The 144,179-nt window shown below is 41.6% G+C and overlaps 3 protein-coding genes and 1 pseudogene across 7 annotated transcripts; 2 read left to right on the top strand and 2 right to left on the bottom strand.

Annotated features, from left to right (window-relative positions):
• Nucleotides 1-15,905: 15,905 nt before the first annotated feature.
• EXOC8 (exocyst complex component 8) lies at nt 15,906-21,161 on the bottom strand. Its single transcript, XM_066383114.1, has one exon. The coding sequence runs from the start codon at nt 21,031-21,033 to the stop codon at nt 18,862-18,864; it is 2,172 nt and encodes a 723-aa protein (XP_066239211.1). The 5' UTR covers nt 21,034-21,161; the 3' UTR covers nt 15,906-18,861.
• Nucleotides 21,162-21,297: 136 nt separating this feature from the next.
• Nucleotides 21,298-46,248, top strand: SPRTN (SprT-like N-terminal domain). 3 transcript variants are annotated; one of them, XM_066383126.1, is made up of 5 exons: nt 21,298-21,925; nt 22,780-22,879; nt 29,236-29,364; nt 32,517-32,769; nt 34,275-46,248. In XM_066383126.1, the coding sequence occupies exons 1-5, from the start codon at nt 21,705-21,707 to the stop codon at nt 35,018-35,020; spliced, it is 1,449 nt and encodes a 482-aa protein (XP_066239223.1). In that variant the 5' UTR covers nt 21,298-21,704; the 3' UTR covers nt 35,021-46,248. The 3 variants fall into 3 exon arrangements, with proteins under 3 accessions (XP_066239223.1, XP_066239234.1, XP_066239245.1); XM_066383137.1 differs by lacking the exon at nt 29,236-29,364; XM_066383148.1 differs by lacking the exons at nt 29,236-29,364; nt 34,275-46,248 and having other exon boundaries at nt 32,517-32,804.
• LOC136390309 (U6 spliceosomal RNA) lies at nt 43,414-43,511 on the top strand (annotated as a pseudogene).
• A 1-nt stretch (nt 46,249) lies between the features above and the next one.
• EGLN1 (egl-9 family hypoxia inducible factor 1) lies at nt 46,250-108,242 on the bottom strand. Of its 3 annotated transcripts, XM_066383162.1 has the most exons (5): nt 107,189-108,242; nt 55,847-55,966; nt 52,160-52,296; nt 48,935-49,002; nt 46,250-47,522 (listed from the first exon to the last, which is right to left on the bottom strand). In XM_066383162.1, exons 1-5 carry the CDS (start codon nt 108,089-108,091, stop codon nt 47,458-47,460), a joined length of 1,293 nt encoding a protein of 430 aa, XP_066239259.1. In that variant the 5' UTR covers nt 108,092-108,242; the 3' UTR covers nt 46,250-47,457. The 3 variants fall into 3 exon arrangements, with proteins under 3 accessions (XP_066239259.1, XP_066239278.1, XP_066239268.1); XM_066383181.1 differs by lacking the exon at nt 52,160-52,296; XM_066383171.1 differs by lacking the exon at nt 48,935-49,002.
• Nucleotides 108,243-144,179: the final 35,937 nt, after the last annotated feature.

The following is a 144,179-nucleotide window of genomic DNA, read 5'->3' on the forward strand; positions in this document are numbered from 1 at the left end:
ATAGACGAGGGAGCTCTTGTATTAGCACATTGGTCCTCAGACAATAGTGAAGCAGGGACCCTTAGAAACCTCTCCTTTATCAACAGGAAGGTGAGCTGCATGGAGTTCAGCAACATGATGAAGCAAATTATTTTCTATTGTTTTGCTTCCATTTCTTAAATGCTTTTTTTTTGTTTGTGAAGGAATCATAGGCTAACAAGACTATAAAGCCTAATTCTTATTATCTCTAAAATAAAAAAATCTAAGGCTAGACGGCTCATGGCTGAAGTTGCAGGTACCCAGGCAAAGGCCCAGAGCTGCACAGGGTGGGACCCAGAGAGGTCACTGAAGCTGCCAGGGATCCTGCTAGAGACAGAATAGGGTCATTGAGGCTCCTATGCTGAGGTTGCCAGGGCTTATTTCCCTATCTCTTTTTATTTAACAACAGCATTCCAGTGAGGTTCAGTGTATAAACCCATTGCCTAGGTGAGTGAATCATATTGATGTTTTGTTATTTTTTTCCTTATGGTTATTATTATTTTTAGATTTTATTTATTGATTTTAGAGAGAGGAGACAGAGAAAAAGAGAGAAACGGGGTGGGGGGAGGAGCAGGAAGTATCAACTCACAGTAGCTGCTTCTCATTTGTACCTTGACCCTTCAAGCCTGGGGCTTTGAACCAGTGACATTCTAGGTCCACGCTCTATTCAGCGCACCACCACAGGCCAGGTCATTTCTCCTTATGTTTTTCTTTACCCTTTTCACAGTTCAAAGAAATAATTAAGCTTCAGTTCCTGTCCCCACCCCCTACCCCCTGCCCACCTTGGGGGAAGTTATCAGCAGAGTAGAAGGCAAATAATTTCCACAAAATGCTTCCTTCTTAGGCTTCTGAGTTCAACGACTAAATCCCAAGGGGAAAGAAGTGGAGAGGTGAGGGAGGAGTCCCTCAGGGCTGGGGAAGGGTTAGAAAGGGTTTTTGTCCTGCAGACTCTCTCCCAGGCCACACTGAGGGGACCACAAGACCTGGAGAGAGGCAATCTCGAAAAAGGGTCTGAGTTGCAAATGTAGCACAGAAGCCACAGGGGTGAAGCTGGACCCATGACTGGTGACAAGCAGCCCCCCACCCGCCTCAATACCACATACAATGCAGTTCTTTAATAAGGCTTCTTGGCCTTTCGATATGCCCAGGAGGTGGCACCCCAACAGCGACAGAAGTTAGGGTTAAAATTTATGATGATCCTCAACCAGCCCTGCTCCTTCCTTAATTTGGAAAAATTGAGAAAGAGACAGGAGAATCGTATAGATAGATAAACTCACGGTTTTATTCCTGATACAGCTGGACTCCAGGTGGTGACCGCCAGGGTCTCTTCTTCTTCCCCGTGACCCCAGGGCAACCCTAGACTACCATCAGGAAAAAGAAAAGCCCACCTGCAGGCAGCCATCAGGGACCATTTTAAAAATCTTTTTAGCATAAGTATTTGAGATGCTTGTATTGGGTTGGGGAATAAGTTCGTAGCGTTTTTATATTTTCTTTTACAATGATTTGTTTGCTGTTTGGCAAAGGGTAAGTATTCATTCGATAAAACTATTTCTGCTCTACAAAACTATGTTAATTGTATTTTTGAGTTATTTAATTTTTTATTAGTTTTGAGGCTTAGAAATGGAATACCCAGGAGGCAAAAATCAACATTTTCGACACCTGCTCTTCTTTGCTTTTCATCGAGGTCAAAAAGCTGCCGAAGCAGCCCGGGACATTTGCGATGCGTATGGAGAAGGTGTCATAGGCGAGTCTACAGCACGGAAATGGTTTGCAAAGTTCAAAAATGGCGACTTTGACGTCGATGACACATGCTGCAGCGGAAGGCCTTCTGAATTTGATGAAGAACTGGGAAATGCTCAAAAAGAATGCCACGGTCAACAAGGAGCTCTACATTGCCCAGCTACACCGCGTGAATGAGGCTATTCCACTGAAAAGACCTGATCGACATGGTCAAACCATACTCCTTCATGACAACACCAGGCCCCATGTTGCACAAGTCGCCAAAGCCGCACTCCAAGAGCTCGAATAGGAGGTCCTTCAGCATCCACCGTATTCTCCGGACCTTGCACCGACCGATTACCATCTTTTCCGCTCCCTGTCAAACCATATGAAGGGCGTTACCTTCGATAACAAAGAGGTCCTTAAAAACTGGCTCAACAACTTCTTTGACACCAGACCAGGCGATTTTTGGCGGAACAGCATCAACAAATTGGTCGAGAGGTGGGAAGAGGTTGTAAACAGCAACGGCGAATATATAATTGATTAACTTATTGATATAATTATTGTTTTTTGTTTAAATAAAAGTCTTTGGTAAAAATGCTACGAACTAATTCCCCAACCCAATATTTGTCCCAAGTATTACAATATTTGGGACATACTTATACTAAAAACTATTCATTGTTTATCTGAAATTCAGATTTAACTGTGCCCTGTGCTTTAACCAGTAAGCCTGTCAGTGACAGCCAGATGCCCACAGTGCTGGGGAAGCGGTGGAAGAGGGACATATCGGACTCAGACACACACAGCTGGGGAGCGGGCAAGGATGAGTGCGGCAGGCAGGGTGGGGTGAGGAGCTGGCATGAACACAGTAACAAGTCAGACTGGACTGGGCAGGCCGGGACGCAGGCCCAGAAGAGTGGTTGACCAGGAGGTGATGAGATGTGAGCAAAGTCAGAAGAAATGATCAGAGGGTGTAGGTTACTGACCAGATGGCTTCTGGGAAGATGCGGCCCCCAGGACACTGCTCCCAGCGTGGTCCTCCCTCTCCAGTTCTAAATGTGCCTGGCACACCCAGGCCTCCATGCTTCCCTGCTCTTTGCCTAAGCAAACTTTCTTTCCCCCCTTCCAAAATCTGGGTTTTATTCCCCTTTGGAAACTTTCTCCTACTCTTCAGTTCTCAATTAACTGCTTCTGAGCTTCTGTGTCATTATTTTATTGTTTTTTGAGAGAGACAGAGAAGAAAGGAGAGAGATGAAAAGCATTAACTAGTAGTTGCTTCACCTTAGTTGTCTATTGATTGCTTCTCATACATGCCTTGACTAGGGGAACTCAAGCCTAGCCAGTGACCCCTTGCTCAAGCCAGTGACCTTGGGCTCAAACCAGCGACCTTGGGCTTCAAGCCAGTGACCTTTGGGCTCAAGCCAGCGACCTTGGGCTTCAAGCCGATGACCTTTGGGCTTAGCTAGTGACCATGGAGTCATGTTGATGATCCCACACTCAAGCTGGTGAACCTGCACTCAAGCTGGTGACCTCAGAGTTTCAAATCTGGGACTTCAGCATCCTAGGTTGACACTCTATCCATTGCACCACCACCGGTCAGGTTTCTGTGTCATTTTAAGTATCTATGGCATGTCCTTACAATCATTTATTTACATTTATGTCTCCTCTCCCCTTTCAACTGTGAGTCCTTTCAAGAGAATTGGAGAAAGGTTGTTTACAAAGCAATTGGACCTCATCTCCTACTCCTCAAAGCCAGGCCTACCTGTGCCCCCTCACTGACAGCTAGAGACTTTTTCTTCTGAAGAGGGTAAAACAGCCCCTGGGGGGGAGAGGGGAAGGGGGAAGTGGGGCACCAGGCACAATTGAGGATGCAGTACTGAGGACAGGGGAGAGGTTTTCATCTCCCTTCTTCCCTCAGCTCCCAGAGCTTTGTCCTCCATGCCTTATCCCTCCAGGCAGCGACTGGAAATGGCTGCGGGCAGCCTGGTCAGCCAGGTGTCAGTAGAAGTGCAGACATTAGGGTTCCTAGATTAGCTCACACTGATGCCCAGTTGGCAAAACTCCACTCATGTGCTCGAAGCTTTACTTAAGTTTTTAATTCCTTAATTTACAAATATAAGCAGGCAACTAAGTCATATTGGATAGAGATTTTTTTTAAAAATGTGGAGGATGTGGAGAAAAGGGAACCCTCCTGCACTGCTGGTGGGAATGCAGACTGGTGCAGCCACTGTGGAAAACAGTATGGAGATTCCTCAAGAAATTAAAAATCGAACTGCCTTTTGACCCAGCTATACCACTGTTAGGAATATACCCCAAGAACACCATAGCACTGTTTGAAAAAAAGAAATGCACCCCCATGTTTATAGCAGCACTGTTCACAATAGTAAAGATCTGGAAACAGCTCAAGTGTCTGTCAGAGGACGAGTGGATTAAAAAGCTTTGGTATATATATACTATGGAATACTACTCAGCCATAAGAAATGATGACATCGGATCTTTTACAATAACATGGATGGACCTTGATAACATTATACTGAGTGAAATAAGTAAATCAGAAAAAACTAAGAACTATATGATTCCATACATAGGTGGGACATAAAAATGAGATTCAGAGACATGGACAACAGTGTTGGGGTTACAGGGTGGGGGGAGGAGAGGGAGGGAGTTGAGGGAGGGGAGGGCCACAAAGAAAACCAGTTAGAAGGTGACGGAAGACAACTTTATCAATGTCACCCCAACAAAATTAATCCAAAAAAAAAAAGAATGTGTCTCACAGCTAATTCAGGCAGTTAGAAGAATAGTTTAAAGATGCTAATTCTGCTTCTCAGGCCACATCCTGCAAAAGGGGCACCAAGCAAATTGGTGATTTGGCTCCTCTGATTTTGCCAATTGGATTAAAAAAAAAATAGGTCAGGAACGCCCTGAAATGGAACTAACAATACATGAGCATAAATTTATTTTTTTTATATTTTATTTATTGATTTTTAGAGAGAGGGGAGAGAGAGAGAGAAGGGGGAGGAGCAGGAAGCATCAACTCCCATATCTGCCTTGACCAGGAAAGCCCAAGGTTTCGAACTGCAACCTCAGTGTTCCAGATCGACGCTTTATCCCACTGCGCCACCACAGGTCAGGCCACATGAGCATAAATTTAAAGGACTTTTAGATACTGGAGCTGATGTATCTGTTATTGCTAAGCTACATTGGCCTCCTTCCTGGCCCACTCATGCAGCAGCCACAGAATTACAAGGTATAGGGCAGAGTAAATCCCCTCAACAAAGTTCTAGTTTTCTACATTGGGAAGATTAAGAAGGTCATTCTGGATTTTTTAAGCCTTATGTGCTCCCTGGATGGCAAGTTAATTTGCGGGGTAGAGATGTTTTGAAAAATATGGAAGGATTACTTGTCAGTCCTAATGGTTTAGTCAGTATTCAGATGCTTGATCGGGGACTTTTGCCCACCAAGGGACTAGGGAAAGAAGAGCAAGGAATTCTCACCCCCATAGAAATGGCACCCAATACCAGAAGGTGTGGATTAGGATATCAAAATTTAGCATAGGGGCCTTGGTAGCTCCTCCTACCTCAATAATGCATTGTGAAGACCTAATTACTTGGAAATCAGATAATCCTGTATGGGTAGACCAATGGCCCCTTTCTCAGGAGAAACTTAGGACAGCTGCTCAATTGGTACAAGAGCAGCTACAGCTTGGGCACATTGAACCATCTAATAGCCCATGGAATACACTTCCATATTTTGATCTTGTTGCCTCCTGGATTATCAAGGGGCATAGGCGACCCTTATAGCTTATAGGTTTTGAGCCTCAAAATTATTGTTGTTCCTTTTTTCAAAGGATCAACAACAATGGCTCTGGGAAACCTCCACTAAATGGCAAATCGCTCTTGCAAATCAATGGACAACTTAATACTAAAACTGCCAACTTAAAATCAGCTCAAAGTCTAGAATTATATGCCATGATCATGGCTTTTCAGCATTTGCCATATTCCCCCTTTAATCTATAGACAGACAGAAAATAGTTACTTATGGTGTTTCCACTATAAAGACTGCTGTCTTAGGGACAAATGCTGATGAACCATTTCAGCAGTTCCTCCTTCTTCAAAGACTTCTATGTCAACAGAGAGCTCCATGTTTTATTGGACATACTCGAGCTCACTCCATGCTCCCTGGAGCTTTAGCACAAGGGAATGCCCTTTTTTTTTGTATTTTTCTGAGGTTGAAAATGGGGAGGAAGCCAGACAGACTCCCCGCATGCGCCCGACCGGGATCCGCCCGGCGCGCCTACCAGGGGGGGATGCTCTGCCCATCTGGGATGTTGCTCTGTTGTAACCAAAGCCATTCTAGCACCTGAGGCAGAGGCCACAGAGCCATCCTCAGCGCCAGGGGCCAACTTTGCTCCAGTGAAGCCTTGGCTGCGGGAGGGGATGAGAGAGATGGAGGGGAAGGAAAGGGGGAGGGGTGGAGAAGCAGATGGGCACTTCTCCTGTGTGCCCTGGCTGGGAAACGAACCCGGGACTCCTGCACACCAGGCCGACGCTCTACCACTGAGCCAACCGGCCAGGGCCTAGGAATTCCCTTGTTGATCAAGCTACCCAAAAGAAAATTATTTGGAGCAACTATGACAGATCGAGCAATTCAGTCTCATACTATTCATCACCAGAACGCTGTAGCCCTGTGTAAACAGTTTCAACTTTCTTGGGAAGCAGCATGGCAGATTGGGAAATCCTGTCCAAGAGGTCCTATACTACAATCTGCCCCTTCATTTGGAGTTAACCCTCAAGGACCCCTACCAGGACAACTTTGGCAAATGGATGTTACTCATATACCTTCATTTGGCAAACGGTCCTATGTCCACATTACAGTGGATACATATTCTGGATTTATAGTAACCTCTGTCAGAACAGGAGAGGCTGCTTAGCATGTTATAGCTCATTGTCTGTATGCATTTTTATATTATTGGATTTCCTAAACTGGTTAAACTGACAATGCTCCTGCATATGGAGCAAAAGCATTTACTGTATTTTGTCATTCTTACAATCTTTAAAGTCAAGGTATTATTAAAGTGTACCCAGCAAATATTTTAAGATCAATTTAAAAAAATTTTAAAAGGGGGGAGTCATATCCTGGAACTCCTACGGGTCTACCATATCATGCTTTTTACTTAAAAAATTTTTTAATTTCTTTTGAATGCTGATGAACAGGAGACACCAAATCTTTTTCTCCTGCAAACTACTACCTTCTTTATTTGATCCAGCTAATAACACTGTTTTGTCTTTTTCCAAATAGCTCCAGATATATGGAAAAGATTTATGTAAGTGGATGGGGATCCTCAAACCCCTCAGCAAGATCTTCTGAGCATGGCCTTTAAGATACCAAGAGGCAGAAAAAGCCCAATAGAAATCAGGGGAACTACCAGCTTTTAGGATACGTCCTTAAAGGCTCCAACACCCCAAAGGGGTCTCATAGGATGCCATCTGGGTCTTGCTTCAATAGTGGAAATGAAGGTCATTGAGCTATAGCCTGCCAGACTTACATGCCTCTGCTGTGAGGAAACAGGGACATTGGAAGGTAGGCTTCTCCCTCACTCCTCTAAGGGAGGGTTCAGTCTCTTCCAGCCCTGCTCCAGCCACCTATGACCTAACCTTGCCCAGAATGCTGGGGTTTGCCACTGAAGGCTGAAGGTGCCCAGGGCTGTCGGCCCCATCTACGACACTGTGGAGGAGCCTAGAGTATTTCTTCCAAGAAGCAGGTAAACTGATCTCATTTGCACAAGGGCCACTTAACTATGTTTTGCCTGAATAGTCAGGTTTTTTATTCTTCCCTCGAAGATCTCTGTTGTGGGTGTTGATAGTCCTATTTTCTGCTGCTTTGTTTAATATATAGTGTTTCCTTTATTCCTCCTACCTCAATACACCACTCATATTTTAGGCTGGGACCTACTCCTAATTTAGAGCTCTCTTCCCCCCTTTTGCCAACTTCTATTATGAATCTACCTTTGCCACCCAGCTTAGTGTATCCCAACGTTTTCTTTACCAAGCCACAGTCACAGAGCTCCAGGGAAAAGCAACCTGGTCTCATCTCTCCAGGCAGAGGAGAACAGAAGCTCCATCTCCACACATGCTGCACATGGTTTTTCCAGTCTACCTGAATCATTACCAGCTAGAAGCAGGGGTTATTGGGACTTGGACGTGAGCTGCAAAGTATAGAATTGTGACAACAATTCCAGTGCCATGCGGACCTTTCCTGGATGTGGACTTTTCCTGGACTCCTGCTCCTTGTGACAGCTCCTAACAGACTGGGGTTGGGCTGCATTTTTCAGGGATTTGGCATGGTGATGGGGCCAACTTGGACTTGGTGAACATGTTAAGGACACTACTCTTTTATGGATTCTTGCTGTATTGGCCAAGAGTTTGCTTAAAGGCTTTAATCACTGTAAAAAAAAAAAAAAAAAAAAAAAGGCCTGACCTGTGGTGGCACAGTGGATAAAACGTCGACCTAGAAATGCTGAGGTCGCCGGTTCGAAACCCTGGGCTTGCCTGTTCAAGGCACATATGGGAGTTGATGCTTCCAGCTCCTCCCCCCTTCTCTCTCTCTCTGTCTCTCTCTCTCCCTCTCTCTGTCCTCTCTCTCTAAAAAAAAAAAAAAAAAGAAGACTGGATAAAGAAGATGTAGCACATATACACCATGGTATACTATTCATCCATAAGAAATGATGACATCGGATCACTTACAACAAAATGGTGGGATCCTGATAACATTATATGGAGTGAAATAAGTAAATCAGAAAAAAACAAGAACTGCAGGAATCCATACATTGGTGGAACATAAAAATGAGACTAAGAGACATGGACAAGAGTGTGGTGGTTATGGGGGGCGGGGGGAGGGAAGGAGAGAGAGGGGAGGGGGTGGGGGAGGGGCACGAATGACAAAATAACCTGGACATGTTTTATTTGAATATATGTACCCTGATTTATTGATGTCACCCCATTAAAATAAAAATTTATTTATTAAAAAAAAAGAATGAAAAAAAAGAAGTTCTGTTATTTGTGACAACATGGATGAACCTGGAGGATATTATGTTAAGTGAAATAAGCCAGCCATAGGACAAATACTATGTGATTTCATTTATATAAGATATATAAAGAGGTCTACTTAAGCAGAGACCAAGGTCTTGGGAGAGGGAAATGGCAAGTTGTTCAACTGGTAGAGTTTCAGTTGTGCATGTTGAGTAAATTCTAGAGATCTGCCATACGACAAAGCACGATGAGTTAACAAGATGTTGTGCACTTAAAACATTTGTTGAGAAAGTAGATGTCATGTTAAGTGTTTTTATCACAAAAAAAGGCAGAATACAACAAAAATTTTGAAGGTGATAGATATGTCCATTACCTTGATTTGTGTGATAACAGGTATGTCTAAATTCATCAAATTATGTATTATATACATTAAATATGTACAGTGTATAGTATGTTAATTATACTTCAGTAAAGCTGTTAACATTTAAAAAAAAAAGTAAAAAAACAACAACAAAAAAACACAACCAGGAAGAATTAAGCTTAGAGAGAAAAAAACTTTAAAATGACAACAACAAAACCAGATAAAGATTGCCACCAACTTACCATGGTTCCACTTATGTTTTTTTTACTATGATATTTTTAGCTATGATGTTTGGAGGGTTAGGTGTCTTAAACACATTTTCGACTTAAAACATTTGCAACTTAGAGTGCTTTTATCTGGACATAACCCCGTTGTAAATCGATGAGCATCTGTATTCTTTTATTTATTTTTTAAATTTCCACTGATTTGAGAGAGGGAAGAACGGGGAGAGAGAGAGAAAGAGAGAGAAACATCAATTTACCATTCCACTAAGTTTTTTAAAACTTTTCCATTGATTTTTCTTTTTTAAAAAAATTTTTTCTTTTTATTTATTCATTTTAGAGGGGGGGGAGAGAGAGAGAGAGAGAGAGGGAGAGAGAGAGAGAGAGAGAGAGAGAGAAGGGGGAGGAGCTGGAAGCATCAACTCCCATATGTGCCTTGACCAGGCAAGTGCAGGGTTTCGAACCGGCGACCTCAGCGTTCCAGGTCGACGCTTTATCCACTGCGCCACCACAGGTCAGGCCCATTGATTTTTATTTTTAGATTTTTCTTAAAGGTTTTTTAAATATTTTATTTATTCATTTTAGAGAGAGGAGAGAGAGAGAGAGAAGGGGGAGGAGCAGGAAGCATCAACTCCCACATGTGCCTTGACCAGGCAAACCCAGGGTTTTGAACCTGCAACCTCAGCATTCCAGGTTGATGCTTTATCCACTGTGCCACCACAGGTCAGGCTCTTTTTAGATTTTATTTATTGATTTTTTAGAGAGAGGAGAGAGAGAGAAGAGGGGGGTGGAGTGGAAAGCATCAACTCATAGTAGTTGCTTCCTGTATGTGCCTTGACAGGAGAAGCCCAGGGTTTTGAACCAGCAACTAGTTGATGCTTCGTCCACTGCGCCACCACAAGTCAGGCAACGTTTCCATTGATTTGATCACTTTTTTCCATTTAATTGTGCACTCACTGATTGCTCCCTATATGTGCCCTGACCAGGGATTGAACCTGAGATCTTGGAATGCCAGTATAACACTTTATCCACTGAGCCACCCAGCCAGAGCACATCTGTATTCTAAATAGCCTCTGTGAGATAAAAGGGAGACAGTCAGACACAAAAAGAGCTCTTGGAAATTAAAAATATAAAAACAGATATGAAATGAAAAACTCAATAGAAGTTTGGAAGATGAAGAAATTTCTCCAAAAATAAGGCAAAAAGAGATGAAAATAGAAAACTATCTTCTTTGCTTTTAAAGTTATATTACATGTATATTTTAGCATTTAAATGTACTGTAGTCCATATGTGCTTGACCAGGCAGTGGCACAGTGGATAGAGTGTTGGACTGGGATGCAGAGGAACCAGGTTCGAAACCCCGAGGTCGCCAGCTTGAGCACGGGCTCACCAGCTTGAGCTCGGGGTCGTTGGCTTGAGTGTGGGATCATAGACATGACCCAATGGTTGTTGGTTTGAGCCCAAAGGTTGCTGGCTTGAGCAAGGGGTCAATTTGCTCTGCTGTAGCCCCCTGGTCAAGGCACATATGAGAAAGAAGTCAATGAACAACTAAAGTGCCACAACTATGAATTAATGTTCTTATGTCTCTCTTGCTGAAATAAAGTTAAATAAATCAATAAATAAAACAAATGAAAGAAGATTTTGTCTTGGCACTCCCCTCTTGAGAGCACACCCACATCTGCCCCTTTCTGCCTTGTTTCCCCAGGCCTGTTACACTGTCTTTCCTTCTCCTGAGCTCCAAGGGCCCTTCTGCCTCTGTAACTTGTTTTCTGAGCCTACACACCCAGCTGGCTCACTTCTACTATCTTTGTAACTTTCTAAATAAACTTTCTTTCATAATTGGAAAAAAAATTGTCTTCAGAAAATTTATTTAGAGACACTGATGTGAAATAATTCTGTAAGTTATGGTGTGGTTAAAAATGGCATTGAAAAGGCCTAGTTTTGAATACTGCTTCTCACACTCAGCAGAAACACAGCTTGGACAAACAGCAACCTCTCAGTCTCTCTCCTTAGCTTTATAATGAATAAAACAATATCTAATTTCCAGGGTTATTGTGAGAATCATATGAGATAATACCTGTGTTACCAGACACCTCATAAATGGGAACTGTCACCAGTTATTAAAGCAATATATTCAATAGTAATCATTTAATAAGCTTTCATCAATTGTCTATGTTATGCTCAGCACTGTCTACGGAAGCTGTTGAGAAAAAAATGTGAAAATGCTGTGTGTGTGTGTGTTAATAAAATATACACTTTTCTCATCACACACAGAATGTATTTAACATACATGGATCTCACGTCTCTCACATGTCTCTGAGTTTGAAATGGGAATAAGATTCAATGGAAGGCCTCCTTTTCTCATCTTGTAAGAGCTATTATCTTAAAGTAGCTATATATGATTTGAAGTCACCTGTGTCACACGTCATACTTAGGATTTTTCACTGTCATTGTTCAGGAATCAAAAGAAACAGGGATGTGTCTTACCATTTCACCATCATTATCCTGCCAAGTGCTCACCTTATAAATGGCATAAGTATGACAACCATAGACCAATATTGTTAATGAGTATCAATGCAAAAATTCTAATAAAATTTTCACTAGAATCAGGCATTATAGTAAAAGAATTATATAGTACAACAAATAGGATTAATTTATAGAGTGTAAGTGTGGTTCAGCATTAGGAATCTTTTTTAAAAACATATCAAATTAATATGAGAAAGGGAGAAAATCATAATTATGTCAATAGATGCAGAGATTCATTTGATAATTCAACATGCATTCCTGACCTAAAAAAATAGAAACCATAACTCTTAGCTGAGATGATCACTTCATTAACATAATGGTCAAAAGCCAACATTAGGCTTTAAGAAGAAAATAGGAAAAACATTCCTACTAGATACACATCTTATTAATTCCTTGATATTAATATGAAGCAAAACAGAAGTGGGTAAAAGTAGGTTTACAGTTGAGTATGTAAAGCAGAGTTTATTCTTATATTATTATTATTATTAACTTACTTTTGCCCATCTCTGTATAATTTACAGTTTTGGAGGTTACAAATATTAAGACTACATAAAATGTAAAAGAACTGAAAAGAGGCAAAATGATTTTATTTGCAGGTGATGTGATTATATACTTGAAAACTCCAAAGAAACAACCAGAAAACTATTAAAATCCATAAGATAATTACATAAGGCACTGGTTACAATATCTGTAACTAAAATCAGTGTGTTTCCTATAAAAAATCAGAAAATATAATGGAAGAAAGAATTTCATCACAACAGCACTGAGAGATGAAATACTTATAAGTAAACTCACCAAGAAATGTCCTAGACCTACCTGAAGAAAATTTGAACATGCTACTGAAATACTAAACAGTTGCATACATGCATAAGAAGATTCAAAACTATAAAGATGTCAATTTTCCCTGACTTAATCTATAGACTAAGATTTCAATCAGAATGACAACTCTTTTTGGGAATGGTAGAGAATGGCATCAAATTACTCAATATGTAAGAATGGTTAGGAAAACCTGAGATGGCATAAGAATGAGACCAATCCTACAAGTCATTAAATATTATTAACCTACAGTTAATTAAAGCAGCTTGATGATGTCACAGAAATAGAAATATCAGTGGACTAGAATACAGAGCTTAAAAATGTACCCAGATACACATCTAGTATAAAGGTATATTATTTAAAAAAGTATATTATTAAAATGGCATTTCAAGTCATTGGGGAAAAGAGATGATTCAAAATTGTTGCAACAATTTTTAATTATTTGTGGGAAAATGGCATTCTTACATCAGATTTTACTCTAAAATGAATTGTAGATGAAACAAAAATTAAAATGTTAAAATAGATTACTAGAAGATAAGTATGAATGTTTTTATTTTTATTTTTTTTAAATATTTTTTAAAATTATTTTTATTTATTTTTTCATTTTAGAGACGAGAGACAGAGAGAGAGAGACAGAGAGAGAGAGACAGAGAGAGAGAGAGAGAGAAGAGGGGAGGAGCAAGAAGCATCAACTCCCATATGTGCCTTGACCAGGCAAGCTCAGGGTTTTGAACCGGCGACCTCAGCATTCCAGGTAGACGCTTGATGCACTGCACAACCACAGGTCAGGCAGTATGAATGTTTTTAGAATCTGAGAGTAGATAAGACCCTTCTAAGCCTGATGAATAACAGGAAGTCTCCAAGAAAAAACCCCCAGAGAAATCTGACTTCGTGACAGACTAAATCTTCCTGTACTACAAAAATAATGAACAAACACAGTGGTAGAGCGCCAGCCTGGCGTGCAGGAGTCCTGGGTTCGATTCCCAGCCAGGGCACACAGGAAAGGCGCCCATTTGCTTCTCCACCCCTCCCCCTCTCCTTCCTCTCTGTCTCTCTCTTCCCCTCCCGCAGCCAAGGCTCCATTGGAGCAAAGTTGGCCCGGGCGCTGAGGATGGCTCCGTGGCCTCTGCCTTAGGCGCTAGAATGGCTCTGGTTGCAATAGAGCGATGCACAGATGGGCAGAGCATCGCCCCCTGGTGGGCGTGCTGGGTGGATCCCGGTTGGGCGCATGCAGGAGTCTGTCTGACTGCCTCCCCGTTTCCAACTTCAGAAAAATACAAAAAAATAAAAAAAAATGAATAAGAAAAATCTGTAACACTTCACATGTATGAAGAATTAATTTCCTAAATATATAATAAACTCCTACAAAAACCATAAATACAATCTAAGAATGGTGAAGAATGTAAATAGGTGATTAAAAAAAGTTACTTAACCTCACTCAATTACAAACAAAATAGATACTATAATATTTTTTCACAGATAAGAGTAATAAAAATAACTAAATCTCTCCCTAGCTGGGTGGCTCAGTGGATCAAGCTTCATTCCCGAGCACTGAGGTCACAGTTTGATCCCCAGCAGGGCATATTCGAGAAGAAATCAATGAGTGCACAACTAGATGGAACAACTAGGTGGAATGAGTTTATGCTTCTCTCTCTTCCTCCCCCACCCTTTTCTTCCTATCTCTCAAATCAATGAAAAAGATTTTTTAGGATTACTAAAAATAAATCTTATTAATAACAAGAATAATCATATTACCTAAAAAAATAAATGAATGAGTGGAAACAGGTGGCCTATACGGTTGGGGAGAAGGTCAAGTGGTTCAACTGACCTGGCCAGCAATTGACTTAAAATGAACAGTTTGCAGAGCAATTTCTAGAAATGTGTCCTATAGACCTATTCATACATGTAATTTCAGATGGATTTTCCACATTCCTCAAAATAACATTGCTCTCTCGCTTTAGGGTTTGGCCCCACAGTACTTCAACTACTATAGTTTTATTGCTTTTTTGCAAGTTTGTATTCAATTATATTATTTCATTAATTGAATTAGCAAGTTTTGCATTTCACTTATTCTCAAATTTATATTTTCTAGTTTTAATCTCCATATTGTTTAATTTTAAAGCATCTTAAGAGAACGCATGTTCAAATTTATTTTGTCCTCCCTACCCTACATTATAGTCAATGTGAGACATAGCATTCAGTAAATATTTTTAAATGTTATATGTGATTGTTCCCTTGGCATTTAAATATTACCTTAAAAAAATATACATCCTTGGCCCTGGCCGGTTGGCTCAGCGGTAGAGCGTCGGCCTAGCATGTGGAGGACCCGGGTTCGATTCCCGGCCAGGGCACACAGGAGAAGCGCCCATTTGCTTCTCCACCCCTCAGCCGCGCTTTCCTCTCTGTCTCTCTCTTCCCCTCCCGCAGCCAAGGCTCCATTGGAGCAAAGATGGCCCGGGCGCTGGGGATGGCTCTGTGGCCTCTGCCTCAGGCGCTAGACTGGCTCTGGTCGCAACATGGCGACGCCCAGGATGGGCAGAGCATCCGCCCCCTGGTGGGCAGAGCGTTGCCCCATGGTGGGCGTGCCGGGTGGATCCCGGTCGGTCGCATGCGGGAGTCTGTCTGACTGTCTCTCCCTGTTTCCAGCTTCAGAAAAATGAAAAAAAATATATATATATACATCCTTGTCATTTATGATCGGACTCCTACATTATATTTTCTCTATTTAGGGATGTGCAGATGGTATAAAATCCACTTTTCGGAATAAATTCACATTTTGCATAGCTGAAATTTCCCATTCAAGGGAATTCTAAAAAATTGAGAATTGATTTATCCAAAATTCTGATAGTAAGCAAGACACATTTAAATTAGCTAACAGCTTCCTCCCTACATCTCCATATAGAAAAACAAAAAGGAAAAAACCTAGGCCCTTTAAAACTGTGTATCTCAGTAACAAGGACATAAGAAAAGTTGATTCTGATTAAAGAAGAGACATAGTAGAACATAGTAATATCAACCAATTTTATCCAGTGTAAGAAAAATTGTAAGCTTTATTTTGATAAACATTTCAGATTCCCTTATATCACAGCATACCAATAGGCAAAATGTATATCAACTGGTTTTATACTACATGTCAAGTCCCCAATTCCCAATCCCAGGTAAGCAAGTTGCAAAATACAAATGCTGATCATTTAACTATAGGTAGTATTTTAAACAAAAATAAGTGAGTTTTCAGCACTTATGTGACATGAGGCTTTAATCAAAAAGACTTAATTCCACAGGTTGTCTTTTTTTCAACAGCCAAGAGTTCAGTCAAGTCTGATTCCAAACTCAAGGATGAGAGTGTTATGTTTGAGGCCAGAAAATATGGCAATAAACCTTTAAGTGGTATATTACAATATGTGCTACATTCTGGACAATCACTAAGTGCATTCAAGTTTTAGCTTGCTTTGGAAGTCTAATGAAACAATTAGAGAAAAGAGCTCTGACCCCACTTTGAGGAATGGCAATGTAATTGCTCTGTCCTGGCACAAAGGTACACTCTTAGCTTTGGTGGTCTTTAACCAACCTCCTACACTAACTAGTTCACCAAAGGCAAACTTCCTTCAGCTAAAGCTTTGATTAAGAAACACACAAATTTTAACAGAAGAAAATTCTGTACTTCCAGTTTTAAAAAGCAGACAGTTCTATGAAGAAACAACCATTTAAATATCTGAGTGTACATATTTAAGTTTTTACAGTTTCATACCTTAAAAGTTGTTTTGATTTCAGAAAGATCATTTCATGAACCTAGCATCAAATATTTACACAATGTGTTTCATACAAAATCATTTTAGAGGCCCTGGCCAGTTGGCTCAGCGGTAGATTGTCGGCCTGGTGTGCGGGGGACCCGGGTTTGATTCCCGGCCAGGGCACATAGGAGAAGCGCCCATTTGCTTCTCTATGCCCCCCCTTCCTCTCTGTCTCTCTCTTCCCCTCCCACAGCCAAGGCTCAATTGGAGCAAAGATGGCCCGGGCGCTGGGGATGGCTCCTTGGCCTCTGCCCCAGGCGCTAGAGTGGCTCTGGTCGCGGCAAAGCGACGACCGGAGGGGCAGAGCATCGCCTCCTGGTGGGCAGAGCGCCCCTGGTGGGCGTGCCGGGTGGATCCTGGTCGGGCGCATGCAGGAGTCTGTCTGACTGTCTCTCCCCGTTTCCAGCTTCAGAAAAATACAAAAAAAAACAAAAATCATTTTAGAAGCTGTAAGTGGCACAAAATAATCCCAAAATTCTTATCAAATTCAAGTTTCCAGTGATAATAAAAAAGACAAATTATCTCTTTGTTCAGTTGAGATATTCAGTATGGTTACTACCTAGAATATCAAGTTATGTAAAAATTAGTCAAAGAAAATCTGTAACATTGATACTTTTCAACCTTTTAAATAGGCATAGCTAAAAATCAAATAAATGGTTCCTCTGGCATGAGTGAAATTGAGGGTCTTTACCACCCTACACCAGTATTTGGAAGCTATCTGAGGTTTTACATAATTTCCACAGTCTTAATACTACTATTTTCATTCAGATAAAAGAAATGACCTTTTGAAGTAATTGGTACCAGAAATGGCACTATCAACAAGAAATACAACTATAAGCTAGGGGGAAAATAGACCTTGGCTGGCACAATTTCTCTCACAGTATGAGGAATGTTATATAATCAATATACAATAGAAGTGATAGATTAGAAACCTTGGGAAAATCAACTTCCTTTAGTTCTTTTTTTGTCTTACTAAACAATCTGAAATAAGCATTATGCTTACTTTAAAAAATGAAGTAAAATAAAAGATAAAACAAGAAAAGTGCAGCCTGGAGTTACCAAAAGTTCTTTTTCTCCCTTTGCTTTGGGTACATTGTCTCATGTTTCTGTTCTCCACTTGGTTACCAAAAAAAGTAAAAACAATTTTCTGCTCAAAGTACTTATACATATAACTTCTTCTAATTTCCCATCCAGCAGACACTGAAATCTAAATAACGATTTCAATGAAAATTTTTCTCTCATTTGCATGAAGTTCGAGCCACTATAGAAGGTGGGAGGAGCAGCTAAAAACCACTGGTGCTAGGCCCTGGCCGGTTGGCTCAGTGGTACAGCGTTGGCCTGGCATACAGGAGTCCAGGGTTCAATTCCTGGCCAGGGCACACAGGAGAAGCGCTCATCTGCTTCTCCACTCTTCCCCCTCTCCTTCCTCTCTGTCTCTCTCTTCCTCTCCCACAGCCAAGGCTCCATTGGAGCAAAGTTGGACCAGGCGCCGAGGATGGCTCTGTGGCCTCTGCCTCAGGTGCTAGAATGGCTCTGGTTGCGACAGAACAACGCCCCAGATGGGCAGAGTATCGCCCCCTGGTGGGCTTGCCAGGTGGATCCCGGTCAGGTGCATGCGGGAGTCTGTCAGACTGCCTCCCCGTTTCCAACTTCAGAAAAATACAAAAAACAAACAAACAAACAAAAACACCCCCAAAAAACCCACTGGTGCTGCCAGACTTCTCAATGTCTTGTTTTTTATTATTTATTTATTTAAATGATAAAAACAAAGGATCTAACTGGAAACTTACACAGTTCAGAACTATGTTGAAAAATATTTATCATAGTCCTTAAGATTTTCAAGTGAATGCTCCCAAGTTAAATACTATAAATCTGCTAAGTACTAGCTGAAAGTAATTAGCTATTCAAATCACATTGGAAATGTCTGCTGAACTATTTTATGAAAGCTTCCTCTTGTATTCTACCAGGATCAGAGTATTTGAGTGCCCAAACGAGCTACTTTCAGGAAGGACTTCTCTTGAATAAAATTGACCCTGAACCCAATTTTCTCAACCTCCTCCTTTCTTTCTCCCTAATTAGACAATCATATTTTAAGATGTGGAAGTACATGATGCAGGGTGTTTTATATGATACAGTGTGACAATATACTCATGAGCTAGTCAGCATAATTTAAAAGGAAAGCACATTATATATTTTATTAATTGCAATGTTTTTGTTATTTGGACTTAATTTAACTTTTTTCTTTCTCCTTTTGGTTTTCTATCTGAGAGGGCATCTTTTATTGTTAAGCTGTTTTTCAGACTACAGAAAAAATACTAATGTAACTTAATATAAATAATATAGAAGCAATATATATGTACACATATAAACAGATCTAAACATCAGACCACTGAAGTTGTACTCTCAGGGTTCACACGAATAAGTCTAGATGCATTCCTCAGGTCTTGGAGTTGCTTGGCAGGTTTCCCTACACCTTCTTCAAATCTTTTCTCCACCACAGGGAGGACTGTTTCATACAGAAAGGAAGCATTCTGTCGGATGAATGCCTTCTTCTCTGGATCCTGCTCACACCGAAGACTATAATCCACATGCTGAACAGCAACCAAAATGATTTCCATCAGACTCTCCAAAAGTACCATGTGCAGTTCTGGGAAATACAGCTTCAGTGCCTCTTCCAAGAAGCCCATGGTCTGTTTGGTAAACGCTACCACTGTATAACTTAGGTTCACCCAGCAGTCATCTCCTGTGTACTGCTCAAAGTTACTCACCCCACAACTCTTCATCTCCTCTTTGAGTTTCCCAAGGGCCTCTGGAGTCATCAAGTTCATCTTTCTCCACATCTCCTCGGAGTTTCGGTGCTTAGTGGCTTCAATTATGATTTCTTTGTAACTGTGCAAGGCGCCCTGGATGTCTTTCACCAGAAGGGCATGGATGATGAAGGTGAGGTCTAGTCCGATGTCACCTAGTTGCTGACAATGCTCCTTCGCCACTTTGACACACTCAGCTGCTGTAGAGAGGCTCTCCTTACTATCAAACACCTGCTTGCTAAATGCATCCACAAACATGCCCATGGCAGATCTTGCCCAGACCACAAAGGCAGAGTAGCAGCCACTGTCAGTGCCTGCAAAATCCGTCTCAAATTCCCTTGCAGTCTCAAGGAGGCTGGTAAAGAAGACATGGCACAACTTATGAATGTAGAGTAGAGTGGCACCTTCAATGCGAAGCTGACGGATGGCAGTATGCACAGCTGCCGCCCTGTTTTTCAGAAACAGCTCACAAGCCTTTGTGCACTGGCCAAGCCGAATTAGCTGAGAAACTGCTCTGCGAGTGGCCTTTGGACCACCTCTCAGGGAACGGTCTGGGGAGAGCTCAAAAACTAGCACCTCAGTAAGTTGTCGGACACGCTCATCCACTTTGGCCCTTAGTTCTTTTACAGGAGGTGGGCTGGACTTATCTTCTAGGTAATGGTTCAACTTATCCAGCAGGTCGACGGCCCCTTCAAAGTCCCTCTGTGCAATGCAGACATCCAGATCTTCAGGCAATTCCTGTATCCACTCCATTGAGAGATCCACTTTCTCTTCTTCTATCTCAGAAACAGCTGGTTCGTCGTCTTCTTCATCCTCAAATGGGTTACTGGTCTTGGCAGTCACTTGGGTTGGTCCTCGAGGAGCTGCTGCCTCCTCCTGTTCCCTTCGCCTTTTTTCACTGAGGGCCCTTTTAGTTTCCTCCAGCACTTCCAGCCACTCTCGTTTGATTTTAGCATTTTCCGCCTGAAAAATTCGGCTCTCGGGAAACATCAGCAGCTTGAACATGTCCTTCATGGGCGGGTTGTCCTTGACATTGACCACGGCCAAACCATCTAGGGGATAGAGGGCGTTGTAGCGATACATGCCCCGCCGCTGTGGCAGCCAGGTGGCCACCAACAAACAGTCGTTCATAAGGAAGCCGTGTACCCGCTGCAGTTGGGCCATGTGGTCCGCCTCATATTCCACCAGGTCCCCATTGTATACCAGGTACTGTCCAGGCGTCTCCAGCAGGTGCCTGCAGCCTTCCACCTTCTCAAGCAGGGTAGTGAGAGTGCGTTGCTTTCCTTCTTCGCCCGGACCAGCACAGTCGCGGGAGGCGCCCCCAGAGTTGGGGAAAAGGCCAGCCTGGCCCCGGAGGTGGTCTCGGCCCCCTACACCACCTCCTCCGTCCTCCCCTCCAGAGGCCGCGGCGGCGGCAGCGGCAGCCGGCAGCAGGGTGAACGGAATGCTTTCCAGGTTGCTCTTCTGCTCAGTCAGCAGATGGCTGAGCTGATACATCTCACTCTCCAGGTAGGAGATCTCACGGGCCGTCTCTATGAACTGCCGATAGTTCTGGTAGACGTTGCGCTTCAGGTTCTGCGCCGTCTCCTCCGCCAGCGCCTGGATGCGCTGCCGGTGTTCCTGCAGGTCCCGGTCCCCGTCCGACTGCTGCGAGAGCTGCTTCACGTACAGACGCGCCTCAAAGCCCACGGATTCCAACTGCCGCCGCAGGCGGTTCGCCCCACTGTCCGACATCACCATCGCCATTTCCGTCCGGGTCTCACACGGTCACTGTCACTCTCGGCACCGCCGGTGCCGCCGCTGTCCGGGCCCACACAAGCCCGGCGGAGCTCCAAGGCTGAGGAAACAGGATGGAAGAGAGACGAGTACGCCTGCGTCCGATTCTGAGTTCCAAATAGTGCGCCTGCGCAAGGAACCAACAGCAGACAGTGCGCCTGCGCAAGAAACCAACAGTAGACAGTGCGCCTGCGCAGGTACGCCAACGGCCTAGAGCGCTTGCGCTGGAGGCGCTATCGCGGAAGTGAGTAGCGGGCGAGGCCGAGGGAGATATAGGTACTGCGTTTGCGCCTAGCGTGACGCTTTTTGAAGTTATGAGTGTATCATGAAAGCAGTAACAGCTTCCTGAAACCTTTCTGGGGCGGTAGTTTTGGGAACCCAAGTTTTGAATCCACAAGGATGTGTTATGCTGAGTTCTTTTTCTTAAGCCTCAGAATCTAGGCCGAATTCGGCAAGCTCAGATCTCGTTCTCGAGGAGCCAGCCTTCCCTGAGTTCTCGCGTTATCGTCGGGGTGAGCCGTGAGCAGTCCAAACAGCCGGTATCTCGTAGAAGTTTTACCCGGCACCTCAGAGTCTGAAGTGGCGGCCGCGGCGAGGACCGAGCCTGACGCCGGCGGGCCCCGCCTGGGACCCTGGCAGCGATGGATGAGGACCTGCTTTTGGCGCTACGGCTTCAGGAGGAGTGGAATTTGCCGGTCTCGGAGCGCCCTCAGGCCCAGGAGCCCCTGTCCCTGGTGGACGAGTCCTGGGAGTTGGTGGATCCCACCCCGGATTTGCAGGCCCTGTTCATGCAGTTTAACGACCGGTTCTTCTGGGGCCAGCTGGAGGCCGTGGAGGTGAAGTGGAGCCGGCGAATGACCTTGTGAGTCCCGAGCTCCGCTGGGGAAGGGAGGCGGGCTGGCGGTTGCCCCGCAGCCGGACCTGGGTACCTCTTCTCCCGCCCGGACAGTCCCGAGGGCCGTTAAACGAGGGTCCGGGCTCGGCCCAGACGGCTCCTCCGGTGTACTCTCCCTTCTCTCAACTTGAAGAGAGCTGGTGGCCCACCCGCTGCGGCTTGACTTTTAACGGACGCTGAGGGAAGAGGGGTTCCTTTGAAATCTCACCTCATTTGAAAATAAGTTAACGCGTTTCTGACTTGTGTTGTGGTGAAGCCTTAGGGCCCAGGACGTGCTCTTCTGGGCCGTAGGGACACGAGCCCTCAGTAGTGAGCTCGGCGTTGGGGTCGGGCAGGGGCGTTCGCTTAGCTTCAGCCTCAGGGGCGCCCCTCCAAGGATCTCTTTTCGGCTGGCTCGCTAATCTGAGAAATCCCGGTATGAAAGAACCTATTCCTGTATGTGAAAAAAGATATTAAATTTAAGATGCGTTGTGTGCAACCTAAAAATAAGACTGTTGTAACTTCGGAGATGTATTCGTGGAGAGCGGACCGTTGTCACCACAAAGTGACGCTGGTTTGTAGGGAGGAGATGGGAGCTACAGGATAGGGTTACCCATGAGCTGTTGCAGCCCGGCTAGGGGAAGGGAAGCCACTGCAGTTCACGTAGCTCCCTAACCGAGGTGAAAAGCAAATCTTGTAACAAAGAGGTATACTTTCAAGAGAGCGGCCTGCCGTAGAGGTCTCTTAGTGAAAACTGCCCAAGAATGTAAAGTGTTCAATTTTTCATGTTTCCATTTTGTGTGTCTTTGGTAGATAACGCTTTTGTGGTGGCTGTCTTTCAGGTGCGCTGGGATATGCACCTACGAAGGGAAGGGTGGAATGTGTTCCATCCGCCTCAGTGAACCCCTTTTAAAGTTGAGACCAAGAAAGGATCTTGTGGAGGTACTTTTTGCATAAACCTGATTCTTAGCTCAATAATCTACAATTTCTTATTGATTTAGACTGCTGTGAATTGTGCTTGAAAAAAAATCAGTTTTCTTTTATTGCACACTTTGTGGGGCAAATAGTGCTTACCTTATATTTTCATAGTGCTTCAAAGTTGAAGGCTTTCAGGTGTAATATTTAATTTGAGACTTAGAACAATAATTTACAAACTTCAATATGTTACCCTCGTTTTCATAAGTGAGGAAATTAAGGTTCAGAGAGGTTAAATTGTTAGGGACCAGCGTGGCTAGTAATTATCCAGGTCCTGAGTGAAGGTGCAGAATGAAAAAACAAACTCAGAAAGATTCAGGAGGTCTCTTTGCAACACCAAGATAGCTTGCAAAAAGCAGAAGCAAAGGTGTCCCCCCCCCCCCTTTATTTTATAGTGCAGAGCCATATGCAAATAAGGAAGTCTCCCATACAAAGTCACACATCTCCAAGGCAACCCAAGAATTCTCCCAAGTGCAGAAAACCCTCCACCCTGCATAACTGAAATCAACCAACATCAGAACAAACAGGGTGAGAGGAAGGGCATGTAAATTGCCTCTAACAACTTAAGCAAGTGAGGTGGGGTGATGAGTACAAAATACTCAGCTTCATAGCCAATGTGGAGATGTGGGGAAAGAACTTAACCTTTGGCTAAGCCAGGGGTCCCCAAACTTTTTACACAGGGGGCCAGTTCACTGTCCCTCAGACCATTGGAGGGCTGGACTATAAAAAAACTATGAGGCCTGACCTGTGGTGGCGCAGTGGATAAAGCGTCGACCTGGAACGCTGAGGTCGCCGGTTCAAAACCCTGGGCTTGCCTGGTCAAGGCACATATGGGAGTTGATGCTTCCTGCTCCTCCCTCCCCCTTCTCTCTCTCTCTTTCTCACTCACTCTCTCTCCTCTCTAAAAATAAATAAAAAGAAAAATTAAAAAAAAAACAAAAAAAAAACTATGAACAAATCCCTATGCACACTGCACATATCGTATTTTAAAGTAAAAAAACAAAACGGGAACAAATACAATATTTAAAATAAAGAACAAGTAAATTTAAATCAACAAACTGACCAGTATTTCAATGGGAACTCTGCTCCTCTCACTGACCTCTTTCATTAGAGGTGCCCCTTCCGGAAGTGTGGGGGCCGGATAAATGGCCTCAGGGGGCCGCATATGGCCCGCAGGCCGTAGTTTGGGGACCCCTGGGCTAAGCCTTAAATTGCAAGGGCTTTGCCATATTGCAGTCCCTTACGTTAAATAAATGGTTTAAGTTGCGTATTTAGAAACCGAGAAAAACTTGCTAATGAGACACAAATTTTGATTCTCTTCTGTTCCCCACATGATGCTGTACTCCCAGAACACTCAGCTGAGCTGGCACAACAAACCAGTGTGAAGGTACCCTTCATATCTGGAGGTAGAAACTCTTAGAAATTGCCTTTAGTTGAGTCTAGTATATGCCCAGAATTCCCCATGATGCACTTAGAGTGACTTTTCTGTCCCCAATTTTATCACTGGAAATGTAAGCACAGAAGAGTATAGGGTGGTGGAGGTTGGATGGAAAATATGTTAAAAAAACATGCTGGGAAATATAAAGGATGCTGTTTTTAAGGATAATAAGAGGTAATGAGTTTCATAACAAAGAATATATTTAACACTACTGAACTGCATGTTTAAAAATGGTTAAGCTGGACAACATGGCGGGAGTGGTGCTGGGGAGGGTGAGGCAGAGGTGGCAAAACTGCAGTGGAGCAGAACTGTAGCTGCTTCCCCTCGAGTTCACTCCACAGAGCGGCTAATGCAAGGAGTTCCCTGGGTCCTGTTCACTTCAGTGCTGACCAGCCCACCCACCTAAGTGGAGCCTTTCTGCAGGCCTCCTCTACCTTTGTGGGAACCTGTGACTTGGGGTCCATCAGGCAGGAGATGAAAACCCTCTCGTGCTGGCGTTGCATATCCCAGAGAAAGAGAAAAAGAGGGACCTCGTTCAGTCTTGAGACCTGTGGGCTCAGCCCCAAGGCACCAAGAATCCCTCTTCTCAGAGAACCAAGGCAGCTCCTGCTTTTTCTCCCCTTGATCAGTGGTTCCAAGCCTTTCTGTTATCATGGCCCCTTTTTGTTGTATATATGTCCTCTTGCTCCTTGCATTTTTATCTGCCAAACGGTACCAATGAAGTAACTATTCACTTTTCCCTTTCCAAGTTAAACAAAGATGTCTACAGCTGAGTATACAATAAAATCAAATGTCTTAGTGATTCCTATGATGTTCTCAACAGCCAGTCAGGGCTTCTGATCAGCCTGAGATTATCAGTATGACCACAATGGTGGATAAACTTTCAGCAAGTAAGCAAAAAAAAAAAAAAAAAAAGTTTAGTTGGTAAATTTTGTTACCTTTTCTTTTTTTTACCACTAGTTTTAAAAAAGGTAAGTAGCTGAGAAATGTAAAATGATACAACAGATATACTTGATTTAAAAAAAGATGAAGTGTAGAAAAGAAAGGCTCTTAACATGAATAATTTTTGGCAAAACTTACTTTCTCTAAAACTAAGAGACTTTTAGCAGAACTTACTTTTTTTCTGAAAAGACTCTTTATTCCTAGCCTTGAGGCTAGTTTCCCAGACTGTGGGCTTGGGCTAGCTTTGCAAAGTTGCAAGTACAAATATTGATCGACTTACGACCATTCGACTTTACGACCACAATTGCTAGCCACGACTGCTTTGTGTCTGGCAGCCCAAGCGTTGCCCAGCTGGGCGTACGACAGTGTGGACCAGCTTCCGGCAGCACTACCATCTTCGTGTGCACTGTTTCAACTGTTATCCCAGACTTGGTGCAGCAATTTGTGTTTTGTGTCTTGAATATTTTTCATCAAACCCCTCCCAAGATGTCTACCAAGAGGAAATTGTCTTTGCAAATATTAAGCCAGTTGTACTGGTAATGCAGTACAACTTAAACCTGACGAATGTAAAAATAAGAAAGAAACAAAATGGTGTAGAGATGATACAAATGGCATAAAATGAAAAAAGAAAATTATGATAAATATGACTTAAATATTTTTATAACATCATTTCATAGTACTGTACATATAGCCTACTCAACTTACGACCAAATCGTGTTACGACCCGTCTGTCGGAACCAATCGTGGTTGTAAGTCGAGCACTAGCTGTATTCTCAGAATGTTTCTTCCTGAATTAACCCTACAAATCAGGAGTAGTCAACCTTTTTATACCTACCGCCCACTTTTGTATCTCTGTTAGTAGTAAAATTTTCTAACCACCCACCGGTTCCACAGTAATGGTGATTTATAAAGTAGGGAAGTAACTTTATAAAATTTATAAAGCAGAGTTACAGCAAGTTAAAGCATATAATAATAATTACTTACCAAGTACTTTATGTCAGATTTTTGCTAAGTTTGGCAGAATAAATCTTTATAAAACAACTTTACTATAGTTAAATCTTTTTTTTTATAGTTTGGTTGCTCCACTAACGCCCACCATGAAAGCTGGAACGCCCACTAGTGGGCAGTAGGGACCAGGTTGACTTCCACTGCTATAGATAAACATTGTAAGAAAGCTTGTTTCACTGCTTTGTTTTACTGCAATGCTTTCTCCCCTCCCTATTCCTCAATCAGTATGTAATTCTACCTATAAAACCTAACTCCAAACTGTGTTCCCTGCCGCATTGATTTGAATGACTTAGGTCTCCATGCGGTCCGTGCAGCTGGTTAAAGACTCCCTAATTTGGTTGATTGTGTGGCAAGACATTTGTTTCTCGCTGTTCCGATACAACAAAGGGAATAAATGAAAAGAGGCCAGTGAAAGAGAAAGGTAGGCATAAACACAATATCAGTAATTATATTAAATATAAATGGACAAAACAGTCTAAAGACATGGAATGACACACTAGATTAAAAGAGACACACTTTTAAAGACTTATTATCTTAAATGTAAAAGGATAAAAAGACATTTTTCAAACTCTTAACAGAAAGTATTAGTGTCAGACTAAAGATTTTAAGGGAAGATGTTTCACTAGGAAAAAGAGACATTTTATAATAATAAAATTATTAAATAAAAATACCCTGAAAACCTTAAGTAATAATGACCCTAAAAATAATAACATAGTTTTAAACTACATGAAGCATAAATTAGAAGAATCAAAAAGAAAAAATCTACAACAGTTGCAGGTAACTCAGTAAGCAGGAAAAAAAATAGTAAACATAAGACAATGTGATTAACCAATTCGACCTTACGAGGAGCCCTAATTGGAAGAGTAATTCTTTGTTAAATATGTTTTATGTTAATTAAATGAACACATGAAAAAAAATTTAAGGTAATAGGTGAGAGGAGAATGGAAAATGTGTAGTAGTGCTGTCAAGTGAGCATTTGCTATTGGAGGAAAGTTACAGCATCCAATCAGGGTAAGAAGGAGAGAGGAGCAGTGGGACTAAACGAAAGTGAGGCCATTACATTTATGCCACATTCAGGACCAGAAGTAATTGATTTGGCCTGAGGTAGCAGTGGTGGGAAATAGAGATGTTTTGGAACCATGTTGTGTAGAGCCTTCAAATTAACATAAATGAGGAAAATGGTAGATATATAAAAACAGAAATGTTCAGTGGTGCCATGTATCATTTTCAAGATGTGTTTAAATTGAACCAAAAAAAAAATCAGGAACCTAAATTTGTTCCTCCTTTGTAAGAAGTTATTTCAGAATGTTGAGAAACATGAAATGTACCTTTGAATTTGAGTCTCAGTAGAGTGGCATTTACTTGAAAAGATAAAATTTATTTAATCAGAGATAGAGTTGATAATTTTATTTTTTTAATTTATAAAAAGGTATACTTTTGAAGACCTTTATGATTTTTACTTTTAAAAAATGTATTTGTAATTTTTAGACCAAATTATGAAACAGCAGCATTAAATGCTTTTGTTAATTTTGCACCTAAATTTCTCCAGTCTTGGTGTGGAATGCAGTAGGCTTATTTGCATGCTTTAACATTTTACATTGAAACAATGTACTCAGTAGGTTTTTCCAAATCATTTCATGGAAATCTTTTTCATTCTTTTTTATGGCTGCATACATTTCCATTATGTGGACATACCATAGTTCATTCACTAAGGCCCCAATTGCTAATTTCCTGTCTTTTGTCTGCCACAGTGAAAATACCATGGACCTTTCATATTAGTCTGGGTTTTGCTGGGTGAAAGGATAAATGTATTTGTAATTTTGTTAGGTATTACCAGATTCTCCGTTGGGGCATGCTCTCCATTGATATGGAGGAATGTTTATTTTACTTAGCTTTACTTCTGGTGTCAAACTTTTTATTGTTTTTATTTTATTTAAGTAACTCTTATCAAGTGTTTTACTGGCCCTGGCCGGTTGGCTCAGCAGTAGAGCGTCGGCCTGGTGTGCGGGGGACCCGGGTTCGAGTCCCGGCCAGGGCACATAGGAGAAGCACCCATTTGCTTCTCCACTCCCACCCCCCTCCTTCCTCTCTGTCTCTCTCTTCCCCTCCGGCAGCCAAGGCTCCATTGGAGCAAAGATGGCCAAGGCGCTGGGGATGGATCCTTGGCCTCTGCCCCAGGCGCTAGAGTGGCTCTGGTCGCGGCAGAGCGACGCCCCGTAGGGGCAGAGCATCGCCCCCTGGTGGGCAGAGCTTCGCCCCTGGTGGGCGCATGCGGGAGTCTGTCTGACTGTCTCTCCCCGTTTCCTGCTTCAGGAAATTTAAAAAAAAAAAAAAAAAAGAGTTTTACTGATCTTGATAAGCAAAAAATGGTATACTAGTGTAGTATAAATTTGCATTTGTTTTTATAAAGAAAGTTGACCATTTTTTCATGTATATATGTTGTATATATATATTTTTTTTGTGAACTGTCTGTGACCTTGGCCCATTTAAAAATTAGATTGTTTGCCATTTTCCAGTTGACTTTAGGAGCTCTTTCTATTTTAGGAATTTATAGCCTGTAAGGTGAGTTGCACATATATATTTTTAAATTTGTTCACTTAAGTCATGGTGTTTTTCCCCCATAAAGAGTTAAACATTTTTATGTAGTGAATTCATTGATCGTTTCTTCTGGATTTTGATTAATAGATAAAAAGGCTTTCCTGGAACAGTTCCTAACCTGGGATCTCTAGAGCTTCAGAATGTCCATGCGAAGTTTGGTGCATGTATATTTGTGCATGTGTGTTTATATTAAGTTTCCTAAAAAGATAGTTCCTGACTTTGATTAGCTTCTAAAAGGGGTCTGTGAGCCAAAGAAGGTTAAGACTCCAGATAGGGTAAGAAAATGCTGTTTTGTTTCAAAAGCACCATAAATTAATTTGATTGTGTTCTGTTTCAGACCCTCTTGCATGAAATGATACATGCCTATTTATTCGTCACAAATAATGATAAAGACCGGGAGGGGCATGGTCCCGAGTTCTGTAAACATATGCATCGCATCAATCACCTAACTGGAGCCCATATAACGGTATATGAAGCCACACACATTTGTGACAGTAGTTAATTCATTCAGTAATTCCTGGGATTTGGATAAAAACAGTACTGGGTAGAAACAAATATGGGGGTCCTCAGGTTACGACACAGTTCAGTTCCTAAGACAGTGACTTGATGTAAGTTGAAACACACCCTAGCCTAACACAAACAGAACACTTGTGCTTTTAACAGTCCATAATGGCATAGGTAAGCATACTGGGGACGCAGCTCCCAAAGTCACACCCCGCGTTACCATGTATTCCGCTGTGTGCAACAAAACTAGTTTGCTCACATAGTCCATAAGTACGACGCTAACGGCATCAGCCGAAACATTCATGCCTCAGTTTTCTTAAGTTTTTATGGGAGTGAGCATTGTGAACTCTAAACATCATATGTCGAGACTGTTGTAACCCAAGAACCCCTTGTACTATCTTGGAGGATTTTGCCCAGCAAGTCAGATGCTGATGGCAGGTCTAGCAGAACCAGAGTAGAGTGTCAGTTGAGCAGCTGTATTCAACGCCTCTGACTACATTTAGGGCAAAAATTTCATGGAAGGTTACCTCAGACCTGCCTTTCCTCTCTTCAAGGCTGTTATATTTGTCTCTGCCTCGTTTCCTTACTGTAGTCTCCCCCTTCAGTCCACCTGAGTTCTGCTACCATTTTGTGTCATTCCCTTCCTCAGAAGTCATCTTTGATTCCTATTCTGGCATAACATTGTAGGAGGCAGAGCCTGGGGTCCAAAAAGCACGAGGGGTCAGACTGCTTGGGTTCAGATGCTGGTTATTACCTGTGGGGCCTGTTCAACTCTTCTCAGTTTACTGATGTGTAAGATGAGGATGATAGCAATACCTGTCTATTGTGAGGATTAAAGGAGAAAATGTATTCAAAACATTTTAGCACAGTTTGAGTCCTAATTAAATATTAGTTGTTTTTAGTGTTACCAGTTCATTTTATCAAATAACCTTTCTGTTCCTTTTTTCTTACCTCCCACAACCGCTCTGCTTAGATCTTTTGTTTCTGACTGAACTTTGCTCCTCCGCACCTTTCCTCAAATCCCTCCCTGAAATATGCCTCTTATGTTTTCTGTCAGCATACTCCTCATCTTTCCAGTGGTTGTCACTGCTCTGGTCTCGAAATCTCAGCAGATACCGAACCTCCATGGATTTTATTCCACTGACACACCTCTAACACAGGGTGGTTCTTACTCCTCTTTTCAGACCTCTTTTATGATGTTTAATGTAGCTAGTGCCCCTACAGGGGCTTAACAGACTTTGAACTAAAGTGAACAGAACATTCATTCCTCCATAGATGAAATTCTTTGATATTTTGGGTAGTTCTTTCCTTTAAAAGGCAATGGAGCCTGACGAAGCGGTGGCACAGTGGATAGAGCATTGGACTGGGACACAGAGGACCCAGATTCGAAACTCCAAGGTCACCAACTTGAGCACGGGCTCGTCGGGCTTGAGCACAGGATCACTGGCTGGAGCCCAAAGATTGCTGGCTTGAAGCCCAAGGTCGCTGGCTTAAGCAAGGGGTCACTCGGTCTACTGCAGCCCCCTGGTCAAGGCACATATGAGAAAGCAATCAATAAACAATTAAGGAGACTAAGGAGCCGTAACAAAGAATTGATGTGTCTTATCTCTCTCCCTTCATATCTGTCTGTCCCTTTCTCTGTCTGTCTCTGTCACACACACACACACACAAAGGAGGCCAGTATGAGGGAAAATGATAAGTGCTTACCCTCAATACATTTTTGTCTAGCTGTCGGTGGCTGCTTACATCAACATCAAGAAAGTGGCTTGAGTTAAAAAACAATTATGTAAAATCCAGGTTAGCAAAAGAATTATGGAGCTACCAGTATAAAAGACTTCTAGTTACTTCATTTGAATTTGCACTTTAAGCAGAGACCCAGTATACTTCCTGTTGTTTAGCAAGATAGGATATATTCTTTTATCTTGGATACCTGTGTGTTTTATGTAGGAGAGGTTTGATCAAGTGGACAACTTTGCTTTTTCAGGTTACTTCCTGTTATAACAAACTCCACAGGGCACCCAGTTGCACTTTGTGGAACAATTTTGTTTTGGTGACTACATTGTTAAAAAGTCACATCCCCAGACTGTAGGAGTTAGAGAAGTTGGAAGCAAAACAGATCCAATTCCCGGACTTTTGGGTCATGGAACTAGTAAGCAGAGTCCTCAACATGAGAGAAGGACAGGTCTTACGTACCTCTGTCCACAAGCCCTTGTCCGCCAGTTTCTTCTGTACCTAATAGAATGCACATTGTTTGTATGCTTGCTTGCCAAGCTATAGAATTTGCTTATGATGGAGAGAGGGTATAAAATTACTTAACTGGCCTGACCAGGTGGTGGCGCAGTGGATAGAGCATTGGACTGGGATGCAGAGGACCCAGGTTCGAGACCCCGAGGTTGCCAGCTTGAGTACGGGCTCATCTGGTTTGAGCAAAAGCTCACCAGCTTGGACCCAAGGTCGCTGGCTCAAGCAAGGGGATACTTGGTCTGCTGAAGGCCCGCGGTCAAGGCACAAAGCAATCAATGAACAAGTAAGGTCTCGCAACAAAAAACTGATGATTGATGCTTCTCATCTCTCTCCGTTCCTGTCTGTCCCTGTCTGTCTCTCTCTCTGACTCTCTGTCCCTGTAAAAAAAAAAAAAAATTAACTGTAGAGTTATACAGAAAGCTTAGCATTCTATCCCACAAAGGGAATTTAGTAAAAAGTTAAATGTCTTTGGTTAAAAAAAAAAAGATTTCATATACAGATACGTTTTATCTTCCACAAATACATAGTAATTTCCACTGAGAAGACAGGAGAAATGGTACTCATAGTCATGAGGAGAGTCAGTTTTTAAAAGATTTTTATTTATTGATTTTTAGAGAGAGATTAAGAGAGAGACATCAACTTCTAGTTGCTTCACTTTAATTGTTCATTGGTTGCTTCTTGTGTATGCCATGACCAGGCAAGCCCAGGTTTCAAACCTGCAACCTCAGCGTTCCATGTCAACACTTGATCCACTGTGCCGCCACAGGTCAGGCTGGAAAGTTTTGTTGTTTTTTTCTTTTAAAGATGCTTCTATATGTTTTTTAAATTGTTAACATGCCTACTCAGTGCTAAAATCTTTCTGTCAACCAGATATACCACACTTTCCATGATGAAGTGGATGAGTACCGCCAGCACTGGTGGCGTTGTGACGGGTCCTGTCAGTTCAGAAAGCCCTATTATGGCTACGTCAAGCGTGCTACCAACAGGGCCCCCTCTGCTCATGACCACTGGTGGGCCGAGCACCAGAACACCTGTGGAGGCACGTACATAAAAATCAAGGAACCAGAGAACTACTCAAAAAAGGGCAAAGGAAAGACAAAACTAATAGCAACAGAGAATAAAGGTAACTTTGTGTATATTCTTCCAGCTACAGTGTAAGACAGTACTGTCATTTAGAGAACTGGTATTAAGCAAAGCCTAAGGAGCCTGACCAGGCAGTGGCACAGTTAATAAGAGCGTCGGACGGGGACATGGAGGACCCGGGTTCGAAACCCCAAGGTCGCCAGTTTTGAGTGTGGGCTCACCCAGCTTGAGCATGGGGTTGCTGGCTTGAGCAAGGGGTCACTTGCTCTGTTGTGCCCCGCTCCCCTATCAAGGCACATATGAGAAAGCAAGCAATGAACAATTAAGATGCTGCAACAAAGAATTGATGCTTTTCGTCTCTCTCCCTTCCTGTCTGTCCTTATCTGTCCCTCTCTCTGACTCTGTCTCTGTCCAAAAAAAAAAAAAAAAAGTGGTAGAAGTCTAAGGATTGTTTCTAGATGTTTTTAAGTGTGGGCGTAAAAAGAAAAATCCTATACGTGAAATGATGGTAGAAAAATATACTTTGCTCTGTGTAGATGGAAGTAAAAGTAGAAGTCAGTTTCCACTAAGAATATTTGAGGATAAAGTCTTTTTCCCTGTCTTGACTCAGTGAGTCATTAGGAAACAGAAGCCAAAAAGATTGTCAAAATAAAAACAATAATTCAAGTAACAATGCCCGGAATGTAAATCATTACTACACCCATTCCTATCAGTTGGATTCTATCCAGGTGACTTCTGTTGATGTATGTATTATACTTCCATTGGGAGAAGAATGGGGAAAGGATATGACATGCGTATGCTAGTGTTTTATCCTCAGGATTTATCCCTTTCCTATGAAGTTCAGAGTCGCTCCCTCTTGAAGAGGTAACCAGGTTACTAAAGTTAATGCTTCTTCCCTTGGGAAGTTGTTGATTCGATGTGATAAGACCCAGGAACATCAGCTGTATTTCCCAAATCTGAAATGTTAGGATGAGGAGCTATAGAAAAATTTATGTGGAGAGATTATGTCCCCATTGTTGTGAGGAGGAGAATGCTGTGGAATATTTTTTCCTCCTGGAACTAAAAGAATTCTAAGCAACTTTCAAGGTAAAGTTATGTTGCTGTTAGTCTTTGCAAAATAGAACGCCTTATCTAAATATGAGCATGTATTTGTCCTTTATGTTCTTTCAGTACCAGAGCTCTTGTCTTTCTTTCCTTAATGGATCTAAGTTAGAATGAAATAATATTGCTTCATTTTGAAAAACTCTAGTTTGCCTGACCTGTGGTGGCACAGTGGATAAAGCGTCAACCTGGAAACGCTGAGGTTGCCGGTTCAAAACCCTGGCTTGCCTGGTCAAGGCACATATGGGAGTTGATGCTTCCTGCTCCTCCCCCTTCTCTCTCTCTCTCTCTCCCCCTCCCTCCCTCCCTCTCTCTCTCCCCCCTTCTCCCCCCTCCTCTCTAAAATGAAAAAAAAAAAAAGAAAAGAAAAACTCTAGTTTGGCTTAATATTTGTTTCTGTCTTAACTTCAAGTTATGGAAAAATATGGTTTGCCTCTTTTGCAGATAAACCTAACCAAGTTGTGCCGTTTAGTGGGAAAGGACACGTTCTAGGAGAAACAAACAATTCACCTCCCTCTGGAAAGTTGACCACTTCATGTGCTGTTAATAAAACCCAAGATCTTTTCATTCAAGACCATTCAACAACTGCTGTAAGACCAAATTCTAAAATTGATGTGAACTTTGAACAGAATGGTTCAAGGAAAAAAACTTCTCTCGTCTCCCCTGTTCTTAACACTAGTCACCAAAACGTCTTAAGTAACTATTTTCCTAGAGTGTTAGTCGCCAATCAAAAGGCTTTCAGAAGTGTGACTGGATCTCCAACAAAAAGCCTAATAGTTGGTGACATCAGTAAAAATTCCATCTCTTCTAGTTCTCAAAGAAGGACTTCGTCTTCTAAGGTAGCCCTAAGAAATTCTTTAAAAGGAGTGGAATCGACATCTGTGGCTGCATTCCATGGTGTGAGTGGGTCTGAAAATGAATTCTCCAGTAAACGGCCCAGGCTAGAAGACAAGACTGGTTTTGACAATTTTTTCATCAAGAAAGAGAAAATGCAACGTGGTGATAATGATCCAATGTGTAGTTCACGTCCTGCAACTGCAACTCAGGATTCCAGCAGTTCATCCAGTCAGAGCAAGAGAGTTAATTGTCCTGTTTGTCAGAGTGAAGTTTTGGAGTCTCAGATTAATGAGCACTTAGATTTGTGCCTTGAGGATGATGGTACCAAAGTTAAAGGCAGAAAAAATCTTTGAAAAAAGGTCTCACATACCACCTCACTAATAGTGTCAGTCACTCAGGAAGTTCTGGTTAACACTGAGATGTGCAGGGTCTAGTAACATATGCAGAGTGTTCTATATATATATAGTGACATTGCAATGAGAAACATTTGTCTAAAGGTGCTGTATTCATGTGTACTGTTGCCTTATGTGTACTGTAGCCCAGTTTGTTCCGCATGTTTACATGCGTACTTTTCAGATAACCTTTGTTCTTTCTTGCTCTTAAAGCTTTTTAAATTAGTTAATCCTTTATTTGCATACTTCAAAATATTTAGTGAGGAATATTTGGTTAAATTTAATATTTATTTTAAAACTCATTTCCCATATGTTTCAAGTTATAGTGTCAGGCATATTGACCAAAAATACAATTGGGAGTATAAAGTAGGTTAGTTGTGTGAAGATACTCAAAGTATTTTTAAAAATTTTTTCCTCTCAGAAAATACATTTTATATATTTTAAAGAGTTTTATTTCTCTGGTTTACTTAAGTGACAGCTTTTAGGTTAAACAGATACAGTAAAACAAATTTCTTTTGGAGTGTTACTATTAACAAATAGCTGCTATAATTCTGTAGATCAGTTTAGTTGTTTTCTCAAAATTTAGCAAAATGAGTGGCTAAAAGTTGGTGCTAAGTAGCTAGTATGTACAACACAGCTAAGTTGCCTAATTTATATAACAATGGGACATTATTTGAAAAGTGTTGTGACTTTTTAAGCCAAAGTTGATACATTATAATAAAAGGAATACCATTTGTTCATTTAAAAATTATTTTTTATTCTTTTTCATCTTATAGCACTTATAGCAAAGGGACACACATAACTTTTATCAGTTTATCTCATGTCTGCACCTCCAGAATGTCGGCATATTCCTGAGACTTTAGTTCACAAGTTTGTGTTTTCTTAACTTCAGTGCATCATGACTTGTAAATACATAAGGTGCAGGGATCTTACTTGTGACGCTGGCTGAACAGACCAGTTTCAGTAGGTGTCCTCATGGGTGCCTCTATCTGGCCAATACCCACAACCCCTAAAAGGTAACCAGTTTTTTTCTCTGTCATCACGGGTTAGTTTTAGTTGCATAAAGTACTTCATTGCTATATGTAGTGCAAGTTCATTTTTTTCCATTGCTCTATAGTATTTGGGTGAATATGCCAAAATTTATAGATCCATTCCAATATTAATGTTAATGGACATCTAAATTATTTTCAGTTGGAGCTGGCTATTATGAATAATGCTAAGAATATTCTTGTCATTTCTCTTGAGCATATACTCAGTGTTGGAACACAGGTTATATTTAAGCTAGCCTTAGTAAATACTGCTAGTTTACGCTCTTACCATAGTGTATGAGTTTCAGTTGTCCAATTGTTAACACCATAGTTCTCTATGTTGCCCCAGAGAACCCATCAAAATACTTCACATTTTAGCCTGTCTGAGAGTTTACAAGTTTTTATGTTTAAGCATGAAGTTGAAAAAGTGTTTAATAAATATAAATGACGTAAAACGTATTATGTGAATATATGTAGTTACACTTTCATAGAGAATTATTTCTCCAATTCAGTTTAACAAATTTTGTACAGTTAAACATTTTTGAGCCAAAACTGCAAGGTTCTGGGGCAGCTAGGTAAATATGACAGTCCATGTCCTCCAGTAGCTTTACAGCCTCCTCAGGAGCTATAGGGGTGTAGCTATAAGGGAGACAAAGTAGATTAAGTGCTAGCACAGGTTTCTTCTAGGTGCTTGGGGGAACTTGAGGATGATCAGGACAGCCTAGGTCTTCAGGGAAGGTTTTGGAAGGAGAGGACACTGAGTTGCTCTTGGGTGAGTCGGGTTGGCTTGGCAAGAAGGACCTTCCAAAGAGAAGAAACACAGAAAAGACAAGGAAACAGACCACCCATTCTCCTGGGAACACTAGGCTCTTCCAAAGGACAGTATAAAATGGGAGGGGTGAAATGGCAGTAGAGACTGCAAGTGGGCAGATCTAGCTAAGGAGAATTTTGAGGGTAAGGGCCCTATCTTACATCCAGTCTGTGTGGTCCCTGATAATACACATGGGCTGGTTCAGGTGGGTGGTGCTCTGAGGACCGGACAGGTTTGTAAGAACCTGTGAAGTATTTTGATGGGTTCTCTGGGGCAACATAGAGAACTATGAAAGAAAGGCATTGGAAGGGATGGAGAGAGGATGGGCTGCAGAAGTATTCAGGTGTAAATTCAGGAGTTTGTTATAAAGTATTGCAATCTGCGGGTTACAGAGACACCAGCCAGGTTACAGCAGGAATCAGAGGAGTTTATTAATTAGCCGGCTAGCTAGCTACATGGGGCACGGTCCCAAATCATGTAGGCTTATAGTTCTCAGCCTGCTTTTATACAAAATCGAAGTACTGCTGGTTGGGGTGGATAAGGAGGGAGAGCATGTACAATAGTCAATTACTAACAAGCTTACATTTAGCTATAGGATCTATTAAAAGCATTCTCACACATCAAGACCACAAGATAACACAATAGTGACAACTGTTTTACATACCCGGCAAAGACATTCCCGGACCTTCTAGTGTACCCATCCCTGTCACCACAAGAGTGGGAAATAAAATGGTTAGCTTAGGATAAGGAGAGAAGCTAAATGAAATTACCTGTGCTAAAAGTGTTGGGGCTACTTATTAGGAAACCTGGTAAGCTAGTCCCCGCTTGTTTAGTGTTCAAGTTTTATACATATAAAGAATTTCAGAAGGGATGATTATTAGAAAGCATATAAAGTGTTACAGAATGCGGGTTTTTCAGGCAAGGGGAGTGGGCTCGTGATCCCTTTGTCTAGAGGTATGTGTCACCCTCATGACTCCAGGAGGGGAGGAAGGAATTTTTAATTAAGATATGTAAACATTGTCTCCTAAAGGCTCTTAAGGAAGAGGAATAGGAAGTTTTCAGGTAAGTTTTATCTTTGCTGTCTAGCAAGTGGCCTCATATAGTTCAATTATGATTAGTTACTAACTTTTGCCCCTTTAATCTCTTTCTCTAGGGTTCTTTTTTCCAGGAAGGAGGGGTAAGGGGGCCTGACTCTTCCTTTTAAAATATTGTTAACAATTTTTGCAATTCCTTGGCACCTTATCACAAGTTTTAAGGGATCATGGAAATAGGTTAGCTCAGGAGAAAATTAAAATGTGGAATTAAATAAGCCTTCACTTAAGTCTGCTAAAAACTTGAGAAAACTCGCACACCAAAAATTGTTACTCCCCAATCTGAGTTACTTACTGTATTATATCAAAGAAATAGTTTTCTGTTCTACTGATTTAGGTATTTCCCTTTGAAATCAAATTTCTTATCCTAAAAACAGAGCTGGTGATTCTGGATCCAACCTTTTTAAGTGCCATTGCCCTTCATTTTGGATAGATGAGTATACTTTATTTCAAAAATTTAGAGTCAAGGTTAAACATTTTCTAGCAAAACACTACATTTAGATTTATGTTTGGTCTTGATAAAACTTACCTTACTCGTCCAATGTTCCAAAGTCAGAGACTAGCCCTCCCCCTGAAGCTGATAGGATTTTTAAGTCAATTACAATGTCAAAGTGAAACAGCCACTGCTTCTTGGCAAACTTGGTGCCCAGCTGTGACCCTGCGCTTAAGGCATGTTCAGTATCTAAACTCACCAGGTTGCTGGAAGAACAAAGCTAAACTCTGTAGTTTGTAAGTCTTTATTGAGCAGCAATGGTTTTTGTCATTGAGGCTATTGATTTTTTAGCAATCTGTTGAGTGCTAAAAAATCCAGCATATCCACCAAATGAAGTGAAACTCTAATATACAATAATTATTACAGATTAAATTGCCTAGGGAGTGGAAACTAATAGAAAAGAATGCCATGTGGAGTCAGCTCTGGTTTGCTTTTATTTTATTTTTGCTGCAAAAAGCTTTATTGTTTCCATTTGGTCCAATACAGGGGAGCTTTTCTTTTTTCTAACATTCCACTAGAATATCAGAAGTTATATGATTACATACTTCATACCACATGAAATAAGAAGTAAAAGACTTAAGTGCCTCTGGAATCATATCATTAGTAAAGTTTACAATGTTGTATATTGTGACAGAAACAAGCTCCAGTTTGCTTTCTTCATGCTGGTGCTAAACCTATCATGAGATTTACCCTGTTTACTGAGCACCAGGTGGCGCTCTTGGCAAGTTAAATTTCTGTAATAAACCCCAGCGCAAAGTAAATTCAAAAGGACGAGAAAATCTCGCCACCAACTGTAAATGCCAGTTCTGGTTAATAGAAAGGACAGGTTATGATCTCAAGTCCTGTGAAAGGGTACACAGCAAGCCAAGAGTGTGTGCTTGCTCAAAGGATTCATCTTCGGGGCACCCTCACTCCCTACATTTTTATCTCAACTTTCCTTCTGAACACTAACGTGAGTCTTGTGCAAGAATGACACTGGTACTCACATATAGCAAAACCTGGTAATTCCCAACAGAAGTCTTCCAGACAAGGCAAGACCTAAAAACCTTTCCACTGTTCCTGAAATTGAGTACTTTTCCTTTCAGTGTATCACTGCTCTGTATCCTCTAAATTAGTCTGAAAGCTTCCTAGCACATACATACATAATGTCCTTTTCCCCTTCATTAGAAGTCTAATACAACAAGGAGAAGCCTCTCAGATTCTTGGTGTTGAGAATGAAATGGCTAGGCATTTTTCAAGTTCCATTGTTAATCTGCTTTTGCAAAAGCACCTTAAGGAACACTCTTCTCCACAGATAGCTCTCCGAAGAATCAAAGTTGGTGTATTTTCAAGATGGATTACTCTTAAGACAAAAACTCCACATTATAAGCATTCCTTGCAAAGTACATACAGTTGGCTCTTGAACACAGGTTTGAACAGTGCAGGTCCACTCAGATGTGGATTTTTAAAAAATAAATATTGTCAATGTATTTTCCTTGTGATTTAAAATTTTTTCTCTAGCTTACTTTAAGAATACTGTATATAATACATACATACAAAATATGTTAGTCAATTGTTTGTTATTGGTAAGGCTTCCAGTCAACAGGCTAATTAGTAGTTGTTCTGGTGGAGTCAAGTTACCTGTCATTTTTTTGCTGTGTGGCCAGGGATTTGTGCCTCTACCCCCCTGCATTGTTCAAGGGCAAACAGCTTATGAAAATCTGCTTCAACATGAAAATGGGGAAGGTATTGATTTTACAAAAGTTTCCTCACAAGTTTTTTATGTACTTATATACATAAACCAATTCAAATTTAAATATAACTGTTTATATTTATATATGTTATATATTTATAAAATTTTAGAGAACAAAAGCGAGCTCTTGGATTAAAACCCAATAGCAGAGATGAAACCTCTGCTGGGAGAACTAGAGATAGAAATGGTTTTCAGTAATTCATCTATAAATTAAGACACGCCCACATATATTTGTTCAGTTGCATTTTTAACACCAGATATTCAAATGGCCATCTTCAACAGGATCCACAAAACTGCAGGCTAGCTTCCTGATATGTCTGAGTCATCGTATTGTGTATTTGTAGGTCGCTCACCTCTGCGCTGAACAGCACGTCACTGCGTAAGCATGCCAGAGTGAGTGTGTGTGCGTGTTCTTTCCGTTTTGAACTCTTGGCTGCTTTCCTATTTTGTCATGCCCTTCATTGTATTTTCAAGTGAATCTATTCTTTTTTGGGTACCTTCTAATTTAATGTTGAGATAATTTTTTTTTCATTTCTGTGTTGTTACATCAACTATTTGTTTCACAGCTTCCCGTAACTTGTTTTCCTTTTGGTCCATTTATTGATACTGCATTTCTATCAGGTGTTAATTTTTATTTCTGCAATGTCCTGCTGAAGGTGTTTAATTCAGACTGGGTATTGTTCCAGTTCTCTTCTGCCTGTAGGTGACAAGAAAATTTTCCTGAGCTGTAATTCTCTCACTGGTGTCTTCTTAGCATAGTATTTATAAATGTCTTCTTCCTTTCTGACTTGCAAATGCAGTTGGTTTTATGGAGACTGTGTGGCTTCTGGGGTTTCTTTCTCTTTTTTTGTATTTTTATTTATTTTTTATTTTTTTATTTTTCTGAAGTTGGAAACAGGGAGGTAGTCAGATAGACTCCCGCATGCGCCTGACCAGATCCATCCAGCATGCCCACCAGGGGGCGATGCTCTGCCCATTTGGGTCATTGCTCTGCTGCAACCAGAGCCATTCTAGTGCCTGAGGCAGAGGCCGTACCAGGGGTCCCCAAACTTTTTATACAAGGGGCCAGTTCACTGTCCCTCAGACTGTTGGAGGGCTGCCACATACAGTGCTCCTCTCACCACCAATGAAAGAGGTGCCCCTTCCAGAAGGGTGGCAGGAAGCCGGATAAATAGCCTCAGGGGGCCGCATGCGGCCCACGGGCCATAGTTTGGGGATGCCTGCCATAGAGCCATCCTCAGCGCCTGGGCCAACTTTGCTCCAATGGAGCCTTGGCTGCGGGAGGGGAAGAAAGAGAGGAAGGAGAGGGAGAGGGGTGGAGAAGCATATGGGCGCTTCTCCTGTGTGCCCTGGCCAGGAATAGAACCCGGGACTCCTGCATGCCAGGCTGACGCTCTACCACTGAACCAATTGGCCAGGGCTGGCTTCTGAATCAAGAGTGTTCTCTTCGTTGGGACAGTGACATGCAGAATTTCTGAGATAACACTTTTCTTTGTGGGGTGGAGGGGCTGGAGTCTCTTCTGAGTTTGTTTTTGTTTTGTTTTTTAAATCCTTCTTTCACTTTGTCATCAAGCCTTCTGGAGATATCTTCCCCTGTCCCAGAAAGGCTGGTATGTCCCCAAAAGGCTACCTGCAATCTCAGGAACTTTCAAACTTCCTCTTCTGGATGCACTGGTGTCAGATTAATCAGTGTTTCCTTCACTCGGAGTGGGGTCCCTGTCATCCCCCCCCCCCCCACACCACCATGTAATGCCACTGCCAGGCCTCTACGGCGCTCAACGCTTCTCCAGTCTCTGCCTGGCTCCAGTACATGAGTTCTGATGCTGGCTCTAGTTTCAGATGCCTATTCCTCTGCTTTCATAGAAGGAGAGCTTTTTTTCTGTGTCTCAGTTACACTGCAGGGACAGGTGGGAAGGCGGCTTTGTTCTCCATGTCTGTCCAGTGTTGGGAAGACTATGAAAGAGATTCAGACTTAAGCAGCTGCCAATATTTACTGGAAAAACAAAAGCCAAGTACCTCCCCTTAAATATGAACACACAAGTAAGAATTACCAGACATGAGGAAAACTAACATGGAAGACAAAAATTAAAACAAGCAGGTTAAATACTATATCCATGAAATGAAACAGGTTGTTATATATGTTTATAAAATTTTAGATAACAAAAGTGAGCTCTTGGATTTAAAACCTAATAGCAGACATGAAACCCCCCTGCTGGGAGAACTAGAAAATGGATGTTTTCCAAAATAAAGGACACAGACACATAGTAACTAAAGAGACACAACAAGCTCCAAACTGCAGATATTCCAGAAGAGCAGAGAGAATGGAGAGAAATAATGTTAACAATTGAAGAAAATGTCCCCAGATGTAAAAACATAAACAGGAGGAACTTCCAGTTCCCATGCCTAGCATGGTAGCTGTGAGCACAGGCACACACAAACACAGTAATACTACAGCGCCCTGGGGACAAAGAATGATTCTACCAGGGCTCAGAGAAGAAGGTTTCATATGAAGCATGAGGAGTAGGAAGGGCTTCAGATGGCTCAGCACCCATGCTGGAATGTAGAAGCAGTAAAGCAATGCCTTCAGAATTCTGAAGGAACATTCCCAAGTTAGAATTCGAAACTCAGACAAATTACCAATTGAGAGTAAAACAAAGACATTGCTCTCAGAAAATTTATCACCCACACTCTTTCACAGGTAGTGAAGGACATACTTCACCAAACTGAGGAAGTAAACCCAGAAAGAGAAAGTATGGGATCCAGGAAACACAAGATCCAACGTGATGATCTCCAGAACAATGGGGAAAGGGAATCTAAGGAAGACAGCTGTGGAGGCAACACAACGGGCAATCACTCCACAAAGCTGCAGGTTAGAGACCACAGGGAAAAAAGGAAGAATCAAGGCATTCAGGAAAAAAAGACATGGAAGAAAAGTCATCATGGTTTACTCTTGTCTCAGCTTTGAATGGCATACTTAGTCTATTAACCTGGTATTAAACTAAGTTACACATAATTATGTAAGGAAGCTCAGGGGCTGGGACATGTGCTTGCATGAGTGGTAGGGATGGTGAAGGAGGGCTGGATATAAACCCCTGCACTTGTTCTCCATGTTGGGAAGTTAGAGATGACGCCTAACACTGAAAAATCAAGATGCAGCAATGTAATGATGTTATTTAGAACTGGGCAAACACCCAAAGAATCACTTTGGCAGCACATACACTAAAATTGGAATGATAGAGACCAGCATGGCCCCTGCACAAAGATGACACGCAAATTTGTGAAGCGTTCCTTGTTTTAAAAAAGTCAATTCTCTGATCCTGATCTAATTTCAAATGGAGATAAAGTTTGCTCTGCTTACTTTGTGTGTTGAGAGAAAAATGTAAGGGTATTTTAAACTTTTTTAAATTTTATTTTTTTTAGATTTGATTTTTTTTTTTTAGAAAGAGAGAGGAAGGGAGGGAGAGAGGCAGGCAGACAGACACATCAATCTGTTCCTCTATGTGCCTGGATTAGAGATTGAATCGCCAACCTTTGTGTATTAGGACAATGTCTCCAGCCGGGGCAATTTAAGGTTATTTTATAGAACACCACAGAAATAATAATCTTGGCAGAAAGTCTTAATCTCAATGCAAAGGAGAATTTATCCCATAACCTTTATGATACCTTACTCAGTTCAAGTATCCACTTGATAAAAAGCCCTTAGCTGCCCGTAGCCATGCAGCCCCCGCCCCCCATCCTGGGAAGTGGCCTCTGGTTCTGGCTTCATAAGTCGAGACCACGCCCTTGATAGACGTCATTTGTCCCATAGTACATTCTTGAACACTGCTGGTGATCATGAAAAGAATCAGCATTAAAACCAAGACCAGAATCTGGGAAACATAACCCGGACCTCAGATGTCCAAACAACTATCCCTGAAGCAATGAAGACTGGGTATCGTAAATATCTATAAACAACTGAAAAGAATCCGATGTACAATTATATTATTAAAAACATGGTATAAATACGTACCACTGCAGTCCATGGCTGGAACACAGGTCTCATTCCTGGACCATGAGATTTTGGGAAATCTGTCCTTCATTTAGATCTCTTGCACCTCTGTAAGTCTGGAGCTACTGTGCTTATTTTCAGATGAAAAAGGCCTCCAGGTCACATAGTTAGGTGGCCGGGCCAGAACTAAACAGATCTGTCAATTCCGTCTGTGCCCTTTTTACTATGTTACTAACTTAGTCTTCATCTCTAACTCATTTGCTCTCTCCTTAATTCACCTAACTATGTTTCAGCACAATTTTCCAAATGCCCTAAGATAAGTTGGAAAATAAAACGACGACACCAAAAAGTATTTGAATAACAGATAAATGAACATGTACTCTGATCTCACATGGTAAGAGCTCATATAGTTTAGTCTGTGACCACACAGATTAACTTTCTTGTACACAGAGCAGGACGCCTGACAATGGGAGAGAAATGTCTTTGCCATCCTTTCCGCAGCAGAGTGGTGATACAGCATGCTCAGGAGCCTGAGTGTTAAGAGTCATTTTAAAAATCCTATTAAAAGGGACAGAATCCAAATGATGAGAATCCAAACACAGAGCTGACAGACCCCAAAGGCAGTCCTATCCGCCCAGGATGCCTTTCCCACTGCTGGGCTCCTTCCTGTGTGTATGTTCTCTCTCCCCTTTTATCATTTATAAAAAGCAACAGCCAACGCTCTGGGCTCAGCCAGAGATGTGGGATAGAAGAGCACAGTATCTGATGAAAGGGCCCACTAAGAAAGTCAGTATATGATTAAGGATGAAAGAACAAAAACAGACAGATGGAAATAACAACCATAATTTTTTCAAGAACATTTATACATCGTTTTAATTAGATTAGCTTTATAAGCAACTTGAGAGCTCTTTCATAATGAAACACTGCTTTTCAAATTACATGACTTTATAGTCTGATATGAATCCTGAAATTCTTTGCCTGCTGTTTATAAAGGTCTGTGGTTTACAGCTGGTTAATGTGTTGAATAAAAACAGAATTAGAAGCTTTATCTTTATTTAACCAGAATTAAACACATATAGGCCATGAATATTTTAAATTTTGTTTTAAATAAGAGTCCTGCTTGGTGACAAGTTAACGGTCCCACTAACAAGAAACAGACTTTAGATGGACAGTAAAGAAATGGCTACCCTGACTTTGTGATCCTTTCATAATGACCTCCAAGAGATTACCAAAGCTCTTCCAAAAAATGCAAAATGTAATAAGACTTGTCCGGCAGCACACCCCACACAGTAGTCTGACATTTCACACAGCTGCCGAGATGGACGTCTGAGTGACAAGGGGTTCCCAGATTAAAAGGCTGTTGTTAAGAAAAAAAAAAAGGCTGTTGCTGTACACCTTGATAATTAGACAAACCGCTCAGCAACACAATGCAATCTGTTTCTGGACTTAAAAGTGATAGCGCTTTTGCGTGTCTGGATGCAGCACACTGTGCTCCAATGACGCAGAGACCGCGCACCGGCAGGGCCGGCAGAGGCACTTCTGCTGAGATGGGACGCTGCGTCCCCTGCAACAGGAGAGGAAGTGGAAGGAAACAGAACGTGGGCAAGGGAAAACCACACAAACTATACTTTCTTCCTTAAATCTCCTAGTGAGATCGCAGCAGTATTAATCCCACCCCAGGTCCACACTGTCAGTTTCACTAAACAATTGTTTTTTCATGTTTTACATGAACAATATCAATCTTTTAATAAAAATTACTGAGCTTTCCATAGAAAAGGTCTCTAATTGAATACAAACTATACAAAAATGGTAAAAGTGTCATAAGTTGAAATATACAGAAATATTTCTGTACACTCACATTATTTTGGCAAAGGAGATCAAGGACAGAGACAGAAATTGCACCCATAATGCATGTAAAATATGGATACCACCCTTAGCTTTGTCTAGGAAAATGAAGTCTAAGACATCCATCTTAATTCATACATTAAGTAACAAAGTCTGGGAGGCCTTGTGTGATTTTTGTAACATTCTCTTTTTCTCTGAAAAGTAAAAAAGAAAACTCACAAAACATAAAAATAAAATTATTTTGTTTTCCATCCACTTCTGTTGTTTTTTTCAAGCTAACCAAACATGTTTCAGCACTGATAAAAAGGCCAGCGGCACACGTGGGGAACGCGTCTGAGTAGCTGGCATCAAGTCTGTATGTAATGGCACAGGTTGGTCTCAGGCCCTTGGCACCCCTGGGGCTGGCCAACAGGAACAAGGCTCTGATGTGCCAGATGGGCCACAGGAGCAGGAAAACATAACAGCAGAACTGGAGGTGCAATGACCTGAAGGGAAGCCAGAGGAAAGCCTTGGGGATGGGGCGTGGCCGCCTACAGCTGTAGAGCAACCCCTGGAAGCTAAAGAAAGCCCTTTGTCTCAGGAACCTGACGCTGAGGACAGCTTCAAGTTCATTTAGTGCCAGTCACTGTATTTTTTTTAACTTAAAATATAAAACTGTATTTTTATTATTGTGCATTTTGTCTTATAAAACAGGAACTAATAAGAGTTATTGATAGTAAGTGGTGATGGTTTTACTGTTATGTTTCATTATTAAGATGTCAAAAAACAGCAGCAATTTTTAAGAGTTCAAATTAGTGTAAGACAGGACTACAAAACAATCTGATTTTTCAGCTGGTAATTAAAGTGCTCCTTATTTTAAGTAAAAAGAAAATTAATCATCAGTCACTGGCAACAATCATTATAAGAGTTCTTTTTGGGCAAGATTTAATAGTACGGAGAGGTTTACAAAAATAGATTGATGCTATTTGGGGAATAATATTGTAATTTTTTTCTTAAATCAGTTTTGATAAATTATACCTGATCATACAAAAATTACTTCAAATTCAAACTTGACTATATAAAAAAAGGGAGAGATGAAATGAACTCAGCTAGATGACAGATCTGGCAAAATATAAGAATGAAACCATTCTACCTCGGGCACTTATTTCATGTCCAGGTGGAAATACATTTTCAGCTGATAGCTTATATTCTTCCCATAAGCGATCACAGGTTTGGAGTCAGTCATGTAGTACAAAGCCACACGGTCAAATCTTCTTTCTGATGCAACACAAAAACGTTGTTCCTGTTTCCTTATTAAAATGCCAACTGGTTGTCTATTTTTCTTTATCCCATTTATTTGGAGTCCCAAGTTAACAAACAGCATCAACAAGTACTGTAGGTGAAGCAGGGTATTGCTGGATCAAAGTCTCTCTATAAGGCGTCTTTACTGATTGAATCAGATGGTTTATTTAGTTCAACCCTCACACCTTTCTCACCTGCAAGGTAAAACAAACCATTCATTCATTAAGCACCAGTTTCTGTTACTCCTTCCCACGAGTTTCTAACAGTGTGCACAAGGTTTCAACCTTGCAAACAAAATACCATCTGAAAACTCTCACACTTGCACTTCCCAAAGCTAGCCTCGGCACTGTACTATGATGAATGAACCACAGTGAGCTAACCTTCAAAGGGAAAACCCATTCTCTACATAGACTGATTTGTCTTTTTACTTAAAAAGTCATTTGAATTGTTACAAAATAGTAGTGTACTCTGCATCACTAAAAGCACATTACTGGGCTTCTGCCAAAAACAATGACATAGGCCCTGGCTGGTTGGCTCAGTGGTAGAGCGTCGGCCTGGCGTGCAGGAGTCCCGGGTTCGATTCCCAGCCAGGGCACCCCTCCCCCTCTCCTTCCTCTCTGTCTCTCTCTTCCCCTCCCGCAGCCAAGGCTCCATTGGAGCGAAGATGGCCCGGGTACTGGGGATGGCTCCTTGGCCTCTGCCCCAGGCGCTAGAGTGGCTCTGGTCGCGACAGAGCGACGCCCCGAGGGGCAGAGCATCGCCCCCTGGTGGGCGTGCTGGGTGGATCCCAGTTGGGCGCATGCGGGAGTCTGTCTGACTGTCTCTCCTGTTTCCAGCTTCAGAAAAATACAAAAAACAAACAAACAAAAAAACCCCAACAAAACAATGACATAAAAAATACACAAAACCATAGGAACATCCAATTTTTATAGTTTTATAAAAGGTTGATCTGGGGTTATCAATGGTTCATAAAAATTGAGCTAGTTTCATCAGTACTGTGAACATTGAGCAGACTTTTGGAGAAGTAAAGTGAGGTTAAAGAACAGACAGGTAAGTGGTCCACCAGATGGAAAACTGAGACCTGCTCTAGGAGACAGTCCCTGATAGGGGCCCAAGCACGGCATGAAGCACCTGCAGGCTTAGTACTGGAGGGCTGACCTAGGGCCTCTACCGGCCAACCCAGCCTCTACACACCTGTCTGACTTCCTCATTCTGGCATTTCCATTCATTTCCTTTGCATCCATTTTCTTTGTGTCCATGTTCAATGTGGAAGATCTGGCGTGCTCTTTAGAGCATGTGAATTTAAAAAGGAAAAACTATGACTTCTTTGTAAGGGGAGAATGAGAGGAAGCCAGATAGTAGTCACCAGGAGCTGAGCAGCCTGTGACTGAAAAGGATAATCACAGGAAAATCGGCTGTACAGGAGTTATTTTCTCAAACTTCTTTGCCTCAGACTTTTCTAACCTTTGGCAGTTTTTTTTCGTTAAAGGTAACAATAAAGATAACTTCAGAAGTCCTCTTTTAAACAAGGTAATTAGGGAACCTGATGCAACAAGGGCTGTGAGCACTGTCTGCCCAGTGTCCCCTGGCCCCACACGCTCTTTACCTGTGAGATATTTTACTTTAGCTCGTGCTCTCTCATCTGCATCAAAATACCAAACAGTTATTGCGTACCTAAAAGAAAATTTAGAACAGGGTAAGAATGATCAGTGATCAAACTGGGGAAAATGAGTGATATGCTGTTGCAATGGTCTATGAAAACGTGTAATATCAAAATAATGTCTCAATCAGAATGTTAGCAGAGGATGAATGAGCAACCCACTCACCCAGGAACATCCATGCTCCAGAGCATAGCAGAGAGCCAGAGTAGCTAAAACTATGTTACAGAGCTGCTGACTTCTTATGACTTTTCAAAAAATTTATTGATTTTAGAAAGAGACTAAAGGAGACGGGGAAGGGGGGCAGGAAGGAGGTGGAATATCATTTGTTCCACTTATTTATGCACTCATTGGTTGATTCTTGCATGTGCCTTGACCGGGATTGAACCCACAACCTTGCATAGCAGGACAATACTCCAACCAACTGAGCTACCCGGCCAGAGCTTTATGACTTCCTTAGTGTGTACTGAACCTACCGATCATCTGTTTTGCAGACACTGCAAAGGGAAGAAAGAGCACAGCTGCTGAACTAGAAGCAGCATGAGTTCTGAAAGCAGAGAAACAGAAAAGGACTTGAGGCCTAGGGCTCTTTAGTGATGGGAAGACCAACAGTCTCCACAGCTTCTGAGGACATCACTATATTACAGCAAAGAATCATGATGGATATTTATAATTTTGAACCTCAAGTCATCAAGAAAGATTTAAATTATGCTAAGAATTTTTTAGAATTTTATTGAAACAATTATACTATATTTAGTCATAAAGTTTAGGTAAACTTTATCACTGAAAATTCACTTATCAGGAACTTATTCCACAAATAAATGAGGCATCTCTAGTTTATGAAATACTATGAAGTACACAGTTAGACCTTTTGGTACCAGTTATGGGGAAAACGCACACACACTACGGGAGTGACAGCACGCTCTGATCAGTTCCTTAGTAGATCCCGCAATTTGACACGTGTCTTGCAGGTACTGGCCAGAGTTCACTGGGGAAACCAACACTCATCAAATGAAGAGCCAGTCAATGTGACAGAGCTAAATCATGTAACATATTTGAAGTAAAGAGTCAAAGGCAGAGCAGAGTCCGTCTGAGAGTTTGAACACCTGGGGAAACTCAGGCCTACAGATCACTCAAAACTCAACTGGTTGAGTGACAGAGCTGAGGTCATGGTCCAGCCCCCTGACTTCCAGATTCTGCTCTTCCCAATGCCTTTCTTACTACAGATTCTTCTATTTTTCCAAGAGGCCATAGTAATGAAAGGGCACAGAGACATGGTTTTATCTCCCTCTTGTTCATGCCCCAAACTCTCAGTTACTCAGAAATCAGAGTTCTGAATACCTGGCCAGCTCCCCTCTGCATTTCCCCCTTGCCTCCTACTGATCTACTCGAGGAATCCTTCTCGTGCTACTGTCTGCACTGAAACTGGACCAGTCTTGTCCTTTCTCCCAGGGCCTTACTGACACTGCTGCCCTCCCTGTTGCATGGCATCCCAGTCCAGCGGAGCTCCTCATTCTGTTGGACCACTGACCCATCTACAACAATGAATACCAAACTCCTGCAGCACTCATCTTTCACAATCATCCGGCATTTATTTACTACCTAAAAATGTCTGCTACCTCTTTTATCTAGAAAGGATACAACCAGACCATACTCAAGATTCCATGAAAAGGAAGGTCTATGAAGTGGTTTCTAGGTCAGAAAAGGTTACAAGGCAGCTGCAGGGGCAGAACTGGGCCCTGGGCACCGAGGGGCAAGATGGGACTCAGGCGCATGCTGCGTACGTGCCAGGACCTGCGTTCACTCTTGGCTTCTTACAGGCTCCAGCCACACCTTGCTTGGCTTGCTCCTCACTATATGGATGAGGGCTACAGGTAACATGGCTCAGAAAGGAACAATACAAAGGGAGAGATGACACGAAGTCTTCAGAATCTGAACTTTATCAAAACTGACCTGTCTAGCCTGACCTGTGGTGGTGCAGTGGATAAAGCGTCGACCTGGATTGCTGAGGACGCCGGTTCAAAACCCTGGGCCTGCCTGGTCAAGGCACATAAGGGAGTTGATGCTTCCTGCTCCTCCCCCTTCTCTCTCTCCTGTTTCTCTAAAAATGAATAAATAAAGTCTAAAAAAAGAAAAGCTGGTCTAACATCACTACTCCCAATGTCTGAGGGGATACTTCTCTCACTAGATTTGAGTAACTGCATCCCAGAAATTCACTATCATGATGTTCAAAATCCTTTTGATAATGAAAAATAGGTATTTAATATACAGTGCCATTTTTCTACAAATATTTTTACGTCTGTAACATCTTCCATTTTAACAGCCTTCACATTTTAATTGTGTCACAGTAAACAGTAAAAAAAATTAAAGCATACATTAAACATAATAGGTTTAGAATATTAAACCTTGAAGAAAAAGAGATGTTGTTATTAAAGCTAAAGGCTTTTTTCTAACCTTAACGCCCAAACAACCACCCTTTCTTTTCTCTAGTCTTTTTCCTCTTCACTTTCATTCCCCAGTCACCTCTTATTTTTCTACTCTCTCATTTTCTACCTTGTTTCTTTGTCTTCCCCTCTCACCACCTTGTAAAAAGCCTCCTTTTTCCTTCTCTATCTTCCTTCTATTCCAAGTAAACACGCAGATTTTTTTTTCAAAAAATACTGTAATATTTTCTCCTCTTTATGCTTTTAATAACATTTTCTTTCCCCCAGCTTACTTTATTGTAAGACTATGTATAAAAACACAACATACAAAATGTGTTAATCAACTGCTGTATTATCACTAAGGCTTCTGGTCAACAAAAGGCTATTAGTCGTCCAATTTTTTGAGGGTGGGTCAAAAGTTATACACAGACTTTCAACCGCATGGGGGGGTGTCATCTGTGCCTCTTTATCCACCACTGGTCAAGGGCCAACTATACTCTCAGAAAGTCACAGGATGGATGAAACAAGGTGACGGGACTGGAAAGATGGAAGGGTCTGTGCCTCTACTTACTGCACACCGAGTGGCCGTGCTAATGGTCACATTAGTGCTAACTGCGAATAAACCTCACAAAATTATTCAAATTCAAAGTTATAACTGAAGCATGATAGGTGAGGAAGAGACTCATTAGAAAAGTTAAGTTTATCTTATCTATCCCCTTCTTACCAATTGTTTCTTAAAAGGAACACTACCTTGTAGAATATGCTGGTTGTACTTCATGAGGGTTGCGACGGTCAGACCAGAAAAACAGCAGTCTATCAAATTTGGGTTCAATGTCAGCAAACTGGGCTTTGCCTTCTGGAAAAATTCGAAGTATACCTCCACTTACCTAGGAAAAGAGCCAAATATCTAAGTATGAATAACCAAGAATGCTACAAAATTAAATTAAGGAAGGGGGGGAAGCTCACTTCAATGAATCAAAATTCTTAATTGGATTATTCAGATATATCTCAATCAATAAGGTCTGAAGGTAAGCTGAGATTCCAAGTACATGCACTGATACAAAAAAAATTATCTCCTGTTTTAGGCATTTTGTAAATACTTTATGAAACATATGAATATTATCTGAATCCCAAAGTCATAAAATGACTCTTAGAAGTTTTAAGTTAGTAAACATTTATTTACATATACTAATGACTTGTTAACCTACTCTTAACATGTACACATTTCAAATCATCGTTTAAATCAGACATATCTCGCTTTATTGTGCTTCACAGATGTAGTGTTGTTTTTTTTTTACAAAAAAATATTATGACAGTTCTATTGTGAGTTGCTTTACTGTGGTAGTCTGGAATCAAACCCGCAATATCTGAGGTATGCCTGTACTATAAATAAGTATGTCAAATAAATAGTTTACTGTATTTTAAAGTTCAAAAGATCATTAATAGGTCACAAATTTAATACCTCTTACACACAGAATTCAGTGTATCAGCAGAACGTGTCATCACTTAGCATCACCACCACCACTGTGGTCATTGTTAGAAACAGAAGCCCTCCTTTCCAGATGGAGCCTGACACACTGATGACTACCTGCTTATAAAACTGGACTCCATCCATAAAGGAGTATTACTATTTACTCAAATAAACAAGGTATATCCTCCTCCATTTGGGATTAGATGGACCCACCTACTCATTCTAAAACTAAGTATCTATTGTTCTGGGACTGGAGGTGGGCCCAGAGTGCAGAGCAGGGGATAATGCAGACAAATGTTGTCCTTATGGTATTTACAGTCAAGGGGGAATTAAAGCGAGGCAAAAACCACCCAACTGAGCAGATCTTTACCCTTAAAAAACTAAACTCCTATGTAGGTAGACTCTTAAATTGAAAGGAACTTTCATAGTTCCTTGATCACAACATCAAGCTATTTGAGCCTATTCCTATTATCTACAGTTAGAGAAGCTACTGATCAGCCTCTTTCCTAAGTTAAGTTAAATTCAAGCTACTTGGTACCCTTGCCCGCCTTCCTCAGGTTCCGCGTTGCTCAGTGATTCCCGCGGCACTCATGCAAGAACATGTCTTCACTCCTTTCCCCCTGGACCCTCCCCTTTGACTGGAGTCACTGGGAATATCAGGTGGTCTGCTGAAAATGTTTAAAAAGAGATAGGTGAAGTGTCCAATCTTGCTCTGGGAAACCATCCCTAACCTCTGAATTAGGTGGGGCTCCTATGTGCTTCCACAGCAACCTGTCCTGCACTTGGCAAAACCAAGTCTACTGACGTGGACCCTCCACTGGATCCCAAACTCTATGAGGGCTGATTCTATTTCTGCTCTATTTCCAGCACCCAGGAAAAATGTTTGACACACTACTCACATTCGGCACATACTGTAATGGAGTTTTCAGTTCTACATACAACAATGCTAAGGACTTTGTTCTGCTTATGTACTAATTTAAAAAGATATACATATACTAATGGCTTTGGTTAAGTCATATCAAAATTAAAATACTGACCTAGAAAGGACCTAAAAATATATAGAAGTTAGGAGCTCATCAATGTGTTTCAGCTTTCCAGATATTCATAAAATCTGGGTGGGAAATTTTTAAGTTTTAATCAAAGTAGCACCAATTTATTATGTGTGGTTGGCTCAAGTTGAATGACCTAATTTATTTCTCTATTTCAAAATTTGAAAGTTATAACAGAAAAGCCATGTTTGTTGACAGTGTCTCAAACTCTACTCAGCAGTAAAACTTACCTGCATTTTGAACTTGGACTAGGACAGAGGAAAGTCCTTAAATCAGAACGGCACAGAGAAGATGACAGGAGCACTGTGAGCACATCCTACACTTTAGTGTATGTTTTTAGGACAAAATTAGGTTTTGTACATTTAAGACTTGGTGGTCTCTATTTGTGTGTATATGTGTGTGTGAGAAGGGAAGAGGTATTAAAAATTACTCTGGCTACACAGGTATGTTGACTCTGAAAACCCATGGGGCCATATACAGTGTGTCCATAAAGTCATGGTGCACTTTTGACCAGTCACAGGAAAGCAACAAAAGACAATAGAAATGTGAAATCTGCACCAAATAAAAGGAAAACTCTCCCAGTTTCATACCTATTCAGTGCAGTTTGATGTGGGCTCATGCACAGATTTTTTAGGGCTTGTTAGGTAGCTATCCCATATAGCCTCTACAGACACACCATTGACTGATGGCCTACCAGAACAGGGTTTCTCCACCAAACTGCCAGTTTCCTTCAATTGCTTATCCCACCGAGTAATGTTATTCCTATGTGGTGGCGCTTTGTTATAAATGCGCCGATATTCACGTTGCACTTTGGTCACGGATTCGAATTTAGCGAGCCACAGAACACACTGAACTTGCCTCTGTACCATCCACATCTCGACTGGCATGGCCATGGGCTGCTCCGCTGTACACATGGTGTTGTGTCATCATCTGCGCATGCGCACATGCTGCCACATCATCCTACAGAAACTGGGAGGGTTTTCCTTTTATTTGGTGCAGATTTCACATTTCTATCGTCTTTTGTTGTTTTCCTGTGACCAGTCAAAAGTGCACCATGACTTTACAGACACCCTGTACATTATGTTCACTTTTCTATTGGAATATTTTGCTTCAAAAATAGTAAATCTTAAAAAATCCTTTTAAACCAACCAAAAATTAAGTTTATACCACCTCCAATGCAATAATAATATGTAACGTGCTTCTAAAGTTTAAATCATTGAAACATAAGTGAAACTCAAGCTAGTGCTAAGGGAATATATATGTTTAAAACAAGAGAGGTTAAATGTATTATACATGGTTGGGCAAAAGTAGGTTTTCATAATAAAAACAAATAATACAATAATTAATAAATAATAATACAAGAGTAAACTATTCCATGCACTCACAACTGTAAACCTACTTTTGCCTTCCTTGTACATTCTAATTGGTTCTGCAGGATTTGTCAGTATTGATAAACTTCCAGTTTCTCCATAATCAGAGAAAGAAGGGATCCTGCCTCCAGTACTCAATCCAACAACCCAATGCTAGATAACTTTTCTCTACAATAATGCAAAGAATAAAGCGATAAGTAGAATATAAACCATAAAAATTACTTATACATAATTGTCCTCAAAGAGCCATTATAAAACAATCATTCGTATAAGTGTTCTTATAGAAACTATTAAAAGACACTTTCATAGAAGTTTAATTTTGGACGAACACTTCAATATCTAAAAATAAGGAAATCTACTTTTTGAGATATATTAGTATATGTCCCATTTACAAAAATCCACTCCTAATACCAAAGACTGAAACAACCCTGAAAGAAATTTGACTGTTACATGTGTTAAAGACAGTCCTACCCAAAAAAAGGTATGAATCTAATACTTATGAGAAAAAAATATCCGTGAGAAAAAAAAAGCTAATTAAGTTGCATACCTTGGCATCCCAGTCTTTATTAAGATAATATATACATGTCACACATCTTCCATCTCCATTTGGATTATCAACATGACGTACGTATCCCGTTCCATTGCCTGGATAACAAGCAACCATGGCCTGTAGTAACAGTAATAATAATGATGATTTTAAAAGTCCATGTAAGAATAAAAAACAGCTTATAGAAGAGTTCTCTGATTTTTGACTCTTCTGACTTAAATTCTTCTAATAAAAACCACATTTTTTAGATAAGAAGAGGTGAAGATACTCTGTGTTGACACTGTTTTAAAGACTACAAGGCACGTGGGCAAACAAGGAAGGCCTAGTGACTCCTGCTTCACAGCAACGGGAGAGGTGACCCTGCTGGAGCAGGGTGCAATACCGCCTCGGACATTCTGGCTGTCACAAGTCAGGTGCCCCTGCTTAAAACCCAATGGCCAGAAGGATGGCAGGACCCACTTTTATGATCTTTATTCATATTGACAGTCATGATCCAGTGAGTTCTGTCCTGCTGCATGGAAGGTTCTATCATTCCTGAGCTCAATGCAGAACACCTACATTACCATCGCTCTCACAAACTCTCACATGACACTGTCTCTGAATAGTACCAATTTGGACAGGCATAATTGTAATTAGGTCAACTCTAAACATTAACTCATTATGCCAGTGATTTTTTAAAAAGGCTAAATGACAAATTAGCATGTGACTAATCCTTCTTCAAATCAGAAAGTCATTTTTTTCACTCAGATTTTAACAAAATGTCATTCAAAAGATTATTGAGTGTTAAACATGAAGGTGGAAGAGATGCTCAAAATAAAAAGCACCAAATAACTTACATAATAATCAACTGGGTGATTAAAAAAATGTGAGAATTACAAAGAAAACAAAACAAAGATGCTCAAGGTTACCAGTTATTCTTGAAATCCTCTATTTCTCCAATGTCTTCATGCATTACAGTTAATGGATCAGTATTAATGTCAAAGAATTAGTACAGAGTTATCAAATAGTAATTAAATTAATAAAAATAAATTATAAATGCTAATTTTAAAAATTCCTATTCAATTGATCAGTACAGAAGTCACTCTCAGGTTTTTAGCCTGTGCAACTGAACAAATGGAGTTAACTGTTTACTAAAATGAAAACACCAGGTAAAGAGTAGTTTTGGAGGAAAGGAGTCTTAGCAATGGACACGATGAGCCAAACTGAGAATTGAACACAACCGAAGACACCAGGATTATGCCTCAATATGGGATCTGTCTGCATCAGTCACTTTATACTGCTTTCCTTAGAGCCCTAAGGCTACATGCTGTTCATGGGAGTGGTGACCCAATGGGGTGACACAGAGAAAGAACTTTCAACTAGGGACTGCATTTATCTGTTTCCTTTATTTCAATGCCAAGTGAGATTTAAAAGAAAATAAAAGATGCCATAAAAGAGAAGTTTTAAACAATTGTGTTAATTAAATTTTATAATCCCTGTTATAGTTCAATTACCTCCATCTAAATGTATTATTTGAGCTGGCCATTACCACTGGAGCCTTATCTGGTGTTCCCTACATCCCTTTAGCTCTGCTCTGGTGAGAGCGACTCTGCCAAATGGGGAGAAAGGAAGGAAGAAGGGGGGGGGGGGGGAGTGCTCAGCAGGGCTTGCATTTAATCTGCCCTCTCCACTCCAGGAAAGGCAACAGCCCAGTTTATAACTGCACAAAGGAGAGCAGAACACCTTAATGTGAACCAGCGGACTAGAAAGCCTACCAGCAACCACAATCAAGTGCTGGAATGAAGGTAAGAGTGAGCCTTCATCAGGGAGAAGCAAGGCTGTTCTGCTCTGGCAGGAAGAGCCCCAGATCACTGAAAAGCCCCCATATCCAAAAATGTCAGACTGTCATGAAAAATCAAAGACCCGAAAGAGCCAAACTCTTAGAGATTGTGGTGAAGAGGAATTTTGTAGAAAACTTACAACTGGAAGAGTCATGAATTCATTCAATCACTGTGTGGCCTAATAATGATCCAGTAAACTGCATTTAGTAATTCGTGTGTATGCTGAGATGCCCTCACTGCGATTTTAGAAACGTAACAAGGTACTTTTACATAAGTCTCATGAAATCTGGCAGCTACTATGTTAAACCAGAATTCAGATTTTAACAAAGTTATCCTTAGCTTTGGTGGTTAGATTATCAAAATTTAAAGTTTCTTAAATGTAGCACAGCCTTTCCAGTTTTGTAATATTCATTCTATATTTCTTAATTGGCAATTTTGCTGTCTTGGTGTTTTTTACTACATACCTGTATAAAAAATGAGTCTGATATTGCTTAGTTTGTTTTTAATATGCAGAAGAGTCTAACATACTCTTATTCACAATATTTTTAGTAAATTCAGTTTATTTTCTCTTAATCTCTTGGTAAAGTGACTGATAATTCATTCTAAATGTGATTCTACCTGCTTTAATGTCTTATTAATCTAGAAGTCATAGCAACATTTAAAAATACTTATGGACTACTTCCCAAATCACACTGCAAAAAGGGTCAGCATGTCTCTGTCTGAAAGGACTGGACTGGAAAGAAAGAAAAAACTGGGCACAAAAAACAAATGGTAACAAATAATAAACCAAACGGATTCTGGGAAAGGGAACTACTCACGGGGGATAAAATAACAGACCAAGGCTTTGAGCTACACATAGGACCTAAGCTTATCTTTAAAGGATAGATATGATTTGGAAAAGTGAAGGGAAGAAAAGCAAACAGTAGGCACATAACAAATGCAGGAAACAGTTAAGTGACAGCAAGGTATTTTATTAGGCAAAGTGAACCTGGTAGAAAGACAATGAAATCTTGAAAAGCAGGGACATAAAAGGTGACCAATAGTGATCCTTGGGGTGGAGACAGCCACAATGAGAACTTTTAAGAAGACAGCTTCCTCATTCTAGGAGTTATATAAAAGATTACTATAAGACAAGTGCACTGCTATGGTCTGTTTGTTTCTCTCCCAGGTATTCAAAGCAGGGCATTTGGGAAGTGCACAGGCCACAAGGGTGGAGACCATGGATGGAATTAGTGTCTTATGAAAGAGGCTCTGGAGGGACCCCTCCCCATCCTCCCATTGAGGGCATAGCAAGAAGTTGCTGGCAACGAACCAGGAAGGCAGCCTCAACCAGAAGGTGACACTCATGGTTGCCTTGATCCTGGACTTCCCAGCCTCCAGGACTGTAAGCAATATACTTCTGATTATAAGGCTACCCAGTTTGTGGTGTTTTAGCCCAAATAGACTAAGACCCACCTATATATAAAAAATAATTTCAAGTGATTCACGTTAGATGTACTAATTCTGAGGATAGGAAAATATATCAAAGTCTATCAAGAAAAATTATAATATCTCCATGTTTAGAGATTTGTTAGGGATTGAAGTGAGACTCCTATTGTCCTGTGTCCTTCCTGAGGAACAGCAGGACTAGCCACGACTATATGCTCTTGAAGGTTTGGGAAGGAGACAGCAAAGGAGTCTTGACATTTGCCTGAAAAAGAAACAGTGCAGTCACCCACTATAGAATACTGAAATCACTATAGAATCCCATATCTGCCATCTCTTTGGAACACCAACTTTAAGTATTTCAATTTCCCATTGAGAAAAGCCTAAATATAAGCAAAACAATGAAATACTATATTTTTTCTTTTCTTTTTTTTTTCTTCATTTTTCCGAAGCTGGAAATGGGGAGGCAGTCAGACAGACTTCCACATGTACCCGACCGGGATCCTCCCAGCATGCCCACCAGGGGGCGATGCTCTGCCCCTCTGGGGCGTTGCTCTGTTGCATCCAGAGCCATCCTAGCATCTGAGGCAGAGGCCACAGAGCCATCCTCAGCGCCTGGCCATCTTTGCTCCAATGGAGCCTGGGCTGCGGGAGAGGAAGAGAGAGACAGAGAGGAAGGAGGGGGGAAGGGGTGGAGAAGCAGATGGGCGCTTCTCCTGTGTGCCCTGGCCGGGAATTGAACCCGGAACTCCTGCATGCCAGGCCGATGCTCTACCACTGAGCCAACCGTATTTTTCCTTTTTGATATGAAAATATATATGACTGAGGACGCGTTAAGATAAAAAGACATATAAATTTGTCTTTTTACTCTGTGAATAAAAGGAAGGAAGAGGTTTAGAATACTTCTTTGGAATCTGAAGACATTTATTTCTGGCATTGGAAGGCTTGTATTCAATCTGAAGTTGAACCAGGAAACTTTTTTTTTTAATCCCATTTGAACTGAATTATTTTAAAGCACTGATGATTCAAAGCTAAGAGAACTAAAATTTTATGAGTTATCAAAGTACTGTTTTTGCCCTGAATGAGAGGAAATGGTTTACTATCTGAAAATTTATCCTATGAAAATACACTGCCTTAGTGTATAGCACGGCCCTTCGTAATACTGATTGCTGATGTTTAGTAAGCACTTCCTACAAGCCAGGCACGGATTATCTCGCTGAGTCTTAACAAATTCATGAGGTGGATGCAAGTAATCTCATCATCTTAGATATTAGAAAACTGAACGACAAGGAGAATAAAAAACTTGTCAAAGGTCACAGAGACTCTAAGTGGCAGTGGTGAGATATGGACTGTACTCTTGCCTAATTCCTGGCTCAGGAAGGCTGTGTTTAGTCTTTCTGAAGGGTTCAGATGAAATTGGTAACACAGGTTCCTAGCTGACCACCCACCTTCTCCGGTGATACATACTTCATGCATGATGCTCAACTCTCCCACATACAGATGTACCATGTATGGTTCTCCAATTCTCCAGTTACACCTGTTAGATCTCTCTTCTCCACCTAACCCCAAAGTACTCACCCACCACTATGCCTACCTCGTGCTTTACTAAAACAAGCTCAGAAAGGGGAAGAATGGCTCACCAAAAGAACTGAACTGAGCCTGGCCTGTGCTGGCGCAGTGGATAAAGCATTGACCTGGAATGCTGAGGTCACTGGTTTGACACCCTGGGCTTGCCTGGTCAAGGCACATATGAAAGTTGATGCTTCCTGCTCCTCCCCCCTTCTCTCTCTCTCTCTCTCTCCTCCTCTCCCTCTCTAAAATGAGTAAAAAATAATAATAAAGAACTGAACTGAGAACACTTTGGTATTTACTATAGGAATAATTTTTAAAACTTCAGATTTCAATTATACCTGCATAGTTTACATAAATCTGATTTCCCAAAGGTACAATTAAAAACTTTATAAAATGGGAACAATCTACATGCATTTAAATCTCGACTTTGTTTTGCTAAATTTAACATTATAAATAACATACCATATTTTTCGCTCCATAAGATGCACTTTTTTCCCCCAAAAAGTGCAGGGGAAAATGCCTGTGCGTCTTATGGAGCGAAAAATATGGTATTTTATAGAATATTTTAGCACACCATTTGGTTCAGAACATCTTTTTTCTTATTTTCCTCCTTAAAACCCTAGGTGAGTCTTATGGTCAGGTGTGTCTTATGTAGTGAAAAATACAGTATAACCCTCATTATAAATAAACTCAGACTTTGTTTTGAGAGGTAAATTTTTCAAATTCCTATCATGGCAAAAATAAAACTAGAACTGAAAAAAAGATACAGTGATAAGAACAAAGGCAGTTCCTCCTGGGCCAGCCTCTAGTCCACACAGGGCAGTAGAACTGTGCAGGGGACCAGAATTGAAAACTACTCACTTAACTCCAAGTAGAAAGACAAGATGAAAAAGGAGGTACTGTGAGAACATTATGATGGTTCATGGCAGACTTTATAGAAGAACCAGTGTCTAAGCTAAGCTTAAAAAAATATAAGAAAAAAAATATAAGCTTAAAAAGTGGAAAAGAAGCCATTTTGAACAGAGTGAATCATATACAGGAACTTCTAAATGCAAAATATAGGACATATCTGGTGATAAGGAATATTCAGATTTGCTAAAGCACCGAGTTCTTGTAAAGGAAAGAAAACTGAAAAGAGGGGCCACACTGTGGAGAAACCTGCCTGCCTACTAAGGAGAACGACCTTTATTCAATAAGCAGAGGGAAGCTATCGTTTGGGGGCGGAGGCAACATTATCAGAACTGCTTCAGAAACATGACAAGTAGAATGCAATAGATTTGGGAAAGGGGGCAGGAAAAAATGACACTAAGAACCAGCCAGAACATAACTGCAATATACAAAAGAAATGAGAGATAGTCTGATATAGAGGAGGGGCCTTGGGAAGGGTGGAAAGAAGGAGGGGGCAAAGTGGAATGGAGAAGGGTAATGAACATGAGACAAGCAGAAGACTTGGTAAGTGCTCTCACGGATAGAGCAAGGGAAAGGGCTGAATGAAAGATGGTTTAAGAAGTTTTGTGTCTGGTTGAGCTCAACAGACCATTAATGGAAGCAGGGAACAAGGTTTGGGCCAGAGGAATTCATTTTTTGGACATACTGAATTTGCCATGCTGGTAGGCCATCCAGGTGGAGATGTTCAAAAGGCAGTTGGAAATGCAAGTCTGGAACTCCAAAAAGAAGTCATGGCTGGAGGTGCAGGGTTATGAATCATCTTCATATCGGACAGCTGAAGCCATGTGGCTGCCAGAGATTGCCAAAGAAGAGAGTGTAGGGAGAAAAGAAGAAAACAAAGGACAGACTCTTATGGAATAAAGTCACTTAGAGGAAGAGCTCATTAAGCTTTGTTGCTTTCCTGGTCACAGGAAAAGTTAAACAACGGGTCAAAAGTTGACTCATTGTAAATTATTTTTGACTAATTTTTTTACTAATTGTTTTTCACTACACATATTATAAAACAGAACTAAAAAGGCATTTAGGTTTTCTTCCTTAAAATGTTTTTTTAAAACCTTTTGCGGCCCTGGCCGGTTGGCTCAGTGGTAGAGCGTCGGCCTGGCATGCATAAGTCCCGGATTCGATTCCATTCTCGGCCAGGGTACACAGGAGAAGCGCCCATCTGCTTCTCCACCCCTCCCCCTCTCCTTTCTCTCTGTCTCTCTCTTCCCCTCCCCCAGCCTAGGCTCCATTGGAGCAAAGATGGCCCGGGCCATTGGCCTCTGCCCCAGGCGATGGAGTGGCTCTGGTCACAACAGAGCAACGCCCTGGAGGGGCAGAGCATCGCCTCCTGGTGGGCAGAGCGTGGCCCCCTGGTGGGCGTGCCGGGTGGATCCCGGTCGGGCGCATGCGGGAGTCTGTCTGACTGTCTCTCCCCATTTCCAGCTTCAGAAAAATACAAAACAAAACAAAAAAACCCCTTTGCTTTTACAAACAATATTGTAATCAATAGTTTTGAAGCTCTACCATTGTACACATCCTTGGTACCTTCCTAAAATTAAATTCCTAGAAGTGAAATTCATATAAGGCTTAAATTTTTTTTATTCCCCCAATTTTCTCCAGAATGATTATATTAGCTTATACATACACCAGCATTATAAAAATATACACACCTTCCCACTCATTAGCCAACCTAGATATTAAATTTTATTCTTTTAAAAACTGCTCAATTTAATACGTGAAAATTTATATTATTGTTTTAGGCATACCTCAATTTGTAAAAGTAAATGTTTTTCATATTTTTATTGGCCATTTACTCTTTTGTTAATTGCTTACATACTTCATTTGGTTTCCTAATGGTTTATTCATTCTTTCTCTACTGATTTTTAAGCTCTCTTTAGCTATTAACCTTCTGGCACATAACATGACAACAATTTCAACATTTTTACTATGTTCCTATAGAATATTTTAATACAGGTAGTTACTATTTGCACAGGAAGGCAGAGCATAACCATATTAATTGGTAATATAAATTGAAGTTTTAAAAAGTCCAAAAGATTCTTCTGATCTTATCCACAAGAATGTGAAAAATGCAGGAAAGAAAAGAAAGGTAATAAATAGCCTTGCTTCAAATTACTCCTCAAATGGCCCGAGAATGATGGACTCTTTAACCCCAGACAGACTACTTTCCTTATTGGGCCCTAATTCTTACCCAAGAGAAAAGACTTCACTATATATTTAAAAATCAACTTGCTTAAGGGCAGTGCTCCCAACAGGCTGTGTAATCTAGAGACATATAATAATGCCTACTACTCTCAATTCCCTTTTAGCACAGGGCTGATGAAGTTACTTTACAAATTAGGAATCCATCTGGTGAAGCAGTTTCTATTTGAGCTGTCTAGCTCGGCTGTCAAAACAGAGACCTGTAATTTGTTAACCTTGGCTGCACTCTCTCCAGCCCCACACAAGTCTTCCTCAGGTTCCTAAGCAGGGCTGTGTGTCTACGCCACTCACCCACCAAACCACAGACTGAGGAGGAGGCCAGAGCAACCACTCTCCACAAGGTTGGAGATCTTGACCAGGCCTCAGCTCAATCCCACCCAGGGAGTTACACGATTTCATCCAGCCATGCAGAGAAGCCACTGGTAAGACACAGGCTCACATAGCAATGGCAAACTTGCTATGTTATTAGTATGCATTTTTTTAAGCACAATAGAGAGACAGACAGAAAGATGAGAAGAACAAACTTATAGTTGAGGCACTTATAGTTGTTCATTAATTGCTTCCCATATATGTCTGGACCGAGGGGCTCCAGCCAAGCCACTGATCCCTTGCTCAAGCCAGCGACCTTGGCCTCAAGCTAGCAACCTCATGATCATATCGATAATCCCACGTTCAAGCTGGTGAGCCTGAGCTCAATTTGGCAATCTTGGGGTTTCGAGGCTATATCTTCAGTGTCCCAGGTTGATGCTTTCTCCACTGTGCCACCACCAATCATCCTAGCCTGCCATTTAATTTAGTATTGAAAGAAAAATAAAAACAGAACAAAATAGTCTGACCAGGGGTGAGATCTCAACCATTATGTAAATCAGGAGTGGGAACCTATGGCTCACGAGCCAGATGTGGCTCTTTTGATGGCTGCATCTGACTCGCAGACAAATCTTCAATAAAAAAATACTAACGTTAAAAATATAAAACATTCTCATGTATTACAATCCATTCATTTCCTACTGCTCATGTTCATGCTTGCGGGTGGCTGGAGCCAATCACAGCTGTCCTCTGGGACAACACCAAATTTTTATTGGATAATGCATAACGTACACGGGTCATTGTGAGCTCAGGAAGTAAGCTTCCCTCCTTTTAATCAAGTAGTCAGCTAGCTAACTGCAGAAACTCTTTTGACGAAGAAGATGGCTAAAAGAAAAAAGATGAGGAGTATTGTACTTTTCAGCAGGAATGGACAGAGGAATTCTCCTTTTGTGGAGAGAGCAGATTCTGCAGTGTCTCATATGCAATGATAAAATTGCATCGATGAAACGGTCAATTATAAAGTGGCACTTTGACACACACCATACTACATTTGTATCGAAATATCCAGCAGGGGACAGCAGGAAGAACGCATGTCAAGAGCTACTGTGCAGCCTGACCTGTAGTGGCGCAGTGGATAAAGCGTCGACCTGGAAATGCTGAGGTCACCGGTTCGAAACCCTGGGCTTGCCTGGTCAAGGCACATATGGGAGTTGATGCTTCCAGCTCCTCCCCCGTCTCTCTCTCTGTCTCTCTCTCTCCCTCTCTCTCTCCTCTCTAAAATGAATAAATAAAATAAAAATTAATAAGAAGGGGCCTTAAAAAAAAAATGGTTAAAAAAAAAAAAAAAAGAGCTACTATGCAGACTGCAAGCTAGTCAGCAACTCCGTGTTTGGACCCAACAAGGTGACTGGAATTCGGCTAGCTTTGCTGGTTCTTTAGCAATTATGAGAAACGGAAAGCCATTCACAGATGGGGAGAATGCCAAAACATTCATGCTTGATGTTGCCAATGAACTTTTTGATGACTTTTCGGATGAGGACAAGATAATCAAATGAATAAAAGACATGCCTCTATCAGCAAGAACTGTTCACGATCGTACCATCATAATGGCAAATGAAATTGAGGCAACACAAGTGAAGGACATAAATGCAGCACCATTCTTTTCTCTCGCTTTGGATGAGTTAACAGACTTAAGCCATTTATCCCAGTTCAGCGTGACTGCAAGGTATGCTGTCTGTGACACACTACATGAGGAAAGTCTTGCTGTTTTGCCTATGAAAGAGACAACAGAGGAGAGGATTTATTCAAGTCTTTCACTGAGTTCACTAAAGAAAAAAATCTACTGATGGATTAACTTATTTCAGTGTGTACTGATGGTGCTCCACGCATGGTGGGGAAAAACAGAGGATTAGTAGCGCTTCTTTGTGAACATGAAAAGAGACCCATCCTAAGTTTTCATGTCATCCTACATCAGGAGGCGCTTTGTGCTCAGATGTGTGGTGAGCAGCTTGGTGAGGTGATGTCGCTGGTCATTCGGGTGGTCATCTTGATTGTTGCCCGAGCTTTAAATGATCGTCAGTTTAAAACACTGCTGGATGAAGTTGGGAATAATTATCCTGGTCTGCTTCTGCACAGCAATGTGCGTTGGTTGTCAAGAGGGAAGGTGCTCAGCCATTTTGTGGCTTGTCTGAGCAAAATCCGGACTTTTCTTGAAATGAAAAACGTCAAGCATCCTGAGTTAGCTAACACTGAGTGGCTCCTGAAGTTTTACTATCTCGTGGACATGACTGAACATCTGAACCAGCTCAATGTGAAAATGCAAGGCATTGGAAATACAGTCTTATCCCTTCAACAAGCAGTGTTTGCATTTGAAAACAAGCTGGAACTCTTCATTGCTGACATTGAAACAGGTCGTTTACTACACTTTGAAAAACTGGGAGAGTTTAAAGATGCATGCACAGCAAGTGACCCTGCTCAACATCTTGATCTCCAGCAGCTAGCGGGCTTCACATCTAATCTCCTGCAGTCATTGAAAGCATGCTTTGAGAGAATTTCCGGAGCGCACTTGTCTTTTTAAGTTCATCACTCATCCACATGAGTGTACAGTGGACAGCGCCGACCTGAATTACATCCCCGGTGTCTCCGTAAGAGATTTTGAGCTACAAGCTGCTGACCTGAAGGCCTCAGACCTGAAGGTGAACAAGTTCAAGTCACTGAATGAAGATTTGGAAAGACTTGCACGACAGCAAGCAGAGTTGGTGAGCAAACACAAGAGGGGAGAGATGAAAAAACTTCAACCCACGAACCAGCCGATTGTCAAAACTTCAAACACACTTCCCATCACATACCACACACTGCAGCATGTGAGTATTGCTGTAATGACAATGTTTGGCTCTATGTATGCATGTGAGTAGTCTTTCTCACATCTAAAGAACGTTAAGACCAACCTACGATCACGTTTAATGGATGGAAGTCTCAAAGCCTGCATGAAGCTTAACCTCACCACGTATCAACCAGACTACAAAACCATCAGCAAAACCATGCAGCATCAGAAGTTGCATTAATGGTAAATAGTACATTATTCATCATCGGTTAGCAACAGCATAACAATGTTATTAGAAAGAATTCAGAGACTTATTGTACTTTAAAAGTGTCAGTCTTACATAAAATGCACACCTTTACTTGTATTTAGTGTTAAACATATTGTATGGCTCTCACGGAATTAGATTTTAAAATATGTGGTGTTGCTCTGGCCGGCTGGCTCAGTGGTCGAGTGTCGGCCTGGTGTGCAGGAGTCCCGGGTTCGATTTCCGGCCAGGGCACACAGGAGAAGCGCCCATCTGCCTCTCCACCCCTCCCCCTCTCCTTCCTCTCTATCTCTTCCCCTCCCGCAGCCAAGGCTCCACTGGAGCAAAGTTGGCCCAGGTGCTGAGGATGCCTCTGTGGTCTCTGCCTCAGGCGCTAGAAGAGCTCTGGTTGCAACAGAGCGACGCCCCAGATGGGCAGAGCATCGCCCCCTGGTGGGCGTGCCGGGTGGATCCTGGTCAGGCACATGCGGGAGTCTGTCTGACTGCCTCCCCGTTTCCAACTTCAGAAAAATACAAAAAAAAAAAAAAAAAAAAAAAAAAAAAGTGGTGTTCATGGCTCTGAGCCAAAAATGTTCCCGACTCCTGCTCTAAAAAAAGAATCTGAACTCCACGTCTTCCAGTCTAACTTGAAGACTGACTGTGTGTTCCACCTGGCAACATTTCTGACATAGCAGAAATTTAAATAGAAACTCTAAAATTTTAAAACTGGAAGATGCCATTAGGTTTGGCTCCAACTCTTTAGTTAGAGATGGGAACCTCAAAGGGCAAAATCAGGGTCTCCTAATTTCCAATTCTGTATTACTTCTTTTATAATGACACAAAGCAGGTATTTCAAACAGAATTAAAAGAAATGAGCCTTACCAGGTGGTGGTGCAGTGGATAGAGCATTGGACTGGTATGCAGAGGACCCAGGTTCCAGACCCCGAGGTTGCCAGCTTGAGCACAGGCTCATCTGGCTTTAGCAAAAAGCTCACCAGCTTGGACCCAAGGTCGCTGGCTCGAGCAAGGGGTTACTCGGTCTGCTGAAGGCCCGCGGTCAAGGCACATATGAGAAAGCAATCAATGAACAACTAAGGTGTCGCAACGAAAAACTGATGATTTATGCTTCTCATCTCTCTCCGTTCCTCCCTGTCCCTATCTATCCCTCTCTCTCTCTGTAAAAACAAAAAACTAAACAAAACAAACAAAGAAAAGAAATGACTGGGATCACAAAGTTGGAAAAAATGCATTCCAAAATTAAATAGTACTTGGTAATTTTTATTACTTTAAAAGCTCAAACTTGCCTGACCAGGCGGTGGTGCAGTGGATAGAGCATCGGACTAGGATGCGGAAGACCCAGTTTCAAGACCCCGAGGTTGCCAGCTTGGGTGTGGGCTCATCTGGTTTGAGCTAAAGCTCACCAGCTTGAGCCCAAGGTCGCTGGCTTGAGCAAGGGGTTACTCTGTCTGCTGAAGGCCTGCGGTCAAGGCACATATGAGAAAGCAATCAATGAACAACTAAGGTATCGCAATGAAAAACTAATGATTGATGCTTCTCATCCCTCTGTTCCTGTCTGGCTATACCTGTCTATCCCTCTCTCTGACTCTCTCTCTCTGTCTCTGGAAAGAAAAAAAGGCTCAAACTTTATTAATCACTATAAAACACCAGGTTTTAGTGCTTAAAATAAGCATCTCAAATAAGGACATATTAAGATACTACCTTTTAATTGTATGAACACCCAATTTTAGTAAAAAAACAAAAAGCAGGGAACCTCAGAATAAACTATTCTGATAATAAAAGCCTCACTCGCAATAGTAGTATTTACTTATTCATTTAATTTTTATCTGATTTTAGCAAGAGAAGAAGGGAGAGAAAGGAAGAGGGAGGGAGAGGGAGACAGGAACATTGAGCTGTTCCTGTATGTGCCCTAACCAAGGATCAAACCAGCAACCTCTACACTTTGGGATGATGATCTAACCAACTGAGGTATCTGGCCAGGGCAGTATTATTATTTTTTTTTTGAGAAAAAGCATTTATAGAAATAGTAGATAAGATTTTGAAATTACTGTTACAAAGGTAAAGCTGAAGTGTAGAAAAGAAAGGCTTGTAACATAAGTAATTTTTGGCAAACTTACTTTCTCTTAAACCAGGGGTCCCCAAACTTTTTACACAGGGGGCCAGTTCACTGTCCCTCAGACCATTGGAGGGCCGGACTATAAAAAAAACTATGAACAAATCCCTATGCACACTGCACATATCTTATTATAAAGTAAAAAAACAAAACAGGAACAAATACAATATTTAAAATAAATAACAAGTAAATTAAAATTAACAAACCAGTATTTCAATGGGAAATATGGGCCCGCTTTTGGCTAATGATATGGTCAATGTGCTCCTCTCACTGACCACCAATGAAAGAGGTGCCCCTTCCGGAAGTGCGGTGGGGGCCGGATAAATGGCCTCAGGGGGCCGCATGCGGCCCGTGGGCCGTAGTTTGGGGACCCTTGTCTTAAACAAAGTGACTTTTAGCAGAACTTACTTTTTCTGAAAGTAAGTTGCTCCCTATTGGCCTTGAGGCTGGTTTCCCAAACTGTGGCCTTGGAGTAGCAGATGTTCTCAGAATGTTTCTCCCTGAACTAACCCTATAGATAAACATTGTAAGAAAGCCTGTTTCAATGCTTTGTTTTACTGCCATGCTTTCTCCCCTCCCCATTCCTCAGTCAGTATGTAATTTTCCCTATAAAAGCCAGCCCCAAACTGTATTCAGGGCCTATTGATTTGAACGACTTAGGTTTCCATGTGGTCTGCATAGCCAGCTAATTAAAAGACTCCTAATTTCTTAATTTGGCTAATTGACTGATTGTGTGGCAAGACGTTTGCTTCTCGCTGTTCCAATACAACAAAGCCCATGATTAACAAAATAATTTTTCCAAATTTCTTCTAGAGACACCAAAATGCAACAATTCAACTATAATTTTACATATTTAAGGTTAGTATAAAAATTTTTTAGAAGAGTTAATATAAAAATCTATACAGCAATCTAATGTGTGGTGTCCAAGAGATGTTACAGTATTTACTGTGAAATTTCAACATATCCTGCAGCACCCTTCTGAGTTTGCTACAGTGCCCCAGAATACCTCAGTGCATAATCTGTGAACTGTGGGTCTAGACCAGGGGTTGGGAACCTTTTTGGCTGAGAGAGCCATGAATGCCACATATTTTAAAATGTAATTCTGTGAGTCATACATTACGTATTATCCAATAAAAATTTGGTGTTGTCCCGGAGGACAGCTGTGATTGGCTCCAGCCACCTGCAACCATGAACATGAGCAGTAGGAAATGAATGGATTGTAATACATGAGAATGTTTTATATTTTTAATGTTATTATTATTTTTATTAAAGATCTGTCTGCGAGCCAGATACAGCCATCAAAAGAGCCACACCTGGCTCGCGAGCCATAGGTTCCTGACCCCTGGTCTAGACAGTCCTCAGTACAGCAGCATCCCTATTGTTTGGGGAGTTCTTGGAAATGTGACTCTCAGGATTCACCCTAGATTCACTGATGCAGAATTCCTACTTCCCATGATTTAATAACTCACAGACACCATTAATGAGACCGTCTAGGGCCTCTGCCTATGTTTCTTTACTTATCAGTTACACTCAACTCACTGCTGACTTTTGCTCTCATAATTCCAATAACATCCCCATGGCAAAGTCCCAAATTATACCCTCCCCCCCTTTTTAATAAAAGCAGTAAATCAGTGGTGGGACTCAAATAATTTAACTGGTTCTCTGCCCTAATGATCATTTTAAGTATAAAAATGATATACCAAAAGGTAGTTTATAATTTCATGTATTTAATACTTAAATAGGAACAATAAAAGAGGTATACAAAACTAGATATCACAAGAGATTTACAATGTTAATGAAAAATTAAATAATCTGACAAAAACCAACAAAACTGTTATTAAAGATATGTCCATATTGCTTCTTGACTGGCATCCTCACTTGCAATTTTTTCCACTTATGGACAGAATGAACGTTACCCACAGGTGCTTAGAATATGCTGTAGCGCAGATGAATGTTCAAAAAGAGTAAGAAATGTAAATTTGTGATTTCCACATTAGTTGGCTTCCCAGGCACCCACCTTAGAGAGAACCCTGATTATAAGTGCCATTTTAACAACTGGTTTGTGGAAGTCAACAAAAAATTAGGTATCGGTTCTGCTGAACCACCGTGACCCAGCTGAATCCCACCACTGCAATACATGTCTTTTGTTCCCATCGTAGTTAACCCTCTGCTGTGTTTGATGCTACTGATTTTCTTGCACCTCTTTTCCTCCTTGGGTTCTAAATTTTTTCTTTTTTTTTAAAAATTTTTTATTTATTCATTTTTTTAGAGAGGAGAGGGAGAGACAGAGAGAGAGAGAGGAGAGACAGAGAGAGAAGGGGGGGGGGGGAGGAGCTGGAAGCATCAACTCCCATATGTGCCTTGACCAGGCAAGCCCAGGGTTTTGAACCGGCGACCTCAGCATTTCCAGGTTGACACTTTATCCACTGCGCCACCACAGGTCAGGCCCTCCTTGGGTTCTAAAACGGCTCAGATTGCTTTCTTTTCTTTTTTTTTTTCAAAAATACTTTCCCTCTCCCTTTTCCCCACTTCCCCTTTCTCCACTAATGAAGAGTTTTGTTTTCTCCAAGGCTGCTGTAATTAGCACTGTTCTTGCTAAGCAAAACTCTTCTTCCAGAGAACTGCATTCAACCCAGTGGTTTCAGCTACTATCTATCAACCCACCACCAGAGTCCACATGGCTTTCTGGAGCCTTAGACCTATGAAACCAATTCCCAGTTATATGTATACAAGCATATTAAACTAAACAATTCCAAAACATTCAGAAACAAGCAAGTTTCAGAGAAAAGATGATGGGGATTAGCTTCATAGCAAATATAAAACCTCTAAACCAACAGTAAGACATATAGAAAGTACACCTTAACAGTGTGAGAAGGCAACTGAACTAGAGAAACAGAATTGAGGGTCCACAGTTTTGTGTTTGCAGGTTCCAACAAACCTGCAATGTGATGTGATAGCACCTGCAAACACAAAGCTGGATGAGATCAAGTGGATGAGCCAGGCTAGAAATGACAGCAGGAGCAGCAGGTCCCAGTCACTCTGCAATTACAGTGTGTCAGACTCTTTGCTAACTTTGTTATCTCACATCCTCCCAACAACCCCCATCTTACAGATCAGAAACCTGAGCTTGGAAAGGATTCAAGTTAAATTCCAAGGCGATAAAGCTAATACGTGGCAGAGGTAGAAGTGAAACCCAGGTCTATATGATATCAGAGCCAGTGGCCAATCTCCCCATCACAAGAGAAAAATGCTGACACCAAATTAGAGGTAAATACCTACTACATTCAATGAGAAGAGGAAGGAAGTCAGCAGAAAAGAAATGGTTCAAGAGATCACAGAAAGCAAGGGCAATGCAGTCACCCAAGGGAGGGGAAAGGGAAATGGAAAAGGGGCGGGGTGAATAACAAAGGTGATAATTCTGAAAGCATACTGTGTGCGGGTACAATGCTCCCATACATTATCTTATTTAGTTCTTCCCACAATCATGACATATGTACTACTGTTATTCCATGAAACAAATGTGAAAACAAGGTGGATAATTTGCTAGTGTCAAACAACCAGTCAATGACGGGGCTAGATTTTCAATCTAGGTATCCTGACTCTAAATCCTACATTCTTAACCAACATACCACATTACTTTGGGTCAAGGGCTATGACTAAAGAGAAAAAAGGCAGGAGAGAGAAAAAGGACAGGTCCTTTTATAAGATGGAATAACTGAGCCCTGGCCGGTTGGCTCAGCGGTAGAGCGTCGGCCTAGCGTGCAGAGGACCCGGGTTCGATTCCCGGCCAGGGCACACAGGAGAAGCGCCCATTTGCTTCTCCACCCCTCCGCCGCGCTTTCCTCTCTGTCTCTCTCTTCCCCTCCCGCAGCCAAGGCTCCATTGGAGCAAAGATGGCCCGGGCGCTGGGGATGGCTCTGTGGCCTCTGCCTCAGGCGCTAGACTGGCTCTGGTCACAACATGGCGACGCCCAGGATGGGCAGAGCATCGCCCCCTGGTGGGCAGAGCGTCGCCCCATGGTGGGTGTAAAGCCAGAAGGCACGGCCAGGGCCACTATCACAGCAGCCCAGCCCATGCAGGTTCGCATTGGATTCGGACAGTCGGTAAAGAAACAGCGGAGCCAAAAACTGATGGGCCATAGTCTTTAATTCTAGCTTGCACCCGGCGGGCAAGTAAAAATACACACTGGGCTCCAAAACCCAGTCACATTCAGTGCTCACAAAGCCACTGACTTATCCGAGTTTCCTAGAATCAAAGGTTTCTAGCTCACCAGACTTATTCACCTCTATTCCCCATCTCCTTCCTTATCCCAAATACAAACTCTACACAAACTGGCATCTCACTCAGCACTCCACCATCTTGGCTGCTTCTCCTGGCCTCCTCCACGTGGCCTTTCTCTGCTCTCCTCTGCTCTCTCTTCTAATGATAATCTCAGGAACCAAGAGCCGGCAACCTCCTGTTCTGCCCCTAGCTTCACAACCTCTAATCCAATATACAAAATAGGGAAGTCTCTAATACAAAGACACTTCTGAGGCATGATTGGATTGTACCGCCCTACATCAAAAAAGGGTAGGAAAGGCTTAATCCCAAAACCAAGCCCCAGGCTACAAAGATTCTGCCTGCCTTTAGCCCACCCCAACACACATTAATATCACCTGGGCAACGGCCTCCTCGTGTTATCTTTAACAAAGTGAGCACAACACATTTCATCTGCCCAACAGTGGGCGTGCCGGGTGGATCCCGGTCGGGCGCATGCGGAGTCTGTCTGACTGTCTCTCCCTGTTTCCAGCTTCAGAAAAATGAAAAAAAAAAAAAAAAAAAAAAAAAAAGATGGAATAACTTTCAAAAGATTAGTTTTAGAACAGCACTTGTAGGTCATATTATAAGGAAATTACGACTAAGTACGTGATGACCAAGTAAATGCAGATGGCATCACCTATTTGTAGAAACCTTGGGGGAAAAGGCAAGAGAATATGAATTTATGGGATCAATACAATCCAGAAAATATAAACCAGTTGTTTCAGTTAATAAAAGACCTTTCTTCTTTGCCAACTTTACTGGTTGTTAAGAAGTGTGAATGGTTACTCTAGAAATGTCCTTTGGACATCTGAGATATCAGACATCACATTTTTTGTATCGCTATCAATTAAGAGTATGACCTATACTAGTTTTCTCAGACCCAAATGTAAATTAAAATCCCCATAAAGTTTTAAGTAGTTGTCTAGCCTTCATTCTGGATTCAAAATATGTGATTCAGAATGTCTATCACAGGACCCTCACATTGATGTGATTGTGATGCAAAGCGTATGCACTTAAAGGGACTAGGGCACCCTATGCATATATTTATAAACAGTATCTTAATATTTAAGGTTTATAAGAACTTTACTACTTGATTTATGTGGAAAAACTAACCTCAAAGAATTGTATACTGTATTTGTAAACTATCAGAAGAATGTCCCTTTAAGTAAATAGTTGGTATTTTTGTTGAATATGATTTTGTCTATGTTGAAATTAAACAACATTCCAATGGTGCATTTCTGAAATGATTTCAGAAAGGAAAGAGAAAGCCTCATTTGATAAATATCTGGATTATCCCCAACTTTATAAATTAAGAAAACTCTATAACACCTAGAGTAAAATCAAACAGGAGAACTGAAAATAAATATAGCACCCTTCAAAACACGCATAAATAGAACATACTTCGTATGTCTTAGGTAGGAGGTAGAGCACCGGAATTAGACTACCCTGGTTTGTGCCCCGGCTCTGCAACTTCCTAGTTGTGTAATTTGGAACAATTTCTTTTTTTTTTTTAAATCTCTGCCTCAGTTTCCTCAACTGTAAAATGAGGGAAATCATAGTAACTATACTTCATATGTTTGTTGTGAGAATTAAACAAGGTACTTAAGAAGCATTCAGTAAATGCTGGCAACATAAGATGTTTATAAACTTCTCTAACCCAGAAATCCTACCAGAAATTTTATAAAGATATTGTAAAATGTATGTGTGTGTGTGTGTATATATATAGATATCTTCAAGATTATCTAATACAGAATTGTCATAGCAAAAATTCAGAAATCTCCCAAATTTCCACAAGTAGTTACATAATTAGTGGTATAATCTTTCATTTAGCACAATGTTCCTGAGATTCATTTCCCTTGCTGCATTCAAGAGTAGTTCATTATGTTTCACTGCTGAATAGCATCCTTTTGTATGGTGTGCCACATTTATCTAGTCACCAGATGATAAACATTTGGGTTCTTCCCTATTTTCAACAATGAATAATTATACTCAAGTCTTTGTGTGGACATGTTTTTATTTCTCTTTGTAAATACTTAGGTGTAGAATACTTAGAAACTTAAGAGTCATATAATGAGTCTGTATTTAACTTTTTGAGACATGGCCAGCCTGTTTTCCAATATGGCATACCATTTTTCATTCCCATAAGTATATCAGTGTATGAGAATTTCAGTTGTTCCATCTTCTTGTCAAAACTTGGTATTGTCAGTATTTTTTATTTTAGCCATTTTAGTGTATATATAGTGGTATCTCACTGTGCCTTGAATTTTCACTTTCCTAATAACCAATGATGCTAAGAATCTTTTCATGTAGTTGGTCATTGTTGGGCAGATAAAATGTATTATGCTCACTTTGTTAAAGATGGCGCCGCTGCCCACGTGGAGGCCGTTGCCCAGGTGATATTAATGTGTATCTCTGTGGGCAGGCAGGATCGTTGTAGCCTGGGGCTTGGTTTTGGGATTAAGCCTTTCCTACCCTTTGTGATGTAGGGCGGTACAATCCAATCATGCCTCAGAGAAGTGACTTTGTATTCGAGACTTCCCTGTTTTGTATATTGGATTAAAGGTTTGGACTTCTACACTATAAAATGGGGGCAGAACGAGAGCTTGCTCTCTTGGTTCCTGGGATGATTAGCATGAGAGAGCAGAGGGAGCAGAGCAGAGAGCAGCGGAAAGAAGCCATGTGGCCAGGAGAAGCAGCCAAGATGGCGGAGTGCTGAGTGAGATGCCAGTTTGTGTAGAGAGAAGGAAGGAGATGGGGAACTGAGGAGAGTAAGGCTGGTGAGCTAGAAACCTTTGATTCTAGGAAACTCGGATAAGTCAGTGGCTTTGTGAGCACTGAATGTGAGTGGGTTTTGGAGCCCAGTGTGTATTTTTACTTGCCCGCCGGGTGCAAGCTAGAATTAAAGAAAATGGCCTATCAGTTTTTGGCTCCATTGTTTCTTTACTGACTGTCCAAATCCAATGCGAACCTGCATGGGCCGGGCTGCTCTGATGGCAGCCCTGATAGCCCTGGCTTCTGGCTTTACATTTGGCGTAGTCTGTGGCAGGATTCGATACAGATCGGCAAGGAGCCTTTGAGTGGTGGAGTAGAGGACTGGCTAGTGTTAGGGTTCCCCATGGCTGTCCTTTTGGGGATTGTAGGCTGGCTGACTTTTATAGCCATGCGTGAGGAAACTGAGAGCTCTGTGGAAGAGACTGCCCGGGACCTGCAAACCGAGCAGTGGAAGGAGATGGAGCAAACGCAGGAGAAACCGATGCTGACCCTGGAGCTGGAGGAAATGCTGGAGGAGGAGGCCAACCAGGTGTTCGAGATTCGCCTGGAAATGGAGCAAACGCTGGAGGAGGATTCAGAGGTTCGTGAGTTGCAGCTTGCCCTGGATGTTGCGGAGAGCCAGCAGCGGCAGGAGGCCAGGGCTGAGGCTGAGGCTGAAGCTGAGGCCGGGCCCGGAGCTGCAAGGTCTGCGGAGCAGAAGGCGGCGGCAGCCCGGGGCTCGAGACCGGCAGCGGGAGCTGGTGTTTTCAGTTCCTCTTTGGAGGATGAGGAGAATCGGACTGGAGTTGTGATCTGCAGTCTCCAGAAGATGGAAGCCCAGCTGGAAGGAGCACCTACTACAGCCCTGGTAGGTCTGCGATTTTGGGGACATAGGATGGACGCTATCATGCTCTCCAGAGCCGAAATGGAAATGCTGACTGCCATTGTCATGTGCCCCTCTTTGGGACAGTGTAAGACCTGCCAGGACGGCAGGAATGAGGGGGGTGGCTGAAGCCTCATGTGTGTGGACTGATTTTCTGGACTACGACCGGAGTGGGCATTGGCTCCTTTGTTGGATGGATTTATGGATTATGGATTTTGGACAATGTGAAATACCCTGATGGGGTTGGGGGGCGGCTTTGCTGGAAGTACTCTCCTGCCCCGGGAAGCTTTTCCCATAGGCCGAGGACATTTTGCGCTTTGGGCAAAGTGCTCAGAGACTGGTGAAGTGTACCTTTGTAATTGTTGAAACTGTATTATTTTTGCTGTTGTAATTTGTGTAATGTTCTAATTTCCTTGCACAGGGATGCCGGTGGTATAGATTGTGGGTAGTAAAGTGAGCATAGGGGTGGATTGTTGGGCAGATAAAATGTATTATGCTCACTTTGTTAAAGATAACACGAGGAAGCCATCGCCCAGGTGATATTAATGTGTGTTGGGGTGGGCTAAAGGCAGGCGGAATCCTTGTAGCCTGGGGCTTGGTTTTGGGATTAAGCCTTTCCTACCCTTTTTGATGTGGGGTGGTGCAATCCAATCATGCCTCAGAAGGTGACTTTGGGTTGGAGACTTCCCTACTTTGTATATTGGATTAAAGGTTGTGAAGCTACACTATAAAATGGGGGCAAAACGGGACTTGGTTCTTGGTTCCTGAGATTAGCATGAGAGAGCAGAGAGAGTAGAGCCAGCAGCAGGAGGAGGCCACGTGGAGGAGGCCAGGAAAAGCAGCCAAGATGGCGGAGTGCTGAGTGAGATGCCAGTTTGTGTAGCGTTTGTATCTGGGAGAAGGAAGGAGATGGGGAACTGAGGAGAATAAGTCTGGTGAGCTAGAAACCTTTGATTCTAGGAAACTCGGATAAATCAGTAGCTTTGTGAGCACTGAATGTGATTGGGTTTTGGAGCCCAGTGTGTATTTTTACTTGCCCGCCGGGTGCAAACTAGGATTAAAGACTATGGCCCACCAGCTTTTGGCTCCACTGTTTCTTTACCGACTGTCCGAATCCAATGCGAACCTGCATGGGCCGGGCTGCTCTGATGGCAGCCCTGATAGCCCTGGCTTCTGGCTTTACAGTCATACATATAGCTTGTTTTGTGAAATACCTGTTCAAATCTTTTACCTATTTTTCTGTTGGTTGTTTCGCTTATTTGTTGAGTCATAAGTATCTCTAAACATTCCAGACAAAGGGTTTTTTGGGTCAAATATAGGTTTTGTTAAGTATTTCCTCCCAAAGGGTTTATACATTTTTTTAATGGTGTTTTTAAAAAGTTGGGATTGCCCTGGCCAGATAGCTCGGTTGGTTGGAGCACTGTCCTAAAGCACAGTGGTTGCCAGTTCAATCTCCGGTTGGGGCACAAGCAAAGCAGACTGATGTTTCTGTCTCTCTATCTCCCTTCACCTCTCTCTGGGATCAATAAAATAAACATTTTTTAAAAAAAGCAGGGGTAGCAATACTTGTATCAGATGAAAAGACTTTAAAACAAAACAAAGGTCATTAGGTAATGATAAAGAGATCTATCAAGAGGATATAACCCTTGTAAACATTTATGCACTCAGGAGTACCTAAATACATAAAGCAAATACTGATGGACATAAAGGGAGAGATCAACAGTAATACAGTCATATTAGGAGACTGTAACATACATTGACATCAATAGATAGATTTTCTAGACAGGAAACCAACAAGGAAACAGTGGCTTTAAATGACGTTAGATCAGATGCATTTAATTGATAGTTTTAGAGCATTTCACCTCAACGCAGCAGAATAAACATTCCTTTCAAGTGCACATTAAACATTTTCCAGGAGAGACTATATGTTAGGCCACAAAATAAGTCTCAATACATTCAAGAAGACTGAAATTGTATTAAGCAGCTTCTCAGACCACAATGGTTTGAAACAAAAAATCAATTTCAAGAAGAAAACCGAAACACACACACACAGGCTAAACAACATGTTACTAAACAATGAATGGATTAACAATGAGATCAAGGAAAAAATCAAAAGATATACTGAGACAAAGGAAAAGAAAAACACAACACAAAATCTATGGGTCACAGTGAAAGCAATCCTAAGAGGGAAATTCCTAGCAATGCAGGCTTACTTCAAGAAACAAGAAAAATCTCAAATACTCTTTCCACCTAAAGGCACTAGAAAAAGAATAATGAAGCCCAAAGTGAGAAGAAGAAAATAATAATGATCACAACATAAACAAACGAAATAGCCCTAAAAAATACAAAAGATCAATGAAACCAAGAAGAGCTGGTTCTTTGAAAAGATAAACAACATTGATAAACTTTTAACCAAACTCATCAAGAAAAAAAGAAAGAAGACCTAAATAAATAAAATCAGAAATGAAAGTTGTGGTCATGTAGCTCAGTTGGGTTGGTTAGAACATCATTCAATATGCCCAGGTTGCAAGTTCAATCTCCAGTCAGGAACATATTAGAATCAACAAATGAGTGCATGAACAGGAGAACAACAAACTGATGTTTCTCCCTCTCTCTCTAAGTCAATAAATTAAAAAAACTTTAAAAAGAAATGAAAGGGGAGGAGTGACAATTGACACCAAATACAAAGGCTTATAAGAAAATACTACAGGCCCTGGTCAATAGCTCAGTTGGTTAGAGCATTGTCCTGAAGTCCAGAGGTTGCCAGTCCAATCCTCAGTCAGGTAACATACAGAAACAGACTGATGATGTTCCTGTCTCTCTCTCCCTCCTTCCCTCCCTCCCTTTCTCTCTTGCTAAAATCAATCAATTAAAAAACTTTAAAAAAAGAAAGAAAATACTACAAACAATTATATGCCAACAAACTGACCAAACCAGAAGAAATGGATAAATTCTCAGAAGCATACAATCTTCCAAGACTGAATCAAGAAGAAACAGAAAATCTGAACAGACTGATTATGACCAATGAAACTGAATCAATAATAAAAAAAACCCTCCCAACAAAAATCCTGTTCTAGACAGCTTTACAGGTGAATTTTACCAAATATTCAATGAATTAATACCTATAATTCTCAAAATATTCCAAAAAATTCAAGAGGGATGGGAAGGCTACCAATCTCATTTTATAAGGCCAATTTTATCCTGATTTCAGACAAAGACATTACGAAAAAAAATTATAGCCAATATCCCTGATGAACATAGATGCAAAAATCCTCAACAAAACAACAGCAAACCAAATTCAACAATACATAAAAAGACCTACACCATGATCAAGTGGGATTTATTTATGGAATCCAAGGTTGGTTCAATATCTGTAAATCAATTAACATGATACACCACTTAAACAAAATTAAGGATATAAATAATACCATCACAGCAACAGATGCAGAATTGCATTTGACAAAATCCAGCACCCATCTATGAAAAAAAAACCTCTCAGTGGGAATAAAGGATACATTACCTCAACATAATAAAGACCACATATTACAAATCCACAGCTAACATCCTATTCAGTGGAGATAAGTTACAAGTGTTTTTCTTAAGATCAGGACTTTGACAATATTGTCCACTTCCACCACTCTTATTCAACATAGTATTTGAAGTCCTAGCCACAGTAATCAGATAAGAAAAAGACATAAAAGGCATCCAAATTGGAAAGAAAGAAGTAAAACTGTTATTATTTGTAGATAATATACATAGAGAGAACCCTAAGATTCTACCAAAAAACTACTAAATCTGAAAAATGATTCAGTAAAGTAGTACACAAAATTAATATTCAGAAATTGGTTGCATTTTCCTACACCAATAATAAACTATCAGAAAGAAAAATTAAGAAAAAAAATCCCATTTACAATTATATAAAAAAATAATAATAAAATACCTAGGAAGACATTTAAGAAGGTAAAAGACCTGTACTCAGAAAACTGTAAGATATTGAAGAAAGAAACTGAAGATACAAATAAATGAAAGCATACACTGTACTCATGGATAATTAACATCATTAACATGTCCACACTATCCAAAGCAATCAATAGATTCAATGCAATCCCTATCAAAATACTAATAGCATTTTTTGCAAAACTAGAACAAATAATCTTAAAAATTTTTTAGAAGATTTTATTTATTTATTTTAGAGAGAGGAGAGAGAAAGCGGGAGAAAGAGAGAGATAGAGATAGAGAGAGAAACATGAGAGGAGCAGGAAACATCTACTCGTAGTAGTTGATTCTCATATGTGCCTTGACCCAGCAAGTCTGGGGTTTTGAACCTGTGGCACCTCAGCATTCCAGGCTGACGCTTTATCCACTGCACCACCACAGGTGAGGCATAATCCTAAAATTTACATGGAACCACAAAAGACACAAAACAGCCACAGCAGTCTTGAGAAAAAAGAACAAAGTTGGAGGTATATCAAACTCTACTATAAAACTCTGCCTAATATCAAACTCTACTATAAAAGTCTCCAGTAATCAAAAAAGTATGGTACTGGCTTAAAAAAGACACACAGATTAATGGAACACAATACAGAGCCCAGAAATAAACCTATGCATATATGACAAAGGCAAATATATACAATGGGATAAAGATGGTTTATTCAATAAATGGTGTTGGAAAAAGTGAACAGATACATGCAAAAATATGAAACTATACATCATATAAAGCAGTGGTCCCCAAGCCCTGGGCCATTTGGTACCGGTCCACAGAAAAAGAATAAATAACTTACATTATTTCTGTTTTATTTATATTTAAGTCTGAACGATGTTTTATTTTTTAAAAATGACCAGATTCCCTCTGTAACATTCGTCTAAGACTCACTCTTGACGCTTGTCTCTTAAGTTCGACAGTTATTGAAAAATACCAATTTTTACGCCGGTCACATAATTTTATTTTGTGCATTTATCCGTCCCACCCTAAAGGCCAGTCCGTGAAAATATTTTCTGACATTAAACTGGTCCATGGCCCAAAAAAGGTTGGGATACACTGATATAAATAATAAACTTGCCTGACCAGGTGGGGGCGCAATGGATAGAGTCAGACTGGGATGCAGAGGACCCAGGTTCGAAACCCCGAGGTCACTGGCTTGAGTCCAAAGGTCGCTGGCTTAAAGCCCAAGGTCACTGGCTTGAGCAAGGGTTCACTCATTCTGCTGTAGCCACCCCCTCCATTCCCGTCAAGGCACATATGAGAAAGCAGTCAATGAACAACTAAGAAGACAAAGGAGCCACAATGAAGAATTCATACTTCTTGTCTCTCTCTCTCTCTCTCTGTCTGTCTGTTCCTATCTGTACTTCTCTCTGTCTCTGACACAAAAAGGCGGCTGGGGGGGGGGGGGGGGGGATGGGAGAGAGTTTACTGACTGTGCTTTCTGCCAGGAGTTTTATGGTTTTGAGTCTTACATTGAAGCCATTAAGTGAATTACTCCACTTTGAGTTATTCTTTTTTTTTTTTCTGACAGAGACAAAGCAAGAGTCAGAGAGAGGGACAGATAGGGACAGACAGAGAGTCAGAGAGAGGGATAGACAGGGACAGACAGACAGAAACAGAGAGAGATGAGAAGCATCAATCACTAGTTTTTCGTTGTGCGTTGCAACACCTTAGTTGTTCATTGATTGCTTTCTCTTATGTGCCTTGACCGCGGGCCTTCAGCAGACCGAGTAACCCCTTGCTGGAGCCAGTGACCTTGGGTTCAAGCTGATGGGCTTTTGCTCAAACCAGATGAGCCCGCGACCTCGAGGTCTCGAACCTGGGTCCTCTGCATCCCAGTCCAACGCTCTATCCACTGCGCCACCGCCTGGTCAGCCTCATATGTATATTGACCAGGGGGCTACAGCAGGGCAAGTGACCCCTTGCTGAAGCCAGCGACCTTGGGCTCAAGCCAGCAACTGTGAGGTCATGTCTATGATTCCACGCTCAAGCCAGCGACCCCATGCTCAAGCTGGTGAGCCCACACTCAAGCCGGTGACCTCGGGGTTTCAAACTTAGGTCCTCTGTGTACCAGTCAGACGCTCTATCCACTGCACCACTGCCTGGTCAGGCAATCTTTGCCTATTCTAACATTCCAAAGATTTTTCTCTTATGTTTTCTTATAAATCTAAATGTCTATATTTATTGCTTTTTGACTCATAGGTTATTTAGGAATGTACTGTTTACTTTCCACATATATTGGATTGCAAGATTTCTATTACTTATTTCTAATTTAATTGTACTGTGGCATACTGTAAACGAACATACTATCATATAAATGATTTCAATTCAAGTTTACTGAGACTTGTTTTATGGCTCAGCAGAGAGTCTCTTCTAGTGAATATCTCATGTGTGCTTACAAAGAATGTGTTTAATTTTGTTATTTCGAGAAGTGTTCAACAGATGTCAAATTGGTTGTTGGTGTTCAAATTGTTTATTGTCCCCTTGGTCCTAAGAATTACTAGAATGAAGTATTAAAATCTCTACCAATAATTTTAACTTGGTTATTGCCCTTTTCTATTCTATCGGTTTTGCTTCATGTATTTTGAAGCACTGTATTATTTTGTTTTTATATTCAGAAAACATACAAAGTCACAAACAAAGCAGCCATCTCTTTTCCATATGGAAGATTTTTGCAGTTATACATGCAATTCCCAAACTGAAAAGAGAGTAAGTGCTAAAATTACCAAATATTTAATCTATATTAAATTATATATTTAAAGTATTACGTACAGAGCAATTATTCTGTAATTCTAACAGTACATATTTCTATCAGAAAAATACAGATATGGGCACATTTTAACTTCACTTTCCTCTCAATTTTTTATTTTCAATTAAGCTATTTTATTTTCTTTGTAAATAACTAAAATAACTTTATCCAGTGTCAACATAAAAAAGCTGTATGTTTAGCAGAGTACTGCATATCTAAATGGTTTTGTTTCACATATTAAAAATTTTAAGAATGATTAATTTTAAGAAAAAAGTATGGAATCTATAAGCAATGTATTAAATCAAGGTCAACAAGAGTGTTTTAAAATGCATTTTTCACTATGACTAAGTTATTAAATGAGTCAAATTCAATAGTGAAGACACCAAAGTAATTCTATGAATTGATAATATCCATAAGATGAAGTAAAGCCATAAAGCATAAATGACAAATACCTAACTGCCAAACATCACATATTATTTTAGGGAAGAAAGAATTAAGTTTTAGGATTTTGTACTTAAAAGTCTATTATAGACTATATGGTAAATAAGAGAAATACTCAATAAGCAATAGTAACAAATTACAAAACCATGTAATCTTACGTTTACATCAATAAAAACTATAAAAAATATAGAGTTCATCCAATCTTTCATAAAAGTACTAGCTTACTTGTATACATGACTGACTAGCTTTTAAAATTAATATCTAGAAGCATTTAAGATCTTACTCCCTGGCATATGTCATCAGCTTGGCTCAAAACACTATATATATTTTGGCCCTGGCCAGTTAGCTCAGTGGTAGAGTGTCAGCCCGGCATGTGGAATTCCAGGGCACACAGAAGCGCCCATCTGCTTCTCCACCTTTCTCCCTCTCCTTTCTCTCTCTCTCTTCCCCTCCTGCAGCCAAGGCTCCCTTGGAGCAAAGTTGGCCTGAGCACTGAGGATGGCTCCATGGCCTCTGCCTCAGGCACTAGAATGGCTCTGGTTGCAACAGACCAATGGCCCAGATGGACAGAGCAATGCCCCCTAGTGGGCATGCCGGGTAATTACCAGTCAGGCACATGCAGGAATCTATTTCTCTGCCTTCCAGCTCCTCACTTCAGAAAAATACAGACCCCCCCCAGAATACCCCCCAAAAAACATATATATTTTTTAAATTAAGTGAGAGCAGGGCAGGCACAGAGACAGACATCTGTATGCCCTCTGACTGACATGCCCCCTGCCATTTGGTAGTATGGGGTGATACTCTGCCCATCTGGGGCATTGCTCAGTTCCTCTGCAATGAGCTATTTTTAGCATCTGAGGCGGAGGCCACAGAGCCATCCTCAGCACTTGGGGTCAACTCGCTCCAATAAATTGAGCCACGGCTGCAGGAACAGGGAAGGGAGGGCAGGCAAAGAGAGAGAGACACACAGAGAGAGAGAGACAGAGAGACAGAGAGACAGAGAGACAGAGACAGAGAGAGAAGGGGTAGGGATGGCGAAGCAGATGGGCACTTCTCTTGTGTGCCCTGACTGGGAATCGAACCCAGGACATCCACACACTGGGCTGACCTTTATCACTTAGCAAACTGGCCAGGGCTCAAAAAAACTTAAGAACAGTACAACAAAGAAAATGAAATTAACATTTAAAGGTTTCAATTTTTTAAATGTACCTTAAATAAATGATTATGAATAAAATATTTATTGCCATTTGACTTCATGCTGCTAAGGGGAGGGTATTAAGAGAAACAAATATCTTTTGATGAAGGTGTCCCTCAGTTTGAGTTACTTCATTACCATGACTCTTATAAACTGACCAGCTTCTTTTTTCACAGTGACAAGGCTATGTGTCAACTGCCCAAACAACAACAGATTCATTTTAACTAAAAATAAGGTTCATTAAAAGCAAGTCAAGAATTCTGAATCTAAACTGAACTTTAATTTGTGATGCTAATGTTAACCAACATATGAATGAGAGCAAAGGTTTATCAGACTTAAGGGCAACCAAAGCCAAGTATTAATACTTTGAAATGGCTTTGCTGATAGCTAAAAATATAATTTTTTAAAAAGCTTCTTACGATAATCAATTACTCAACAGTTCTTCTATTAATTAAGTCAACATTACTCCAATCTGATGAAGAGACTGCAATGGTACTGAGTGACTTGCTCAGAGCTAAGAGAGCCAGGTGACAAGAATCCAGGAATCCAGAGCAGTGCCAGGAGGTCCGCTCCCATTCCTGTTCACAATCGCCTCTCCGTCTACTGCTTGCCCCTTCCCCAGACAATTCTAGGATAAAGAAACACCTGCAAGAATCTTTAAAGTACATATGCATCAGAGAAAAATCTTACAGTTACTATTCAACCCTAAAACATAGTTTCTGAAACTGGCCATATGAACAAACTCTTCTCACGTATTTTAAAGAAACTTTCTACCCAAACTATTAAGAGATGCTTCAGCTCTAACAATTACGGGAATAATTTTTAATATAAACAAAACCAACCAATATGAATTCTAGCTTGATTTTTGTTAGTAAAAGTACCACCTCCCCCACCCCCAGCCCTGGTGCACTATTATTACTACGGTTTTTATTTTTTAAAAATTCAGATTAATCTTACTGAGATGCCAGCCACAACTACAAAACACACACAAAGAAAATACTCGTGAACAGATGCAATGGAAGCAGAGAACAAGACTGTGAGGTGCAGAGGGAAAAGAGAAAGAATCCCAATCCCACATTAACCATTAGTGATAAAGGCTCTCAGGAAAACTGCACCTCTAGAATTTTAAAGGAAGGACTAACCTAACAGATGTACTTGGAACAGTATGTCCCAGGGAAGAAAGTGTCACTAAGGTCGGTCATGGTTTCCATCCTGGTACGTCTTTTAGAAGTCTGTACATATGTAACACCAGTTTTAAGTTATAATGTATATCCATTTATCTGGATCTATATAACTTAAGTTAACTACTATGGGGGGAGGCAGGGAGAGACAAAACATAGCTTTGATAGACATGGGGCAAGAATAGCAACTGAGTAAACATTGCTCTGCCAAAACCAGACATGAAATGCTTAAAAATGTTTTTTGTTTTGTTTTTCTAAGAAGAATGGTTCTCAATGTAGGGACTACGGGTAGGCTTAATTATTATATAAGCAAAACTTAGTGTGTTCATTTTTAGGGTGAGAGGTATACAGCTTCCATTATATTTCTAAATGGACTCAGAAACAAAACAAAGTTAAGAACCACTAACATAATTACCTTGAAAAAAACATGCAAGCTTTTGGGAAAGGGCACTTATTGTTTTTTTAAGTTGTTTTTTTAAAGATTTTTTTAAAATTCTTATTTATTTATTCATTTTAGAGAGGAGAGAGAGTTAGAATGAGAGAGAGAGAGAGAAAGGGGGGAGGAGCAGGAAGCATCAACTCCCAAATGTGCCTTGACCAGGCAAGCCCAGGGTTTTGAACCAGTGACCTCAGTGTTCCAGGTCAATGCTTTATCCACTGTGCCACCACAGGTCAGTCTGGGAAAGGGAACTTATTTACTATCATAGGTTTTCAATGTAGGGACTATGGCTTAATTACTATATAAGCAAAACTTAGTGTGTTCATTTTTAGGGTGAGAGGTATACAGCTTCCATTATATTTCTAAATGGACTCAGAAGCAAAAACAAAGTTAAGAACCACTAACATAATTACCTTGAAAAAAACATGCAAGCTTTTGAGAAAGAGTCCTTATTTACTATCATATAATTTTTAGCCAAAACTTACTTTATTCAAGAAATTTGATTCCAAAATACTCTTGGTTGTAACCACCCAAAACTACAGCAGTTCTTTGCACGTAAATAAATCTGTGGTAAATATTAAATCTCAGGCTTTCTTTACCAACTACAATATTGCACTCAGAGAATGAAAACACATTTTAAATATAAAAATTAAGGAAAACTGGGACATGAAATTCTTTTTTCTTTTAAATTAAAAAAAATTAATTTGAGCCCTGGCTGGTTGGCTCAGTGGTAGAGCGTCGGCCTGGCATGCAGGAGTCCCCGGGTTCGATTCCCGGCCAGGGCACACAGGAGAAGCTCCCATTTGCTTCTCCACCCCTCCCCCTCTCCTCCTCTCTGTCTCTCTTCCCCTCCCGCAGCCAAGGCTCCATTGGAGCAGCGTTTGCCCAGGCGCTGAGGATGGCTCTGTGGCCTCTGCCTCAGAGGCTAGAATGGCTCTGATTGCGGCAGAGCGACGCCCCAAGATGGGCAGAGCATCGCCCCCTGGTGGGCGTGCCGGGTGGATGCCGGTCAGGCGCATGCGGGAATCTGACTGCTTCCCCTTTCCAACTCCAGAGAAATACAAAAAAAAAAAAAAAAAAAAAAAATTAATTTGAGAGAAAAAAGCTGGGAGGGGGGGGGAGAAAGTGAGAGAGACAGAAACATCAATCTGTCCCTGCATATGCCCTGGCAGGAGATCAAACCCATAAACTTTGTGTATTGGGAAGATGTTGTAATTGTTAGAGTCTAACCAACCAGCCATCTGGCCAGGGTGGGACATGAAATTCTTTATAAGCACAAAAATACCTATATATTTCAAGACCAATTTTAAATGACCTTTACTCTGTCCTCTTATTTTTTCTTTAAGTGAGAGGAGGGGAGATAGACTCCCACATGCGCCCCAGGCAGGATCCACCCAGCAGCCCCCATCTGGGGCCTATGCTTGAACCAACTGACCTATCCTCAGTGCCTGAGGCTAACTGGAACCAACTGAGCTACTGGCTGTGAGAAGCGAAGAGAGAGAGGAGGAGGAGATGGAGGGGAAAGGAGGCAGATGGTCACTTCCCCTGTGTGCCTTGACCAGGGATCAAACCCAGGACGTCTGCACACCGGCCGATGCTCTAGCCACTGAGCAAACCAGCCAGGGCCTGTGTTCTCTTTAAACAGTTAAATCAGCTGTTTCCACAAAGTTGATTAAATGCCTAAATGTGGTTAAAACCAAAGGTTTCTTGATCATATAGCTCTCGTCTTGATTAACCCACAAACTCTTTTGTTAAACATGTCTTAAATCTCCTTTAATATTATTTGAAAATTTGAATAAATTATAGCTCTAAAGCCAAATCAAATCTATAACTTTAGAAACTTAATTTTGCTCTTGAAAATTTTTACTCTCACAGCAATCATGTGGTATTGATCTTGAGCTTTATGTCAGCTTGCAAGCCACAAGTTTCTCTTCTAGGTGATCCAGAAGAGTATCCAAGAGGTCACTTTCGACCATGGCTATTGTGTTTCTTTGATTTGAAGTGACACGTGTTTCCTGGTGATTTTATGTCATTGGGGATGAGAGAGGTAAGACATACAGGCTCTGTCCTCTCAAGATTCAGGGATGGACAGGATTCTACCACAACCTGTAACCTGATCAACTGACTTTAGGCCTAGGCGATAGTGTAAAACTTTATTTCACCTTCAGAGCAGACCTTTCTCCCAGTATCTGGAGTTAAAAATAGTTCAGGCCATGTTTGCCTGGGTTATTTTTATCAGGAAAATAGGGACTAAAAACAGCATCATAAGCATAGACTGGAGATTTGACCACAAGACAAAAACTCTCACAGATTTTCAAAATATTTCACCAGAGTTTTAGAAATTGGATTTAAAAAAAAGGAAGCAGAGGTGAGGTACAGGGCAGGTCCGATGAGGCAGTCACTAAGTGTTAACATGACTAACAAGAACAAGAACAAAAAGTGTTTTGATGAGACAGAATAGTATAAAACAGATACCTTGCCCTTCTAAATTTCTGCAGAAGATACTTCAGGAATACAAGGTGTATAAAGTTCGCAAGAAAAGAGAGCTCAATGGAGGTTAAGAGTTGAGGGAGATTTTTGGGAATGGGACTCCGGTTAGATCCTAAAGAATGTATGAGGTTTGAATGGCTGGGATGAGGGTGTGAGAACTATAAACCAAGAATTCACAGATGTGTTGGCAGGAGTGAGAAAAGAAATAATAAAGAGGAAAATAGTCTGGCTGAAATAGTGGTTGTATTTCAAAGAGGAGTAACAGATTAAGACTGGGCCTCAACAATTGAGAGCATTAAATGCCTAAGACTCAAACTGTCATCTTTAAATAAATCTTGGAAGACTTCTGGGCAAGATTTTTGTAAGTGCTGGCAAATTTATATAAGATAGATGTAGGTGGTACAGGAAGGAGAATTAAGGGAAAAATATAATACTGTGTAACAATCTAGGTATAAAGTGATCAAAATCCTAATCAGGGTAGTACAATGGAAATTCAAATATAATACTGTGTGTGGAGCACAAGAAGCTGCATATACCAATATGATTCGAACAATGGTTCTACCCTCAAGTGGCTCACAAGCAGCAGAGAAAAACCACCATTATAGAGGTGTTCTATCAGTAAGCAATGCTACCGCCAAAGAGTTGGAAGTTCCACTTAGACTTGGTCAAGAAGTTTGAGAAACCTCCCTACAACCTTTCCACCCAGAAAGAGCCAGGGAAATACACAGAGGTAGAAAAGAGAACCTACAAGTAGGCTCTGGAGGCTAGAATTGAAAGTCTATGTTCTTTGAAAAAGGTGGTCTACCATACCAGGACTATGGGAGGAACAAATATGTTCAAGTGGCAGAATGATATGATCTATGTTTTGGGGAAATAACACCAAAGCAATGGATAGAATGAACTGGAAAGATATGAAAAAAATTAGAATTTTATAGTAATCTAGGACAGAGATGAAGGTGGGTTTAAATAGAAAAATATAAATGAGAAGAGACAGAAAAGAATTTATAGATAAGTAAAATTTATATACTGGTAAAGGTATGATAAATGATGCTTTCAGACCGGGATACTTTTAATGGACTTAGTCGACTGAAATGGCTCACCCTTCGGAAATCTCAGTCTAATCACCACTACTTCAAGGAAAGTTTTTCTGGCTTGCAGATCAAGTTAGGTCTCTTCTAACTGGCTCCCATGAGATCCTATACACTCACAAACATGCATCATACATGGGACTATAGGCTCCAGGCCAGGGGTCGGGAACCTGTGTCTCACGAGCCAGATGTGGCTCTTTTGATGGCTGTATCTGGCTTGCAGACAAATCTTTAATAAAAAAAAAATAGTAACGTTAAAAATATAAAACATTCTCATGTATTAAAATCCATTCATTTCCTACTGCTCATGTTCATGATTGTGGGTAGCTGGAGCCAATCACAGCTGTCCTCCGGGACAACACCAAATTTTTATTGGATAATGTGTAACATACACGGGTCACTGTATGGCTCTCACGAAATTACATTTTAAAATATGTGGCGTTCATGGCTCTCTCAGCCAAAAAGGTTCCCGACCCCTGCTCCAGGCTGTCTTTCCCTCAGACACTAACACACAGGGCAGACAGAAGTACCCTGACCAGGCACTGTGGTACTCACAGTGCCCAGCAGCGATCCTGGGATGAATTAGGCACTTCGTAAATAGACATTAAAAAATAATGGCGTTCACATAGATAGGATCAATTTTAAAGGTGTTTCCTCATCTCCCCACCAACCCTCATGTTCTCCAAGAGAAAACTTCATTCTAAATCATGCTCAGTTTGCAGTGCTTCCCAAACACTCAGGTGGAGATGTCCGTCAGTTCTCTACAGATGCCAGGGTAGGCAACAGATCAAGGAGCTTTGAACACACCTCCATAGCTGAAGTCATGGCTGCTCCTGCTCTCTGCCTCCTCCACTGCCTCTTCCTGTTATTAGTAGTTACAGCTCATAATAAAAGAACACTGATTGTCTGCTGAGCACTTCTCAGGTATTATCTCATCTATCTTCAAACAAATTGTACTAAATTAGGTACTATCAACTCCCATTATACTGATGAGGAAGCTTTGTTAGAAAATTTGCCTAAAATAAAAAGCAATTACGTAGCAAAACAAGAGTTTAAACACAGGCTAACTTGTGCTTCTAGGAGCTCCTCAGAGAGAAAAAAAAATGTAGACTAAAGGAAGAGAAAACTAACCACAGGCCATTAAAAACAATCACAGTTCAAGGGCAGGCACTGCAAAAGAAGAAGCAACTTAAATAATATTCAGCCTCACCAGGCAGTGGCGCAGTAGACAGTGCATCAACCTGGGACGCTTGAGGACCCAGACTCGAAACCCCGAGGTCGCTGCTTGAGTGCGTCCAGCTTGAGTGTGGGATCATAGACATGACCCCGTGGTCCCTGGCTTGAGCCCAAGGTCACTGGCTTGAGCAAAGAGCCCCCCCCTGCCCCCACCCCGTCAAGGCACACGTGAGACTGCAATCAATGAACAACTAAGAAGGTGCCACAACGAAGAATTGATGCTTCTCATCTCTCTCCCTTCCTGTCTGTCCCTGTCTTTCCTACACCACCACCCCTCAAAAAAGAAATGATATTCATACCACTTGTGTGTGCAATCAATCTAGTGATTTGCCTCTAACCAAAAGAATACAGTAGGGTGATAGGATGTCAGTGCTATGGTTAGATGACAATAGACTGGGACTTAGTCTTGCTAGCAGACTTTACTTGGCTTGCGTTCTTTGAAGAAGCAAGCTACTTTGTTGGAGAGGTCTAGAAGGTAACAGGTCCTCAACCCAGCAACCCACAAGAAACTGAATGCTGCCAACAGCCACTGAGTGAGCTTTGAGGCAGACCCTGGTCAACACTGACTGTAGCCTTGAGAGAGGGTGAGGCACAGGGTACAGCTCGGCTGTGCCCAGATTCCTGATCTAACAGAAACTGAAAAGAAAATAAATGTGATGTTTTAAGTCCCTAAATTTTGGGATAGTTTATTACGTAGCAATAGATAATATAAGTTGAGAAGAAAAGTCCAGAAATAGAGATGTTTCAAGTATCTTCTGACAGTGAAAGCTAAGAACTGAGCTTCAAGAAAAAACAACAAAAGTTGCGAAAAGAAGAAAAACTGAAAAATATAATGAGAAAAAGAATTGACAGGCTCACACCCAGGCTTATAAATGAGTGGGCACATATTTTAGAGGTGGGGTGGTTGATAATACTATTGAAGCAGCAGGAAGACATGGTCTAAAGAGGGAAATCGCTATATTTTCTAATTAAAAAGGGATTTTCAAGACATCTATTTTAGATTAGAGCTAACAGCAGTCAGTGAAAGGCATAAAAGTGGGTAAAAATGCCCAGAGATGCCTGGCCTGTGGTGGTGCAGTGGATAAAGCATCGATCTGGAATGCTGAGGTCACCAGGTCGAAACCCTGGGCTTGCCTGGTAAAGGCACATATGGGTGTTGATGCTTCCTGCTTCTGTCCTTTCTCTCTCTCTCTCTCTCTCTCTCTCTCTCTCTCTCCTCTCTAAAAATAAGTAAATAAAATCTTTAGAAAAATATGCCCAGAAATATGCCTGACCAGGTGGTGGCGCAGTGGATAGAGTGTTGGACTGGGATGTGGAGGACCCAGGTTCGAGACCACGAGGTCGCCAGCTTGAGTGTGGGCTCATCTGGTTTGAGCAAAGCTCACCAGCTTGGACCCAACGTCACTGGCTTGAGCGAGGGGTTACTCGGTCTGCTGAAGGCCCATGGGCAAGGCACATGTGAGAAAGCAAAACAACTAAGATGTCACAACAAAAAACTGATGATTGATGTTTCTCATCTCTCTCCGTTCCTGTCTGTCCCTATCTATCCCTCTCTCTGTCTCTGTATATTAAAAAAACAAAACAAAACAAAAATGCCCAGAGATAAAAGAATTATATAACAAAACTATAGATTTAGAACTTCTAGTTCCCATTAAAAATTTGTTTTATTAATGATAAGTTTCAAATCTGTAACAAGATGGAAAGAATTGTATAATGATCCCCATTTACTTATCACCTGGCTTCAATTATCCAGTTCAAAGCAAGTTTTGTTTCATTCTGAAGCTGTATTTACCATTTATAGATGAGTTAAGTACCAATATTAATGAGAATATATTCAGAAACATGGTCAGTTTTTCCTACTCCAAACTCCTGATTTATACCTTTTCAATCATCTGACTAGATGTGGTGTTTCCAACCTAGGTTTTATTATGAAAAAATCAGTTAAGTTTTTTGAATTTAAGTTGAGATTATCAGTTCCTGGACTCTATAGCTCATGACTGACCTTTCAGGGTTTCTTTGTTTTTTTGGTTTTGGCTCTTGTACTTACCAATCTTTTTAATTTTTTGAAGCCACTGCATACAAAAATAAATAAAAATAATTAAATAAAACCACTGCATACATGATAACTTAATGTTTACCTACACGTTTGTGACACTCCTTGTCCAGGAGTACAAAGCAAAGCTTCTTATGCTTAAAAGTTCAGGATACCATATTCTAATTTTAACAGTATCAGTTGCTATTTGATAGCTGATACTTCTATTTCTAATTCCAGTGTACGGCTCTACATCAAGGGGATAAGGACTTATATTTCTCTGATATCTTTTCAGACCCTGAAATAACATCAACTTCCCCTCTTAAGCTATCATAAACTTCCTTGTTGTCTACTTGCTACTTTAGGTAGGAAGCTATCACATAGTTGTTTGGATCTATATGTCAATGGAATTTTTTTTATTATTTTATGATCATTCTACCTCTTTTCAAAATTTCTATAGCATTATTTTTCTTTTCTTTTTAAAATTTTTATTCATTGATTTTAGAGAGAAAGGGGAAATATCGATTTCTTGTTCCACTTATTTATGCATTCATTGGTTCAATCTTGTACGTGCCTTGGCATCTCAGACAACACTAACCAATTGAGTTACCAGGCCAGGGCCTAGAGTACTTTTATTTTTCAACAGTATGTTTAAATGAAATGTTTTACTTCTGACTTTCTTTTTTATAAGTAATTTTAATTAATATGTATCAAGAGATTCCTGGATTTTTTAAAAAATATTTTTCATTGATGAAAGAGAGAAAGAGAGGGAGGGGTAGAGTAGAGACACAACTCATTACACTTAGTTGTTCCAATTAGTTGTGCACTCACTGGTTGCCTCTCAATGTGCCCTGACTGAGGATCGAACCCACAATCTTGAGGCACCAGGATGACACTATCCACTGAACCACCTGGCCATGGCTACTTCTGACTTTATTTTGACATAAAAATAAAAATTGTGACAGCTCACAAAAATTAGGGGATCAGGGAATGTGCAGATACTCCAGTACTTTTTAGTCTTTTGTATAGTGCATTTTCACCAATGAAATACAGTGGTATCTTGAGACACGAACAGACTAACAAACGAATTTTTTAAGATACCAGCTGCGACTTGGTCTGTATTTTTGTTCCAGATCTGAGTGAAATTCCAAGATATGAGTCGTGATTCGGGAAGCTGCTGCTAGTTGGCGTGTTGGCGCACGGGTCCAGTATTGGCAGTTTGATATACGAGTTGACTGACTTACGAGCTCAGTTACAGGACGAATTAAATTCGTATCTCAAGATACCACTGTAAAAGTTGTTTTTTGCATCTAATTTGCATAATTGAACAACTTTCTTTAACTTGTTTGCTGTTCTTTTTCTTTTTAAAAAAATTTTTTAGCCTGACCTGTGGTGGCACAGTGGATAAAGCGTCAACCTGGAAATGCTGAGGTCGCCGGTTCGAAACCCTGGGCTTGCCTGGTCAAGGCACATATGGGAGTTGATGCTTCCCAGCTCCTTCCCCCCTTCTCTCTCTGTGTCTCTCCTCTCTCTCTCTCTCTCTCTCTGTCTCTCCCTCTCCTCTCTAAAAAATGAATAAATAAGTAAGAAAAAAAGAGTTCCTAGTGTTTTTAAAAAAATTTTTTTTAGGCCCTGGCCGGTTGGCTCAGCGGTAGAGCGTCGGCCTGGCGTGCGGGGGACCCAGGTTCGATTCCCGGCCAGGGCACATAGGAGAAGCGCCCATTTGCTTCTCCACCCCCCCCTTCCTCTCTGTCTCTCTCTTCCCCTCCCACAGCCAAGGCTCCATTGGAGCAAAGATGGCCCGGGCACTGGGGATGGCTCCTTGGCCTCTGCCCCAGGCGCTAGAGTGGCTCTGGTCGCAGCAGAGCGACCCCCCGGAGTGGCAGAGCATCGCCCCTGGTGGGCGTGCCAGGTGGATCCCGGTTGGGCGCATGTGGGAGTCTGTCTGACTGTCTCTCCCCATTTCCAGCTTCAGAAAAATACAAAAAAAAAAAAAAATTTTAAAGACTTTATTCATTTTAGAAAGGAGAGAGAGAGAGAAGGGAGGAGCAGGAAGCTTCAACTCCCACATGTGCCTTGACCAGGCAAGCCCAGGGTTTTGAACCAACGACCTCAGCATTCCAGGTTGACACTTTATCCACTGCGCCACCATCGTTTGCTTTTCTGATGTTCTTGTTTAATAAAAAAAAAAAAATCAAATACTTTTTTTATTGCTTTATATTCATTTTGAAATATCCCCTAATATTTGTGAGCAGTATATAATCTAAATCTATGCTTGCTTCTCTGAACCATTTATAGTTTTCCCATGTTTCCCTAAATTTCAGAATCTGTATAATTCCTTTTACATGGATTTGCAAACCATCTTAAGTGAGTAGAGTTCATGCAAGAAAGCACAGATTTTTTGTTTTTTAAGTGAGAGGAAAGGAGATAGAGGGACAGACTCCTGCCTGCGCCCTGCAGGGATCTATCCAGCAATCCTGGTCTGGGGCCTATGCTCAGACCTATCAAGCTATCCTCAGCACCCACGGCCAATGCTCAGACCAATCAAGCCACTGGCTGCAGGAGAGGAAGAGAAAGAGAAGGGGGAGAGGGAGGGGAAGAGAAGCAGATGGTCGTTTCTCATGCCCTGAACCAGGGATCAAACCTGGGAACTCCATACGCTGGGCCGACACTCTATAACTGAGCAAACCGGCCAGGGCAAACAATTATTCTTGCTGTCAGCACCAGAAGTGTTCCAAGGTTTCCTGCTGTAACCCCAAGTCCCAGTAGTAGAGCTGATGAGAGTACACTGTGCTAAAAAGCCATAAGGCCTTTGGAGAAGAAAGGATGGGCTGTAAGGTCAACAGCAGTAGCAGTAAGCACAGACAATGTGAAGGGATGTGGAAAAGGAGAGCATAGAACTTTCTTGTGCAGGCTTTGGCTGTGAAGTGTCAACCATCTGTTATAAATGGAAGCTGGAAAATGCTGGGTAAGAGAAGACAAGCAGAAGAGTCAGGGCAAGATAAAATAACAATAGCTATTTCCTTCCAACTGTTCAAAAACCTTGGAGTCATTTTTGACTTCTTTTCTCATACCTCACATATAATCCATCAGCAAAGCCCACTGACTAGTTTCAAAATATATCCAGAATCCAACTAATTCTCACATCTTCAGCTACTACTTACAGTACCATTATCCTTGTTTATTTTTTGTCTTAACATTAACCACCTAACATGTCGTGTATTTACTTAAATAGATGTTTACTGACCATTTCTCTCCAACTCTTACCCACCTCAAGTAGAATTTAAGTGTCATGAGAATGAGAGCTTTTTTTTCTGTTGTTCAGGTATTCTTAGCTCCTAAAATAGTACTTGTGCATAAAAAGTACTTCATTTTTCTTGAATGAACAAATGATTATCAAAATAGGACCCAGAGAATACAGTAAGAAGGGACCAAGAGTACATGTATTTTCTTTTGGTAAATAAATGGGATTTGGGCTTGACCAGGCGGTGGTGCAGTGGATAGAGCGTTGGACTGGGACATGGAGGATCCAGATTCGAAACCCCAAGGTCACTCGCCTGAGCGTGAGGTTGCTGGCTTGAGCGTGGGATCAAAGACATGACCCCATGGTTTTTGGCTTGAACCCAAATGGTTGCTGGCTTGAGCAAGAGGTCACAAGCTGTGCTGCAGCCCTGCCCCCCATCAAGGCTCATATGAGAAAGCAGTCAATGAACAACTAAGGAGACTAAGGAGCCACAACAAAGAATTGATGTTTCTCACCCTTTTCCCTTCCTATTTGTCCCTTTCTCTGTTTCTGTCACTCACAAAAAAAGGAAATGGGATTTGGGGTTCAGTGGCAGAGCACTGGCCCGGTGTGTGGATGTCCAGGGTTTGATTCCCAGCCAGGGTACACAGAAGAAGCACCCATTTGCTTCTCCACCCCTTCCCCTCTCACTTCTCTCTTTCTCTCTCTCCTCCTCCCCTCCTGCAGCCATAGCTTGATTGGAGTGACCTGACCCCTGGACACTGAGGATGGCTCCATGGCCTCTGCCTCAAGTGCTAAAAAACGGCTCCAGTTGCAACAGAACAAGGGCCCCAGATGAGCAGGGCATCGACCCCCTAGTGGGCTTGCCAGCTGGATCCCAATCAGTGCACATGCATAAGTCTGTCTCTGCCTCCCCTCCTCTCCCGGAGGAAAAAAAAAAAAAAAAAGAAATGGGATTTGGCACAACAAATAAGGCAAATAAAAATTCCAAACACTTCCCTGGCCAGGAAGCTCAGTTGGTTAGAGCCCTGTCCCCATATGCCAAGGCTGCAGGTTTGGTCCCCGGTCAGAGAACATACAAGAATTAACCAATGAATACATAAATAAGTGAAACAACAAACCAATGTTTCTCTCTTTCTCTCTCTCTCTCTCTCTCTCTCTTCCATCCTCCCCCTAAAAATCAATCAGTAAGTAAATACTATTTTTTTTTTTTGAGAGAGAGGGGAACAGAGGGGAAAGGAGGGAAGGGGGCCCTGGCCGGTTGGCTCAGCGGTAGAGCGTCGGCCTGGCGTGCGGGGGACCCGGGTTCGGTTCCCGGCCAGGGCACACAGGAGAAGCGCCCATTTGCTTCTCCACCCCCCCTCCTTCCTCTCTGTCTCTCTCTTCCTCTCCCGCAGCCAAGGCTCCATTGGAGCAAAGATGGCCCGGGCGCTGGGGATGGCTCCTTGGCCTCTTCCCCAGGCGCTAGAGTGGCTCTGGTTGCGGCAGAGCAACGCCCCGGAGGGGCAGAGCATCGACCCCTGGTGGGCAGAGCGTAGCCCCTGGTGGGTGTGCCGGGTGGATCCCGGTCGGGCGCATGCGGGAGTCTGTCTGACTGTCTCTCCCCGTTTCCAGCTTCAGAAAAATACAAAAAAAAAAAAAAAAAGAAGAAGAAAGGAGGGAAGGGAATGGAAGGAGGGGAGGAAAGGAGAGGGAAGGGAAGGGAAGGGAGAGGGAAGGGAAAAAGAAAAGCATCAACTCATTTTTCCACTCAGCTGTGCACCCCATAGATTATTTCTATGTGTCCTGACCAGAGTTCAAACCAGGGGCCTTGGGATGGAGACAGTACCTTTGGAATCAAGCCAGCAACCCCAGGACCAAGCCTGCAGCCTCAGTGCTCCAGGATGGCACTCTATCCACTGCACCACCAGCCAGGGCAAATAAATACTATATTTAAAATAAAATAAAAAAATCCAAATACCTGAAAAATTTATGGTGATTTTAATAAGCAAACAGAGAGTACAGCTACTATCCAAGTTCTTCAGAAATAAAACGTTGATTCTGGAAAAAATGTGATAATGAAGTAGTTCGGACTAGAAAATACAAACGTGAAATAAACTATTTTAAGAAAAAATTTTGGTTAACCATCTATCAGGCTTTTGCTTTTGTTTTGTTTTTTAGAACAGAAAGGTTTTAGCTTGAATAAGAATCAAAGATAAGCTATGAATATGGCTCAATAAATGATCTGAAGTCACCCTACAGTTAACAATGTTTCTGTTAGGGCATAGTGGAAAAGGAAGCACACTAGTAAAAGGCATCCATGAAAACTATTTAAGAATATGCTCAAATGAAAGGGAGACTGAAACATTTGGTGGTATGTAAAAGGCCTAAAGCAATAAATTAAATAAAAACAACTAAACTGATAACATCCATCCAAAGGCATACCAGAAAGGAACAGTCGTCAGAAAACAAGGGAGAAGAACAATGATAGATTTCAAGGCTGATAGAGGAAAACAGGGAAAGGAATACAGAGGATAAACATGTAAATCAGAAAGAGTTCCTGCTCAGAAAAGTTTCAGGGGAAGTGGCTTTAATGTCAGAGAAAAGGAAAGAAGGTGAATAAAGAACATCTAGGGAAATGAGGGAGGAATTACCAAAGGAGAAAGTTTTTAACTAGAATGTCAGAAAAACAAAAGTGTAGAATGATAGGAGTAAATGGGAGAAGATAAACGAAATCACAAATGATCAAGTAATTGTCAAAAATGGCATAAAATATAACAAAATTAGTAAGGTGGAAATATGTGATTTTTACTTAAGATGCAGCATAAAGTTACAGATATGAAAATGAACTAAATCAAACGTTACTCAGTCAGTACTGTCCCCAACCACCTGCTCTATGATCTTGAACAAGTCATTTACCCTCTCTGGGACTTATTTCCTCTGTTAAAAAAAAAAAGGGTGTGTGTGTTTAGAAGCCATCAGGTAAAAAATGGGTGACCATTTAGAAGAATCAGAAAACCTAAACAGACCGATTACAACAAATGAAATCGAAACAGTTATCAAAAAACTCCCAACAAATAAAAGCCCTGGGCCAGGTGGCTTCACAGGCGAATTCTACCAAATATTCAAAGAAAAACTAACTCCTATCCTTCTCAAGCTATTTCAAAAAATTCAAGAGGAGGGAAAACCTCCAAACTCCTTTTATGAGGCGAGCATAATTCTGATTCCAAAACCAGGCAAAGACAACACAAAGAAAGAAAACTATAGGCCAATATCCCTGATGAATTTAGATGCAAAAATCCTCAACAAAATATTAGCAAACCAGATCCAGCAATACATGAAAAAAAATAATACAGCATGATCAAGTGGGATATATTCTGGGGAGGCAAGGCTGGTACAATATTCGCAAATCAATCAATGTGATTCATCACATAAACAAAAGGAAGGAGAATAATCACATGATAATATCAACAGATGCAGAAAAAGCATTTGATAAAATCCAGCACCCATTTATGATCAAAACTCTCAGCAAATGGGAATACAGGGAACATACCTCAACATGATAAAGGCCATCTATGACAGACCCACAGCCAACATCATAATCAATGGGCAAAAATTAAAAGCAATCCCCTTAAGATCAGGAACAAAGCAGGGTGCCCCCTTTCACCACTCTTATTCAACAAAGTTCTGGAAATCCTAGTTACAGCAATCAGACAAGAAGAAATAAAAGGCATCCAAATTGGAAAAAAAGAAGTAAAACTATCATTATTTGCTGATGATATGATACTGTATATAGAAAACCCTGAAGTCTCAGTCAAATAACTACTGGACCTGATAAATGAATTCAGCATGGTGGCAGAATTCAGAAGCATTTTTATACACCAACAATGAACTGTCTGAAAGAAAAATTAAGAAAACGGTCCCCTTCACTATTGCAACAACAAAAAAATAAAGTACCTAGGAGTAAATTTAACCAAAGAGTTTGTTAAAGACTTGTACTCGGAAAATTATAAAACATTGATAAAAGAAATCAAGGAAGATACAAACAAGTGGAAGCATATACTGTGCTCATGGTTAGGAAGAATAAACATCATTAAAATGTCTATATTACCCAAAGCAATTTATAAATTCAAGGCAATTCCTATTAAAATACCAATGACATACTTCAAAGATATAGAACAAATATTCCAAAAATTTATATGGAACCAAAAAAAAAAATGCAAATAGCCTCAGCAATCTTGTAAAAGAAGAATAGGTGGGTGGTATCATACTTCCTGATATCAAGTTATACTACAAGGCCATTGTACTCAATACAGCTTGGTACTGGCATAAGAACAGCATATAGATCAATGGAACAGAACAGAGAACCCAGAAATAAACCTACAGCTTTATGGACAACTGATATTTGACAAAGGAGGTAAGAGCATACAATGGAGTAAAGACAGTCTCTTTAACAAATGGTGTTGGGAAAATTGGACAGCTACCTACAAAAAAAATGAAACTAGACCACCAACTTACACCATTCACAATAACAAACTCAAAATGGATAAAAGACTTAAATGTAAGCCGTGAAACCATAAGCATCTTAGAAGAAAACATAGGCAGTAAACTCTCCGACATCTCTCCCAGCAATATATTTGCTGATTTATCTCCACGGGCAAGTGAAATAAAGGACAAGATTAACAAATGGGACTATTATCAAACTAAAAAGCTTTTGTACAGCTAAAAGACAGTAAGAATAGAATAAAACGACAAATCACACAATGGGAGAACATATTTGACAATATGTCTGATAAGGCGTTAATAACCAAAATGTATAAAAGAACTTGTAAAACTCAATACCAGGAAGATAATCCAATCAAAAAATGGGGAAAAGAGCCTGACCAGGTGGTGGCGCAGTGGATAGTGTCGGACTGGGATGCCGAGGACCCATGTTCGAGACCCCGAGGTCGCCAGCTTGAGCGTGCAGCTCACCAGCTTGAATGCGGGGCCACTGGCTTGAGTGTGGGATCATAGACATGACGCCATGGTCTCTGGCTTGAGCCCAAGGTGGCTGCCTTGAGCAAGGGGTCACTCGCTCTGCTATAGCCTCCAGATCAAGGCACATATGAGAAAGCAATCAACGACTAAGGAGCCACAATGAAGAATTGATGCTTCTCATCTCTCTCTTTTCCTGCCTGTCACCAAAAATAAACAAACAAAAAACCCAAAAAAATAAACCTACTTTCAGTCTACATGTATCTCTTAAATTTTAAACCACTATGTTAAAATCACTGAAGTACCAATATTTTCAGCCTTTTTTGCATACAGAGTAACTGACTTTGATCTTGAATTGTGATATAGGTATTCAAACATTAAATAAGCTGCTTCAGCTCCCTACAGAGCATCGGACTGGGGAACAGAGGACCCAGGTTTGAAACCCCTAGGTGGCCAGCTTGAGCCCAAGGTTGCTGGCTTCAGCAAAGGGTCATTCCATCTGCTGTAGCTCCCCAGTCAAGGCACATATGAGAAAGCAATCAATGAACTAAGGTGCCACAATAAAGAATTGATGCTTCTCATCTCTCTCCCTTCCTGTCTGTCCCTCTCTCCATCTCTGTCACACACAAAACATATATATATATATATATAGAGAGAGAGAGAGAGAGAGAGAGAGGTGTTGCAGAATTATGCACCTATAATCTGTAGAATTTTATTAACCAGTGTCACTCCAATGAATTCAATTAAAAAATCTTAAAAATAAATTAACAAGCTGCTTCAATTTGAACATCTTGGATACTAAGATTATAGAGAAAGCGGCAGAAGTAGACCGAGAAAAAAGTTTTGTTTGTAACATCTTAAGAGAATTGTCACGACCACCTCTCTGGTAGTGATAATAAAGTAACAGAATTTTCCTTATCCTATTCTCTGCTCTAAAAGCCATAATCAGTGAGAGCTGCAAGTACTAAGTGAAAAATTTTAGGACTATAATCTGCTGCTTATTGGTCTCAACCCTAATTTATCACTCCTTATGTATATTTTAACTGAACAGAGTGTTTTTAATACAATTCTAAAAATATGCATATGATTTTAATACTTTTATTTTAACAGACACATTTTTTCCTTTACAGTGGCTAAGACTCTACAATTGAATAACAATAGTTTGACACTTTCCCATAATCCTTAGTCCTCTACATTCCTCCTCTTCCTCTCCCCTCCAGTAAAGGCACCTATGATTTCTTACAGAACACCACTCTTCACAAACCAGTAGACCCTGATTCCTCCCTACTGAACATCACTGCAAGTTTTTTTGATGAAAAAGGGTGTGAGAAAGGGTCAAAGGGCAGTTTAAGGGCAAAAGGGGGGGGGGGAAATACCCCAAAAGGAACCACAGAAAGTAGAAACAAGAGTTCAGTTACATCAGCGGCTACAACTGTATTCCCGTTTTTCTCCTGCATTACTTCATCCTTCCCTTGTAGTTCCTCTTTTAAAGTAGTTGGACGAACTGTGGCCAGATAAGTATGTCTAAATTAGAAACCTGGAGGAAATGAAAGCCTAAACTAAATGAGTCACAACAAATTACCTATCAGGCCTTGACATACAAAAAGACCATACAGAATAAGGTAAATGAAAAAAAAAAAAAAAAAAAGAATAAGGTAAATGAGAAAGAACATTAGAATCTTGATCAGAAACCTGAATTTAAGTCCTGGTATGCTACATTTCCTTATAACAAGCGAACTAATTTTCCAGAGGTTCACTTTTCAAATCCATAAACAGGGATGATACAACAACGATCTACCTATTTCACAGAGTTGCTATAAAAATCTAAGAGAGAAATATCACATTCACAAAAGTAACTTATTAAATCACTATAATACTGTAAACAAAATTCTTAATTGAAAGCCTTCTCTGCAATCACATATGATACCCATACTCTGTCTCTCTTAAGAGTTACTATACTGAAATGAGCATGATTCAGGTGGATAACTGTATAGTGGTTTTTCAGCCACTATCCGAAATAAGCATTGTACACTGGTGTAGTAAAAAATTTATCTAGTCCAATAGTAACACAATTATTTACATACAAAGCTAATGCTATTCACTATCAATAAAATGTCTACCAAATTTTAGTTTCAGTAGTACACTAACTAATCTACATCTTCTCATAATAACCTACCTATCTATGTACGTGCGGTGCAATAAAGCCTAGACTCGAGCTTCATATCTGAAGGCCCTAAGTACGAATCCCCTAGGGCAGGGGTCCCCAAACTGCGGCCCCCTGAGGCCATTTATCCAGCCCGCTGCACTTCTGGAAGGGGCACCTCTTTCATTGGTGGTCAGTGAGAGGAGCACATATCACTTGTTACGGCTCGCAGTGACAAATATGGAACCGGATATTGACCATCTCATTAGCCAAAAGCAGGCCCATAGTTCCCATTGAAATACTGGTCAGCTTGTTGATTTAATTTACTTGTTCTTTATTTTAAATATTGTATTTGTTCCTGTTTTTTTTTTTTAACTTTAAAATAAGATATGTGCATAGGGATTTGTTCATAGTTTTTTTTTATAGTCCGGCCCTCCAACGGTCTGAGGGACAGTGAACTGGCCCCCTGTGTAAAAAGTTTGGGGACCCCTGCCCTAGGGTATCCTACATGTAAACCTGGAGGAGTCTGAGCTGACATATACTCAAATGTAAATGAGGAATGATACTACCTACTTCATAGGATTAAGATTATCATGATCACGTCTGTATTGAAACTAATCTGTGCCCAGTATATTGTGCTCCATATACAGGAGTGGGCAAAAGTAGGTATACAGTTGTGAATACACAAAAACTGATTCTTATATTATTATTGTATTACCTGTTTATATTACAACTGTAAACCTACTTTTGTCCACTCCTGTATAGTGGCTGGTAAATTGATTGCCTTCCCATTCCCCCAAAGCAGGCATCTTTGGGCTTTTTTGGAATAGTTAAATTACGTAATTAAACATGAACAATTAGCAAAAATTCTCTCAGCCAAGAAATACAATGAAAGGGATTCTCCAAAATCATTTATAGATTTTGAAGTTATATCCTTAAAAATTACTGTAAGCGTAAGATTAAATCTGAAGTTTAAAATCCATCCTCCCCTCAGCAAGTCCATTATCACATAATGGTATGTGTAGTAAAATAATTTAAAACCTACACTACTGTTCCCTTCAGCCACTGTGGTGTCTCAGGAAGGAGGTTGGTATCTTCCAACATCCTCTTCATGAGAAGGAGATGCTCTAAGAAATAGGCTGACTGCTGTATCTTCCCCAAGGGCAGGTGCAAAACAAGAAAATGTCTAGAGAAAGAGTATTGAGATTAATGTTGAAAGCTAAATTAACTATGGAAAGCAGAGCAAGAAAGATTTTGGGCATTATCTTCTTCATGATTTCACCTTCCGCTATGCCCCAATACAGTCTGGTCATTCTTCACAGACCTATTAGTAATTCCCTCAAGCTAGTTCCTTTCCTGCTCTGCAGTTCATGACTACAATCACAGCTGACCCATGAAAAAGTTATTTAGAAATGTCAATAAAAAATGATTATAGATCAAGACTGAGAATGAATCAAGCCCCCTTATTTTCTTCCAGCTTAATACTAAGAAGCTGCTTCTTTTTTTTTTTTTTTTTGAGACTACATGCTATTAAGACATGTGGCTTCATCCAGCAATGGAGCAGCAATACATAAATCAGATTTCACACTGTATTTCCCTGCAGCACAGAACTTTCTTAACCGCCTATGCTCAGCCTCTTCTGCTGCCCAAGAGTCATCCATAACGATTATCAAAATAGATGGTCTGACACACACACAAAGAACTACTGGGAAGAGTCAGTGTGTATGTACTAACACCTCAGGGTGTGATGATCTCCTAAGATAAGCACTTAAAACTTACAAAATCAGATAAAGATTGATGGAGGAGGTGGGTGGAGCTTGGCTGGCCTGGGATGAACCTGTATACAAAAAAATATTAAGATCTGGGAAGGAAAATGCAAAGGGACAACGGGACATATTAAGGAGAAATGAGTCTACAGTTTACCATACTGAGGAGGCAGAAGGGATCAGTAGGTAAGAACTGAAGTTTTTTTGGGGGAAAGCTACCATAGTAAAGACAAAACAAACAAATGTCACCAAATTGATATATTCGCATGAGCCTTCACTCCTGCTCCAATTCCATGTGGGGTTTTTTTCCCCCCAAGAGGCTACCGAACAGTTCTTTTACAACAGAGGGATTTACAAAGCAAATAAAATCTAACTAAAAATGTAACCTACCTACACTGAGTGGTCTGGAAACGGAAACACTTTTTTCCCAGTTGTGTAGTGGGTTGCAAAACAGCAGGGAAAGATGGGGGAGGGAGGTAGAAGAGAAGGGGGCAGGCAAGCTTTTCCTGAATGAAGACTCTTGACTACATGCCTATTTTAAATTTACTTTTGTGGTCAGTGGGCAGACTCTTAACTAAACACAGCATTCGCCTCTGTAGGTCAGAATCTGACGAGTGGTTCAAAGACCACAGAATGGAGAAGAAAATGCAAACACAAGGCAGATGCACTAGCTTTTTGGCAGTACTTGAATACCACCCGCTGGGCGGCTAAAACTCCAATTACATAGGTTTGAAGTACTAGTGTAGTGGGATAGAGAAGATAGCAAAATTAAAGGGAGAACCTAAGAAAACCATGCAATTAGACGCAGAAGTTTGCAAATGGGCAGTAGGTGAAAAACTGGCCACAGAAAAAGGGGCTAACTAGATTAACATCTATGGACGGATTCTATTCGTTCTCTTAATGGAGTCCTGCACTAGGAGGTCGCTTTCATACTGAGAACCGTGCTCCTCGCCCTAACGGCTCCTGTCGCGGGCGGGGGCTGAGCACACACTTACTTTCGTCCGGCCATTGATTTTGTAGTTTCCCAGCTTCCCGTTACAGTGGCGGATCAGGTCGTCCATGCTGCTCATGAGCAGCCCAATGGTTTCGCAGCCGGGCTCCTTGCCCTCAATCCAGGTGATCTTATCTCCGCGGATGTCCTTGGACGAGTCGCTTTTCTGGCTGACCAGCTGGCCGTCCGTGAACTTGCCGGTGTCGTGCAGGGCGCGCACCTCCTCGCCGATCTGCTGCCCGGTCTCCTTGCCCAGGAAGTCGTCCACCACGCAGATGCCGTGCTTGTTCATGCACGGCACGATGTACTCCAGCGCCAGCTTCAGCGCCGGCAGCGGTTTCGTCTGCCCGTTGGGCCGCAGGCCGCCACCGTGGCTCAGCCCCTCGCCCGGCGTGTTGCTCGGAGGGTACAGGTTCGCTTTCTCCTGGAACATCGACGAGCGGCCCAGCGGCTCCTCCTTCGCGGGCTCCGCCTCGGCAGCCGCAGTCGCCGTCGCTGTCGGCGGGCCCTGGCCACCGGGCGCCGCGGGCGCCGCGCGCGCCGGGGACGCGGCTGCCGCGGGCTTGGTCTTGGCCTTTGCCTTGGCCGCGTCCCCGGCGCGCGCGGCGCTGTCCCGGCGCGGCGCCGCCTTCCTTGCCTCCCGGGCCGCGGAGGCCCTGGGCGGCGGCGCGGTGGCGGGAGCGGAGCCGGGCTGCGGGTGCGGGCCGGGGCCCGGGGCGCCCTCGCCGCTCTGGCACACAAGCTTGTGCTTCTTCCAGTCCTGACGCTGGTGCTCCTTGCTGCAGTAGAAGGAGCTGCGGCAGCGGCTGCAGCGCAGCAGGTTCTCCATCTTCCCGCACAGCTCGCAGTACTGCCGGTCGCGCTCGCTCGGGCTCAGCCCGCCGGGCCCGCCGCTGTCATTGGCCATGGCGCCCGCGGCGGCCGAGCAGGAGGGCTTGCGGCTAGGCGGCCTCGCCCGGGGCCGGGGAGCGGGCGGAGCGGCAGGGCCCGTCACTGCGCCATGCACCCGCTGCCCCTCGCCTCCGGGAGGCCGGCTCCCCGCCCTCGGCCCTGCCGCTTCCTCGTCCTCAGGTCCGCCTCAGCGCCTCATCGCCCCCGCGGGTCGGGGGAGCGCGGCCTGCGCGGCGAACCGCCACCTCTGCTCCGGCGCGCGAGACTGAGCGCGCGAGACCCGCCTCCTCGGCCGCCTCCGCGTCCCGGGTACCCGGCCCGCCTGTGCAGGAGCGCAGGGTGTGCGGGCGCCACTCGCTCTGCGCGCTCTGCACGTACACCACGGCCCCGCCACGACCCGGGCGGGTGGCGCGCGGGGGCGGGGCCGGGGCGGGCCGGGGGCGGGGCGCGCACACGCGCTCTGCGGGGCCGCGCCTGGGATGGTTGTCCGCGCCGTGCCCCCGCCCCTCGGCCGGCTCCGCCCCGGGCCTGCGCCGGGACGCTGCCGGGCATACTCGAGAACCCTGGAAGGGCGGGTCCGCTCCGGTGTGGCGGGGCCCGAAGGCCCGAAGGCCCGAAGGCCCTCCACCTGCTGGGGAACGCTGTCCGCGAGATCGGGATTGTAATATGGCTATTTGTTTAACCAGCCGGCGTGTTGTATGTAGGTGCGCTCTGTACGGGGTGGTTAGGGGGCGGGCCACTGCAGCCCTCTTTTGCAGGGGAGGAAACGGAAATTCAGAGAAATCAAGTAACTCGGCCAGTGTAACCAAGAACTGGGACTAACTCCAGGTGTTAGGCTGTCAGATTCCGAAGCTGCTTTCTCTATTCCACCAATACAGCCTCTGTTTCAACAAGGTCTGAAATGGTTTAAAAAAAATAGTATTGCTGCGGTGTTAATCCAACCCCTTGTGCCCCATTTGATAATTTAAAGGTATTGAAATTTGATGTATTTTTGTTTGTTTTTTGTTTTTTTTTACCATTTTTAAACCCTGTGTAATCTTTCCAACTTTGAAACCTCGCGAAAAAATATTTGGCTACTGAGTAAAAGTAATCAATGCTCATTCTAATATTCACATTCAGGCACTTAAATTCAGTCTGATGGAAACACTCCTGAGTTTTATTTGGGAGGTAAATGAGCATCACTACATTAACGACTTTTTAAGTTTTTTTTAAAAAAAATCACAATAAAATCTATGCTGATGAATGCAATTCTTTGTTTTACAGAACATGAAAACCTTACCAAAATAAGACAAGGGTGTTTTCTTTCTGCCTGCCATTTATTTTAAGAATAAAAAGGGTTGTGATTTTAGGTGTTCGCAATCTGTCTTGAAGACCAGCTAATGTACACAAATACTGTCCTAGGTTTGTGTACCATCTGAATAGATTGCAGATAACTTCAGCGGTTCTAAATGATATGAGGTAGGAGCCTTCCACACTTACAGCACAAGAGCTGAAATGTGTAGGGCAAAAACCGAAGGATATAAAGAATTATTATAAACCACTTTGTAGACTATTTTTTTTTCTTTCCTGAAGTTGGAAACGGGGAGGCAGTCAGACAGACTCCCGCATGCACCAACCGGGATCCACCCGGCACGCCCACCAGGGGGCGATGCTCTGCCCATCTTGGGGCGTTGCTCTGCTGCAATCAGAGCCATTCTAGCGCCTGAGGCAGAGACCACAGAGCCATCCTCAGCACCTGGGCAAACTTTGCTCCAATGGAGCCTTGGCTGCAGGAGGGCAAGAGAGAGACAGAGAGGAAGAAGAGGGGGAGGGGTGGAGAAGCAGATGGGAGCTTCTCCTGTGTGCCCTGACCGGGAATCGAACTGGGACTCCCGCACGCCAGGCCGATGCTCTACCACTGAGCCAACCTGCCAGGGCCTATTTTTTAAAAACTAGACTGAATCTGAAAACAAAAAGCTCTTCATCAACTCTACAGAACTGCAAACTGTCATTAAATTCTGCTGTATAAACAGTATCCTAGGGATCCTACCTGGTGAGAGTTCATTCCAATTAGCTCAGCCTCTGAGAGACTAAGACAAGTAACATACTCTCACAGCTTCAAATTCCAGACCAAATTAAAATCCAACTCTGTAAAGAATCAAGACCTGGGTCTATCTCAGATGTGTATCCAACTTTCCCAGAACTTTACTTAATAATCACCAGACTGTCCTTGCCACACAAACAAACTGATTGTACTACATGAACTCAGGAGGGGTCCAGTCCAGTGCAGGGGCAGACATGTAAACAAATAATGACTAGAGTTTGGAGTAAGTACTCTTAGAGAGGGGATAGTAACAAAGAAGAAAGAACTGCTAGTTCTACCCTTTGCACTGGTCAAGATTCCAAGAAAATTAATCTAGAAATTCTTAAAAGTTGCTTATGAAAGTAAACTTCTAAAACATTTTTAAAATATTTTTCCGAAGTTAGAAGCGTTGAGGTAGTCAGACTCCCGCATGCCCACTAGGGGGCGATGGTCTGCCCATCTGGGGCGTTGCTCCCTTGTGGCCAGAGCCATTCTAGCGCCTGAGGCGGAAGCCATGGAGCCATTCTCAGTGCCCCGGCCAACTTTGCCCCAATGGAGCCTTGGCTGTGGGAGGGGAAGAGAGAGACAGAGAGGAAGGAGAGAAGGAAGGGTGGAGAAGCAGATGGGCACTTCTCTTGTGTGCCCTGACCAGGAATCGAACTTGGGACTTCCACATGCCAGGCGAACACTCTACCACAGAGCCAACCAAACAGGGCCTAAGACATTTTTTACTTACATAAATTATGTAAACTATAATTTCAATACAAGTAAAATCTAATACTTCTTAGGCCTCCTTTTGCTCTAGTAATTATAAATGAATCTTAACTGTTCTCAAGGGCAGGAACTTTACTAGGGAATACTTATCCCACAAACACTTGATTTTTCTAAGTTTAGTAGTTATTTGTAGATATTAAAAGCAGGCCAGGCCCTGGCCTGTTGGCTCAGCGGTAGAGCGTCGGCCTGGTGTGTGGGGGACCCGGGTTCGATTCCTGGCCAGGGCACATAGGAGAAGCGCCCATTTGCTTCTCCACCCCCCCTCCTTCCTCTCTGTCTCTCTCTCTTCCCCTCCCGCAGCCAAGGCTCCATTGGAGCAAAGATGGCCCGGGCGCTGGGGATGGCTCCTTGGCCTCTGCCCCAGGCGCTAGAGTGGCTCTGGTCGCAGCAGAGCGACGCCCCAGAGGGGCAGAGCATCGCCCTCTGGTGGGCGTGCCGGGTGGATCCCGGTCGGGCGCATGCGGGAGTCTGTCTGACTGTCTCTCCCCGTTTCCAGCTTCAGAAAAATACAAAAAAAAAAAAAAAAAAAAAAAAAAGCAGGCCAAAAATGTCTTTAAAAATTACTACTTAGGCCTGACCAGGCGGTAGCACAGTGGATAGAGCGTCGGACTGGGATGCGGAGGACCCAAGTTCGAGACCCCGAGGTCACCAGCTTGAGCTCAGGCTCATGTGGTTTGAGCAAAGCTCACCAGCTTGGACCCAAGGTCTCTGGCTCAAGCAAGGAGTTACTCAGTCTGCTGTAGCCCCACGGTCAAGGCATATATGAGAAAGCAATCAATGAACAACTAAGGTGTCACAAAGAAAAACTAATGATTGATGCTTCTCATCTCTCTTTGTTCCTGTCTGTCTGTCCCTGTCTATCCCTCTCTCTGACTCTCTCTGTCCCTGTAAAAAAAAAAAATTAATTAATTAAAAAAATAAATAAAATGCTCAAAAAAATTACTACTTAGGTCTATGACATGCAAACAAGTGTATTTACATCTCTATGGTCTTTTTTTAAAATATATTTCTTTTTTTAAATTATTATTTTTATTTATTTGTTTTTTTAGAGGAGAGACAGAGAAAGAGACGGGGGTAGGAGCAGGAAGCATCAGCTCCCATATGTGCCTTGACCAGGCAAGTGCAGGGTTTCGAACTGGCGACCTCGACATTCGAAGTTGACGCTTTATCCACTGCGCCACCACAGGTCAGACTCTATGGTCTTTTCATATATCTTCATTGAAAACTACTTGAAAGAATATCAAAGCCTTTATTAGCTTTTGTTTTGTTCCAATTAAGTGTATAGAAATCACAGACTGGGCCCTGGCCGATTGGCTCAGTGGATAGAGCATCAGCCTGGCATGCAGAAGTCCTGAGTTCTATCCCCAGTCAGGGCACACATGAGAAGCAACCATCTGCTTCTCTTCCCCTCCTCTCTCTATTCTCTCTCTCTCTTCCTCTTCTTGCAGCCAGTTGGCTCAGTTGATCTGACCGTTAGCCTCAGGCACAGAGAATAGCTCACTTGAGTCAAGCTTCAGCCCCACACAGGGGTTGCCAATCCCAGTGCGGGCACATGTGAGAGACTGTCTCATTATCTCCCCTCCTCTCACTTAAAAAAAAATATATGTATCACAGACTGCACATCTATATCTTAAAAATACTGAGTGAAATATGACACAAAAATTTTGTGAATAGAACAGTCAAATATAAACTATTTTAAATATTTACAGACTCATGATTTCAGAATTTTCACTTATTCAGGCTTAATGATCTGTGAACTAGTTCGAAATTAGGTTTCACCAAACCATCTGTTGGCAATGCAACAGCCAATGACAACTTTCACCAAGATTCTGAACTCCACCAGTATTATAGAAGTTGTCACTTATGCAAGTGTTCACATTATGTGGTACTTACTGTTGTGTTCCACTCTCTGGTCTAAGCATTTTACAAATATACTGCTCACAAACATTAGGGGATATTTCAAAATGAATATGAAGTGATAAAAGAAAAAGAAGCATTTGTTTTTTTTTATTAAACAAGAACATCAGAAAAGCAAACAAGTCAAAGAAAGTTGTTCAATTATTCAAATGAGATGCAAACCCAATTTAAGGAGTATCTGCATGTTCCCTGATCTGCTAATTTCTGTGAACAGTAGTATTAACTCAATGACTCCTCATAACACTCTGAGTGATACTACATATTATAGTACCCATTTACAGAAAATGAAACAAGCAGAATAATGTCCCATTTTTTAACTTATACTATCAGTAGCACTAGGTTTATCTAATACTTTGGAGAGAACAAAGATTCATGTTTCTCAAATCCAGGAATTACAACAAATCTTTTCCTGCGCCCCCCCCCCCACGCCCCTCCCCAATCAATTGTTCTTAAAGCTGAAGGGTAAGTTAAAAGTAGAAGTACTATTGTCCTCTTGTCTCAACTGGAACCAAAGTTAATTGAGCAACTGTTTGGCTTCCTCTTGCTCTTTGTCAGTGTTTAAATTATAAAGCAGTATCCACTATGAACTGACAAGAGATTTACTAAAAGAGGCAAATCTGTAATTACCTGCAAAGGACAGAGTTAAAAGAGGAAATGAATTTAGAAAGGACTGTGTTGACTCTTGAGGAAAACCCAGTGAACATGATTTACCTTAAAGAGACTAGACCTATTTCTCCTTTAAAAATTCACAAGAGGGTATCTGTTCTGCTCAGGAAATCAAATATCTGATTGCTAACTAGTGACCTCTTGTTTCCTCATTTGTGACAATCTCATTTTAATACTGTTGCAGGGAACAGAAAAATCACAACTATAGGCTTACCACCAAGATAAACAGAAAGATGATCTTTGAGTTCTGGGAAAAGCAACTAAAATTCTGAACCATTTTCTAACTATAGTATTGGGATACACACAAGTAGGTGTCGTCAGGAAATAGCACCTGCTCTTCTCTGTACTGGGGGTTCTGCCAGATGCACACATGACCTGTGTGCTTCCCCATGTATGTGGAACCAGCTTTACTGTCTGTTAGGGCTGTTTCCCTATGAAAACAAAATAATTCAGTATCAGGTAAGTTTATCACCCAATTTTTTGAGTTTACAATTTAAAAATTACCCACCAATCCAGTTAAAAATAGATAATCTCATCTCAGGAAATATAACATAAAACTTTACAACCACTTCTCATCAGAGTAAATTTTTTATTATAAACATGGGAAACAATATATTATGTGTTAATGTAATTACACGATGAGGTTTTTCTTCCCTAGAAAACATTGCCTTAATGTTGAACTGACTTTCAGTGTAGTTGGAATGTGTAATTTATACCAATCCAGTTTGGAGATAGCTAAATAATCTCCTCTGTAACTTTATTTTGATGAAAAAAATGTAAATATAAACAAAAATAGAGATAATAGTATAATCAACTCAACCTGAATTAATCCAACAATTATCAATATTTTTACATTCTATCCCCTCACTTTGCCTGTTATTTGTTTTTGTTTTGTTTTGTTTTTTTAGTAAGAAAGAGAGACAGAAAGGGAGAGAGATGAGAAGCAACAACTTGTAGTTGATTGCTTTCTTGTACATGCATTGATGAGGGTTGGGGGGTCTCAAGCTGTGCCAGTGAGCCCGTGCTTAAGCCAGTGGCCTTGGGCTCAAGCCAGCAACCATGCACTCAAGCAAACTGGCGAGCCTGCACTCAAGCTGGTGACCTTGGGGTTTTGAACCTGGGACCTCAGTGTCCCAGGCCAATGCTCTATCCACTGCACCACCACTGGTCAGGCCATTTTGGCTTTTTTAAACTTAAATTTTATTGAGATATAGTTGACATATAACATTGAATTATTTTTAGGTGTACAACATAATGATTTTATATATGTAAATACTGTGGAAAAGTTCATATTCATTACCTCATATATAACAACCATTTTTTTTCCTTGTGTTGAAAACTTTAAGATTTACTCTTGTAAAGCCAGTAGCCATGGCTACCATCACAGCCACCCGGCCCATGCAGGTTCACACTGGATTTGAACAGTTGGTAAAGAAACAACGGAGCCAAAAACTGGTGGGCCATCATCTTTAATCCTAGCTTGCACACTGGGCTCCAAAACCCACTCATTCAGTGCTCACAAAGCTACTGACTTATCCGAGTTTCTTAGAATCAAAGGTTTCTAGCTCACCAGACTTACTCACCTCTGTTCCCCATCTCCTTCCTTCTCCCTGCACAAACTCTGCACAAACTGGCTTCTCACTCAACACTCTTGGCTGCTTCTCCTGGCCTCCTCCACATGGCCTTTCTCTGCTCTGCTCTCTAATACTAATCTCAGGAACCGAGAGAGCAAGCTCCCATTCTGCCCCCATTTTATAGTGTTGAAATCAAAACCTTTAATCCAATATACAAAATAGGGAAGTCTCTAATACAAAGTCACTTATCTGAGTCATGATGGGATTGTACCACCCCACATCAAAAAGGGTGGGAAAGGCTTAGTCCTAAAACCAAGTTCCAGGCTACAAGGATCCTGCCTGTCCACAGCCCTCAGAGACACACATTAATATCACCTGGGCGACGGCCTCCACGTGGGCAGCGCCATCTTTAACAAAGTGAGCATAATATATATTTTTTTAAAAAATTTATTTATTCATTTTAGAGAGGAGAGAAAGAAGGAGAGAGAGAGGAGAGAGAAACAGGGGGGAGGAGCTGGAAGCATCAACTCCCATATGTGCCTGACCAGGCAAGCCCAGGGTTTCGAACCGGCGACCTCAGCATTTCCAGGTCGACGCTTTATCCACTGCGCCACCACAGGTCAGGCCCGAGCATAATATATTTTATCTGCCCAGCAACTCTCTTAGCAACTTTCAGATAACAATATGGTGCTGTTAACTATTGTCACCATGCTGTACATTAGAGGCCTGGTACTTATCTTATAACTGGAGTCTGTATCTTTTGACTGCTTTTACCCATTTCACCCCCTCCCAACCCTGCCTCTGGCTACCATCAATTTGTTCTCCCCTTGTGTGAGTTTTCTTTTCTTTTAGATGCACATATAAGTAAGAACATATGGTATTTGTCTTTCTCTGTCTGGCTTATTTCACTTAGCATAATGCCTTCAAGGTTGACTTCCACCAGCCCCGAGCCAAGATAGGTCAGTAAAAGGCCCAATGTACCATGAGATGTGTCTCTACCTGCCTCCACTTGCTGACTATCTGGTAGGCTTAGTCACTCAAAGAGCCTTTGGTGGAACATGACTTGTGGAAGATAGGTTTTCATTGAGTCCTCAGGTAGGAGTGAGTGGTGTTCACCAGGTTGATACAGACTCAAACTCAGCACCAGTGCTGGGTCTGACCTCGTTCAGCAAAAGTGTCAAGGTACACCAAGGTCAGCTGCTAACCACTGGGGCCTGCGGACATTTGTGGTGGGGGCAGGGTCTCAGGAAGTCATCAGGGTGGGGCCAGCAGAGTTTACCAAGCTAAAGCAGACCAAGATTGGTTGTGTGGAAGGGAGTGAGTCGGGATTGCAAAAGAAAAATGGCTCTTGTACTAGAGCCAAACAACTCAATCTCTATTTGTTTGTCTCTGCCACCCCTGAGTCTGCCCAGACCTCCTGGAAAGCCTTCCCAGAAAGTCTGCACCATGGGCCCAGGCTGGCAAAAGCCAGCTGACTTCTCCTCAGGGCTTGAGCTCCGCAGATGGGGACCACACAGGTGTTGGGAGGGTGGGGCTAGTGCATTCTCCAGGCTGATGCCATTTGGAAGGGAGTGATTAACTCAGGAAAGATGGTGTCTGTGGGCAGTGTGGAAGAGGGACTCAGCACAGTGACCTTGGTGGCTTTTTCTCCAACCCTCTCCCTGGAGCCATGCTACCCATTCTCTTCCCTGAGCAAATCTAGCGCACTCTGCGCTGCCTTCCCTCTACAGGAGCCTATGATGAGTGGTCACAAACAGATTCTCTGTGCTGGTCCTTCAAGAGGGCAGCTGGGTTTCTAGCATACTCCTGTCTTTCTTCAACAAACAGAATCCCTGCTGACTCTCACCACCAGATGTTATGTGAGCTCCTCTTCCTATCTTTGGTGCTCTGGGCTGGGGATCCCAGTGTGAGGTTGAAACCCCACACTTCTCACGGTAGAACCTGTGTAGCTTAGATACACACCTTGGCATTCTCAGCTACTATATGTGGTTGTGGAGCCAGCTCTTTCCATGTCTCTGCCCTTCTGACAATTCTTTATGTGGCTTCTTCTGTAAATCCTTTGTTATAAGACTTCTCTTCAGCTTGGCTTGTGGTGGCACCATGGATAAATCATCAACCCTGGTACATTGAGGTCGCCAGTTTGATACCCTGGACTTCCCTGGTCAAGCCATTTATGACAAGCAATCAATGAACAAGTAAGCACAGCAACTATAGGATGATACTTCTTACTCCTTACCTCTGTAAAATCAATAAATAAAATCTTAAAAAGACTTTTATTCAGCTAGTTAGTTACTCAGGTTGGTTGTCCTATAATTTATTTGTAATTTTAGTTAAGTCCTGGAAAGAAGTGAATGTAGCTTCTACCTACTCGGCTGCCATCTTGGATCCAAAGACAAGTTCTTTATATATTTTGGATATTAGTCACTTATCATAAATATGGTATGCAAATATTTTCTTCCATTCTGTAGGTAACCTTTTTAATTTAATTATTGTTTGCGCCCTGGCCGGTTGGCTCAGTGGTAGAGCATCGGCCTGGCATGCAGGAGTACCAGGTTCAATTTCCTGGCCAGGCCACACAGGAGAAGCACCCATCTGCTTCTCCACCCCTCCCCCTCTCCTTCCTCTCTGTCTCTCTCTTCCCCTCCCGCAGCCGAGGCTCCATTGGAGCAAAGATGGCCCAGACGCTGAGGATGGCTCTATGGCCTCTGCCTCAGGTGCTAAAATGGCTCTAGTTGCAACAGAGCAACGCCCCCAATGGGCGGAACATCACCCCCTGGTGGGAGTGCTGGGTGGATCCCGGTCTGGTGTATGCGGGAGTCTGTCTGACTGCCTCCCCATTTCCAACTTCAGAAAAATACAAAAAACAAACAAAACAAAACAAAATAAATAAATTATTGTTTGCTTTGCTGTGCAGAAGCTTTTTAGTTTAATGTAGTCCAATTGCTTATTTTGGTTTTTTGTTGCCTGTGCTCTTGGTGGCTTAGCCAAGAATTCATTGCCTAGACCTAGACCCATGTCAAGAATTTTTTCCCTTGTTTTATCAAGGTTTTATGGTGTCAGGTCTTACATTTAAATATTTGATCCATTTCAAGTTAATTTTTTTATTTCAAAATATAATTTAATATTATGTACAGTTTAATAAGAACCATTATATTAAGTCTTTAATAACCTGACTTTTATTATAGCTTCATTGCTTTTTTGTAATCATTCCATCAGATTATTTTAATTGCCAACATGATTATATTATGTAATAGTAGTCACATTTTGTAAGAATGAATTTATACTGCTCTATAAAACAAACTTTTGTAGAGACTGCTTTGCCAATGAATAAACATTGATTTTAAAACATTGACAAAATATTTTTTTTAATTAATTTTAATGGGGTGATATTGATAAAATTGTCTTCCGTCACCTTCTAACTGGTTTGCTTTTTGCCCCTCCTCTCCCCCAACCCCCTCCCTCTCCTCCCTCCCACCCTGTAACCCCAACACTGTTGTCCATGTCTCTGAGTCTCATTTTTATGTCCCACCTATGTATGGAATCATATAGTTCTTAGTTTTTTCTGATTTACTTATTTTCTCAGTATAATGTTATCAAGGTCCATCCATGTTGTTGTAAAAGATCCGAAGTCATCATTTCTTATGGCTGAGTAGTATTCCATAGTATATATATACCAAAGCTTTTCAATCCACTTGTCCTCTGACAGACACTTGGGCTGTTTCCAGATATTTGCTATTGTGAAGAGTGCTGCCATAAACATGGGGGTGCATTTCTTCTTTTCAAACAGTGCTATAGTGTTCTTGGGGTATATTCCTAATAGTGGTATAGCTGGGTCAAAAGGCAGTTCAATTTTTAATTTCTTGAGGAATCTCCATACTGTTTTCCACAGTGGCTGCACCAGTCTGCATTCCCACCAGCAGTGCAGGAGGGTTCCCTTTTCTCCACATCCTCGCCAGCACTTATTCTGTGTTGTTTTATTGATGAGCACCATTCTGACCGGTGTGAGGTGATATCTCATTGTGGTTTTAATTTGCATTTCTCTAATAATTAGTGATGTTGAGCATTTTTTCATATGCCTATTGGCCATCTGTATGTCCTCTTTGGAGAAGTGTCTATTCATTTCTTTCATCCATTTTTTGATTAGATTGTTTGTCTTCCTGGTATTAAGTTTTACAAGTTCTTTATAAATTTTGTTTATTAACCCCTTATCAGACGCATTGTCAAATATATTCTCCCATTGTGTAGTTTGTCTTTTTATTCTGTTCTTATTGTCTTTAGCTGTGCAGAAGCTTTTTAGTTTGATAAAATCTCATTTGTTCATCCTGTCTTTTGTTTCACTTGCCTGTGGAGACAAATCGGCAAATATATTGCTGCGAGAGATGTCAGAGAGCTTACTGCCTATGTTTTCTTCTAAGATGCTTATGGTTTCACGGCTTACATTTAAGTCTTTTATCCATGTGTAACAATCTTTAATTGGATGTTAAACATTGTGAATAATTTATAGTTGAGTGCTAGATTTTGTTGTCTTTCCTTAAAAAGAGTTGGACTTATTCTGGCATAAAGTTTATATATATGTGTACACACACACACACACACACACACACACACACACACACACGTATTTTTTTAGGTGAAGGGAAGGAAGATATTGAGGCAGATTCTTCCATGTGCCCCAGCCAGGATCCACCCAGCACCCCTTTCTGGGAATACCAAGCTATCTTTAGCTCCTGAGGCTGTATGCTTCCTCAGAGCTATCCTCAGTGCCTGGGGTCACACTCTAACCAATCGAGCCACTGGCTACAGGAGGGGAAGAGAGAGAGAAGTGGGAGAGGGAGGTGGGAGAAGCAGATGGTCAATTCTCCTGTGTGCCCTGACCGGGAATCAAACCCAGCATGTCCGTACACTGGACTGATGCTCTATCCACTGAAGCCACTGGCCAGGGCTAAAGTTCTATACAATTTTGAAGTCTTTTAAAAAGCTTTGTAACTTGCTCTTGGGAATTCTAATGCCAGTTGAATTTTCTTACATATTATATAAGTAATTTTAGCTTTATGCCTGGAGGCTCTGAGGCTTTTCATTTTGTCTTTAGAGTCCAGTGATTTTCCCAAGATACGTCTCAGAGTTCATAATAGGTAATTTCTCTATATATGTGGTGAGCTCTTTCAATATTTAAATTTTCTCACTTCTAGAAAGTTATTTAAAAAATTTTAAACACTAGTTTTGCTCCATTGTTTTATTTCTCTTCAAAAATTCCAGATATATGTATGTTTAATTTTTGTGTGTGTGTGTTTTCCATTCCTATCACATCCTCTCTAATCCCTTTATAAATGTCTTTATCTCAGTTTCCTTTTCTTGCTGTTTTACTGACTGTCTTCAAGGATTCTCAGTAGATTTTTATTTGAATTCCTTCTCCCTTGGATAAACCTTGTAGTTTATCCTTCACTTTTTAAGCCCTATGTCTTTTCCTCCAGTTACTTTCCTGAGTTTGATCTAATCTTGTTACATTTTTCCCAGGATTTTAAAATTTAATTTAATTTAGGTCTATATCTAGTCTTAGTCTTTGAATTTATGATTCTAAGTAGTTTTTAAAAATTATCTTTTCAAAAAGAAAAAATACATACATAAATAAAAATGATCTCATGCTTGTTTGATATATATAATTCAGTGAGGAGTTTTGTGTTATAGTGTAATATTTTGTGGTTGGTTTTGGGGGTAGAATTTTCATCAGATGATATAAATTCTTTTTTTTATTAGTATTCTTATAGTTGCTGTGTATAGAGTTGGTTTAATTCTATTGCTATTCCTTAGCATTTTATGGACAACATGAATGGGATTTAGCCAAGATATGAAAGTACAGTTCTTTTTTAAGATTTAATTTTTATTTATTTTAGAGAGGGGAGAGAGAGAAAGAGAAGCAGGTGAGGAACAGGAAGCATCAACTCCCATATGTGCCTTGACCAGCCTGGGGTTTTGAAGTGGCAACCTTAACGTTTCAGGTTGATGCTTTATCTACTGTGCCACCACAGGTCAGGTCAGGTGAAAGTACAGTTTTTAAGTTTTTAAATTGATTTTAGAGAGAAACAAAGAGAAGAGAGAGAGACAAAAACTGTGAGAGATGATGTGGAAGATTGCCCTGTTAATAGAGTGAGCTGGGAAGATTTTTCTGGGAAAGTGACTTCTAACTAGAGATGGAAGGTAGCAAGGAAGGAGCCTGCTATACAGATACATGGGGAAGAGCACCCCATGAAGAGGGAATGGCAGGCACCAAAGTTTGCTCTCTAGTAGAATCATGTTTGATGTTTCAAGGGAAGAAAAGAAGGCCAGTGGAGCTGGGGTGGAGAAAACAAGGGACAGATTAGCTGGAGCTCAGGTGTTAGAAGTAGCAGGCAGCCAGGTCTGTGTGAGTGTTATAAAGAACTTTGACTTTGCCTGACCAGGCAGTGGCACAGTGAATAGAGCATTGGACTGGGACGCGGAGGACCCAGGTTTGAAGTCCTGAGGTCACCGGCTTGAGCGCTGGGTTGCTGGCTTGAGTGTGGGATCATAGACATGACCCCATGGTCACTGGCTTGAGCCCAAAGGTCACTGGCTTGAGCCCAAGGTCAGTGGCTTGAGCAAGGGGTCACTCGCTCTGCTGTAGTCCCCACGTCAAGGCACATATGAGAAAGCAGTCAATGAACAACTAAGGTAGCTACAACAAAGAATTGATGCTTCTCATCTCTCTCCCTTCCTGTCAGTTCCTACCTGTCTCTCTCTCTGTCTCTGTTACAAAAAATAAAGTATAATAAAATAATAACAAAAAAAAAAGAATTTTGACTTTTACTCTGACTGTGATGAGAAATCATTGGAGGATCTTCAATGGTGGAGTGACATGGTCTAACTTACATTTTAATAAGAAAAATCTCTACCAGGCCAGGGAAGACATGTGGGAACATCTGGAAGGTTCCTGCAATCACCTGGGCAAGAGTGGCAAAAAGTAGCCCAATGTTTCTGAAAGTGGAACTGACAGGTTTTACTAACAGGTCAGCTAGAGAGAAGGTTGTGGGGTATGGGGCAATATGAGAAAGGACATGCCATTAATTCAAATGAGAACTGCTCGAATGCTCTTTGGGGAGGACAGCTATCAAGAGATCAGTTTTAGCTTGGCCTGTGGTGGCACAGTGGATAAAGTGTCGACCTGGAACGCTGAGATCACCAGTTCGAAACCCCAGGCTTGCCCAGTCAAGGCACATGGAAAACAACTACTATGAGTTGATGTTTCCCACTCTTCCCCCCTGCTCCTTTCTCTCTGTCTCTCTACTCTGTCTAAAAAAAATGAATAACAATAAAATCTTGAAAAAAAAAAGAGAGATCAGTTTTAGACTTGTAAAATTTGAAATGTATGTTACTGATCTAAATGGTGATGTCAAGCAGACAGTTGGATATACAGGTCTAGGTCTGGAACTGGGGAGAGAGATCTAGGCTAGAGATATAAATTTGATATATATAGATGGTGTATATAAAGCTCTAAAACTCACCTGACCTGTGGTGGCACAGTGGATAAAACATTGACCTGGAATGCTGAGGTTGCCAGTTTGAATCCCTGGGCTTGCCTGGTCAAGGCACGTATAGGAAGCAACTAGTATGAGTTGAAGCTTCCCACTTCTCTCTTTCTCTCTCTCTCAAAATCAATAAATAAAAATAAAAATAAATAAAGCTCTAAAACTTACCAAGGATTACCAAGTGAATGAGTATGGATAAGAAATACAAGAGGACCAAGGACAGTGATAAGTGAACATGTAGAGGTTGGAGAGATGAAAGAGAGACTGAGAAAGAGTAGGCAGAAAATGGGAGAGGGTAGTGAACTGCAACCTAAGAAATGCAAGTGATTCAATGATCAACTATGACAAATGCTACCGGTAAGGTAAGTACAATGAGGACTGAGGAGTGATGGGGCTTTGAGAGGCTGGAAACTATCAGTGACTTGAGGTGAGAAGATTAGGAATGTCCAGGGTGCACACCTGATTCCAGTAGTTTCAAAAGAAAATGGTAAGAGAAAATTGGAGACAGGATGGGATTTTTACTCTGAAGAGGACAAAAGCAGAGCAGTAATTAAAGGGAGTGGTAGTTAAGCAAGACATTTTTTGAAATATGGGGAAAAAAAACATGTTTGCTGATAGGAGTTATCCAGGAAACCCTTATAAAAAGAATGTCTAATAGTGAGCTGTGAATTTCCTTGAAATGTTGGGATGACAGTGAGGCAGGGGGTGGGGAAAATTAAAGTGCAAGTCATCTCCTGAGGAAAAACCACAATTTGTGCTACGAAAAACTGTGGTTGTGGTTATAGTAGATGATTAAGATTTCCTTCACAATTAATCATGATCCATTTGTTAAAGAGCCTCAGTCCACTATGTAATGCTTCCTCTTCAGTTACTAAATCTATATATAGCTCTATGTGTATAATACAAAGCAGACATGCTTGCATGTCCTCTATGTTGGAGGTTATACATTACTAGAATGGGTGCTATATATGTATACATACTATAGCAATATGTGTTTGTATAAATGAAATATATTACATAGACATAATGCATATATGTGCTATATAGTATAGATATGTAATGTATATGTGGTATATAGTAATGTGTATATATAATACAACTAATGTATTATACATATAGTAATGTACAATATTATACAGCTATCTGTATATATACACATACACCATATATACAGCACCCATTGTAGCAATGTCTAATGATCTCCAATTACATTATACATATACTAGAAAGCCCGGCGGTCATACGAAATGACCACTGTTCTAGATATTATAAATTGTAATTAAAATGATTTGTGCAAAGGTGTCTGCTAATTCAAACTGAATTACCCAGGGCAGGCGGCAAGGATGCCCCTTTGCTTACTGCCCCACGGGGTTTCCCCCTTCTACTTGCTTAATTGCTTAAAGTAGAGTGCAATGAAGGAAACCACTGGCGGTACATTTCTTAAGAGCCACCGCTAGCTCAATAAATAAAGGTGATTTAAGGCCCTGGCCGGTTGGCTCAGTGGTAGAGCGTCGGCCTAGCATGCGGAGGACCCAGGTTCGATTCCTGGCCAGGGCCCACAGGAGAAGCACCCATTTGCTTCTCCACCCCTCCGCCGCGCTTTCCTCTCTGTCTCTCTCTTCCCCTCCCGCAGCCAAGGCTCCATTGGAGCAAAGATGGCCCGGGCGCTGGGGATGGCTCTGTGGCCTCTGCCCCAGGCGCTAGAGTGGCTCTGGTCGCAACATGGCGACGCCCAGGATGGGCAGAGCATCGCCCCCTGGTGGGCAGAGCGTTGCCCCATGGTGGGAGTGCCGGGTGGATCCCGGTCGGGCGCATGCGGGAGTCTGTCTGACTGTCTCTCCCTGTTTCCAGCTTCAGAAAAAAAAAAAAAAAAAAGGTGATTTAAATAATAAAATGTTAATTCACATGTCAAAGATCTCTTTGTACACAACATTTCTTGTGTAGATTTTTCCATCATTTTTAAGCTCGCCTTGCAGAGGACCATCAATTATTTTTAATTTTACGTCCGTTCTTTCACGAACTCTTGAACAGGCAACATACAGTTGACCGTGTCCAAATGCAGGCTCAGGTAAAAAAATGCCAACACGCTTAAGCGTTTGGCCCTGAGACTTATTGATGGTCATAGCAAAGGCAAGTTTTACAGGAAATTGTCTACGTCTCAATTGAAATGGCAACCCTGTTTGAGATGGAGCCAAATCAATTCTTGGAATGACATGTATTTCACCTTTAGAGGAGCCAAAGACTTAGCTATTATGACATTATTTTTCAATTGGAGAACCTCTAGTCTTGTACCATTGCAAAGACCCCTTCTGGTGTTAAGATTTCTTAACAGCATAATAATTGCTCCAATCTTTAACCTCAATTTGTGAGGTGGCATGCCAGAAGGCAGGACTATTTGAATGCCGTGGCGACTTCACCCCATTGGCTAGTACAGTTACGCAAGCAACCAATAAGCTATCGGTGACAAACAGACACTTAAGCCGCATATAATAAAGATATACATACACACATATAACTGGTGCTATATAGTGTACATGGTTATATGCATGATGTTGAAAACCCCCAAATTCCTTTCTAATTCTCAAAGTCTTTGAGCTTATCATAAAACCTATAGTTGCTTATTAAAATGATAAATGAAAAATATACAAGGCCTAACCTGTGGTGGCGCAGTGGATAAAGCGTCGACCTGGAAATGCTGAGGTCGCCAGTTTGAAACCCTGGGCTTGCCTGGTCAAGGCACATATGGGAGTTGATGCTTCCTGCTCCTCCCCCCCTTCTCTCTCTGTCTCTCTCTCCTCTCTCTCCCTCTCTGTCTCTCTCTCCTCTCTAAAAATGAATAAATAAAAAAATAATAATAAAAAAGAAAAATATACAATATGTGTTGAATGTTGTAAATGGTATCAAAGAAGTAAGCAAGGGCCAGAGCACGTTTGGCCAGCAAGTGGTTACAGTGCAAGTGAGCAGTGCTGAAATGACAGTCACACACAGTGCTAGGAGCTTGTAGAAGTGGCATGTCCAATCCACTGCGCAGTGACAAGGGACGGTTTTCTGGAAGAGGTGACACCAGAAGCATGGTTTGGTACACTCTGCCCTCTCAGGATGAAATTTCCCTAGCAAATTTCAATTCTATTTATCACACCAGGGCTGATATATTATACCTCCTTTACTCACACTCTTTGTTGACTTTCAGCATAACTTTAAAGGATTCGTTGGCCTTGGCACCATGAATTTGTGGCTTCATAGAGCCATATTGGAATTATTGAGGCAGAGTATAAATAAATATAAATAAAAGGTATACTCATACCACTTTATTTACATAGTATTACACACAGACACAATAATTCACTATTATGCTGAAGGCATTATAACTTAAGACAAACTTCAGAAAGATAATTATTAGCCTATATCCAAAAATTCATAAAATTATACATGGGAAATGGAGTTAAACAATTTTCATCTACTTATGGCAGTTAATTCTCACAACTCCTTTGAAGTAAGCAAGGCAGGCATAATTTAATTATCACCAGTTTTAGGGACAGATGGTGATAAATGTGACAAGTAAGCAAGGGGGTATATATCAGAGATAGGGGACAACATGCTAACCAAACAAGGAGTGCCTGAAAGAAATACCAAGAGCCAGAGTCTGCAGATAAAAGATTAAAATGCTGGAGAGACAATTACACAAAAACAGCAGATGTATCACACACTAATAAGTATTTCAGACAAGAAGCTCTGGCTAGGCTCTTACGTACTGCTTGACATGACCTATGGGCATCTGCTGCAGATAAAGAGTTCCAAGTGGACACTATCAGTACTTCTAGCTCTCCACTAGGGATCTGTACCTGGAAGTCCTGCTGGCACTTTCAAACTCAAAAAGTTTAAAATAGCTCATTTCCACCCCCAGCCTTTCCTTTCATTTCAAGTCTTTGCTCACCGTGCAGCCTTCTGAGATGGACACATCAGAGTCTGCATTGGCTTTTTCCATCTTTTTTCTCTCCCACATCTGTCCCATTGACAAGGAAGCCTACACTTCGTGGTTGCAGAAGGGTCAATCTTCCTGAGTGTTGCCATTACTTTTTGTACCGGGCATTGGGTAGGGGCTGCTCAGACAGAAACTGAAAAGGTGTTTGTAGTCAGCTCCAGCTAATCCCCATGGGGAACACGGACATAATTATAATTTATGAAACAAGGGAGTAGCAACAAATGATAAGAGATCAAAGGGGGCTCTGAGTCAGTCAGGAAGGTCAGAAAAATCTAATTCAGTTCAGATAGTGTTTTGAAGAATAATCAGTTTATTCTCTGTATCTATGAGTCTGTTTCTGTTTTCTTTGTGGGTGGAAAAGGTAAAGGGAGTAAGAAGTACAAATGAGTAGTTACAAAATAGCCACCAGGAAATAAAGTTCAGCATCAAGAATATAGTCAATAATATTGTAATAAGTATGTACAGTGGCAGGTGGGTACTAGACTTATTGGAAGATCACTTTGTAAGTTATATAAATGTCTAACCATTAGGCTGTACATCTGAAACTAATATAAAATAATATTGAATGACCACTGTTATTGAAAAAGAAAAAAAGAATAATCAAACACTAGTCACTCTACCAAGAATCCAGTCCAGTTCTTTCCAATGCTTTCCCGTTCCTCCTCATTAGCCCTCCAGTTGGGGCCATTCACATGGACCTCTGGAGCTTTCCTTTCAGGGTTTCAAAGCTGCTGCTTGAGCCAGGACACAAGTAACTTTCCCCAGGTCTCATTAGGCTATTGTAGCTACCTCCTGACTGGTATCCCTTATTCCAGTAGCTAGCTCCCACTATCAATTCACTTTCTAAAACTAGTTCAGAATTATCTTTTGCCCTGGCTGGGTAGCTCAGTTGTTTAGAACATCATCCTGATACTCCAAGGTTGTGAGTGCAATCCCGTCAGGGCACATATAAGAATCAACCAAGGAATGCATAAATAATTGGAAAAACAAATTGATGTTTCTCTCTCTCCCTTCCTCTCTCTAAAAAACAAATCAATAAAATGTTTTTTAAAAGAGAATTACCGCCTGACCAGGTGGTGGCGCAGTAGATAGAGCATGGGACTGGGATGCGGAGGACCCAGGTTCGAGACCCCAAGGTCACCAGCTTGAGCGTGGGCTCATCTGGTTTGAGCAAAGCTCACCAGCTTGGACCCAGGTTGCTGGCTCGAGCAAGGGGTTACTCGCTCTGCTGTAGCCCCATGGTCAAGGCACATATGAGAAAGCAATCAATAAAAAACTAAGGTGCCGCAACAAAAACTAATGATTGATGCTTCTCATCTCTCTTCATTCCTGTCTGTCAGTCCCTATCTATTCCTCTCTCTGACTCTCTCTCTGTCTCTGAAAAAAAAAAAAAAAAAAAGAATTACATTTCTCAAAACAGAGATTACATACTGCTAAACACACAAACTTAGATTGTACCCATTCGGCAGGATAAGCCAGACTCCTTAGGAGGGTGCCATCATGAACCCTCCCATACTGGCTCCAGCTGCTTTTCCAACCTCAGCTTCTGCAACCTCTCCCATTACATCTGCATGAGGTTGTCCACAAATAATGCAGTTCCCCAGTGCTTGTGTCTCTGGTTACATTCTTTCTTCTGCCTGGGATTACTTTCATTATTTTCTGCTTAGCAGACAGAGAGAAAGGGGAAGAGAGAGAGAGAGAGAGAGAGAGAGAGAGAGAGAATAAGGGTTTCAATAGAACCTGGTCTGTGGTGGCGCAGAGGATAATGCATCAACCTAGAATGCTGAGTTTAGTGGTTTCAGATCCCCTGCTTGCCCCCTCAAGGCGCATACAAGAAGCAACTACTCTTCACATTCCTTCTCCCTCCTGCCTCTCTCTCTTCTCTCTGTAAAATCAATCAATTAAAAAATATACATAGCCTGACCTGTGGTGGCACAGTGGATAAAGCGTCGACCTGGAATGCTGAGGTCGCCAGTTTGAAACCCTGGGCTTGCCTGGTCAAGGCACATATGGGAGTTGATGCTTCCAGCTCCTCCCCCCTTCTCTCTCTCTCTCTCTTTCTCTCTCTCTCTCTCCTCTCTAAAATGAATAAATAAAAAAAAATAAAAAAAAATACATAAAAGAGTTTCAATAGAGTAAAAAGTTAGGACTTGAAAAACAAAATCTTCAGCCTTAATTTAGGATCCTAATAGGCCTTGGCCAGGTAGCTCAGTTGGTTGGAGCATCATCCCAATATGCCAAGGCTGCCACTTTGACCCTGGTCTGGGCACAGGCAAGAATCAACCAACATGCCTGACCAAGCAGTGGCGCAGTGGATAGAGCATTGGACTGGGACGTGGAGGACCCAGGTTTGAAACCCTGAGATCACTGGCTTGAGTGCGGGCTCATCTGGTTTGAGCAAGGCTCACTGACTTGAGCCCAAGGTCACTGGCTTGAGCAAGGGGTTACTTAGTCTGCTGTAGCCCCACGGTCAAGGCACATATGAGAAAGCAATCAATGAATAACTAAGGTGCTGCAATGAAGAACTGATGCTTCTCTTCTCATCTCTCTTTCTTCCAGTCTTTCTATCCTTATCTGTCCCTCTCTCTGTCTTTCTCTGTCTCTGTCTCCCCCAAAAAATCAACTAATGAATGCATAAAAAGTGGAACAACAAATCAGTGTTTCTCTCTTACGTTCTCACCCTTCCTCTCTCTAAAATTTAATAAATAAAAAATAATGTTAAAATTTTTTTAAATTTAGGAACCTAATATAGAATTCCACTAAACATGTGTGAACCTCAAGAAGGAATATAGAGACTTGGCCAGGAAGCTCAATTGGTTAGAGCATCACCCCAATACACCAAGGTAGCAGGTTCAATCCTTGGTCAGGGCACATACTAGAATCAACCAATGAATGCACAAATAAGTGGATGTTTCTCTTTCTTTCTATCTCTGCCAAGCAGAAAAAAATTATGCATATATAGGTATGCAACTGCTCACAAAAATTAGGGAATCAGGGAACATGCAGATACCCACCCAGTACTTTCAGCCTTTTGTGTAGTGCATTTTCACCAATGAAATAAAGTTGGTTTTGCATCTCATTTGCATAATTGAACAACTTTCTTTGACTTGTCATTTGCTTTTCTGATCTTGTTTAATAAAAAAAGTCAAATGCTTTTTTTTATCACTTCATATTTATTTTGAAATATCCCCTAATTTTTGTGAGAAATATATATTATATATATACACATATAGGAATATATATCCGTCAAGAAGGACTTCTCGTGGTTAACTAGGCCCAAATTCACAGTCAGAGTCCAGCAGCTAGCTGACAGAGGCCTCACACACACTGCATTTCAGGGAGAAGCCACAGAGCTGCCAGCCTCCTGCACTGTGCTCCTGTCAGCCCAGCTGACCCTTATAAAAGAAGCTCCTGTTAATTGTCTTTTTGACCAATAACACTGAGTGAGACCTGCTTTGTCCAATTGAAACTGTGCAGCTATCTCATTTAAATTTTTATTCACCAATCAGGGCACATGATTCCAACAAATCAGAACAATGCTATTTATACCAATCAAATTGTGCAAATTTGGGTCATTTGCATAAAAATAGACCAGGGATAGAGGTGCTCTTTATATAATCAGGCTTCCCCTCTGTCTCAGGGGAGATCACTTTTGGTTTTCACAGGAAGCTGCATTTCCCTTATTTGTAAACCTGAAAAAAGTTTCTCTTTTACCATACCCCAAATTGGGTGTTCCTGTTGCCATTGATTGGCGGCAGCAACATTTTGCTGACACATGTTGTGAGGACTTGAAGTAATTCATATAGAGAAAAATCAATCAACTCAAAGGAACTTAAATACAACCTGATTAGTCTGCCTCTACAGGGAGAAAAGAAGTAATCTTATGAAAACATTGTTTACAATAAAGACATCTCATGTTGACAAATAGACTGTAGGGCAGTTCAAGAAGTTTATGGGTTCTCAACAGTCCTCTTGATTACAGTCATGCTACATGCAAATAGTTAATGTGGTCCAGAGAGAAAGTCTAGCCAATAATGTGAGAAATAACCTGGACAAGAACTTCAGTTCTTTTTTATTTTATTATTTTTAGGTGAGAGGAGGGGAAAGAGTTAGACAGACCTCCACATCCACCCTGACCAGGAGCCACCTGGCAACCCCATCTGGGGCCGATGCTCAGAGAAGCTGAGCTATCTTCAGTGCCCAAAGCCATGCTTGAACCAATCAAGCCACTGGCTGCAAGAAGGGAAGGGGGAGAGATAGGGGGAGGAAGGGAAGGAGAAGCAGATGGTCATTTTTTATGTGTGTCCTAACCAGAGATTGAACCACTTATTTATGCCAGGCTGACACTCTATCCATTGAGCCACCAGCCAGAGCCAGAATTTCAGTTCTTTAAAGATATACATACTAAATGATGAGAATTTGAAACTCCAGAAGACTTCAAAGTCAAGATCTAGTTTGATGAAAATTCTGGAGGACAAACAAATTTAAAAAAATTGAAATATCCTGACCAGGTGGTGGCACAGTGGACAGAGCGCCGGACTGGGATGCAGAGGACCCAGGTTCGAGACCCTAAGGTCGCCAGCTTGAGCATGGGCTCATGTGGTTTGAGCAAAAAGCTCACCAGCTTGGACCCAAGGTTGCTGGCTTGAGCAAGAGGATACTCAGCCTACTGAAGGCCCGCGGTCAAGGCACAAATGAGAAAGCAATCAATGAACAACTAAGGTGTCACAACAAAAAAACTGATGATTGATGCTTCTTATCTCTCTCCATTCCTGTCTGTCTGTCCCTATCTGTCCCTCTCTCTCACTCTCTGTCTCTGTCAATAAATAAATAAATGTGTTTGAACATTAAAAAAAAAAAAGGAGCCTGACCTGTGGTGGTGCAGTGGATAAAGCATCGACCTGGAAATGCTGAGGTCGCTGGTTCGAAACCCTGGGCTTGCCTAGTCAAGGCACATATGGGAGTTGATGCTTCCAGCTCCTCCCCCCTTCTCTCTGTGTGTGTGTGTGTCTCTCTGTCTCTCTCTCTCTCCTCTCTAAAAATAAATAAATAAAATAAAAATATAAAAAAAAAAAAAAGGAAATATCAGAGTAAATCATTGAGCCTGACCAGGCGGTGGGGCAGTGGACAGAACAAAGAATTGATGTTTTTCATCTCTCTCCCTTCCTGTCTGTATGTCCCTCTCTCTGACTCTTTCACTGTCTCTGTCAAAAAATAAAATAAAATAAAATAAAACATTGAAGAAACCAATAAACAAAAATACAAATATCTCTGATGGGGGGACTTGGATTAAAGATACCATTCATGGACTTGAAGAAGACAGCTCAAACCTTTTGAAATATCTGTTTGGCATGTTGAAACTAAGAAAGAATATAATGTAAAGGAATGGATAAAATATCAAAGAGACAGAAATCTATATAATTAAATAAGTAATGATAAGTGTTGGGCAGATAAAATGTATTATGCTCACTTTGTTAAAGATGACGCTGCCCACGTAAAGGCCATTGCCCAGGTGATATTAATGTGTGTTGGGGGCAGGCAGGATCGTTGTAGCCTGGGGCTTGGTTTTGGGATTAAGCCTTTTCCACCCTTTTTGATGTGGGGTGGTACAATCCAATCATGCCTCAGAGAAGTGACTTTGTATTAGAGACTTCCCTATTTTGTATATTGGATGAAAGGTTTTGAATCTACACTATAAAATGGGGGCAGAATGAGACCTTGCTCACTTGGTTCCTGAGATTATCATTAGAGAGGAGAGCAGAGAGGAGAGAGCAGAGAAAGGCCACGTGAAAGAGGCCAGGAGAGGCAGCCAAGATGGTGGAGTGTTGAGTGAGAAGCCAGTTTGTGCAGTTTGTGCAGGGAGAAGGAAGTTGATGGGGGACAGAGGTGAATAAGTCTGGTGAGCTAGAAACCTTTGATTCTAGGAAACTCGGGTAAGTCAGTAGCTTTGTGAGCACTGAATGTGAGTGGCTTTTGGAGCCCAGTGTGTGTTTTTACTTGCCCGCCAGGTGCAAGCTAGAGTTAAAGATGACAGCCCATCAGTTTTTGGTTTTGGCTCCATTGTTTCTTTACCGACTGTCCGAATCCAATGCAAACCTGCATGGGCCAGGCTGCTGTGTTGGCACCCCTGGCTACTGGCTTTACAATAAGAAAACTGGCAAAATTTTAAAAAATATAAAACATCCCTAAAGTAGAGATGGTGAAAAGAAGGTAAAGTTTGAAGCCTTACCTGCTACTGAAAAAAAAATAATAAAAGACTGATGATAAGCATGTAAGAGGAGGCAGCCACCTGGAATCATAACTCACTCAGAAAACAAACCTAATTAATTTAGAAATCTCAGAAAGACACAGAAAAACTATTGTTCACAAGAAAAATGAAATTGAACATTTAAATCATCTCATTGTGCCTGTGGGGCAAATGATTTTATAAAATTTGTATTTTCTGAGTTTGCTCACTTTTAGTGTTGAAAAAATGGCGCTGAGCAGCCCAGGTATGTTATCTGTGAAATTGCAAATTACCTTCCTGCTTGGGAAGGGCCATTGTCTTGCTAATGTTTGCTGGAAGAGAGGTTTTCACACCAGAAAGTATTGAAAAGAGAAAGAAGAGAAGTCATGTTTTGCAGGGAGAGCAGAGAGAATACAGGGTGCTGAAGAAGAAGCCAGTTTGTGAGGAGAGGGAGAAGGTGTGTGATAGATATATGAAATTCCAACTGCTCCTGAGGCAGGAAAGTTCCAGAAAGCTGATCAACCACCCAAGGAGGAGATTCCAGAAAGCTGAAATCCATAAAACTGTAAAAGGGAACATACCAGAACTTTTAACTCAGTACCCCCTTAGGCTCTCCCAAACTCTATAAAATTCGCCTCATAATCTGTAACTGGTGCTTTTCTCCCCGGAAAAGTGCCCGGCAGGGTTCCTTGCTTTCTTTCAATAAAGCCTGTTACTCTGGTCTTTTCGGACTCCCATAGATTCCAACATTTGGTGCTGAAACCCAGGACAGGGTACTAACTGCCTGGACAATCCCTCTTTGCCATCCAAACTTACAACCAGGGAAGCAATGGGCAGCAGTAGCTCATCTGGGCTAACTCCCTGATTCTGTTTGAATGTGTAATTGTAGGTTGATTGACCAGCAGTCTAACCCTGTGCTGAACACTGCCGGATTAGGAGATAAGGAGTTTCTCCCTCCTCCCTCCATGGTTGGCCTCCAAATTTCTCCCTAAAAACACCCCTTCCTGGTTGGGTGGTTTTGACTTCAGACCCCATATCTACGAGTGGTCTGCCTCTACTACTTATGGACTTCTACGAAAGTCCTGGTGCACCTAGCCAGGCCCCTGTCGTACGTCCCGGGATCTCAGCCTTGGGGTGATGACCTCTTGTCTGAGACTCTCTTTCTTTTTTTTTTTTTTTTCATTTTTCTGAAGCTGGAAACAGGGAGAGACAGTCAGACAGACTCCCGCATGCGCCCGACCGGGATCCACCTGGCACGCCCACCAGGGGCGACGCTCTGCCCTCCAGGGGGCGATGCTCTGCCCACCCTGGGCGTCGCCATGTTGCGACCAGAGCCACTCTAGCGCCTGGGGCAGAGGCCACAGAGCCATCCCCAGCGCCCGGGCCATCTTTGCTCCAATGGAGCCTTGGCTGCGGGAGGGGAAGAGAGAGACAGAGAGGGAAAGCGCGGCGGAGGGGTGGAGAAGCAAATGGGCGCTTCTCCTGTGTGCCCTGGCCGGGAATCGAACCCGGGTCCTCCGCACGCTAGGCCGACGCTCTACCGCTGAGCCAACCAGCCAGGGCTGAGACTCTCTTTCTACGGAGATTTTCTCCTCTCGGAACTGTGACTGAAGGTGGGGATGCCCCTTCTCTCACCAGTCTCCTCTACTGTGGGCTCCTCTCAGTCCAAACTGTCCAGCCAGACTCCCCTTGGAACACGGGCTCTTCCCAATCTCAGGCCTCAGAGACTACTCCTCTACTCCTTCAGGACTCCTCTATTCCTTCGGGACTCACTCTACTCTCTGGGTTTCACAGTGTGGGAGGCTTCTACAGACTTCCTCGAAAGTCTAGGCACCTAGCCAGGTTACTTTCTACTACCATTACAATATCCTAAGAGATCTTGAAAATTTCTGCCTCTGGATGGAGAGAGCATCAGAAATTCCTTACATGCAGGCTTTCTTCTCCCTTTGCTCTTGTCCTTAATTTCTGTACTGCTTGTTCTACACGAAGGCTGTGTTTGGTCAGAGAAACCTCACTTAAAACCTCCGCTCCTAATTTTTCCTTCTCCGCAGATTCCCAACTTTCTCCCCCTCCTGCCTGACCCCTGGGTGCCCTTCTCTCGGGACCCCTCTCTGGTCCCTCTGCAAATCTCTTTTGATTGAGTCTCTTCCCTTCAGAAAGCCTCCTCCCCTCTCTTCGCTGAATCCTCTTTTTCATTCACCTGCAAATACCATTCTTTCTTTCTCCTCCCCTGCTGGCCGGAGGCCCCTCCCTTCTCCACTGTGTTCTTAAACCCCTCCCTCCTTGCAGACAGGGTGCTTAGTCTTTTTTTCTTCTTCAACCCATCCTTCCCCCTCCTCAGAGACTGACTGTGCCTTCCCCTTGTCCTCTCCCTGCAATACCCCCATTCTTCCTGTTCAAAAAACCTTCAGGGGCTTATCACCTCGTACAAGCCTTACATCTAATCAATGAGGCAGTAGTTCCCCTCCATCCAGTAGTCCCTAATCTCTACAAGTTACTGTCACACATTCCTTCAAACACCACTCACTTCAGGGTCCTAGACCTCAAGAATGCCTCCTTTACCATTCCTCTACACCCTGACTCTTACTTTCTGTTTGTCTTGACCTGGACACTAATGCAGCCCAGCAATTTACATGGACTGTCTTACCCCAGGGGACCAAAAACAGCCCACACCTGTTTGGGCAGGCACTAGCTCAGAATTTAGCAGCATGCAATCTCAAAACTAGTACTCTCTCTTTTTTTTTTCTCCAAAGATGGAAACGGGGAGGCAGTCAGAAAGACTCCTGCATGCGCCCGACCGGGATCCACCCGGCACGCCCACCAGGGGGCGATGCTCCACCCATCTGGGGCATCGCTCTGTTGTGACCAGAGCCACTCTAGCGCCTGAGGCAGAGGCCACAGAGCCATCCTCAGTGCCCAGGCCAACTTTGCTTCTATGGAGCCTTGGCTGCGGGAGGGGAAGAGAGAGACAGAGAGGAAGGAGAGGGGGAGGGGTGGAGAAGCAGATGGGCACTTCTCCTGTGTGCCCTGGCCAGGAATCAAACCCGGGACTCCCACACACCAGGCCGACGCTCTACCACTGAGCCAACTGGCCAGGGCCTAAAACTAGTACTCTCTTATAATATGTAAATAGCCTACTCCTCTGCAGCCCCTCCCTGCCTGTCTCAAGGAGACACACCGCCACCTTTCTTAACTTCCTCACCATGAAGGAATATCATGTCTTCTCTGCTAAGGCTCAACTTCACTCCTAGTCCGTAGCCTATCTAGGCATCACCTTAACCCCCACCACCTGAAATCTCACCTTAGATCGAACTCAGACCCTCCGCAATTTCCAACCACTTACCACCGCTAATCAAATCCTTTCTTTTCTCAGTCTAATAGACTTCTTTAGACACTGGATTCCCACTTTTACTCTCTTAGTCAAGCCCCTCAGTGAGATCTTCTAAGCATAGCTTTTAAGGTCTATAATGACCAAGGAAGAAACAGAAAAGGCAAATAAGGCCCAAAGGAAGTCAGAAAATACCAGCTTTTGGCATATGCTATTAAAGGCTCCGGTGCCCTAAAGGGCTTCATAGGATTCCATCAGAGCCCTGCTCCAGAGTGGAAAGAAAGGTCATTGAACTGAAGACTTCCAGGCTTCCCAGCCCCATCAAGGGACACACCTCTGCTGTGGAAAGAGGGACACGAGAAGGTAAGATGCTCCCCTCCCTTGCTTCATGGAGGGAGGGTTCAGTCTCTTCTAGTCCTGCTCCAGCTACCTGTGATATGACCTTGCCCAGCATGCTGGGAATTACCACTGAAGGCCCAAGGACATCGTTCATGAGCTAAGGTATTTCTTCCAAGTAGCAGATAAACTGATCTCATTTCTTGTAAACACAAGGGCCATCTACTATGCCTTGCCTGAATATTTGAGTTTTATTTATCCCTCGAAGATCTCTACTGTGGGTATTGACAGTCTGATTTTGTTACTTTATTTAATGTATAGCATCTCCTTTATTACTCGTCTCAATGCCCCATGTCTATTGTAGGCTGAGACCTGCTGCTAATTCCAGCTATAAGCAGTGGTCACTAGGACTGAAACTCTAACTGCAAAGTATAGAAATGTAACCATCCTTTCCCTAAGTACTTGCAGGATTTACAGGTTACTCAGCAAACTGTTCAAAGACTGTCCAAGGGGCACTTCCATTACATCACCCAAGGACTGACTTTCACGTGGAAAGGTCCACACATCATGATCCTGACAACTCCCATTGCTTCTAAGGGTGACTCTTTCCTCCACCTTGACCATCTGGAGCTCAGAAACAGAGAAAGGAGACCAACCCCTTGTCCTTCTATTCTCTATTCACCTCTCAACCTGCCTCAACCAATCAGGGGTTTTCTACTCGTGTGGGACCAACATCTATATGGGTCTCCCTACTAATTGGACAGAAACCTGTACCCTAATCTATCTCACCCCAAATATCAACCTAATCCCACCCCATGAGCCTCTTTCAATTCCTAGTATACTACCCATCAATCTAAGGACCAAACAAGCTGTACAGGTAAACCCTCTCCTTATTGCTTTAAGAATTTCTATAAAAGTGGGTCTAGGGGCAGGGGGACTGGCCCCTGCCCTGTCTTATTCCTACTCTCTCTCTGAAGCCCAGCGAATTTGTAAACATGGAATCAGTGGTTTCACACAAACTGGGTGTCTTGACTATTACTTTTCATTGATCCACTCACTCTTTTATTTATTTTTCTAACTTTTGGACCCTGCCTCTTATGTTTGTTCACTAGTTTCTTACAGAACCACATGCAGACCTTCACCAATCAGAAAATTGGAAAAATCTACCTAACCCTACACACCAACCCTGAAACCAACCTGCCCTCATGAAACAGAAAACTCTGGAACCCTATAAGTACACCCCTACTCTGAGCAATGGTGAAAAAAAACCCTTATTCTTGATGCTAGCACCAATTATAGGATGAATCCTAATTTTGTGCCTAATTTATTGCTTGCCTCTTTCTTTATCAAGTTCCTACAGGTTCAAATGAAAGAAATCTTCAGGATTACCTACAATCAAATGCTTTTACAAACCCTACTCCAACTGCCCCAAGGGGGAGTTCACAAAGGCGTTCCCCAATAGGGATAACAGCAGGAAGTAGCTCCAGAAGATGGCTGGTCTGAGACAAAATTCCTTCCTGAACCCCATACCCTCTCCTTCCCCCCACCTCTTTCCCTTTTTTATCATACCACAGAGTTCAGAAATGATAGATATATGAAATTCCAACTGCCCTTTTGTTTTTCCACCTGGCTACCTGACCTTTACTTACTGGACAATTGTCCCTGAGGCAGTAAAGTTCCAGAAAGCTGATCAACCACCCAAGGAGGAGCGTTCCAGAAAGCTGAAAGCCTAAAACTGTAAAAGGGAACATACCAGAACTTTTGACTCAGTACCCCCTCAGGCTCTCCCAAACTATATAAAATTCACCTCATAGTCTGTAACTGGTGCTCTTCTCCCCAGAGAAGTGTCTGGCAGGGTTCCTTTCTTCCTTTCAATACAGCCTGTTACTTTGGTCTTTTCGGACTCTCATGGATTCCAACAGTGTGCAGATGTGGAGCCAGAGCTGAGGGGCTTTTGCAAGCTCTGCTGAGACTGGTGGGGACTTTTTTTTTCCCCAGAGACAGAAAGAGAGTCAGAGAGAGGAATAGTTAGGGACAAACAGACGGGAATGGAGAGAGATGAGAAGCATCAATCATCAGTTTTTATTGTGACACCTTAGTTGTTCATTGATTGCTTTCTCATATGTGCTTTGAGCGCAGGCCTTCAGCAGACTGAGTAACCCCTTGCTCAAGCCAGAGATTTTGGGTCCAAACTGGTGAGCCTTGCTCAAACCAGATGAGTCCACACTCAAGCTGGCAACTTCGGGGTCTTGAACCTGGGTCTTCCACGTCCCAGTACGATGCTCTATCCACTGTGCCACAGTCTGGTCAGGTGGTGGGGCCTTTGATTCTAAGAGAAATCAGAGATTCTCTTTGTTGTGGAACCGGAGAATGTGTTAGTGGCTTCGGGAGCCTTGTGTGTTTGCTTGTCAGCTGGTGCAAGACTTTAATAAAGGAATGGCCCACCATTTTTGGCTCCACTGTTTCTTAACCGTCTACCTGAATCCAATGAGAACTTGCATGTGCATTGCCAGGACAGCTGCAGCTACTGGCCATATAGTGCCAGATCCTCATTCTGAGTCAGATGGCAAATACAATGTAACACAAGGGAAAATGTAAGGTGTAAATTAGTTAATAATCAATTGGTAGATCACTGGAATGAGGAGCTAGAAGGCCAGAAAATATTCATAATGATGCTTATAAAGTATACTGGAGATTTGATCAGTTTTATGTGCACCTTTTTAAACTGTGAAGCACTACATAAATATACATAAGAAGAGAGGGAGGTTGCTTGGTGGACAAATACAACAGATGTTCCACTTGCAAAAGTCTGTTAAAATTGATTTTCCAAGGAACAAGAAATAATAGAAAATGGAATTTAACCTGGTATTAATCTGAATGGATTCAGAGTCCATAAATTATCAAGACAGCCAAATGCAATATGAGTGAATTTGCATTTTGCAGAGAGATTCCCTCCATAATATTCATCAATATCAGAGAGGTGCATGACCCTACTGTTATAAGCCCTGTCATAAGGTTTTTGAGCTAAAATGAAATGTAAGACCTCACAGGCATCTTAACAGAGTAGTGGTTTCACATGTTTGAAAATAATGAAAGTACACTTCAACACTGAGAGTATAGAACATACTATATATTTAATGGAGCTAGTATAAATTAGCAGTCAGACTAGGTTGAAATGCCACACTCTCCATCAATAGTTTTACAAATCTATGAAGTCAGGGCAAAATTATCTGTTGTCTTAAGTCTTCTTCCATCTTTTCCCTTCTTCCATATGCTCAGTCTCAAGGCCCATTGTTTCTTCCTAGGACTAAATAAAGACATGTGAGAGTCTTCATATAATAATCTGCTGCCCATTCAACTGTTCAGTGGAAATTGGGAAGTTAAGTACTGTTTAACTATTACTTAAGAATTATTGGACAAGTGAGAGGTCAGACCAAAAAAGAAGGTAGACCAGGACATAGGCAGACTGAGAAGGTAGAACCAGGAAGAATGTGTCAGTATGAATTATAGACTGCTGGGACAAGAGTGGACTCACACCTTTTATGGATGCAATTTGGTGGAGGCACATCAACAGAGCCAGGTTGCTCTGAGAAAAACTTAAGGCTTGTATTTGCACTGAGGATTTCCTGGGGCTGAGGCTATATACAAGGCAGCAGTTGCTGGGCAGAATGAAGCCAACAGATTCTCAGGATCTGAATTTAGCACTGACAGACGTGACAGCAACATCAACCCACTTTGCAGTATAACTTTGTTATGCAGCTAAGGAAAAACATGTGGCCACAGTTTGGATGCTGGTTTCCTTGGGTGCGGATATCAATTCTAAAGATGAAAGAAATGGATTAGCCCTGCATCTGGCGTGCACGGGTCAGCACATGGACCCTCCAGACGTCGGGGAACCCTGGTTCAGCAGCTCACATGGATTGCAGGCATTCTTCAGCCCTTCTGCCACAACGTGATGGCATGAGAGTATTTCTAAACAAAGACAGTAAAATGCGTGTGACTACGTGCAAGACCCGATCACATCTGCAACCTTGCTTCTGCCCTACCAGCTTGAGGGAGTGTCAGGTTTCCTGTGTTCCTAGGAGTTTCAGAGATGGCAATGGTGATAATAATGTCAATTATGGCAAAGATAGTAGTGATAATATAACAACAATCTATTACTGTAGTAGTGATATATTAAGAATGCTAACAATAGTGATCATAGTTAGTATCATTTCCTACTTCTAAAAAATGAATTATTCAACATTTGCTAGGTGTGATGGGAAGAAAATATATGCATTTTATGTATAATTTTGAGAAGGTGAATAACATCTTAGGAGGCAAATGAAACATTTAAAACTTAGATGAGCCTGACCAGGCGGTTGTACAGTGGATAGAGCGTCAGACTGGGATGCGGAAGACCCAGGTTTGGGACCCCGAGGTCGCCAGTTTGAGCAAGAGTTCACCAGCTTGGACCCAAGGTCGCTGGCTCAAGCAAGGGGTTACTCGGTCTGCTGAAGGCCCATGGTCAAGGCACATATGAGAAAGCAATCAATGAACAACTAAGGTGTCGCAATGCGCAACAAAAAAACTAATGGTTGATGCTTCTCATCTCTCCGTTCCTGTCTGTCTGTCCCTGTCTAACCCTCACTCTGACTCTCTCTCTGTCTCTGTAAAGAAAAAAAAAACAAAAACTGATTATTGATCTGTGACCTGGCACATAATAAAAAAAAAACCTCTCTCCATTCCTGTCTGTCTGTCCCTATTTATCCCTCTTTCTGACTCTCTTCCTGTCTCTGTAAAAAAAAAAAGAAAAAAATGTTCACAGAGACATTTAGATTAATTTTTTTTTAAATAAAATTTTAAAATAAAAATTTTTTAAATAAAATTTAAAATTTTTTATTTTAAAATTTTTTAAAATAAAATTTAAAAAAAAATTAAAACTTAGATGAACTAAATATCTTATTCCTAATAAACAGCATTAGGAATATTATATTAGATTGAGATGGGCCCTAAATCCAATAACTTGTGTCCTTCAAAGGTGATTTGAAGACACAACATGAAAGAAAGGCCAGCGACAACAGAGGCAGGATTTGGAGTAAGACAGCTTCAAGCCATGGAACATCAAGAATTACCAGCAGGCACCCGAAGCAAAGAGAGGCAAGGAAGGACCTTTTCCTTAAGCTTTCAGAGGGAGCATGGTCCTGCTGTACCTTGATTTCAGACTTCCGGATTTCAAAACAGTCAAGAGAATAAACTTCTGTTGTGTTGGGTCACTGTGTTTGTGGTACTTTGTTACAAAGCTCTAGGAAATTAATATACTAGCCATATGTAAATTTGTCTTCAAGTGGCTTAATCAGTTGTTGCAAGAAAGCAAAAACATTTTACCATCTGAGAAACAGAGTTCATCACTCTCATCTAAATTTTGCTTTTGAAAGAGACCTGTAGAACATTTATAAACCCCGTGACAGAGAGCTTACCTGATTTCTACATTTTTCTCAATTGTATGAATTTTGTGAGCCTCAAGTTATCTCTAATCTGCATACTAATTTTCCCATTTTCTCATATTCTTATGAAATAAGAACAATATGCAAGCAAATATTGAAAAACTTACACAACTAACACGGAGTAACTGCAGAAATGAATTGCTGGTTGGCAGACAGCTCTCCCAAGGTTTGGCTCAAAGAATTCATTTGTCAGCTAATGTGCAAATATCCTAAACTGGAATTTTAAAAACAGTTTAAGAACAAGAGTGTATAATGTACTGAATGAAGTTGTGCAAAACAGCAGAACAAGTGACCCCTTGCTCAAGCCAGCAACCTTGGGCTTCTAGCCAGTGACCTCTGGGCTCATGCCAGTGACTATGGGGTCATGTCTATGAGTGTGCGCTCAAACCAGTGACCTCGGGTTTCAAACCTGAGTCCTCCGATACTCTATCCACTGGGCCACTGCCTGGTTAGTCAAAAATATAGTGATGTTGAGCAACTTTTCATGTAAGATAGTGGTCCAGTTTCATTCTTTTGCATGTAGCTGTCTAGTTTTCCCAACACCATTTATTTATTTAACTTTCCCATTGATTTGAGAATGGGAGAGAAAGAGAGAGGGAGAGAGAGAGAAAAAAAAAGCATCAACTCATTGTTTCACTCAGTTGTTTCATCTAGCTGTGAACTTATTGAATCCTTTTTGTATGTGTCCTGACAGAGAGTTAAACCAATGACCTCTGGCATGCCGGGTTGACACTCTACCACTGAGCTGGCTGGCCAGTGCCCAACACTATTTATTGAAGAGACTGTCCTTTCCCTATTTTATGTTCTTGGCTCCTTTGCTGTAAATTAATTGACCATATATGTGTGGGTTTATTTTTGGGCTCACTATTCTATTCTATTGATCTATATATCTGATTTTATGCCAATACCATAATATTTTGATTACTATAGCTTTGTGACATAGTTTGAACTCAGAAAATATGATGCCTCTAGTTTTGTTCTTCTTTCTCAAGATCACTTTGGCTATTCAGAGCCTTTTATAGTTCCATACAAATTTTAGGGCTGTTTGTTTTCTTTATTAATTTTTTATTTATTAAATCTGTATATTGTTTTTGGGTAGTATGGATATTTTAATAATATTAAGTCTTCCAATCCATAAGCATGAGTTATCTTTTTATTTACTTGTGTCTTTTTCAATTTTATTCATCAATGTCTTATACTTTTTCGTGTACAGGTCTTTCACTTTCATTAAATTAATTCTTAGGGCCTGACCTGTGGTGGCGCAGTGGGATAAAGCATCGACCTGGAACACTGAGGTTGCTGGTTCAAAACCTTGGGCTTGCCTGGTCAAGGCACATATGGGAGTTGATGCTTCCTGCTCCTCCCCCTTCTCTCTCTCTCACTCCTCTCTCTCTAAAAAATCAATCAATAAATAAAATATTAAAAAAAAAAAGAAACCTAATTCTTAGGTATTTTATTCTCTTTGATGCAATTATAAATGAGATTGTTTTCTTAATTTCTCCTAATAGTTCATTATTTGAATATAGTGACACAACTGATTTTGTTATAGTCATTTTAAATGCTGAAAATTTACTGAATTTATTATTTATAATAGTTTTTAGGTGGAATTTTTAGGGTTTTCTATATATAATGTCATATCAGAAAACAGAGACAGTTTTACTTTTTCCTCTTGGATTTGATGAATTTTATTTCTTTTTCTTGCCTAAATGCTCTGGCTAGGATTTTCAGTACTATGTTGAATAAAAGTACTGAGAATGGTCATCCTTGTCTTGGTCCAGCTTTTCACCATTGAATATGATGTTAGCTGTGGGCTTGTCATATAAAGCCTTTATTATATTGAGGTATATTCTCTCTATACTCATTTTATTGAGAGTTTTTCTCAGGAATATATGTTGAATTTTGTCTAATGTCTTTTCTGCACAAATTGGGATAATAATCTGATTTTTATCATTCATTTTGTTAATGTGGTGTAATTGCTTTGTGAATATTGAACCATCCTTGTATCCCTGAAATAAATCCCATTTGATTATGGTATATGATATTTTTAATGTATTGTTGAATCTGTTTTGTTAATAGTTTGTAGAAGATGTTTGCATCTATGCATATCGAAGATATTGGCCTATAATTTCCTTTTCCTGTGGTATCCTTGTCTGGTTTTGACATCAGGGTAAAGCTGGTTTCATAAAATGAGTTTGCAAGTGTTCCTTCCTAT

Source organism: Saccopteryx leptura, chromosome 1 (assembly GCF_036850995.1).
Source record: "Saccopteryx leptura isolate mSacLep1 chromosome 1, mSacLep1_pri_phased_curated, whole genome shotgun sequence".
Lineage (NCBI taxonomy): Eukaryota > Metazoa > Chordata > Mammalia > Chiroptera > Emballonuridae > Saccopteryx > Saccopteryx leptura.

Bases quoted from the DNA above. Each gene is read 5' to 3' on its own strand.
- EGLN1 (XM_066383162.1), bottom strand. From the start codon at position 108,091: ATGGCCAATGACAGCGGCGGGCCCGGCGGGCTGAGCCCGAGCGAGCGC. The intron at 52,297-55,846 runs GTATGCAACTTA...CTCTTTTCCTAG, and splicing joins ATAAAGACTGGGATGCCAAG to GTAAGTGGAGGTATACTTCG. The intron at 47,523-48,934 runs GTAAAGAGCGTG...TTTACCTTGCAG, and splicing joins TAAAGTAAAATATCTCACAG to GTGAGAAAGGTGTGAGGGTT.
- SPRTN (XM_066383126.1), top strand. From the start codon at position 21,705: ATGGATGAGGACCTGCTTTTGGCGCTACGGCTTCAGGAGGAGTGGAAT. The intron at 21,926-22,779 runs GTGAGTCCCGAG...GCTGTCTTTCAG, and splicing joins TGGAGCCGGCGAATGACCTT to GTGCGCTGGGATATGCACCT. The intron at 29,365-32,516 runs GTATATGAAGCC...TCTGTCAACCAG, and splicing joins TAACTGGAGCCCATATAACG to ATATACCACACTTTCCATGA.
- EXOC8 (XM_066383114.1), bottom strand. From the start codon at position 21,033: ATGGCGATGGTGATGTCGGACAGTGGGGCGAACCGCCTGCGGCGGCAG.